The sequence below is a fragment of the Hypanus sabinus genome, chromosome 2 (assembly GCF_030144855.1).
Source record: "Hypanus sabinus isolate sHypSab1 chromosome 2, sHypSab1.hap1, whole genome shotgun sequence".
NCBI lineage: Eukaryota > Metazoa > Chordata > Chondrichthyes > Myliobatiformes > Dasyatidae > Hypanus > Hypanus sabinus.
Genome location: NC_082707.1, coordinates 114,695,353 through 114,820,734, shown reverse-complemented (window position 1 = coordinate 114,820,734; position 125,382 = coordinate 114,695,353). Strand labels below are relative to the sequence as shown.

The 125,382-nt window shown below is 51.7% G+C and overlaps 2 protein-coding genes across 4 annotated transcripts; one reads left to right on the top strand and one right to left on the bottom strand.

The window, feature by feature from the left end:
• The first annotated feature begins 17,982 nt into the window (after positions 1 to 17,982).
• On the top strand, positions 17,983 to 86,801 carry LOC132403832 (spectrin beta chain, non-erythrocytic 1-like). Its single transcript, XM_059987559.1, has 15 exons — positions 17,983 to 17,997; positions 19,424 to 19,641; positions 51,471 to 51,660; positions 52,090 to 52,266; positions 54,491 to 54,586; positions 55,871 to 56,572; positions 57,994 to 58,065; positions 59,463 to 59,549; positions 61,618 to 61,706; positions 63,160 to 63,245; positions 64,325 to 64,373; positions 69,147 to 69,245; positions 70,562 to 70,692; positions 81,649 to 81,753; positions 82,334 to 86,801. The coding sequence occupies exons 1-15, from the start codon at positions 17,983 to 17,985 to the stop codon at positions 82,555 to 82,557; spliced, it is 2,340 nt and encodes a 779-aa protein (XP_059843542.1). The 3' UTR covers positions 82,558 to 86,801.
• Positions 86,802 to 86,949: 148 nt separating this feature from the next.
• LOC132382524 (protein-L-isoaspartate(D-aspartate) O-methyltransferase-like) lies at positions 86,950 to 114,481 on the bottom strand. 3 transcript variants are annotated; one of them, XM_059952825.1, is made up of 9 exons: positions 114,336 to 114,481; positions 109,666 to 109,790; positions 103,819 to 103,923; positions 103,301 to 103,332; positions 94,165 to 94,269; positions 92,686 to 92,806; positions 92,491 to 92,576; positions 87,538 to 87,704; positions 86,950 to 87,190 (listed from the first exon to the last, which is right to left on the bottom strand). In XM_059952825.1, exons 2-9 carry the CDS (start codon positions 109,769 to 109,771, stop codon positions 87,178 to 87,180), a joined length of 735 nt encoding a protein of 244 aa, XP_059808808.1. In that variant the 5' UTR covers positions 109,772 to 109,790; positions 114,336 to 114,481; the 3' UTR covers positions 86,950 to 87,177. The 3 variants fall into 3 exon arrangements, with proteins under 3 accessions (XP_059808808.1, XP_059808799.1, XP_059808790.1); XM_059952816.1 differs by having other exon boundaries at positions 87,534 to 87,704; positions 114,336 to 114,460; XM_059952807.1 differs by lacking the exon at positions 114,336 to 114,481 and adding an exon at positions 114,006 to 114,026.
• Between the last annotated feature and the right edge of the window lie 10,901 nt (positions 114,482 to 125,382).

The window sequence follows — 125,382 nt, the reverse complement described above, 5'->3', positions numbered from 1 at the left end:
GGGGAGGTGGACTAGAAGGTGGAGGGAGGTGGACTAGAAGGTGGGAGGTGAACTCCAGAAGGTGAGGGGAGGTGGACTCTAGAAGGTGGGGGGAGGTGGACTCTAGAAGGTGAGGGGAGGTGGACTAGAAGGTGGAGGGAGGTGGACTAGAAGGTGGGGGAGGTGGACTAGAAGGTGGGAGGTGAACTCTAGAAGGTGGGGGAGGTGGACTAGAAGGTGGGGGAGGTGAACTCTAGAAGGTGGGAGGTGGACTCTAGAAGGTGGGAGGTGAACTCCAGAAGGTGAGGGGAGGTGGACTCTAGAAGGTGGGGGGAGGTGGACTCTAGAAGGTGAGGGGAGGTGGACTAGAAGGTGGAGGGAGGTGACTAGAAGGTGGGGGGAGGTGGACTAGAAGGTGGGAGGTGAACTCTAGAAGGTGGGGGAGGTGGACTAGAAGGTGGGGGAGGTGAACTCTAGAAGGTGGGAGGTGAACTCTAGAAGGTGAGGGAGGTGGACTCTAGAAGGTGGGGGAGGTGAACTCTAGAAGGTGGGAGGTGAACTCTAGAAGGTGGGAGGTGAACTCTAGAAGGTGGGAGGAGGTTTACTCTACTCTAGAAGGTGGGGGGAGGTGACTCTAGAAGGTGGGGGGAGGTGGACTCTAGAAGGTGAGGGGAGGTGGACTAGAAGGTGGAGGGAGGTGGACTAGAAGGTGGGGGAGGTGGACTAGAAGGTGGGAGGTGAACTCTAGAAGGTGGGGGAGGTGGACTAGAAGGTGGGGGAGGTGAACTCTAGAAGGTGGGAGGTGAACTCTAGAAGGTGAGGGGAGGTGGACTCTAGAAGGTGGGGGAGGTGAACTCTAGAAGGTGGGAGGTGAACTCTAGAAGGTGGGAGGTGGACTCTAGAAGGTGGGAGGAGGTTTACTCTACTCTAGAAGGTGGGGGGAGGTGGACTCTAGAAGGTGAGGGGAGGTGGACTCTAGAAGGTGGGGGGAGGTGGACTCTACAAGGTGGGAGGTGGACTCTAGAAGGTGGGAGGAGGTTTACTCTACTCTAGAAGGTGGGGGGAGGTGGACTCTAGAAGGTGAGGGGAGGTGGACTCTAGAAGGTGGGGGGAGGTGGACTCTAGAAGGTGGAGGTGGACTCTAGACGGTGGGAGGTGAACTCCAGGTGAGGGGAGGTGGACTCTAGAAGGTGGGAGGTGGACTCCAGAATGTGAGGGGAGGTGGACTCTAGAAGGTGGGAGGAGGTTTACTCTAGAAGGTGGGGAGGTGAACTCTAGAAGGTGGGGGAGGTGTACACTAGAAGTTGGAGGGAGGTGGACTCTAGAAGGTGGGGGAGGTGTACACTAGAAGGTGGGGGAGGTGTACACTAGAAGGTGGGGGGAGGTGGAATCTAGAAGGTGGGAGGTGGACACTAGAAGGTGAGGGGAGGTGGACTCTAGAAGGTGGGGGGTGGTGGACTCTAGAAGGTGGAGGGAGGGACTCTAGAAGGTGGGGGGAGGTGGACTCTAGAAGATGGAGGGAGGTGGACTCTAGAAGGTGGGGGAGGTGTACACTAGAAGGTGGGGGAGGTGTACACTAGAAGGTGGGGGAGGTGGAATCTAGAAGGTGGGAGGTGGACACTAGAAGGTGAGGGGAGGTGGACTCTAGAAGGTGGGGGGAGGTGGACTCTAGAAGGTGGAGGGAGGGACTCTAGAAGGTGGGGGAGGTGGACTCTAGAAGATGGAGGGAGGTGGACTCTAGAAGGTGGGGGGGAGGTGAACTCTAGAAGGTGGGGGGAGGTGTACTCTCGAAGGTGGAGGGAGGTGGACTCTAGAAGGTGGGAGGTGGACTCTAGAAGGTGGGAGGAGGTTTACTCTACTCTAGAAGGTGGGGGGAGGTGGACTCTAGAAGGTGGGAGGTGGACTCTAGAAGGTGGGAGGTGAACTCCAGAAGGTGAGGGGAGGTGGACTCTAGAAGGTGGGAGGTGGACTCTAGAAGGTGGGAGGAGGTTTACTCTAGAGGTGAGGGGAGGTGTACTCTCGAAGGTGGAGGGAGGTGGACTCTAGAAGGTGGGAGGTGGACTCTAGAAGGTGGGAGGAGGTTTACTCTAGAAGGTGAGGGGAGGTGTACTCTCGAAGGTGGAGGGAGGTGGACTCTAGAAGGTGGGAGGTGGACTCTAGAAGGTGGGAGGAGGTTTACTCTACTCTAGAAGGTGGGGGGAGGTGGACTCTAGAAGGTGGGGGGAGGTGGACTCTAGAAGGTGGGAGGTGGACTCTAGAAGGTGGGAGGTGAACTCAGAAGGTGAGGGGAGGTGGACTCTAGAAGGTGGGAGGAGGTTTACTCTAGAAGGTGGGGGAGGTGGACTCTAGAAGGTGGAGGGAGGTGGACTCTAGAAGGTGGGGGGGAGGTGGACTCTAGAAGGTGGGGGAGGTGGACTCTAGAAGGTGAGGGGAGGTTGCCTCTAGAATGTGGGGGGAGGGTGGACTCTAGAAGGTGAGGGGAGGTGGACTAGAGGTGGGGGGAGGTGGACTCTAGAAGGTGGGGGGAAGTGACACTAGAAGGTGAGGGGAGGTGGACTCTAGAAGGTGGGGGAGGTGGACTCTAGAAGGTGAGGGGAGGTGGACTCTAGAAGGTGGGGGAGGTGGACTCTAGAAGGTGGGGGAGGTGGACTCTAGAAGGTGAGGGGAGGTGAACTCTAGAAGATGAGGGGAGGTGTACTCTAGAAGGTGGGGGAGGTGGACTCTAGAAGGTGGGGGGAGGTGGACTCTAGAAGGTGAGGGGAGGTGGACTCTAGAAGGTGGGGGGAGGTGGACTCTAGAAGGTGGGGGGTGGACTCTAGAAGGTGAGGGGAGGTGGACTCTAGAAGGTGAGGGGAGGTGGACTAGAAGGTGGAGGGAGGTGGACTCTAGAATGTGGGGGGAGGTGGACTCTAGAAGGTGAGGGGAGGTGAACTCTAGAAGGTGAGGGGAGGTGGACTAGAAGGTGAGGGGAGGTGGACTAGAAGGTGGAGGGAGGTGGACTCTAGAAGGTGGGGGGAGGTGGACTCTAGAGGTGGGGGGAGGTGGACTCTAGAAGGTGAGGGGAGGTGGACTAGAAGGTGGAGGGAGGTGGACTAGAAGGTGGGAGGTGAACTCCAGAAGGTGAGGGGAGGTGGACTCTAGAAGGTGGGGGGAGGTGGACTCTAGAAGGTGAGGGGAGGTGGACTAGAAGGTGGAGGGAGGTGGACTAGAAGGTGGGGGGAGGTGGACTAGAAGGTGGGAGGTGAACTCTAGAAGGTGGGGGAGGTGGACTAGAAGGTGGGGAGGTGAACTCTAGAAGGTGGGAGGTGGACTCTAGAAGGTGGGAGGTGAACTCAGAAGGTGAGGGGAGGTGGACTCTAGAAGGTGGGGGGAGGTGGACTCTAGAAGGTGAGGGGAGGTGGACTAGAAGGTGGAGGGAGGTGGACTAGAAGGTGGGGGAGGTGGACTAGAAGGTGGGAGGTGAACTCTAGAAGGTGGGGGAGGTGGACTAGAAGGTGGGGGAGGTGAACTCTAGAAGGTGGGAGGTGAACTCTAGAAGGTGAGGGGAGGTGGACTCTAGAAGGTGGGGGAGGTGAACTCTAGAAGGTGGGAGGTGAACTCTAGAAGGTGGGAGGTGAACTCTAGAAGGTGGGAGGAGGTTTACTCTACTCTAGAAGGTGGGGGAGGTGGACTCTAGAAGGTGGGGGGAGGTGGACTCTAGAAGGTGAGGGGAGGTGGACTAGAAGGTGGAGGGAGGTGGACTAGAAGGTGGGGGGAGGTGGACTAGAAGGTGGGAGGTGAACTCTAGAAGGTGGGGGAGGTGACTAGAAGGTGGGGGAGGTGAACTCTTGAAGGTGGGAGGTGAACTCTAGAAGGTGAGGGGAGGTGGACTCTAGAAGGTGGGGGAGGTGAACTCTAGAAGGTGGAGGTGAACTCTAGAAGGTGGGAGGTGGACTCTAGAAGGTGGGAGGAGGTTTACTCTACTCTAGAAGGTGGGGGAGGTGGACTCTAGAAGGTGAGGGGAGGTGGACTCTAGAAGGTGGGGGGAGGTGGACTCTACAAGGTGGGAGGTGGACTCTAGAAGGTGGGAGGAGGTTTACTCTACTCTAGAAGGTGGGGGGAGGTGGGACTCTAGAAGGTGAGGGGAGGTGGACTCTAGAAGGTGGGGGGAGGTGGACTCTAGAAGGTGGGAGGTGGACTCTAGACGGTGGGAGGTGAACTCCAGGTGAGGGAGGTGGACTCTAGAAGGTGGGAGGTGGACTCCAGAATGTGAGGGGAGGTGGACTCTAGAAGGTGGGAGGAGGTTTACTCTAGAAGGTGGGGGAGGTGAACTCTAGAAGGTGGGGGAGGTGTACACTAGAAGTTGGAGGGAGGTGGACTCTAGAAGGTGGGGGAGGTGTACACTAGAAGGTGGGGGAGGTGTACACTAGAAGGTGGGGGGAGGTGGAATCTAGAAGGTGGGAGGGTGGACACTAGAAGGTGAGGGGAGGTGGACTCTAGAAGGTGGGGGGTGGTGGACTCTAGAAGGTGGAGGGAGGGACTCTAGAAGGTGGGGGGAGGTGGACTCTAGAAGATGGAGGGAGGTGGACTCTAGAGGTGGGGGAGGTGTACACTAGAAGGTGGGGGAGGTGTACACTAGAAGGTGGGGGGAGGTGGAATCTAGAAGGTGGGAGGTGGACACTAGAAGGTGAGGGGAGGTGGACTCTAGAAGGTGGGGGGAGTGGACTCTAGAAGGTGGAGGGAGGACTCTAGAAGGTGGGGGGAGGTGGACTCTAGAAGATGGAGGGAGGTGGACTCTAGAAGGTGGGGGGGAGGTGAACTCTAGAAGGTGGGAGGTGGACACTAGAAGGTGAGGGGAGGTGGACTCTAGAAGGTGGAGGGAGGTGGACTAGAAGGTGGGAGGTGGACTCTAGAAGGTGGGGGGAGGTGGACTCTAGAAGGTGGGGGGGAGGTGGACTCTAGAAGGTGGGGGGGAGGTGGACTCTAGAAGGTGGGGGGAGGTGGACTCTAGAAGGTGGGAGGTGGACTCTAGAAGGTGGGAGGAGGTTTACTCTAGAAGGTGAGGGAGGTGTACTCTCGAAGGTGGAGGGAGGTGGACTCTAGAAGGTGGGAGGTGGACTCTAGAAGGTGGGAGGAGGTTTACTCTACTCTAGAAGGTGGGGGGAGGTGGACTCTAGAAGGTGGGAGGTGGACTCTAGAAGGTGGGAGGTGAACTCCAGAAGGTGAGGGGAGGTGGACTCTAGAAGGTGGGAGGTGGACTCTAGAAGGTGGGAGGAGGTTTACTCTAGAAGGTGAGGGGAGGTGTACTCTCGAAGGTGGAGGGAGGTGGACTCTAGAAGGTGGGAGGTGGACTCTAGAAGGTGGGAGGAGGTTTACTCTAGAAGGTGAGGGGAGGTGTACTCTCGAAGGTGGAGGGAGGTGGACTCTAGAAGGTGGGAGGTGGACTCTAGAAGGTGGGAGGAGGTTTACTCTACTCTAGAAGGTGGGGGGAGGTGGACTCTAGAAGGTGAGGGGAGGTGGACTCTAGAAGGTGGGGGGAGTGGACTCTAGAAGGTGGGAGGTGGACTCTAGAAGGTGGGAGGTTGAACTCCAGAAGGTGAGGGGAGGTGGACTCTAGAAGGTGGGAGGAGGTTTACTCTAGAAGGTGGGGGAGGTGGACTCTAGAAGGTGGAGGGAGGTGGACTCTAGAAGGTGGGGGGGAGGTGGACTCTAGAAGGTGGGGGAGGTGGACTCTAGAAGGTGAGGGGAGGTTGCCTCTAGAATGTGGGGGGTAGGTGGACTCTAGAAGGTGAGGGGAGGTGGACTAGAGGTGGGGGGAGGTGGACTCTAGAAGGTGGAGGGAGGTGGACTCTAGAAGGTGGGGGGAAGTGGACACTAGAAGGTGAGGGGAGGTGGACTCTAGAAGGTGGGGGAGGTGGACTCTAGAAGGTGAGGGGAGGTGGACTCTAGAAGGTGGGGGGAGGTGGACTCTAGAAGGTGGGGGAGGTGGACTCTAGAAGGTGAGGGGAGGTGAACTCTAGAAGAGAGGGGAGGTGTACTCTAGAAGGTGGGGGGAGGTGGACTCTAGAAGGTGGGGGGAGGTGGACTCTAGAAGGTGAGGGGAGGTGGACTCTAGAAGGTGGGGGGAGGTGGACTCTAGAAGGTGGGGGGTGGACTCTAGAAGGTGAGGGGAGGTGGACTCTAGAAGGTGAGGGGAGGTGGACTAGAAGGTGGAGGGAGGTGGACTCTAGAAGGTGGGGGGAGGTGGACTCTAGAAGGTGAGGGAGGTGAACTCTAGAAGGTGAGGGGAGGTGGACTAGAAGGTGAGGGGAGGTGGACTAGAAGGTGGAGGGAGGTGGACTCTAGAAGGTGGGGGGAGGTGGACTCTAGAAGGTGGGGGGAGGTGGACTCTAGAAGGTGAGGGAGGTGGACTAGAAGGGGAGGGAGGTGGACTAGAAGGTGGGGGAGGTGGACTAGAAGGTGAGGGAGGTGGACTCTAGAAGGTGGGGGGAGGTGAACTCTAGAAGGTGGGGGAGGTGGACTCTAGAAGGTGAGGGGAGGGTGGACTCTGGAAGGTGGGAGGAGGTGGACTAGAAAGGTGGGAGGTGAACTCTAGAAGGTGGGGGAGGTGGACTAGAAGGTGGGGGAGGTGAAACTCTAGAAGGTGGGAGGTGAACTCTAGAAGGTGAGGGGAGGTGGACTCTAGAAGGTGGGAGGTGAACTCTAGAAGGTGGGAGGTGAACTCTAGAAGGTGGGAGGTGAACTCTAGAAGGTGGGGGAGGTGGACTAGAAGGTGGGGGGAGGTGGAATCTAGAAGGTGGGAGGTGGACACTAGAAGGTGAGGGGAGGTGGACTCTAGAAGGTGGAGGGAGGTGGACTCTAGAAGGTGGGAGGTGGACTCTAGAAGGTGGGAGGAGGTTCACTCTACTCTAGAAGGTGGGGGGAGGTGGACTCTAGAAGGTGGGGGGAGGTGGACTCTAGAAGGTGAGGGGAGGTGGACTCTAGAAGGTGGGGGGGAGGTGGACTCTAGAAGGTGGGGGGTGGACTCTAGAAGGTGAGGGGAGGTGGACTCTAGAAGGTGAGGGGAGGTGGACTAGAAGTGGAGGGAGGTGGACTCTAGAAGGTGGGGGGAGGTGGACTCTAGAAGGTGAGGGGAGGTGAACTCTAGAAGGTGAGGGGAGGTGGACTAGAAGGTGAGGGGAGGTGGACTAGAAGGTGGAGGGAGGTGGACTCTAGAAGGTGGGGGGAGGTGGACTCTAGAAGGTGGGGGGAGGTGGACTCTAGAAGGTGAGGGGAGGTGGACTAGAAGGTGGAGGGAGGTGGACTAGAAGGTGGGGGAGGTGGACTAGAAGGTGAGGGGAGGTGGACTCTAGAAGGTGGGGGGAGGTGAACTCTAGAAGGTGGGGGAGGTGGACTCTAGAAGGTGAGGGGAGGTGGACTCTGGAAGGTGGGAGGAGGTGGACTAGAAGGTGGGAGGTGAACTCTAGAAGGTGGGGGAGGTGGACTAGAAGGTGGGGGAGGTGAACTCTAGAAGGTGGGAGGTGAACTCTAGAAGGTGAGGGGAGGTGGACTCTAGAAGGTGGGAGGTGAACTCTAGAAGGTGGGAGGTGAACTCTAGAAGGTGGGGAGGTGAACTCTAGAAGGTGGGGAGGTGGACTAGAAGGTGGGGGGAGGTGGAATCTAGAAGGTGGGAGGTGGACACTAGAAGGTGAGGGGAGGTGGACTCTAGAAGGTGGAGGGAGGTGGACTCTAGAAGGTGGGAGGTGGACTCTAGAAGGTGGGAGGAGGTTCACTCTACTCTAGAAGGTGGGGGAGGTGGACTCTAGAAGGTGAGGGGAGGTGGACTCTAGAAGGTGGGGGGAGGTGGACTCTAGAAGGTGGGAGGTGGACTCTAGAAGGTGGGAGGAGGTTTACTCTACTCTAGAAGGTGGGGGAGGTGGACTCTAGAAGGTGAGGGGAGGTGGACTCTAGAAGGTGGGGGGAGGTGGACTCTAGAAGGTGGGAGGTGGACTCTAGAAGGTGGGAGGTGAACTCCAGAAGGTGAGGGGAGGTGGACTCTAGAAGGTGGGAGGTGGACTCCAGAATGTGAGGGGAGGTGGACTCTAGAAGGTGGGAGGAGGTTTACTCTAGAAGGTGGGGGAGTGAACTCTAGAAGGTGGGGGAGGTGTACACTAGAAGGTGAGGGAGGTGGACTAGAAGGTGGGGGGAGGTGGAATCTAGAAGGTGGGAGGTGGACACTAGAAGGTGGAGGGAGGTGGACTCTAGAAGTTGGAGGGAGGTGGACTCTAGAAGGTGGGGGATGTGTACACTAGAAGGTGGGGGAGGTGTACACTAGAAGGTGGGGGGAGGTGGAATCTAGAAGGTGGGAGGTGGACACTAGAAGGTGAGGGGAGGTGGACTAGAAGGTGAGGGGAGGTGGACTCTAGAAGGTGGGGGAGGTGGACTCTAGAAGGTGAGGGAGGTGGACTCTAGAAGGTGAGGGAGGTGGACTCTAGAAGGTGGGGGGAGGTGGACTAGAAGGTGAGGGGAGGTGGACTCTAGAAGGTGAGGGGAGGTGGACTCTAGAAGGTGAGGGGAGGTGGACTCTAGAAGGTGGGGAGGTGGACTCTAGAAGGTGAGGGGAGGTAGACTCTAGAAGGTGGGGGGAGGTGGACTAGAAGGTGAGGGGAGGTGGACTCTAGAAGGTGAGGGGAGGTGGACTCTAGAAGGTGAGGGGAGGTGGACTCTAGAAGGTGGGGGGAGGTGGACTAGAAGGTGAGGGGAGGTGGACTCTAGAAGGTGAGGGGAGGTGGACTCTAGAAGGTGAGGGGAGGTGGACTCTAGAAGGTGGGGGAGGTGGACTCTAGAAGGTGAGGGGAGGTGGACTCTAGAAGGTGGGGGGAGGTGGACTAGAAGGTGAGGGGAGGTGGACTCTAGAAGGTGGGGGGAGGTGGACTAGAAGGTGAGGGGAGGTGGACTAGAAGGTGAGGGGAGGTGGACTCTAGAAGGTGGGGGGAGTGGACTAGAAGGTGAGGGGAGGTGGACTAGAAGGTGGAGGGAGGTGGACTCTAGAAGGTGGGGGGAGGTGGACTCTAGAAGGTGGGGGGAGGTGGACTCTAGAAGGTGAGGGGAGGTGGACTAGAAGGTGGAGGGAGGTGGACTAGAAGGTGGGGGGAGGTGGACTAGAAGGTGAGGGGAGGTGGACTCTAGAAGGTGGGGGGAGGTGAACTCTAGAAGGTGGGGGAGGTGGACTCTAGAAGGTGAGGGGAGGTGGACTCTGGAAGGTGGGAGGAGGTGGACTAGAAGGTGGGAGGTGAACTCTAGAAGGTGGGGGAGGTGGACTAGAAGGTGGGGGAGGTGAACTCTAGAAGGTGGGAGGTGAACTCTAGAAGGTGGGGGAGGTGGACTAGAAGGTGGGGGAGGTGAACTCTAGAAGGTGGGAGGTGAACTCTAGAAGGTGAGGGGAGGTGGACTCTAGAAGGTGGGAGGTGAACTCTAGAAGGTGGGAGGTGAACTCTAGAAGGTAGGAGGTGAACTCTAGAAGGTGGGGGAGGTGGACTAGAAGGTGGGGGGAGGTGGAATCTAGAAGGTGGGAGGTGGACACTAGAAGGTGAGGGGAGGTGGACTCTAGAAGGTGGAGGGAGGTGGACTCTAGAAGGTGGGAGGTGGACTCTAGAAGGTGGGAGGAGGTTTACTCTACTCTAGAAGGTGGGGGGAGGTGGACTCTAGAAGGTGAGGGGAGGTGGACTCTAGAAGGTGGGGGAGGTGGACTCTAGAAGGTGGGAGGTGGACTCTAGAAGGTGGGAGGAGGTTTACTCTACTCTAGAAGGTGGGGGGAGGTGGACTCTAGAAGGTGAGGGGAGGTGGACTCTAGAAGGTGGGGGGAGGTGGACTCTAGAAGGTGGGAGGTGGACTCTAGAAGGTGGGAGGTGAACTCCAGAAGGTGAGGGGAGGTGGACTCTAGAAGGTGGGAGGTGGACTCCAGAATGTGAGGGGAGGTGGACTCTAGAAGGTGGGAGGAGGTTTACTCTAGAAGGTGGGGGAGGTGAACTCTAGAAGGTGGGGGAGGTGTACACTAGAAGGTGAGGGGAGGTGGACTAGAAGGTGGGGGGAGGTGGAATCTAGAAGGTGGGAGGTGGACACTAGAAGGTGGAGGGAGGTGGACTCTAGAAGTTGGAGGGAGGTGGACTCTAGAAGGTGGGGGATGTGTACACTAGAAGGTGGGGGAGGTGTACACTAGAAGGTGGGGGGAGGTGGAATCTAGAAGGTGGGAGGTGGACACTAGAAGGTGAGGGGAGGTGGACTAGAAGGTGAGGGGAGGTGGACTCTAGAAGGTGGGGGAGGTGGACTCTAGAAGGTGAGGGGAGGTGGACTCTAGAAGGTGAGGGGAGGTGGACTCTAGAAGGTGGGGGGAGGTGGACTAGAAGGTGAGGGGAGGTGGACTCTAGAAGGTGAGGGGAGGTGGACTCTAGAAGGTGAGGGGAGGTGGACTCTAGAAGGTGGGGGAGGTGGACTCTAGAAGGTGAGGGGAGGTAGACTCTAGAAGGTGGGTGGAGGTGGACTCTAGAAGGTGAGGGGAGGTGGACTCTAGAAGGTGAGGGGAGGTGGACTCTAGAAGGTGGGGGAGGTGGACTCTAGAAGGTGAGGGGAGGTAGACTCTAGAAGGTGGGGGGAGGTGGACTAGAAGGTGAGGGGAGGTGGACTCTAGAAGGTGGGGGGAGGTGGACTAGAAGGTTAGGGGAGGTGGACTTGAAGGTGAGGGGAGGTGGACTCTAGAAGGTGGCGGGAGGTGGACTAAAAGGTGAGGGGAGGTGGACTCTAGAAGGTGAGGGGAGGTGGACTCTAGAAGGTGAGGGGAGGTGGACTCTAGATGGTGGGGGGGAGGTGTACTCTAGAAGGTGAGGGGAGGTGGACTCTAGAAGGTGAGGGGAGGTGGACTCTAGAAGGTGAGGGGAGGTGGACTCTAGAAGGTGGGGGGAGGTGTACTCTAGAAGGTGAGGGGAGGTGGACTCTAGAAGGTGAGGGGAGGTGGACTCTAGAAGGTGGGAGGGAGGTGAACTCTAGAAGGTGGGAGGTGGACACTAGAAGGTGAGGGGAGGTGGACTCTAGAAGGTGAGGGGAGGTGGACTCTAGAAGGTGGGGGGAGGTGGACTCTAGAAGGTGGGAGGTGGACTCTAGAAGGTGGGAGGTGAACTCCAGAAGGTGAGGGGAGGTGGACTCTAGAAGGTGGGAGGTGGACTCCAGAATGTGAGGGGAGGTGGACTCTAGAAGGTGGGAGGAGGTTTACTCTAGAAGGTGGGGGAGGTGAACTCTAGAAGGTGGGGGAGGTGTACACTAGAAGGTGAGGGGAGGTGGACTAGAAGGTGGGGGGAGGTGGAATCTAGAAGGTGGGAGGTGGACACTAGAAGGTGGAGGGAGGTGGACTCTAGAAGTTGGAGGGAGGTGGACTCTAGAAGGTGGGGGAGGTGTACACTAGAAGGTGGGGGAGGTGTACACTAGAAGGTGGGGGGAGGTGGAATCTAGAAGGTGGGAGGTGGACACTAGAAGGTGAGGGGAGGTGGACTAGAAGGTGAGGGGAGGTGGACTCTAGAAGGTGGGGGAGGTGGACTCTAGAAGGTGAGGGGAGGTGGACTCTAGAAGGTGAGGGGAGGTGGACTCTAGAAGGTGGGGGGAGGTGGACTAGAAGGTGAGGGGAGGTGGACTCTAGAAGGTGAGGGGAGGTGGACTCTAGAAGGTGAGGGGAGGTGGACTCTAGAAGGTGGGGGAGGTGGACTCTAGAAGGTGAGGGGAGGTGGACTCTAGAAGGTGGGGGGAGGTGGACTAGAAGGTGAGGGGAGGTGGACTCTAGAAGGTGGGGGGAGGTGGACTAGAAGGTGAGGGGAGGTGGACTAGAAGGTGAGGGGAGGTGGACTCTAGAAGGTGGGGGGAGGTGGACTAGAAGGTGAGGGGAGGTGGACTAGAAGGTGGAGGGAGGTGGACTCTAGAAGGTGGGGGGAGGTGGACTCTAGAAGGTGGGGGGAGGTGGACTCTAGAAGGTGAGGGGAGGTGGACTAGAAGGTGGAGGGAGGTGGACTAGAAGGTGGGGGGAGGTGGACTAGAAGGTGAGGGGAGGTGGACTCTAGAAGGTGGGGGGAGGTGAACTCTAGAAGGTGGGGGAGGTGGACTCTAGAAGGTGAGGGGAGGTGGACTCTGGAAGGTGGGAGGAGGTGGACTAGAAGGTGGGAGGTGAACTCTAGAAGGTGGGGGAGGTGGACTAGAAGGTGGGGGAGGTGAACTCTAGAAGGTGGGAGGTGAACTCTAGAAGGTGAGGGGAGGTGGACTCTAGAAGGTGGGAGGTGAACTCTAGAAGGTGGGAGGTGAACTCTAGAAGGTGGGAGGTGAACTCTAGAAGGTGGGGGAGGTGGACTAGAAGGTGGGGGGAGGTGGAATCTAGAAGGTGGGAGGTGGACACTAGAAGGTGAGGGGAGGTGGACTCTAGAAGGTGGAGGGAGGTGGACTCTAGAAGGTGGGAGGTGGACTCTAGAAGGTGGGAGGAGGTTTACTCTACTCTAGAAGGTGGGGGGAGGTGGACTCTAGAAGGTGAGGGGAGGTGGACTCTAGAAGGTGGGGGGAGGTGGACTCTAGAAGGTGGGAGGTGGACTCTAGAAGGTGGGAGGAGGTTTACTCTACTCTAGAAGGTGGGGGGAGGTGGACTCTAGAAGGTGAGGGGAGGTGGACTCTAGAAGGTGGGGGGAGGTGGACTCTAGAAGGTGGGAGGTGGACTCTAGAAGGTGGGAGGTGGACTCTAGAAGGTGGGAGGTGAACTCCAGAAGGTGAGGGGAGGTGGACTCTAGAAGGTGGGAGGTGGACTCCAGAATGTGAGGGGAGGTGGACTCTAGAAGGTGGGAGGAGGTTTACTCTAGAAGGTGGGGGAGGTGAACTCTAGAAGGTGGGGGAGGTGTACACTAGAAGGTGAGGGGAGGTGGACTAGAAGGTGGGGGGAGGTGGAATCTAGAAGGTGGGAGGTGGACACTAGAAGGTGGAGGGAGGTGGACTCTAGAAGTTGGAGGGAGGTGGACTCTAGAAGGTGGGGGATGTGTACACTAGAAGGTGGGGGAGGTGTACACTAGAAGGTGGGGGGAGGTGGAATCTAGAAGGTGGGAGGTGGACACTAGAAGGTGAGGGGAGGTGGACTAGAAGGTGAGGGGAGGTGGACTCTAGAAGGTGGGGGAGGTGGACTCTAGAAGGTGAGGGGAGGTGGACTCTAGAAGGTGAGGGGAGGTGGACTCTAGAAGGTGGGGGGAGGTGGACTAGAAGGTGAGGGGAGGTGGACTCTAGAAGGTGAGGGGAGGTGGACTCTAGAAGGTGGGGGAGGTGGACTCTAGAAGGTGAGGGGAGGTGGACTCTAGAAGGTGGGGGGAGGTGGACTAGAAGGTGAGGGGAGGTGGACTCTAGAAGGTGGGGGGAGGTGGACTAGAAGGTGAGGGGAGGTGGACTAGAAGGTGAGGGGAGGTGGACTCTAGAAGGTGGGGGGAGGTGGACTAAAAGGTGAGGGGAGGTGGACTCTAGAAGGTGAGGGGAGGTGGACTCTAGAAGGTGAGGGGAGGTGGACTCTAGATGGTGGGGGGGAGGTGTACTCTAGAAGGTGAGGGGAGGTGGACTCTAGAAGGTGAGGGGAGGTGGACTCTAGAAGGTGAGGGGAGGTGGACTCTAGAAGGTGGGGGGAGGTGTACTCTAGAAGGTGAGGGGAGGTGGACTCTAGAAGGTGAGGGGAGGTGGACTCTAGAAGGTGGTGGGAGGTGGACTCTAGAAGGTGGGAGGTGGACTCTAGAAGGTGGGAGGTGAACTCCAGAAGGTGAGGGGAGGTGGACTCTAGAAGGTGGGAGGTGGACTCCAGAATGTGAGGGGTGGTGGACTCTAGAAGGTGGGAGGAGGTTTACTGTAGAAGGTGGGGGAGGTGAACTCTAGAAGGTGGGGGAGGTGTACACTAGAAGGTGAGGGGAGGTGGACTAGAAGGTGGGGGGAGGTGGAATCTAGAAGGTGGGAGGTGGACACTAGAAGGTGGAGGGAGGTGGACTCTAGAAGTTGGAGGGAGGTGGACTCTAGAAGGTGGGGGAGGTGTACACTAGAAGGTGGGGGAGGTGTACACTAGAAGGTGGGGGGAGGTGGAATCTAGAAGGTGGGAGGTGGACACTAGAAGGTGAGGGGAGGTGGACTAGAAGGTGAGGGGAGGTGGACTCTAGAAGGTGGGGGAGGTGGACTCTAGAAGGTGAGGGGAGGTGGACTCTAGAAGGTGAGGGGAGGTGGACTCTAGAAGGTGGGGGGAGGTGGACTAGAAGGTGAGGGGAGGTGGACTCTAGAAGGTGAGGGGAGGTGGACTCTAGAAGGTGAGGGGAGGTGGACTCTAGAAGGTGGGGGAGGTGGACTCTAGAAGGTGAGGGGAGGTGGACTCTAGAAGGTGGGGGGAGGTGGACTAGAAGGTGAGGGGAGGTGGACTCTAGAAGGTGGGGGGAGGTGGACTAGAAGGTGAGGGGAGGTGGACTAGAAGGTGAGGGGAGGTGGACTCTAGAAGGTGGGGGGAGGTGGACTAGAAGGTGAGGGGAGGTGGACTAGAAGGTGAGGGGAGGTGGACTCTAGAAGGTGGGAGGGAGGTGAACTCTAGAAGGTGGGAGGTGGACACTAGAAGGTGAGGGGAGGTGGACTCTAGAAGGTGAGGGGAGGTGGACTCTAGAAGGTGGTGGGAGGTGGACTCTAGAAGGTGGGAGGTGGACTCTAGAAGGTGGGAGGTGAACTCCAGAAGGTGAGGGGAGGTGGACTCTAGAAGGTGGGAGGTGGACTCCAGAATGTGAGGGGAGGTGGACTCTAGAAGGTGGGAGGAGGTTTACTCTAGAAGGTGGGGGAGGTGAACTCTAGAAGGTGGGGGAGGTGTACACTAGAAGGTGAGGGGAGGTGGACTAGAAGGTGGGGGGAGGTGGAATCTAGAAGGTGGGAGGTGGACACTAGAAGGTGGAGGGAGGTGGACTCTAGAAGTTGGAGGGAGGTGGACTCTAGAAGGTGGGGGAGGTGTACACTAGAAGGTGGGGGAGGTGTACACTAGAAGGTGGGGGGAGGTGGAATCTAGATGGTGGGAGGTGGACACTAGAAGGTGAGGGGAGGTGGACTAGAAGGTGAGGGGAGGTGGACTCTAGAAGGTGGGGGAGGTGGACTCTAGAAGGTGAGGGGAGGTGGACTCTAGAAGGTGAGGGGAGGTGGACTCTAGAAGGTGGGGGGAGGTGGACTAGAAGGTGAGGGGAGGTGGACTCTAGAAGGTGAGGGGAGGTGGACTCTAGAAGGTGAGGGGAGGTGGACTCTAGAAGGTGGGGGAGGTGGACTCTAGAAGGTGAGGGGAGGTGGACTCTAGAAGGTGGGGGGAGGTGGACTAGAAGGTGAGGGGAGGTGGACTCTAGAAGGTGGGGGGAGGTGGACTAGAAGGTGAGGGGAGGTGGACTAGAAGGTGAGGGGAGGTGGACTCTAGAAGGTGGGGGGAGGTGGACTAAAAGGTGAGGGGAGGTGGACTCTAGAAGGTGAGGGGAGGTGGACTCTAGAAGGTGAGGGGAGTGGACTCTAGAAGGTGGGGGGGAGGTGTACTCTAGAAGGTGAGGGGAGGTGGACTCTAGAAGGTGAGGGGAGGTGGACTCTAGAAGGTGAGGGGAGGTGGACTCTAGAAGGTGGGGGGGAGGTGTGCTCTAGAAGGTGAGGGGAGGTGGACTCTAGAAGGTGAGGGGAGGTGGACTCTAGAAGGTGGGAGGGAGGTGAACTCTAGAAGGTGAGGGGAGGTGGACTAGAAGGTGAGGGGAGGTGGACTCTAGAAGGTGGGGGGAGGTGGACTAGAAGGTGAGGGGAGGTGGACTAGAAGGTGGAGGGAGGTGGACTCTAGAAGGTGGGGGGAGGTGGACTCTAGAAGGTGGGGGGAGGTGGACTCTAGAAGGTGAGGGGAGGTGGACTAGAAGGTGAGGGGAGGTGGACTCTAGAAGGTGAGGGGAGGTGGACTAGAAGGTGAGGGGAGGTGGACTCTAGAAGGTGAGGGGAGGTGGACTCTAGAAGGTGGGGGGGAGGTGTGCTCTAGAAGGTGAGGGGAGGTGGACTCTAGAAGGTGAGGGGAGGTGGACTCTAGAAGGTGGGAGGGAGGTGAACTCTAGAAGGTGGGAGGTGGACACTAGAAGGTGAGGGGAGGTGGACTCTAGAAGGTGAGGGGAGGTGGACTCTAGAAGGTGAGGGGAGGTGGACTCTAGAAGGTGAGGGGAGGTGGACTCTAGAAGGTGGGGGGAGGTGGACTAGAAGGTGAGGGGAGGTGGACTCTAGAAGGTGGGGGGAGGTGGACTATAGAAGGTGAGGGGAGGTGGACTAGAAGGTGAGGGAGGTGGACTAGAAGGTGAGAGAGGTGGATTCTAGAAGGTGGGGGTGAACTAGAAGGTGGGGGAGGTGGACTCTAGAGGGTGAGGGGAGGTTGACTAGAAGGTGAGGGAGGTGGACTAGAAGGTGAGAGAGGTGGATTCTAGATGGTAGGGGGAGCTATACTCTAGAAGCTGGGGGAGGTGGACTAGAAGATGGGGGGAGCTGTACTAGAAGGTGGGGGGAGGTGGACTAGAGGGTGAGGGGAGGTGGACTAGAATGTGGGGGGAAGTGAACTCTAGAAAGTGGGAGGAGGTTTACTCTAGAAGGTGAGAGGTGGTGGACTAGAAGGTGGGGGGAGATGGTCTCTAGAAGGTGAGGGGAGGTGGACTAGAATGTGAGGGGAGATGGACTCTAGAAGGTGGGGGGAGGTGTACTCTAGAAGGTGAGGGGAGGTGGACTCTAGAAGGTGAGGGGAGGTGGACTCTAGAAGGTGAGGGGAGGTGGACTAGAAGGTGGGGGGAGGTGGACTTGAAGGTGAGGGGAGGTGCACTCTAGAAGATGAGGGGAGGTGTACTCTAGAAGGTGGGGGAGGTGAACTCTAGAAGGTGGGGGGAGGTGGACTCTAGAAGGTGAGGGGAGGTGGACTCTAGAAGGTCGGGGGGAGGTGGACTCTAGAAGGTGGGGGAGGTGGACTCTAGAAGGTGAGGGGAGGTGGACTCTAGAAGGTGGAGGGAGGTGGACTCTAGAAGGTGAGGGAGGTGGACTCTAGAAGGAGGGAGGAGGACTCTAGAAGGTGGAGGGAGGTGGACTCTAGAAGATGAGGGAGGTGGACTCTAGAAGGAGGGAGGAGGACTCTAGAAGGTGGAGGGAGGTGGACTAGAAGGTGGAGGGAGGTGGACTCTAGAAGGAGGGGGGAGGTGGACTAGAATGTGAGGGGAAGTGAACTCTAGAAAGTGGGAGGAGATTTACTCTAGAAGGTGAGAGGAGGTGGACTAGAAGGAGGGAGGAGGACTCTAGAAGGTGAGGGGAGGTGGACTCTAGAATGTGAGAGGAGGTGGACTCTAGAAGGAGGGAGGAGGACTCTAGAAGGTGGGGGAGGTGGACTAGAATGTGAGGGGAAGTGTACTCTAGAAGGTGGGAGGAGGTAGACTCAAGAAGCTGAGAGGTGAAGCCTGGTTGGTGGGGGAGGTGGGCAATGTAATAATTCAGGAGGTAATATGTGGAAAAGGCAAAGGGTTGGAGAAGAAGGAATCTGATTGGGGAGGAGAGTGAATCACAGGAGAAAGGGAAGGAGGAGGGGCACCAGCAGGAGGTAATAGGCAGATGAGAAGATGTAAGGGACCAGTGTGATGAAGAAATGGAAAGGGTTAGCGGAAAAAAATTACTAGAATTTGGAGAAATTTATTCAGACCATCAGGTTAGAGGCTCCCTAGACAGAATATGAAGTGTTGCTCCTCCAAACTGAGAGCGGCTTCACATGGCAAAGGAGAAGGCCGTGGACTGACATTGCAGAATGGGAATGGGAATGGGAATTACAATTCAGCCACCTGGAGAGATTGTTTGGGGCCCTGAATGGAGGTAGATAAGATGGTTTCAGGCTGTGCCAGGAGGGAGATTAGTGGGCAGGGATGAAAGGACAAGGGAATCATAGAGGCAGTGATTCCTTCAGAGGGTGGAGAGCGAGGTGAGGTAAGGAAGTGTTTGGTGTTGGAAATGGAGGAGATGCGGGTGAGGGCAGCATCAATGGTGGAGGAAGGAAGACCCTGTTCTTTGAAGAAAAAGCACATCACTGATGTTCCGTAAAGGAAAGCCTCATCCCGGGAACATACGCAGCGGAGATGATGGAGCTGAGGAAAGGGAATCCATGCAGCCAAATTTCCATGGTCCCCATGCCTCAGGACTTTCAGGGTGAACCTTCCCTGGGGAACTTTGCCAAACACCTTACTAAAATCCTTATGCAGCACATGCACTGCTCTACCTTCATCAATTTCTTCTGTCACCTCCTCGACCAGGCTCATGAGGCATGATCTGCCCCTCACAAAGCCATGTTGACTATCCCTAATAAGACTATGCTTCTCCAAATGCGCATGAATCTCTCCCTAAGAACTTTCCCCATAGGTTTGTCTACCATTGATATAAATTTCACTGGCCTGTAATCCGCAGGATTAACCCTATTACCTTTCCTTAGCAACATAGCAATCCTCTGGTACTACTCCTGTGGCCAGGGAGGATACAAGGATCATATCAACACCCCAGCAATCTCCTCCTTCACTTTCTGTCATAACCAGGGACAGATCGCCCAACCCTGGTGATTTATCTATCCCAATGTTTTTCACAAGCTCCAACACTGACTCTTTCTTAACCTCGACATTGACCTCACATTCTTCAAAGTACCTCTCCCAGGAGATCTCTGAGGTGAAATATTTATTAAGGACCTCCCCTACCTCCTCCAACATTTTTCTCATTAACCCTGAGTAGTCTTACCGTTACTCTGTTCCATCATCCTTCTGTTCCTTAGAATGCCTTGGGGCTTTTCTAAATCCTACTCACCAAGGTCTTCTCATGTCATCTTCTAGCTCTCCCAACTCCCTTCCCAAGTGCCTTCCTGGCTGCCTTGTAACTCTCAAGAGCCCTGTCTGATTTTTGCATCCTAAACCATGACCAAGCTTTCTTATTCCTCTTGACTAAATGCTCCATCTCACTTGTCCATCATGGTACCTTCAACCTACCATCCTTTCTTTGTCTCAGTCAAAGAGTAATGTGGGTGAGATGGGGAATATTATGGAAGTGGGATGGAAGATTATCTCAGGGTCAAATAGATCATAAACAGTTTTGTTCAGTAAGGAAGTGGGTTTACTTTGTTGGCTAGGAAACTGACCTGAAACAATTACTGATGTGACTTCAGTCTTCTTAATACTTAAAGTACCGGTGTTATTGGTAAGGTACCGGCTTTATTGTCAGGTTATTTATGAAATCAGAATGATATGGGCTTTATCATTACATATTTAGATTTGCAAAATGCATTAATTAAGATGCCACAGGACGGATTGTCCGGTGAGGTTATTCAGAGTGAATCTTTGTCCACGTTGTTTTGTGTGAGGACTTCTGCTGGATGTGAATGCAGTTTTTCCTGATGATCTTGTTCTTTTTGCAGAGGGAGCTGGAAGCTATAAGAGGTGAAGTTGAACGAATTGGCGAGGAAGCCAGGAAGTTGGCTCAGATACACCCACACATCCGGGAGAACCTGCAAGAGCGCGTGGAAGAGGTGGCCATATCCTGGAGCAACCTCCATCAGAAAGCCAGGGAGTGGAAGGAGAAGCTGATCGAAGCTGAGCAAATCCAGGCTTATGTCAGCGACTGCCGGGTTTTCATGTAGGTTGTGGGGTGTGGTAACTCTTCATGTAGCGTTATAAATGTACTGAGTGAGAGGTTGACCAGAATCCAAGGGATTTGCTAGAGATTACATGGAAAGGACACAAGAGGCTGAAGCATTAATAGACAAATTAACTTTACTTACCATTCTGTATAATTAATGGTGATCTAATCAGAATCAGATTTATTATCACTGACTTAAATGGCTTAAAATGTATTGCTTTGCAGCAACAAAAGACATACGATTACCATAAATTAAAACGGAATAGTGGAGAACGAAAGGAATAACCAGATAGGCCATTCAGAAATCTGGTGGCAGAGAAGCTGTTCCGGGATCATTGAGTGTGGGTCTTCAGGCTCCTGTGCCTCTTCCCTGATGGTAGGATTGAGAGTAGGGCATGTCCCAGCTGGTGAGAGTCCTTCATGACTAATGCCACCTTCCTGAGGCACAGCCTCTTAAAGTTGTGTTCAATTGTAGAGAGGTTGGGGCCATGATGTATCTGGTTGAGTTTACAACCTTCTGCACCACAAGACTCACTACGAAAAGCAAAGCAAGCTGCTCACCTGAGCTGGAAGATAACAAATGGGGTTAAAAGGAAGTCAGATAGTAAATGGTACACAGGCTACCCACTCACCTGTCTCACTGGACATCTCCTGTCCCACCTGTCCCACTGACACTTACTGCCCCACTGGGCACCTCCTGTCCCACTGACCTCACCTGTCCCACTAGATATCTCCCATCCCACCCGCTGCACTAACATATCTCCTATCCCACCAGTCCCACTAGACATCTCCTGTCCCACCTGTCCCACTGGGCACCTCCTGTCCCACTAGACATCTCCCGTCCCACCTGTCCCACCTGTCCTACTAGACATCTCCTGTCCCACCTGTCCCACTAGACATCTCCCGTCCCACCTGTCCCACTAGACATCTCCTGTCCCACTAGACATCTCCCGTCCCACCTGTCCCACTAGACATCTCCTGTCCCACCTGTCCCACTAGACATCTCCCGTCCCACCTGTCCCACTAGACATCTCCTGTCCCACTAGACATCTCCCGTCCCACCTGTCCCACAAGACATCTCCTGTCCCACCTGTCCCACTGGGCACCTCCTGTCCCACTAGACATCTCCTGTCCCACCTGGCCCACTAGACATCTCCTGTCCCACCTGTCCCACTAGACATCTCCCGTCCCACCTGTCCTACCAGACATCTCCCATCCCACCTGTCCCACTAGACATCTCCTATCCCACCTGTCCCACCAGACATCTCCCATCCCACCTGTCCCACTAGACATCTCCCATCCCACCTGTCTCACTAGACATCTCCCGTCCCACTTGTCCCACCAGACATCTCCTGTCCCACCTGCTCCACTAACATCTTCCGTCCCACCTGTCCCACTAGACGTCTCCCGTCCCACCTGTCCCACTAGACATCTCCCATCCCACCTGTCCCACTAGACATCTCCCGTCCCACTTGTCCCACCAGACATCTCCCGTCCCACCTGCTCCACTAACATCTCCCATCCGACCGGTCCCACTAGACATCTCCTATCCCACCTGTCCCACTAGACATCTCCTATCCCACCTGTCCCACTAGACATCTCCCATCCCACCTGTCCCACTAGACATCTCCCGTCCCACGTGTCCCACCAGACATCTCCCGTCCCACCTGCTCCACTAACATCTCCCATCAGACCTGTCCCACTAGACAACTCCTGTCCCACCTGTCCCACTAGACATCTCCCATCCCACCTGTCCCACTAGACATCTCCCGTCCCACCTGTCTCACTAGACATCTCCTATCCCACCTGTCCCACCAGACATCTCGCATCCCACCTGTCTCACTAGACATCTCCCGTCCCACTTGTCCCACCAGACATCTCCTGTCCCACCTGTCCCACTAGACATCTCCCGTCCCACTTGTCCCACCAGACATCTCCCATCCCACCTGTCCCACTAGACATCTCCCATCCCACCTGTCCCACTAGACTTCTCCCATACCACCTGTCCCACTAGACATCTCCCATACCACCTGTCCCACCAGACATCTCCCGTCCCACCTGCTCCACTAACATCTTCCGTCCCACCTGTCCCACTAGACATCTCCCATCCGACCTGTCCCACTAGACATCTCCTATCCCACCTGTCCCACTAGACAACTCCTGTCCCACCTGTCCCACTAGACATCTCCCATCCCACCTGCCCCACCAGACATCTCCTGTCCCACTAGACATCTCCTATCCCACCTGTCCCACCAGACATCTCCCATCCCACCTGTCCCACTAGACATCTCCCATCCCACCTGTCCCACTAGACATCTCCTATCCCACCTGTCCCACAAGACATCTCCTATCCCACCTGTCCCACTAGACATCTCCTATCCCACCTGTCCCACCAGACATCTCCCATCCCACCTGTCCCACCAGACATCTCCTATCCCACCTGTCCCACTAGACATCTCCCATCCCACCTGTCTCACTAGACATCTCCTGTCCCACCTGTCCCACTAGACATCTCCCATCCCACCTGTCCCACTAGACATCTCCCATCCCACCTGTCCCACTAGACTTCTCCCATACCACCTGTCCCACTAGACATCTCCCATACCACCTGTCCCACTAGACATCTCCCGTCCCACTTGTCCCACCAGACATCTCCCATCCCACCTGTCCCACTAGACATCTCCCATCCCACCTGTCCCACTAGACTTCTCCCATACCACCTGTCCCACTAGACATCTCCCATACCACCTGTCCCACCAGACATCTCCCGTCCCACCTGCTCCACTAACATCTTCCGTCCCACCTGTCCCACTAGACATCTCCCGTCCCACCTGTCCCACCTGTCCCACTAGACATCTCCTGTCCCACCTGTCCCACTAGACATCTCCTGTCCCACTAGACATCTCCCGTCCCACCTGTCCCACTAGACATCTCCTTTCCCACCTGTCCCACTAGACATCTCCCGTCCCACCTGTCCCACTAGACATCTCCTGTCCCACCTGTCCCACTGGGCACCTCCTGTCCCAGAAGACATCTCCTGTCCCACCTGGCCCACTAGACATCTCCTGTCCCACCTGTCCCACTAGACATCTCCCGTCCCACCTGTCCCACCAGACATCTCCCATCCCACCTGTCCCACTAGACATCTCCTATCCCACCTGTCCCACCAGACATCTCCCATCCCACCTGTCCCACTAGACATCTCCCATCCCACCTGTCTCACTAGACATCTCCCGTCCCACTTGTCCCACCAGACATCTCCTGTCCCACCTGCTCCACTAACATCTTCCGTCCCACCTGTCCCACTAGACATCTCCCGTCCCACCTGTCCCACTAGACATCTCCCATCCCACCTGTCCCACTAGACATCTCCCGTCCCACTTGTCCCACCAGACATCTCCCGTCCCACCTGCTCCACTAACATCTCCCATCCGACCTGTCCCACTAGACATCTCCTATCCCACCTGTCCCACTAGACATCTCCTATCCCACCTGTCCCACTAGACATCTCCCATCCCACCTGTCCCACTAGACATCTCCCGTCCGACTTGTCCCACCAGACATCTCCCGTCCCACCTGCTCCACTAACATCTCCCATCCGACCTGTCCCACTAGACAACTCCTGTCCCACCTGTCCCACTAGACATCTCCCATCCCACCTGTCCCACAAGACATCTCCCGTCCCACCTGTCTCACTAGACATCTCCTATCCCACCTGTCCCACCAGACATCTCCCATCCCACATGTCCCACTAGACATCTCCCATCCCACCTGTCTCTCTAGACATCTCCCGTCCCACTTGTCACACCAGACATCTCCTGTCCCACCTGTCCCACTAGACATCTCCCGTCCCACCTGTCCCACTAGACATCTCCCATCCCACCTGTCCCACTAGACATCTCCCGTCCCACTTGTCCCACCAGACATCTCCCATCCCACCTGTCCCACTAGACATCTCCCATCCCACCTGTCCCACTAGACTTCTCCCATACCACCTGTCCCACTAGACATCTCCCATACCACCTGTCCCACCAGACATCTCCCGTCCCACCTGCTCCACTAACATCTTCCGTCCCACCTGTCCCACTAGACATCTCCCATCCCACCTGTCCCACTAAACATCTCCCATCCGACCTGTCCCACTAGACATCTCCCATCCCACCTGTCCCACTAGACATCTCCCATCCCACCTGTCCCACTAGACATCTCCCGTCCCACCTGTCCCACCAGACATCTCCCATCCCACCTGCCCCACCAGACATCTCCTGTCCCACTAGACATCTCCTATCCCACCTGTCCCACCAGACATCTCCCATCCCACCTGTCCCACTAGACATCTCCCATCCCACCTGTCCCACTAGACATCTCCTATCCCACCTGTCCCACAAGACATCTCCTATCCCACCTGTCCCACTAGACATCTCCTATCCCACCTGTCCCACCAGACATCTCCCATCCCACCTGTCCCACCAGACATCTCCTATCCCACCTGTCCCACTAGACATCTCCCATCCCACCTGTCTCACTAGACATCTCCTGTCCCACCTGTCCCACTGGGCACCTCCTGTCCCACTAGACATCTCCCGTCCCACCTGTCCCACCTGTCCTACTAGACATCTCCTGTCCCACCTGTCCCACTAGACATCTCCCGTCCCACCTGTCCCACTAGACATCTCCTGTCCCACTAGACATCTCCCGTCCCACCTGTCCAACCTGTCCCACTAGACATCTCCTGTCCCACCTGTCCCACTAGACATCTCCTGTCCCACTAGACATCTCCCGTCCCACCTGTCCCACTAGACATCTCCTTTCCCACCTGTCCCACTAGACATCTCCCGTCCCACCTGTCCCACTAGACATCTCCTGTCCCACCTGTCCCACTGGGCACCTCCTGTCCCAGAAGACATCTCCTGTCCCACCTGGCCCACTAGACATCTCCTGTCCCACCTGTCCCACTAGACATCTCCCGTCCCACCTGTCCCACCAGACATCTCCCATCCCACCTGTCCCACTAGACATCTCCTATCCCACCTGTCCCACCAGACATCTCCCATCCCACCTGTCCCACTAGACATCTCCCATCCCACCTGTCTCACTAGACATCTCCCGTCCCACTTGTCCCACCAGACATCTCCTGTCCCACCTGCTCCACTAACATCTTCCGTCCCACCTGTCCCACTAGACATCTCCCGTCCCACCTGTCCCACTAGACATCTCCCATCCCACCTGTCCCACTAGACATCTCCCGTCCCACTTGTCCCACCAGACATCTCCCGTCCCACCTGCTCCACTAACATCTCCCATCCGACCTGTCCCACTAGACATCTCCTATCCCACCTGTCCCACTAGACATCTCCTATCCCACCTGTCCCACTAGACATCTCCCATCCCACCTGTCCCACTAGACATCTCCCGTCCCACTTGTCCCACCAGACATCTCCCGTCCCACCTGCTCCACTAACATCTCCCATCCGACCTGTCCCACTAGACAACTCCTGTCCCACCTGTCCCACTAGACATCTCCCATCCCACCTGTCCCACAAGACATCTCCCGTCCCACCTGTCTCACTAGACATCTCCTATCCCACCTGTCCCACCAGACATCTCCCATCCCACATGTCCCACTAGACATCTCCCATCCCACCTGTCTCTCTAGACATCTCCCGTCCCACTTGTCCCACCAGACATCTCCTGTCCCACCTGTCCCACTAGACATCTCCCGTCCCACCTGTCCCACTAGACATCTCCCATCCCACCTGTCCCACTAGACATCTCCCGTCCCACTTGTCCCACCAGACATCTCCCATCCCACCTGTCCCACTAGACATCTCCCATCCCACCTGTCCCACTAGACTTCTCCCATACCACCTGTCCCACTAGACATCTCCCATACCACCTGTCCCACCAGACATCTCCCGTCCCACCTGCTCCACTAACATCTTCCGTCCCACCTGTCCCACTAGACATCTCCCATCCCACCTGTCCCACTAAACATCTCCCGTCCCACCTGTCTCACTAGACATCTCCTATCCCACCTGTCCCACCAGACATCTCCCATCCCACATGTCCCACTAGACATCTCCCATCCCACCTGTCTCTCTAGACATCTCCCGTCCCACTTGTCACACCAGACATCTCCTGTCCCACCTGTCCCACTAGACATCTCCCGTCCCACCTGTCCCACTAGACATCTCCCATCCCACCTGTCCCACTAGACATCTCCCGTCCCACTTGTCCCACCAGACATCTCCCATCCCACCTGTCCCACTAGACATCTCCCATCCCACCTGTCCCACTAGACTTCTCCCATACCACCTGTCCCACTAGACATCTCCCATACCACCTGTCCCACCAGACATCTCCCGTCCCACCTGCTCCACTAACATCTTCCGTCCCACCTGTCCCACTAGACATCTCCCATCCCACCTGTCCCACTAAACATCTCCCATCCGACCTGTCCCACTAGACATCTCCCATCCCACCTGTCCCACTAGACATCTCCCATCCCACCTGTCCCACTAGACATCTCCCGTCCCACCTGTCCCACCAGACATCTCCCATCCCACCTGCCCCACCAGACATCTCCTGTCCCACTAGACATCTCCTATCCCACCTGTCCCACCAGACATCTCCCATCCCACCTGTCCCACTAGACATCTCCCATCCCACCTGTCCCACTAGACATCTCCTATCCCACCTGTCCCACAAGACATCTCCTATCCCACCTGTCCCACTAGACATCTCCTATCCCACCTGTCCCACCAGACATCTCCCATCCCACCTGTCCCACCAGACATCTCCTATCCCACCTGTCCCACTAGACATCTCCCATCCCACCTGTCTCACTAGACATCTCCTGTCCCACCTGTCCCACTGGGCACCTCCTGTCCCACTAGACATCTCCCGTCCCACCTGTCCCACCTGTCCTACGAGACATCTCCTGTCCCACCTGTCCCACTAGACATCTCCCGTCCCACCTGTCCCACTAGACATCTCCTGTCCCACTAGACATCTCCCGTCCCACCTGTCCAACCTGTCCCACTAGACATCTCCTGTCCCACCTGTCCCACTAGACATCTCCTGTCCCACTAGACATCTCCCGTCCCACCTGTCCCACTAGACATCTCCTTTCCCACCTGTCCCACTAGACATCTCCCGTCCCACCTGTCCCACTAGACATCTCCTGTCCCACCTGTCCCACTGGGCACCTCCTGTCCCAGAAGACATCTCCTGTCCCACCTGGCCCACTAGACATCTCCTGTCCCACCTGTCCCACTAGACATCTCCCGTCCCACCTGTCCCACCAGACATCTCCCATCCCACCTGTCCCACTAGACATCTCCTATCCCACCTGTCCCACCAGACATCTCCCATCCCACCTGTCCCACTAGACATCTCCCATCCCACCTGTCTCACTAGACATCTCCCGTCCCACTTGTCCCACCAGACATCTCCTGTCCCACCTGCTCCACTAACATCTTCCGTCCCACCTGTCCCACTAGACATCTCCCGTCCCACCTGTCCCACTAGACATCTCCCATCCCACCTGTCCCACTAGACATCTCCCGTCCCACTTGTCCCACCAGACATCTCCCGTCCCACCTGCTCCACTAACATCTCCCATCCGACCTGTCCCACTAGACATCTCCTATCCCACCTGTCCCACTAGACATCTCCTGTCCCACCTGTCCCACTAGACATCTCCCATCCCACCTGTCCCACTAGACATCTCCCGTCCCACTTGTCCCACCAGACATCTCCCGTCCCACCTGCTCCACTAACATCTCCCATCCGACCTGTCCCACTAGACATCTCCCGTCCCACTTGTCCCACCAGACATCTCCCGTCCCACCTGCTCCACTAACATCTCCCATCCGACCTGTCCCACTAGACAACTCCTGTCCCACCTGTCCCACTAGACATCTCCCATCCCACCTGTCCCACAAGACATCTCCCGTCCCACCTGTCTCACTAGACATCTCCTATCCCACCTGTCCCACCAGACATCTCCTGTCCCACCTGTCCCACTAGACATCTCCCGTCCCACCTGTCCCACTAGACATCTCCCATCCCACCTGTCCCACTAGACATCTCCCGTCCCACTTGTCCCACCAGACATCTCCCATCCCACCTGTCCCACTAGACATCTCCCATCCCACCTGTCCCACTAGACTTCTCCCATACCACCTGTCCCACTAGACATCTCCCATACCACCTGTCCCACCAGACATCTCCCGTCCCACCTGCTCCACTAACATCTTCCGTCCCACCTGTCCCACTAGACATCTCCCATCCCACCTGTCCCACTAAACATCTCCCATCCGACCTGTCCCACTAGACATCTCCTATCCCACCTGTCCCACTAGACAACTCCTGTCCCACCTGTCCCACTAGACATCTCCCATCCCACCTGTCCCACTAGACATCTCCCGTCCCACCTGTCCCACCAGACATCTCCCATCCCACCTGCCCCACTAGACATCTCCCATCCGACCTGTCCCACTAGACATCTCCTATCCCACCTGTCCCACTAGACATCTCCTATCCCACCTCCCACCAGACATCTCCCATCCCACCTGTCCCACTAGACATCTCCCATCCCACCTGTCCCACTAGACATCTCCTATCCCACCTGTCCCACCAGATATCTCCTATCCCACCTGTCCCACTAGACATCTCCTATCCCACCTGTCCCACCAGACATCTCCCATCCCACCTGTCCCACCAGACATCTCCTATCCCACCTGTCCCACTAGACATCTCCCATCCCACCTGTCTCACTAGACATCTCCCATCCCACCTGTCCCACTAGACATCTCCTATCCCACCTGTCCCACCAGACATCTCCTATCACAACTGTCCCACTAGACATCTCCTGTCCCACCTGTCCCACTAGACATCTCCCATCCCACCTGTCCCACTAGACATCTCCCATCCCACCTGTCCCACCAGGCATCTCCCATCCCACCTCTCCCACCAGACATCTCCTGTCCCACTAGACATCTCCCATCCCACCTGTCCCACTAGACATCTCCTATCCCACCTGTCCCACCAGACATCTCCCATCCCACCTGTCCCACCAGACATCTCCTGTCCCACCTGTCCCACTAGACATCTTCCGTCCCACCTGTCCCACTAGACATCTCCCGTCCCACCTGTCCCACTAGACATCTCCTGTCCCACCTGTCCCACTAGACATCTCCTGTCCCACCTGTCCTACTAGACATCTCCTGTCCCACTAGACATCTCCTGTCCCACCTGTCCCACTAGACATCTCCTGTCCCACCTGTCCCACTGGGCACCTCCATTCCCACTAGACATCTCCCATCCCACCTGTCCCACTAGACATCTCCCATCCCACCTGTCCCACTAGACATCTCCCGTCCCTCCTGTCCCACTAGACATCTCCAGTCCCACCTGTCCCACCTGTCCCACTGACCTCACCTGTCCCACTAGACATCTCCTGTCCCACCTGTCCCACTAGACATTTCCTGTCCCACCTGTCCTACTAGACATCTCCTGTCCCACTAGACATCTCCTGTCCCACCTGTCCCACTAGACATCTCCTGTCCCACCTGTCCCACTGGGCACCTCCTGTCCCACTAGACATCTCCCATCCCACCTGTCCCACTAGACATCTCCCATCCCACCTGTCCCACTAGACATCTCCCGTCCCTCCTGTCCCACTAGACATCTCCCGTCCCAACTGTCCCACCTGTCCCACTGACCTCACCTGTCCTGCTAGACATCTCCTGTCCCACTAGACATCTCCCGTCCCACCTGTCCCACTAGACATCTCCCATCCCACCTGTCCCTCTAGACATCTCCCATCCCACCTGTCCCACCAGACATCTCCCATCCCACCTGTCCCACTAGACATCTCCCATCCCACCTGTCCCACTAGACTTCTCCCATACCACCTGTCCCACTAGACATCTCCCATACCACCTGTCCCACTAGACATCTCCCATCCCACCTGTCCCACCAGACATCTCCCATCCCACCTGTCCCACTAGACATCTCCCATCCCACCTGTCCCACTAGACATCTCCTGTCCCACTAGACATCTCCTGTCCCACCTGTCCTACTAGACATCTCCTGTCCCACCTGTCCTACTAGACATCTCCTGTCCCACTAGACATCTCCTGTCCCACCTGTCCCACTAGACATCTCCTGTCCCACATGTCCCACTGGGCACCTCCTGTCCCACTAGACATCTCCCATCCCACCTGTCCCACTAGACATCTCCCATCCCACCTGTCCCACTAGACATCTCCCGTCCCTCCTGTCCCACTAGACATCTCCCGTCCCACCTGTCCCACCTGTCCCACTGACCTCACCTGTCCCACTAGTCATCTCCTGTCCCACTAGACATCTCCCGTCCCACCTGTCCCACTAGACATCTCCCGTCCCACCTGCTCCACTAACATCTTCCGTCCCACCTGTCCCACTAGACATCTCCCGTCCCACCTGTCCCACTAGACATCTCCCATCCCACCTGTCCCACTAGACATCTCCTATCCCACCAGTCCCACCAGACATCTCCTATCCCACCTGTCCCACCAGACATCTCCTATCCCACCTGTCCCACTAGACATCTCCTATCCCACCTGTCCCACCAGACATCTCCCATCCCACCTGCCCCACTAGACATCTCCCATCCCACCTGTCCCACTAGACATCTCCTATCCCACCTGTCCCACCAGACATCTCCTATCCCACCTGTCCCACTAGACATCTCCTGTCCCAGCTGTCCCACCAGACATCTCCTATCCCACCTGTCCCACTAGACATCTCCTGTCCCACCTGTCCCACTAGACATCTCCCATCCCACCTGTCCCACTAGACATCTCCCGTCCCACCTGTCCCACTAGACATCTCCTATCCCACCTGTCCCACCAGACATCTCCTATCCCACCTGTCCCACTAGACATCTCCTGTCCCACCTGTCCCACTAGACATCTCCCATCCCACCTGTCCCACCAGACATCTCCTATCCCACCTGTCCCACTAGACATCTCCTGTCCCACCTGTCCCACTAGACATCTCCCATCCCACCTGTCCCAATAGACATCTCCCGTCCCACCTGTCCCACTAGACATCTCCTATCCCACCTGTCCCACCAGACATCTCCTATCCCACCTGTCCCACTAGACATCTCCTGTCCCACCTGTCCCACTAGACATCTCCCATCCCACCTGTCCCACTAGACATCTCCTGTCCCACCTGTCCCACTAGACATCTCCCATCCCACCTGTCTCACTAGACATCTCCTGTCCCACCTGTCCCACTGGGCACCTCCTGTCCCACTAGACATCTCCCGTCCCACCTGTCCCACCTGTCCTACTAGACATCTCCTGTCCCACCTGTCCCACTAGACATCTCCCGTCCCACCTGTCCCACTAGACATCTCCTGTCCCACTAGACATCTCCCGTCCCACCTGTCCCACTAGACATCTCCTGTCCCACCTGTCCCACTAGACATCTCCCGTCCCACCTGTCCCACCTGTCCCACTAGACATCTCCTGTCCCACCTGTCCCACTAGACATCTCCTGTCCCACTAGACATCTCCCGTCCCACCTGTCCCACTAGACATCTCCAGTCCCACCTGTCCCACTAGACATCTCCCGTCCCACCTGTCCCACTAGACATTTCCTGTCCCACCTGTCCCACTGGGCACCTCCTGTCCCAGAAGACATCTCCTGTCCCACCTGGCCCACTAGACATCACCTGTCCCACCTGTCCCACTAGACATCTCCCGTCCCACCTGTCCCACCAGACATCTCCCATCCCACCTGTCCCACTAGACATCTCCTATCCCACCTGTCCCACCAGACATCTCCCATCCCAACTGTCCCACTAGACATCTCCCATCCCACCTGTCTCACTAGACATCTGCCGTCCCACTTGTCCCACCAGACATCTCCTGACCCACCTGCTCCACTAACATCTTCCGTCCCACCTGTCCCACTAGACATCTCCCGTCCCACCTGTCCCACTAGACATCTCCCATCCCACCTGTCCCACTAGACATCTCCCGTCCCACTTGTCCCACCAGACATCTCCCGTCCCACCTGCTCCACTAACATCTCCCATCCGACCTGTCCCACTAGACATCTCCTATCCCACCTGTCCCACTAGACATCTCCTATCCCACCTGTCCCACTAGACATCTCCCATCCCACCTGTCCCACTAGACATCTCCCGTCCCACTTGTCCCACCAGACATCTCCCGTCCCACCTGCTCCACTAACATCTCCCATCCGACCTGTCCCACTAGACAACTCCTGTCCCACCTGTCCCACTAGACATCTCCCATCCCACCTGTCCCAAAAGACATCTCCCGTCCCACCTGTCTCACTAGACATCTCCTATCCCACCTGTCCCACCAGACATCTCCCATCCCACCTGTCCCACTAGACATCTCCCATCCCACCTGTCTCTCTAGACATCTCCCATCCCACCTGTCCCACTAGACATCTCCCGTCCCACTTGTCCCACCAGACATCTCCCATCCCACCTGTCCCACTAGACATCTCCCATCCCACCTGTCCCACTAGACTTCTCCCATACCACCTGTCCCACTAGACATCTCCCATACCACCTGTCCCACCAGACATCTCCCGTCCCACCTGCTCCACTAACATCTTCCGTTCCACCTGTCCCACTAGACATCTCCCATCCCACCTGTCCCACTAAACATCTCCCATCCGACCTGTCCCACTAGACATCTCCTATCCCACCTGTCCCACTAGACAACTCCTGTCCCACCTGTCCCACTAGACATCTCCTATCCCACCAGTCCCACCAGACATCTCCTATCCCACCTGTCCCACCAGACATCTCCTATCCCACCTGTCCCACTAGACATCTCCTATCCCACCTGTCCCACCAGACATCTCCCATCCCACCTGCCCCACTAGACATCTCCCATCCCACCTGTCCCACTAGACATCTCCTATCCCACCTGTCCCACCAGACATCTCCTATCCCACCTGTCCCACTAGACATCTCCTGTCCCAGCTGTCCCACCAGACATCTCCTATCCCACCTGTCCCACTAGACATCTCCTGTCCCACCTGTCCCACTAGACATCTCCCATCCCACCTGTCCCACTAGACATCTCCCGTCCCACCTGTCCCACTAGACATCTCCTATCCCACCTGTCCCACCAGACATCTCCTATCCCACCTGTCCCACTAGACATCTCCTGTCCCACCTGTCCCACTAGACATCTCCCATCCCACCTGTCCCACCAGACATCTCCTATCCCACCTGTCCCACTAGACATCTCCTGTCCCACCTGTCCCACTAGACATCTCCCATCCCACCTGTCCCAATAGACATCTCCCGTCCCACCTGTCCCACTAGACATCTCCTATCCCACCTGTCCCACCAGACATCTCCTATCCCACCTGTCCCACTAGACATCTCCTGTCCCACCTGTCCCACTAGACATCTCCCATCCCACCTGTCCCACTAGACATCTCCTGTCCCACCTGTCCCACTAGACATCTCCCATCCCACCTGTCTCACTAGACATCTCCTGTCCCACCTGTCCCACTGGGCACCTCCTGTCCCACTAGACATCTCCCGTCCCACCTGTCCCACCTGTCCTACTAGACATCTCCTGTCCCACCTGTCCCACTAGACATCTCCCGTCCCACCTGTCCCACTAGACATCTCCTGTCCCACTAGACATCTCCCGTCCCACCTGTCCCACTAGACATCTCCTGTCCCACCTGTCCCACTAGACATCTCCCGTCCCACCTGTCCCACCTGTCCCACTAGACATCTCCTGTCCCACCTGTCCCACTAGACATCTCCTGTCCCACTAGACATCTCCCGTCCCACCTGTCCCACTAGACATCTCCAGTCCCACCTGTCCCACTAGACATCTCCCGTCCCACCTGTCCCACTAGACATTTCCTGTCCCACCTGTCCCACTGGGCACCTCCTGTCCCAGAAGACATCTCCTGTCCCACCTGGCCCACTAGACATCACCTGTCCCACCTGTCCCACTAGACATCTCCCGTCCCACCTGTCCCACCAGACATCTCCCATCCCACCTGTCCCACTAGACATCTCCTATCCCACCTGTCCCACCAGACATCTCCCATCCCAACTGTCCCACTAGACATCTCCCATCCCACCTGTCTCACTAGACATCTGCCGTCCCACTTGTCCCACCAGACATCTCCTGACCCACCTGCTCCACTAACATCTTCCGTCCCACCTGTCCCACTAGACATCTCCCGTCCCACCTGTCCCACTAGACATCTCCCATCCCACCTGTCCCACTAGACATCTCCCGTCCCACTTGTCCCACCAGACATCTCCCGTCCCACCTGCTCCACTAACATCTCCCATCCGACCTGTCCCACTAGACATCTCCTATCCCACCTGTCCCACTAGACATCTCCTATCCCACCTGTCCCACTAGACATCTCCCATCCCACCTGTCCCACTAGACATCTCCCGTCCCACTTGTCCCACCAGACATCTCCCGTCCCACCTGCTCCACTAACATCTCCCATCCGACCTGTCCCACTAGACAACTCCTGTCCCACCTGTCCCACTAGACATCTCCCATCCCACCTGTCCCAAAAGACATCTCCCGTCCCACCTGTCTCACTAGACATCTCCTATCCCACCTGTCCCACCAGACATCTCCCATCCCACCTGTCCCACTAGACATCTCCCATCCCACCTGTCTCTCTAGACATCTCCCATCCCACCTGTCCCACTAGACATCTCCCGTCCCACTTGTCCCACCAGACATCTCCCATCCCACCTGTCCCACTAGACATCTCCCATCCCACCTGTCCCACTAGACTTCTCCCATACCACCTGTCCCACTAGACATCTCCCATACCACCTGTCCCACCAGACATCTCCCGTCCCACCTGCTCCACTAACATCTTCCGTTCCACCTGTCCCACTAGACATCTCCCATCCCACCTGTCCCACTAAACATCTCCCATCCGACCTGTCCCACTAGACATCTCCTATCCCACCTGTCCCACTAGACAACTCCTGTCCCACCTGTCCCACTAGACATCTCCCATCCCACCTGTCCCACTAGACATCTCCCGTCTCACCTGTCCCACCAGACATCTCCCATCCCACCTGTCCCACTAGACATCTCCCATCCGACCTGTCCCACTAGACATCTCCTATCCCACCTGTCCCACTAGACATCTCCTATCCCACCTGTCCCACCAGACATCTCCCATCCCACCTGTCCCACTAGACATCTCCCATCCCACCTGTCCCACTAGACATCTCCTATCCCACCTGTCCCACCAGACATCTCCTATCCCACCTGTCCCACTAGACATCTCCTATCCCACCTGTCCCACCAGACATCTCCCATCCCACCTGTCCCACCAGACATCTCCTATCCCACCTGTCCCACTAGACATCTCCCATCCCACCTGTCTCACTAGACATCTCCCATCCCACCTGTCCCACTAGACATCTCCTATCCCACCTGTCCCACCAGACATCTCCTATCCCAACTGTCCCACTAGACATCTCCTGTCCCACCTGTCCCACTAGACATCTCCCATCCCACCTGTCCCACTAGACATCTCCCATCCCACCTGTCCCACCAGACATCTCCCATCCCACCTGTCCCACCACACCTCTCCTGTCCCACTAGACATCTCCCATCCCACCTGTCCCACTAGACATCTCCTATCCCACCTGTCCCACCAGACATCTCCCATCCCACCTGTCCCACCAGACATCTCCTGTCCCACCTGTCCCACTAGACATCTTCCGTCCCACCTGTCCCACTAGACATCTCCCGTCCCACCTGTCCCACTAGACATCTCCTGTCCCACTAGACATCTCCTGTCCCACCTGTCCCACTAGACATCTCCTGTCCCACCTGTCCTACTAGACATCTCCTGTCCCACTAGACATCTCCTGTCCCACCTGTCCCACTAGACATCTCCTGTCCCACCTGTCCCACTGGGCACCTCCATTCCCACTAGACATCTCCCATCCCACCTGTCCCACTAGACATCTCCCATCCCAACTGTCCCACTAGACATCTCCCGTCCCTCCTGTCCCACTAGACATCTCCAGTCCCACCTGTCCCACCTGTCCCACTGACCTCACCTGTCCCACTAGACATCTCCTGTCCCACTAGACATCTCCTATCCCACCTGTCCCACTAGACATCTCCCATCCCACCTGTCCCACTAGACATCTCCCATCCCACCTGTCCCACTAGACATCTCCCATCCCACCTGTCCCACCAGACATCTCCCATCCCACCTGTCCGACTAGAAATCTCCCATCCCACCTGTCCCACTAGACATCTCCTGTCCCACTAGACATCTCCTGTCCCACCTGTCCCACTAGACATTTCCTGTCCCACCTGTCCTACTAGATATCTCCTGTCCCACTAGACATCTCCTGTCCCACCTGTCCCACTAGACATCTCCTGTCCCACCTGTCCCACTGGGCACCTCCTGTCCCACTAGACATCTCCCATCCCACCTGTCCCACTAGACATCTCCCATCCCACCTGTCCCACTAGACATCTCCCGTCCCTCCTGTCCCACTAGACATCTCCCGTCCCACCTGTCCCACCTGTCCCACAGACCTCACCTGTCCTGCTAGACATCTCCTGTCCCACTAGACATCTCACGTCCCACCTGTCCCACTAGACATCTCCCATCCCACCTGTCCCTCTAGACATCTCCCATCCCACCTGTCCCACCAGACATCTCCCATCCCACCTGTCCCACTAGACATCTCCCATCCCACCTGTCCCACTAGACCTCCCATACCACCTGTCCCACTAGACATCTCCCATACCACCTGTCCCACTAGACATCTCCCATCCCACCTGTCCCACTAGACATCTCCCATCCCACCTGTCCCACCAGACATCTCCCATCCCACCTGTCCCACTAGACATCTCCCATCCCACCTGTCCCACTAGACATCTCCTGTCCCACTAGACATCTCCTGTCCCACCTGTCCTACTAGACATCTCCTGTCCCACCTGTCCTACTAGACATCTCCTGTCCCACTAGACATCTCCTGTCCCACCTGTCCCACTAGACATCTCCTGTCCCACATGTCCCACTGGGCACCTCCTGTCCCACTAGACATCTCCCATCCCACCTGTCCCACTAGACATCTCCCATCCCACCTGTCCCACTAGACATCTCCCGTCCCTCCTGTCCCACTAGACATCTCCCGTCCCACCTGTCCCACCTGTCCCACTGACCTCACCTGTCCCACTAGACATCTCCCATCCCACCTGTCCCACTAGACATCTCCCATCCCACCTGTCCCACTAGACATCTCCCGTCCCTCCTGTCCCACTAGACATCTCCCGTCCCACCTGTCCCACCTGTCCCACTGACCTCACCTGTCCCACTAGACATCTCCTGTCCCACTAGACATCTCCCATCCCACCTGTCCCACCAGACATCTCCCATCCCACCTGTCCCACTAGACATCTCCCGTCCCTCCTGTCCCACTAGACATCTCCCATCCCACCTGTCCCACTAGACATCTCCCGTCCCACTTGTCCCACCAGACATCTCCCGTCCCACCTGCTCCACTAACATCTCCCATCCGACCTGTCCCACTAGACAACTCCTGTCCCACCTGTCCCACTAGACATCTCCCATCCCACCTGTCCCAAAAGACATCTCCCGTCCCACCTGTCTCACTAGACATCTCCTATCCCACCTGTCCCACCAGACATCTCCCATCCCACCTGTCGCACTAGACATCTCCCATCCCACCTGTCTCTCTAGACATCTCCCATCCCACCTGTCCCACTAGACATCTCCCGTCCCACTTGTCCCACCAGACATCTCCCATCCCACCTGTCCCACTAGACATCTCCCATCCCACCTGTCCCACTAGACTTCTCCCATACCACCTGTCCCACTAGACATCTCCCATACCACCTGTCCCACCAGACATCTCCCGTCCCACCTGCTCCACTAACATCTTCCGTTCCACCTGTCCCACTAGACATCTCCCATCCCACCTGTCCCACTAAACATCTCCCATCCGACCTGTTCCACTAGACATCTCCTATCCCACCTGTCCCACTAGACAACTCCTGTCCCACCTGTCCCACTAGACATCTCCCATCCCACCTGTCCCACTAGACATCTCCCGTCTCACCTGTCCCACCAGACATCTCCCATCCCACCTGTCCCACTAGACATCTCCCATCCGACCTGTCCCACTAGACATCTCCTATCCCACCTGTCCCACTAGACATCTCCTATCCCACCTGTCCCACCAGACATCTCCCATCCCACCTGTCCCACTAGACATCTCCCATCCCACCTGTCCCACTAGACATCTCCTATCCCACCTGTCCCACCAGACATCTCCTATCCCACCTGTCCCACTAGACATCTCCTATCCCACCTGTCCCACCAGACATCTCCCATCCCACCTGTCCCACCAGACATCTCCTATCCCACCTGTCCCACTAGACATCTCCCATCCCACCTGTCTCACTAGACATCTCCCATCCCACCTGTCCCACTAGACATCTCCTATCCCACCTGTCCCACCAGACATCTCCTATCCCAACTGTCCCACTAGACATCTCCTGTCCCACCTGTCCCACTAGACATCTCCCATCCCACCTGTCCCACTAGACATCTCCCATCCCACCTGTCCCACCAGACATCTCCCATCCCACCTGTCCCACCAGACCTCTCCTGTCCCACTAGACATCTCCCATCCCACCTGTCCCACTAGACATCTCCTATCCCACCTGTCCCACCAGACATCTCCCATCCCACCTGTCCCACCAGACATCTCCTGTCCCACCTGTCCCACTAGACATCTTCCGTCCCACCTGTCCCACTAGACATCTCCCGTCCCACCTGTCCCACTAGACATCTCCTGTCCCACTAGACATCTCCTGTCCCACCTGTCCCACTAGACATCTCCTGTCCCACCTGTCCTACTAGACATCTCCTGTCCCACTAGACATCTCCTGTCCCACCTGTCCCACTAGACATCTCCTGTCCCACCTGTCCCACTGGGCACCTCCATTCCCACTAGACATCTCCCATCCCACCTGTCCCACTAGACATCTCCCATCCCAACTGTCCCACTAGACATCTCCCGTCCCTCCTGTCCCACTAGACATCTCCAGTCCCACCTGTCCCACCTGTCCCACTGACCTCACCTGTCCCACTAGACATCTCCTGTCCCACTAGACATCTCCTGTCCCACTAGACATCTCCTGTCCCACTAGACATCTCCTATCCCACCTGTCCCACTAGACATCTCCCATCCCACCTGTCCCACTAGACATCTCCCATCCCACCTGTCCCACTAGACATCTCCCATCCCACCTGTCCCACCAGACATCTCCCATCCCACCTGTCCCACTAGAAATCTCCCATCCCACCTGTCCCACTAGACATCTCCTGTCCCACTAGACATCTCCTGTCCCACCTGTCCCACTAGACATTTGCTGTCCCACCTGTCCTACTAGATATCTCCTGTCCCACTAGACATCTCCTGTCCCACCTGTCCCACTAGACATCTCCTGTCCCACCTGTCCCACTGGGCACCTCCTGTCCCACTAGACATCTCCCATCCCACCTGTCCCACTAGACATCTCCCATCCCACCTGTCCCACTAGACATCTCCCATCCCTCCTGTCCCACTAGACATCTCCCGTCCCACCTGTCCCACCTGCCCCACAGACCTCACCTGTCCTGCTAGACATCTCCTGTCCCACTAGACATCTCCCGTCCCACCTGTCCCACTAGACATCTCCCATCCCACCTGTCCCTCTAGACATCTCCCATCCCACCTGTCCCACCAGACATCTCCCATCCCACCTGTCCCACTAGACATCTCCCATCCCACCTGTCCCACTAGACTTCTCCCATACCACCTGTCCCACTAGACATCTCCCATACCACCTGTCCCACTAGACATCTCCCATCCCACCTGTCCCACTAGACATCTCCCATCCCACCTGTCCCACCAGACATCTCCCATCCCACCTGTCCCACTAGACATCTCCCATCCCACCTGTCCCACTAGACATCTCCTGTCCCACTAGACATCTCCTGTCCCACCTGTCCTACTAGACATCTCCTGTCCCACCTGTCCTACTAGACATCTCCTGTCCCACTAGACATCTCCTGTCCCACCTGTCCCACTAGACATCTCCTGTCCCACATGTCCCACTGGGCACCTCCTGTCCCACTAGACATCTCCCATCCCACCTGTCCCACTAGACATCTCCCATCCCACCTGTCCCACTAGACATCTCCCGTCCCTCCTGTCCCACTAGACATCTCCCGTCCCACCTGTCCCACCTGTCCCACTGACCTCACCTGTCCCACTAGACATCTCCCATCCCACCTGTCCCACTAGACATCTCCCATCCCACCTGTCCCACTAGACATCTCCCGTCCCTCCTGTCCCACTAGACATCTCCCGTCCCACCTGTCCCAGCTGTCCCACTGACCTCACCTGTCCCACTAGACATCTCCTGTCCCACTAGACATCTCCCGTCCCACCTGTCCCACTAGACATCTCCCGTCCCACCTGCTCCACTAACATCTTCCGTCCCACCTGTCCCACTAGACATCTCCCGTCCCACCTGTCCCACTAGACATCTCCCATCCCACCTGTCCCACTAGACATCTCCTATCCCACCAGTCCCACCAGACATCTCCTATCCCACCTGTCCCACCAGACATCTCCTATCCCACCTGTCCCACTAGACATCTCCTATCCCACCTGTCCCACCAGACATCTCCCATCCCACCTGCCCCACTAGACATCTCCCATCCCACCTGTCCCACTAGACATCTCCTATCCCACCTGTCCCACCAGACATCTCCTATCCCACCTGTCCCACTAGACATCTCCTGTCCCACCTGTCCCACCAGACATCTCCTATCCCACCTGTCCCACTAGACATCTCCTGTCCCACCTGTCCAACTAGACATCTCCCATCCCACCTGTCCCACTAGACATCTCCCGTCCCACCTGTCCCACCTGTCCCACTGACCTCACCTGTCCCACTAGACATCTCCTGTCCCACTAGACATCTCCCGTCCCACCTGTCCCACTAGACATCTCCCGTCCCACCTGCTCCACTAACATCTTCCGTCCCACCTGTCCCACTAGACATCTCCCGTCCCACCTGTCCCACTAGACATCTCCCATCCCACCTGTCCCACTAGACATCTCCTATCCCACCAGTCCCACCAGACATCTCCTATCCCACCTGTCCCACCAGACATCTCCTATCCCACCTGTCCCACTAGACATCTCCTATCCCACCTGTCCCACCAGACATCTCCCATCCCACCTGCCCCACTAGACATCTCCCATCCCACCTGTCCCACTAGACATCTCCTATCCCACCTGTCCCACCAGACATCTCCTATCCCACCTGTCCCACTAGACATCTCCTGTCCCACCTGTCCCACCAGACATCTCCTATCCCACCTGTCCCACTAGACATCTCCTGTCCCACCTGTCCAACTAGACATCTCCCATCCCACCTGTCCCACTAGACATCTCCCGTCCCACCTGTCCCACTAGACATCTCCTATCCCACCTGTCCCACCAGACATCTCCTATCCCACCTGTCCCACTAGACATCTCCTGTCCCACCTGTCCCACTAGACATCTCCCATCCCACCTGTCCCACTAGACATCTCCCATCCCACCTGTCCCACCAGACATCTCCCATCCCACCTGTCCCACCAGACATCTCCTGTCCCACTAGACATCTCCCATCCCACCTGTCCCACTAGACATCTCCTATCCCACCTGTCCCACCAGACATCTCCCATCCCACCAGTCCCACTAGACATCTCCTATCCCACCTGTCCCACCAGACATCTCCCGTCCCACCTGTCCCACTAGACATCTCCCGTCCCACCTGTCCCACTAGACATCTCCCATCCCACCTGTCCCACTAGACATCTCCCGTCCCACCTGTCCCACTAGACATCTCCTGTCCCACTAGACATCTCCTGTCCCACCTGTCCCACTAGACATCTCCTGTCCCACCTGTCCTACTAGACATCTCCTGTCCCACTAGACATCTCCTGTCCCACCTGTCCCACTAGACATCTCCTGTCCCACCTGTCCCACTGGGCACCTCCTATCCCACTAGACATCTCCCATCCCACCTGTCCCACTAGACATCTCCCATCCCACCTGTCCCACTAGACATCTCCCGTCCCTCCTGTCCCACTAGGCATCTCCCGTCCACCTGTCCCACATGTCCCACTGACCTCACCTGTCCCACTAGACATCTCCCGTCCCACCTGTCCCACTAGACATCTCCTGTCCCACTAGACATCTCCTATCCCACCTGTCCCACTAGACATCTCCCATCCCACCTGTCCCACTAGACATCTCCCATCCCACCTGTCCCACTAGACATCTCCCATCCCACCTGTCCCACCAGACATCTCCCATCCCACCTGTCCCACTAGACATCTCCCATCCCACCTGTCCCACTAGACATCTCCTGTCCCACTAGACATCTCCTGTCCCACCTGCTCCACTAACATCTCCCATCCCACCTGTCTCACTAGACATCTCCTATCCCACCTGTCCCACCAGACATCTCCCATCCCACCTGTCTCACTAGACATCTCACGTCCCACTTGTCCCACCAGACATCTCCCGTCCCACCTGCTCCACTAACATCTTCCGTCCCACCGGTCCCACTAGACATCTCCCGTCCCACCTGTCCCACTAGACATCTCCTATCCCACCAGTCCCACCAGACATCTCCTATCCCACCTGTCCCACCAGACATCTCCTATCCCACCTGTCCCACTAGACATCTCCTATCCCACCTGTCCCACCAGACATCTCCCATCCCACCTGCCCCACTAGACATCTCCCATCCCACCTGTCCCACTAGACATCTCCTATCCCACCTGTCCCACCAGACATCTCCTATCCCACCTGTCCCACTAGACATCTCCTGTCCCACCTGTCCCACCAGACATCTCCTATCCCACCTGTCCCACTAGACATCTCCTGTCCCACCTGTCCAACTAGACGTCTCCCATCCCACCTGTCCCACTAGACATCTCCCGTCCCACCTGTCCCACTAGACATCTCCTATCCCACCTGTCCCACCAGACATCTCCTATCCCACCTGTCCCACTAGACATCTCCTGTCCCACCTGTCCCACTAGACATCTCCCATCCCACCTGTCCCACTAGACATCTCCCATCCCACCTGTCCCACCAGACATCTCCCATCCCACCTGTCCCACCAGACATCTCCTGTCCCACTAGACATCTCCCATCCCACCTGTCCCACTAGACATCTCCTATCCCACCTGTCCCACCAGACATCTCCCATCCCACCAGTCCCACTAGACATCTCCTATCCCACCTGTCCCACCAGACATCTCCCGTCCCACCTGTCCCACTAGACATCTCCCGTCCCACCTGTCCCACTAGACATCTCCCATCCCACCTGTCCCACTAGACATCTCCCGTCCCACCTGTCCCACTAGACATCTCCTGTCCCACTAGACATCTCCTGTCCCACCTGTCCCACTAGACATCTCCTGTCCCACCTGTCCTACTAGACATCTCCTGTCCCACTAGACATCTCCTGTCCCACCTGTCCCACTAGACATCTCCTGTCCCACCTGTCCCACTGGGCACCTCCTATCCCACTAGACATCTCCCATCCCACCTGTCCCACTAGACATCTCCCATCCCACCTGTCCCACTAGACATCTCCCGTCCCTCCTGTCCCACTAGGCATCTCCCGTCCACCTGTCCCACATGTCCCACTGACCTCACCTGTCCCACTAGACATCTCCCGTCCCACCTGTCCCACTAGACATCTCCTGTCCCACTAGACATCTCCTATCCCACCTGTCCCACTAGACATCTCCCATCCCACCTGTCCCACTAGACATCTCCCATCCCACCTGTCCCACTAGACATCTCCCATCCCACCTGTCCCACCAGACATCTCCCATCCCACCTGTCCCACTAGACATCTCCCATCCCACCTGTCCCACTAGACATCTCCTGTCCCACTAGACATCTCCTGTCCCACCTGCTCCACTAACATCTCCCATCCCACCTGTCTCACTAGACATCTCCTATCCCACCTGTCCCACCAGACATCTCCCATCCCACCTGTCTCACTAGACATCTCACGTCCCACTTGTCCCACCAGACATCTCCCGTCCCACCTGCTCCACTAACATCTTCCGTCCCACCGGTCCCACTAGACATCTCCCGTCCCACCTGTCCCACTAGACATCTCCCATCCCACCTGTCCCACTAGACATCTCCTATCCCACCAGTCCCACCAGACATCTCCTATCCCACCTGTCCCACCAGACATCTCCTATCCCACCTCTCCCACTAGACATCTCCTATCCCACCTGTCCCACCAGATATCTCCCATCCCACCTGTCCCACTAGACATCTCCCATCCCACCTGTCCCACTAGACATCTCCTATCCCACCTGTCCCACCAGACATCTCCTATCCCACCTGTCCCACTAGACATCTCCTGTCCAACCTGTCCCACTAGACATCTCCCATCCCACCTGTCCCACTAGACATCTCCCGTCCCACCTGTCCCACCAGACATCTCCCATCCCACCTGTCCCACCAGACATCTCCTGTCCCACTAGACATCTCCCGTCCCACCTGTCCCACTAGACATCTCCTGTCCCACTAGACATCTCCTATCCCACCTGTCCCACTAGACATCTCCCATCCCACCTGTCCCACTAGACATCTCCCATCCCACCTGTCCCACTAGACATCTCCCATCCCACCTGTCCCACCAGACATCTCCCATCCCACCTGTCCCACTAGACATCTCCCATCCCACCTGTCCCACTAGACATCTCCTGTCCCACTAGACATCTCCTGTCCCACCTGCTCCACTAACATCTCCCATCCCACCTGTCTCACTAGACATCTCCTATCCCACCTGTCCCACCAGACATCTCCCATCCCACCTGTCTCACTAGACATCTCACGTCCCACTTGTCCCACCAGACATCTCCCGTCCCACCTGCTCCACTAACATCTCCCATCCCACCTGTCTCACTAGACATCTCCCATCCCACCTGTCCCACCAGACATCTCCTGTCCCACTAGACATCTCCTATCCCACCTGTCCCACCAGACATCTCCCATCCCACCTGTCCCACTAGACATCTCCCATCCCACCTGTCCCACATGTCCCACTGACCTCACCTGTCCCACTAGACATCTCCCGTCCCACCTGTCCCACTAGACATCTCCTATCCCACCTGTCCCACCAGATATCTCCCATCCCACCTGTCCCACTAGACATCTCCCATCCCACCTGTCCCACTAGACATCTCCTATCCCACCTGTCCCACCAGACATCTCCTATCCCACCTGTCCCACTAGACATCTCCTGTCCAACCTGTCCCACTAGACATCTCCCATCCCACCTGTCCCACTAGACATCTCCCGTCCCACCTGTCCCACCAGACATCTCCCATCCCACCTGTCCCACCAGACATCTCCTGTCCCACTAGACATCTCCTATCCCACCTGTCCCACCAGACATCTCCCATCCCACCTGTCCCACTAGACATCTCCCATCCCACCTGTCCCACATGTCCCACTGACCTCACCTGTCCCACTAGACATCTCCCGTCCCACCTGTCCCACTAGACATCTCCTGTCCCACTAGACATCTCCTATCCCACCTGTCCCACTAGACCTCTCCCATCCCACCTGTCCCACTAGACATCTCCCATCCCACCTGTCCCACTAGACATCTCCCATTCCACCTGTCCCACCAGACATCTCCCATCCCACCTGTCCCACTAGACATCTCCCATCCCACCTGTCCCACTAGACATCTCCTGTCCCACTAGACATCTCCCGTCCCACCTGCTCCACTAACATCTCCCATCCCACCTGTCTCACTAGACATCTCCTATCCCACCTGTCCCACCAGACATCTCCCATCGCACCTGTCCCACTAGATATCTCCCATCCCACCTGTCTCACTAGACATCTCCCGTCCCACTTGTCCCACCAGACATCTCCTGTCCCACCTGCTCCACTAACATCTTCCGTCCCACCAGTCCCACTAGACATCTCCCATCCCACCTGTCCCACTAGACATCTCCCATCCCACCTGTCCCACTAGACATCTCCTATCCCACCTGTCCCACCAGACATCTCCCATCCCACCTGTCCCACTAGACATCTCCCATCCCACCTGTCTCACTAGACATCTCCCATCCCACCTGTCCCACCAGACATCTCCCATCCCACCTGTCCCACTAGACATCTCCCATCCCACCTGTCTCACTAGACATCTCCCGACCCACTTGTCCCACCACACATCTCCCGTCCCACCTGCTCCACTAACATCTTCCGTCCCACCTGTCCCACTAGACATCTCCCGTCCCACCTGTCCCACTAGACATCTCCCATCCCACCTGTCCCACTAGACATCTCCTATCCCACCAGTCCCACCAGACATCTCCTATCCCACCTGTCCCACCAGACATCTCCTATCCCACCTGTCCCACTAGACATCTCCTATCCCACCTGTCCCACCAGACATCTCCCATCCCACCTGTCCCACTAGACATCTCCCATCCCACCTGTCCCACTAGACATCTCCTATCCCACCTGTCCCACCAGACATCTCCTATCCCACCTGTCCCACTAGACATCTCCTTTCCAACCTGTCCCACTAGACATCTCCCATCCCACCTGTCCCACTAGACATCTCCCGTCCCACCTGTCCCACCAGACATCTCCCATCCCACCTGTCCCACCAGACATCTCCTGTCCCACTAGACATCTCCTATCCCACCTGTCCCACCAGACATCTCCCATCCCACCTGTCCCAGTAGACATCTCCCATCCCACCTGTTCCACTAACATCTTCCGTCCCACCTGTCCCACTAGACATCTCCCGTCCCACCTGTCCCACTAGACATCTCCTATCCCACCAGTCCCACCAGACATCTCCTATCCCACCTGTCCCACCAGACATCTCCTATCCCACCTGTCCCACTAGACATCTCCTATCCCACCTGTCCCACCAGACATCTCCCATCCCACCTGTCCCACTAGACATCTCCCATCCCACCTGTCCCACTAGACATCTCCTATCCCACCTGTCCCACCAGTCATCTCCTATCCCACCTGTCCCACTAGACATCTCCTGTCCCACCAGACATCTCCTATCCCACCTGTCCCACTAGACATCTCCTGTCCCACCTGTCCCACTAGACATCTCCCATCCCACCTGTCCCACTAGACATCTCCCGTCCCACCTGTCCCACTAGACATCTCCTATCCCACCTGTCCCACCAGACATCTCCTATCCCACCTGTCCCACTAGACATCTCCTGTCCCACCTGTCCCACTAGACATCTCCCATCCCACCTGTCCCACTAGACATCTCCCATCCCACCTGTCCCACCAGACATCTCCTATCCCACCTGTCCCACTAGACATCTCCCGTCCCACCTGTCCCACTAGATATCTCCTGTCCCACCTGTCCCACTAGACATCTCCTGTCCCACCTGTCCTACTAGACATCTCCTGTCCCACTAGACATCTCCTGTCCCACCTGTCAGACTAGACATCTCCTGTCCCACCTGTCCCACTGGGCACCTCCTGTCCCACTAGACATCTCCCATCCCACCTGTCCCACTAGACATCTCCCATCCCACCTGTCCCACTAGACATCTCCCGTCCCTCCTGTCCCACTAGACATCTCCCGTCCACCTGTCCCACATGTCCCACTGACCTCACCTGTCCCACTAGACATCTCCCGTCCCACCTGTCCCACTAGACATCTCCTGTCCCACTAGACATCTCCTATCCCACCTGTCCCACTAGACATCTCCCATCCCACCTGTCCCACTAGACATCTCCCATCCCACCTGTCCCACTAGACATCTCCCATCCCACCTGTCCCACCAGACATCTCCCATCCCACCTGTCTCACTAGACATCTCCCGTCCCACTTGTCCCACCAGACATCTCCTGTCCCACCTGCTCCAATAACATCTTCCGTCCCACCAGTCCCACTAGACATCTCCCATCCCAACTGTCCCACTAGACATCTCCCATCCCACCTGTCCCACTAGACATCTCCTATCCTATCTGTCCCACCAGACATCTCCCATCCCACCTGTCCCACTAGACATCTCCCATCCCACCTGTCTCACTAGACATCTCCCATCCCACCTGTCCCACCAGACATCTCCCATCCCACCTGTCCCACTAGACATCTCCCATCCCACCTGTCTCACTAGACATCTCCCGTCCCACCTGTCCCACTAGACATCTCCCATCCCACCTGTCCCACTAGACATCTCCTATCCCACCAGTCCCACCAGACATCTCCTATCCCACCTGTCCCACCAGACATCTCCTATCCCACCTGTCCCACTAGACATCTCCTATCCCACCTGTCCCACCAAATATCTCCCATCCCACCTGTCCCACTAGACATCTCCCATCCCACCTGTCCCACTAGACATCTCCTATCCCACCTGTCCCACCAGACATCTCCTATCCCACCTGTCCCACTAGACATCTCCTGTCCAACCTGTCCCACTAGACATCTCCCATCCCACCTGTCCCACTAGACATCTCCCATCCCACCTGTCCCACTAGACATCTCCCATCCCACCTGTCCCACTAGACATCTCCCATCCCACCTGTCCCACCAGACATCTCCCATCCCACCTGTCCCACTAGACATCTCCCATCCCACCTGTCCCACTAGACATCTCCTGTCCCACTAGACATCTCCCGTCCCACCTGCTCCACTAACATCTCCCATCCCACCTGTCTCACTAGACATCTCCTATCCCACCTGTCCCACCAGACATCTCCCATCCCACCTGTCCCACTCGATATCTCCCATCCCACCTGTCTCACTAGACATCTCCCGTCCCACTTGTCCCACCAGACATCTCCTGTCCCACCTGCTCCACTAACATCTTCCGTCCCACCAGTCCCACTAGACATCTCCCATCCCACCTGTCCCACTAGAAATCTCCCATCCCACCTGTCCCACTAGACATCTCCTATCCCACCTGTCCCACCCGACATCTCCCATCCCACCTGTCCCACTAGACATCTCCCATCCCACCTGTCTCACTAGACATCTCCCATCCCACCTGTCCCACCAGACATCTCCCATCCCACCTGTCCCACTAGACATCTCCCATCCCACCTGTCTCACTAGACATCTCCCGTCCCACTTGTCCCACCAGACATCTCCCGTCCCACCTGCTCCACTAACATCTTCCGTCCCACCTGTCCCACAAGACATCTCCCGTCCCACCTGTCCCACTAGACATCTCCCATCCCACCTGTCCCACTAGACATCTCCTATCCCACCAGTCCCACCAGACATCTCCTATCCCACCTGTCCCACCAGACATCTCCTATCCCACCTGTCCCACTAGACATCTCCTATCCCACCTGTCCCACCAGACATCTCCCATCCCACCTGTCCCACTAGACATCTCCCGTCCCACCTGTCCCACTAGACATCTCCTATCCCACCTGTCCCACCAGACATCTCCTATCCCACCTGTCCCACTAGACATCTCCTTTCCAACCTGTCCCACTAGACATCTCCCATCCCACCTGTCCCACTAGACATCTCCCGTCCCACCTGTCCCACCAGACATCTCCCATCCCACCTGTCCCACCAGACATCTCCTGTCCCACTAGACATCTCCTATCCCACCTGTCCCACCAGACATCTCCCATCCCACCTGTCCCACTAGACATCTCACATCCCACCTGTTCCACTAGACCTCCTATCCCACCTGTCCCACCAGACATCTCCTATCCCACCTGTCCCACTAGACATCTCCTATCCCACCTGTCCCACCAGACATCTCCCATCCCACCTGTCCCACCAGACATCTCCTATCCCACCTGTCCCAACAGACATCTCCCATCCCAGCTGTCTCACTAGACATCTCCAATCCCACCTGTCCCACTAGACATCTCCTATCCCACCTGTCCCACCAGACATCTCCTATCCCACCTGTCCCACTAGACATCTCCCATCCCACCTGTCCCACTAGACATCTCCTATCCCACCTGTCCCACCAGACATCTCCTATCCCACCTGTCCCACTAGACATCTCCTGTCCCACCTGTCCCACCAGACATCTCCTATCCCACCTGTCCCACTAGACATCTCCTGTCCCACCTGTCCCACTAGACATCTCCCATCCCATCTGTCCCACTAGACATCTCCTGTCCCACCTGTCCCACTAGACATCTCCTATCCCACCTGCTCCACTAACATCTTCCATCCCACCTGTCCCACCAGACATCTCCTATCCCACCTGTCCCACTGGGCACCTCCTGTCCCACTGGGCTCCTCCTATCCCACCTTTCCCACCTAGGAATCAGTGGTGTGCACACCCAAGAAACCACAAGTGCACAGTGGAACCAAGCCATCCTCAATCGTGAGGGATTGTCCCTCACTCCATTTACTTCATTTGTGGCAATTTTGATTTTGCTTCTTGAATATACACCTAACTTGGAAAATCCTTCTGGGACCTCTTTAATATTTTTAAACCTTACCATAACGAGCTAATAATTCTGTTCAGGCACCGTTTAAGTTTTCACAGATTGACGTTTAAATTTGTTTTTTTTCAGCTGTACTGGTTTATCCAAACCAATTTTAACAGTCATCCTTCCTATTGACATTGTGAAAACCACTCCTTAATGACACAGCTCTTATCTCTGAGGTAGGGGCTGAGACCTTGACCCTGCCCAGAGAACACAGTGCAGCCAGTCCGAAGCAATGCTGCAGTGTAACAGATACAATCTTCCGAATGAGGTTAAACCAAGTCCACATCTGCCCACAGAGATATCCTGCATGAAGGGCAGCAGAGTGACAAGTTCGACCTGGTGCTCTGGCAAAATCTAAACATTTAAACAGACTGACAGCTCTTTATGGAACCTTGTCATGCACACTAGTTTGTGGATTTCATACTGACTGCACTTCAAATTGACTTCACGGACTATAAAGTGTTTTGAAATGTCCTGAGTATAAACTCATTTTTCATAAATTCTGTACGAGGAGAGCATTTAGCAATCCAGGCACTATGACCTCTTGTTGAAAATCTTTCTTTGATTATACAGCCGGTTCAATCCCCTCATCAAAAACAAAGCATCTGTAAGAGTGTGGGATGGAGATGTAACCTGAGAGAAAGAGTAGCTTGAGCGGTGGAGAGATCAGGTGACGGACTGGGTTCAAGAGAGATGTGACATAAGCACAGATTGGGAGATGGTGGTAATGTTCTGATAATGGAATTGAAACATCAGCGTTGTGACTGGAAGGGAAAACGGAGAGAGTTGTGGACAAGATCCAGAAGGAAGAGAAAGAAAGAGAAGATCATGGAACAGTTGGAAAGACTTTGTGGAAGCAAGTCCTGCTTTATGGGTGAGAGGGCGAAAACCGGAGATGCCAGCCTAACCAAATAGCCACCATGTTTAACAGTGAGAGGCAGCAGCAAGTGAAAAGGATGGCCAGCTTGGTCTACAGATACAGTAGCTGAGCCCAGCTGCCCACTCATCAAATATTCCCATTGTTCCATTGTTTGCTGCCTTTCCTTCACAAGGAGTTCAGCCAGCTGGGTGCAGAAAGGTTTCTGTAGGCTGTGGAATCTAGAACAGGGTCTAGAAAACAGTCAGACTATAAGGACCATATGGCCACTGTGATGTGGGTACTTCCTTTACCATAAAAGCCACAATGAAAGCTTATTCCTTTATTCAGGTCCTGGGTGAATGAGATGGACACTCTGCTGGACACAGAAGAGCAGGCCAGGGGATCTGTGAGTGCTGATCAGCTCTACAAACGTCACAAGGAGTACAAGCGAGAGATCGACAAACAGAAAGCCAAGTATGAGGAGCTGCTAACAACCGGAACTGAGCTGAGGGAGAACAGACACATCCTGTCGAAAGAGGTAAAAGGCTTTGAGGGCCCTGCATGTCCTTTCCCTTCCCTCTCTCCGCCAGCAGGAGACTTGTTCCACCCGAACTGTAACACGTTCCCTGTATACTGCCAGAATTGCATTAAACTATTAGCTCTAAGCGGGGCGTCGCAGTGGTGTAACAGTTAGTGCGACACTATTACAGCTTGGCTGTCAGAGTTTGCGTTCAATTCCAAAGTCATCTGCACTGAGCCTGTACGTCCCCCTCGTGTAATGCATGGGTTTCCTCCAGGTGCTCCGGTTTCCTCCCACAGTCCAAAGACACGCCAGTTACTAGTTAATTGGCCATTGAAAATTGTCCTGTGATTAGGCTAGGCTGGTTAAATCCGGGGTTGCGATGCAGCTTGGCTCGGAGGGCCTGGTCCGATGAGTAATAAATAGGTTGCGTCTTTTCTTCATCAGGTCGATGAGAAGTTGAATGAAATGTCTGAGCAGATGAACCAGGTGATGAAGAAGTGGGAGATACAAGAAGCCCTGTATGAGGAGGAATTGTGGAAACAGGCACAGCTCAGGGAGCTCGAGTTAATGGCTGCGTGGCTGGGCTCCAAAGAAGGGCTTATATCTGGCAACAACTTTGGGGTAAGAATGAACAGAGAGCATGGCCCAATTGGCTGTTGCTGATTTCCCTGAACGACGGTTTCCACTGAGAAATGGTTGCCTGGGATACCAGAATCAGAACCCTCCATTCCTTGCAATACACTATCTTTTCTCCAGTAAAGGAAAAACTGGAAGGAGTCATAAGAGAGAGAGATTTAAAATTATGAAGTAGGCGAGGTGTGTGTGAGGAACCAGGTAGGTTATAAATATATTGTAAATTCCAAGGGCAATCCAGGAGGTGTTCAGAATAAGGAGAAAAGTACAATTGAAAAGTATAGGCTTCATAAAAGAAGGTTCTGTCAAAGACTGCAAGTGCACAGTGGGTCAGCTAACTCGGAGCACCACTGGCCCTGGTTCAATGCTGGCCAGTGTCTCGGAGCACCACTGGCCCTGGTTCAATGCTGGCCAGTGTCTCGGAGCACCACTGGCCCTGGTTCAACGCTGGCCAGTGTCTCGGAGCACCACTGGCCCTGGTTCAACGCTGGCTAGTGTCTCGGAGCACCACTGGCCCTGGTTCAACGCTGGCCATGTATAACACTCCATGTGGGACTTGCTCATTTCCCTTGGGGTTCCTCAGGTTGCTTCAGTTTCCTCCACATCCCAACAATGGGTGTGTATCATTGTAAATTGTCACCAGTGTGCAAGTGCATAGGGTAGTTTGGGGGGGGTATGGGGAGGGTAAAGTTGGTAAAAGTGTGAAGAAAGTCATGGCTATTTCCTCTACATTGTCCCGATCAGCACCTTCAGTTGTTACAACACAGGATATTTACAAAGGAAAACTTCCCCTGTGCAGACAACAAGTGCAACATAGTTTAAAAGTAGAACTTTTTGTATTGTCCATAATTCCCAGAAATGGTACACATAAACTCATAGAGTTATTCAGCAAGGAAACAGGCCCTTTGCTCTAACTCATCCATGCTCACCAAGCTGCCTATCAATGCTAATCCCCTTTGCCTGAATTTGGCCCATATCCCCCTAAACCTTTCCTGTCCATATACCTGTCCAAGTGTCTTTGAAATGTTGTAATTTTAGCAGCCTCTGACAGCTCATTCCATATATCTGGCACTCTGTTTAAAATCTTGCTCCTCAGATCCTCTTTGAATCTTTCCCCTCTCACCTTTAACCTATGTCCTCTAGTTTCAAAGTCCCCTTCCTGGGAAGAAGACAGGGACTATACACCCTATCTATGGCCTCATCATTTTAACAATCTCTTTAAGGTTACCACTGCCTCCTTCAATCCAAGAACAACAGTCCTAGCCTTTCCAGCCTGTCTTGTACCTCAAGCCCTCTAGTCCAGATGGTGTTCCTGTGATATACGGCAGAGACAGACCAAGCACTGAGCCCAAAGGAACCCCACTACATGAGCATTGCCAACACTAACTCTCCACTAGCTTCCTGCCACCAAGTTATCTTGAGATCACTTGTGTTGCTACCTTGGGGCTGAGGTTTTAACATTGCTGCTCAGTTACCATGAGGAATCTTGTCAAATCCCACATGGGCAGCAAATCCATCAACCCTTGTTATCCAATGAAAACTATTCCGTCAAGCTAGTCCATCACAGTTATCCTATAACAAAGGCAGAGAGATGGTTCCTGTTCAAAATATGTCTCTTTAAACAATGTGATTCAGAGTTATTTGCAGTAGACGCTGGTCCTTTTAGTTCTGAGATTGATAGATCTCTTTTGTTAAAGGAGGGTATGAAGGGGGACTGAACTAGGTTGGGTGTATGGTGTTAAGTTAGAGATCGCCTATGATTTCATTAAACAGGGCAACAGCGTCAAGGTCAGAACAGCTGACTCCTGTTCCTATATCTACATAACTGTACCAAGTATTCTGTCAGAATGCGTAGGATAGACACAGACTAAAGCGCTTTTTCCGATATCTCATCAAGCCACCCCATGGCAGGTAAACCAAGACAGACTCAGATCAAAACCAAATACACTTACAAAATATAAATGGAAAATTATGGAAGTATAATTCTCAATAGGTCAGCCAGTATCTCTGGGAGGTAAACAAGTGTAATGCTTCATGTCAATGATTTTCTATTACTTCTGACATAAACAGTTGTCACTAGTCCAAAACATCCTCGAGGATCCTGACTAGGATTCTTTCCTGTTATGATTTGGCTAATGCTGTATCTCCTACTTACCTATAGGGTGACTTTATTGTGAGACGTCTGTAGATAGATGACACTTTCTCTCCTCAGGACTCTGTCAGTGAGGTGGAAGATTTAATTAAGAAGCAAGAAGATTTTGAGAAGATGCTGGCAGCTCAAGATGAGAAGTTTGGCCAACTGGAAAAGGTGAGAAGGGTCAGACAAGTAGCTTTGCTTTATCTCAGGCATGAGATCAACAAAACCAAACTGATGTTGTTTATTAGAATCAGAATCACTTTATTGCCAGCATGTGAAACATACCAGAATGGATTGTGATTCGGTGCCAAGCATGAAACACAAGACAATACCATAACAGACAACACAATAAGCAATCAATAATTTACCAGACACAGTGCAAACAGCCATGAGCAGTCAACAATGAGCAGAATGGTCACATGCGCAAACATCAATAATCAGACTTAAATAAATGTGAACAGACTCAATAATTATGAACAGAACAAGAAGAGTAGGAAAGACCATTTAACAGATGAGGCAACATGTTTATTGTAAGTAGTGGCACAGGAGATGTTATGACAGTTTTGTATAACTTTGGCCAAATGTTATATAGGTTATATTGTGTGTATCCAGAGGGAATAACAGGGGCTTATATTGTCTGGCTGCCATTGAATAGTGGTGTTCTGCTGGGGTCAGTATTGGAACTGCTTCTTTTCACATTATTTGTCAACAACTTCGATGACACAATTGATGGCTTTTTGGGCAAGTTTTCTGATGATACAAAGATAGGTGGAGGGGCAGGTAGTGTTGAGGACCAGGAAGGCTTGGGCAATGGGCAAAGGAATGGCAGATGGAATATAGTGTAGGGAAGTGTACGGTCATGCACTTTGGTAGAAGGAATAAAGATCTGTTTTCTAATCTGGGAGAACAGTTAAAAATCAGGGGTGCAAAGGGACTTGGATGCAGATTCCCTAAAGATTAACTTGCAGCTTGAGTCAGCGGTAAGGAAGACAAATGTAAAGTTAGCATTCATTTCGAGAGGATTAGTATGTAAGAGCAAGGATGTGACGCTGAGGCTTCATAAGGTATCGGTCAGACTGTACGGAATATTGCGAGCAGTTCCTTTTACCCGTATCTAAGAAAAGCTCTGCTGGCATTGACTGGAGCCCAGAGGAGGTTCCCTAGAATGACCAGAGGTTGACAAATCTGTGGAATTCATTGTCACGGACGGTTGTGGAGGCCAATTCATTGAGTATATTTAAAGCAGATGTTGATAGGTTCTTGGTTAGTCCGGGCATCAAAGGTTACAGGGAGAAGGCAGGAGAATGGGGTTGAGAGGAAGAATACGTCAGCCATGATGGGCTGAATGGCGGAGCAGACATGATGGGCTGAATGGCCTAATTCTGCTCCGACATCTTATGGTCTTAAATCAGATAGGGTTGTGTTACATCAATCTGTTGTTTGGTTGACCTTCAGGGCGAAAGGTTCCAAAGGAACACAAGCGTAAAGGAAAAAGAACGAAAAGTGGCTCAAGTTCCTTCCCTGAAGAGAAAGGGGTCAGACAAAAAGACAACACCATTGAGGATCTATGGAAGAACCAACTCAGACACAGGGAAGATACCAAAATCCTGGCCAAAAGAGATAGTCGTGAGTCCTGCTCCAAGGTCCCCCGCAACCTCAGAACGTTTCTTCTCCCCTGGCTTAAGGGCTGTAGCCCCTCTCAAAAATCTCGATGTTGCCAGTGACCGAAGACAGACCAGCATCCAATCACCTTTGTCACCAAAATCTTTCGCTCTTTATGGTTCTGAAGTTGACAGCCCCACAAAGAGGCTATCAAATCCAACAAGGCATGTACAAGACATACATAAATCACTTTCCAATACTCCTTCAAGATCTTCCCTGGAGGAATCACCTCAAGATCTCACTTCACCAACAAGAGAGACTGAGTCACCCACTAAATCTCAGTCCCAAAGCCTCCTGTCCAACTCTCCTACAAGCAACGTCTCTGAAGACAGACCAGAACAACACAAATCTACCAAAAGCAGCTCTGTAGATCCTGTGCCCATCCGAAAGGTGTCAGAATCTGATCCCCCTGAGAGTGCAGAATCACCATCATTCCTGAGGGGTCAGATCGATCCTCAGCAGCCTGACTCCACAGGACAACTAAACAATGACCAGGTACAAACTCATTTAGCCTCAATATTTCTTACATTTTTCAAATATGTCAAATGGTTCTTCTACTCAATTGTCTTTCTTTGCAGGTTTCTAAGTCTCCCCCATTGCTCAGGCACCTGGGATAACACATTACGCCCACTGTAAATCTAGGGAGTGTATTATCTCTTGATTAAACTGATTAATTTTCATTTCAGTGCTATTGATTGTAATAAACTCCAGATCATCACTCTTCCCACTTGGGTGCCATGCCCAAGGAAATGCAGCAACATCTCCGCTAAAAGTTTTTGCATGTGCCCGTTGACCCTGACCAATGTTGTCAGTTGCACCGTGGAGAGCATCCTATCATAGCTTGGTGACAGCTGCTCTGTCCAGGGCTGCCAGAAACAGCAGTGGATATAACTCAGTACATCACAGAAACCAGGCTCCGCTCCATGTACACCGTCTGCACTTCTCTCAGACACAGTAATGTAGCGAGAATAATCACAGAACCCATCGCCTCCAGACATTCTCTCTTCTCCTCCCTCTGTACAAAAGCTTAAATGTACGTACCACCAGCTACAAGGACAGCTTCAATGCCACTGCTATAAAGCTATTGAGTGGTCCCCAGCACGACCAGGTGGACTCTTTACCTTGTTCCTTCCCGTCTGCCTGCACTGCACTTCCTCTGTAACAGTAACCGCTCATCCAGCACTCTGGCTTCGCTTTTCCCTTGCGCCACCTCACCATGTACTGATGTGGTGAAGTGGCCTGTACGGGTCAGCATAAACAAAGTGTCTCACTGCAGCTGGAGGAACTCAGCAGGTCAGGCAACGTCCATGGAAGCCACTGTAAATGTGACATTAATAACCAACTTAACAATTCAAATTAGCTAGTTTTTTCTGAACCTCTGCATTTGCCTCAAGTTTCTGTTTATTTCCCTGCATATGTTGTGCTTCTTAATCTATCTTTGACATGACTTTTCCCAATATCACTCTTCTCATACTCTACATCGCTTTTCCTGCCAATTCTTCATCTATTATTACCTTCCCCTTCCCCCGGCGCTTTCTCTGCCACTGTATGATTTCCCTCTTGCCAACAACAACAACACTACTTTAGCTTTTGAATCACAAGTCGCACTCCAAAGCTTTGATCACATGTGACAGGCTGGCACATCAGTAAGTGGAAGTCCCACCCGTTTACTCAGGCGGAAAATCACGCCTGAAGAGAAAAAGGTGTCCTTTCCGTATGTGTCTCTGAAACCATCTTCCCAAAATGGATTACCCAGGCGTTTACCTCTTTGAGGGACTTTAAAATATAAAGGTTGGTTACTGCATTTGTTACAATGCAGAAGTGACGGCTCTTAAGAGTTTACATTTTTACCTGTAAGTTACATTACAACTCGGTCGTGGTGTGAAGTGTGAGTTCTTTCTTTTACTTTTTATCAGGATGCTGCAGAATTCCAGACCATGGAGGGCACGCTCTGCTGGAAGCATATCCTGCAATCCAATGGGACTAAGGTAGGAACCGATGAGAGGGGTGGAAAGCAACACTTTTCTGATGCTCCACTTCCACTCCAGGTAAATTAATAATGGCCATTTACACAGCGAAGCTTCCTGTAACACCAGCTCTGAGATGGTAGGGCCCTTTTCATGCCAATCTACAGTAATGTGACAAGTGTTAACGTCAAGGTTGTGGCTCCTACCTGGGAAAGTCCACTTTTTATCCTGAACTCTGTCAGAAATCAGCAGTCCATCTCCGTCCTCTTACTTTAGCTGTTCCACGTCAGGTCACCATATCTTCAGCTGCCAAAATTGAGAACTGGAATTCCATGCTCAAGCCCCAGCACATCTCTCTCTCTTTATCTCTGTAAGATGCTCAATAAACCTCAATGATTTGACAAGCTTCTGACTATTTGCCCCAATATCTCCTCAGGGTCAAATGTCATTTGATAATGCCCACGTGAAGCAGCTTCTTTACACTCTATATAAATGAGGCTGTTGAACTATCTTTTTGTGTGACATTTATCCTTAGGATGAAGAGACAGAAGACACCGTCCACAGCTTAATTTCATTCTCTCATGAGCTGTATTAGCACTGCTGGGTTCTCGGTTCAAATCCCAGTCCAGACACTGAGTGGGACTTCACAGGGTACACGGGGTCTGGCATTGTCAGAATACCTCTATCATACAGCACCGTCACAGCCATAATATTTTGAATATTAAACTACCTGTGCTCTCTGGGGGATGTAAAAGGTCCCACAACACTCCTTGAAGAAGTTTTCCCTCCGTGAACCTAGAGATAAACACATTTTTACTATACACTCAGTGGCCATTATATTAGGTACAGCTGCGCTTTAATGCAAATATCTAATCAGCAACTCAATGCATAAAAGCATGCAGACATGGTCAAGAGGTTCAGTTGTTGTTCAGGCCAAACATCAGGTTGAGGAAGAAATGTGATCTAAGTGACCTTGACTGTGGAATGATTATTGGTGCCAGACAAGGTGGTTTGAGTATCTCAGTATCTTCTGGGATTTTCACATCCCAGAATTATTAATGGCTCTGGAGTTTACGGAGAATGGTGGAAAAACATAAAAAGACATCCAGTGAGTGGAAACACCTTGTTAATGAGAAAGACCAGGGGAGAATGGCCAGTCTGGTTCACTCAAATTAGAGCATCTCTGCACGCACAACGCACTCAACCTTGAAGTGGATGGGCCACAGCAGCAGAAGACCTCACGCATACACTCAGCGGCCACTTTATCAGCTACATGTAGAAGCCTAACGCTTGGAAGCTGGTTCTTGGATGTTGCACATGCAAAGCAGTGACTGCAAATCAAAAGTATTTTGGTGGCTCTAAGTCTACTTAAAATTAAGTTTCTTTCTTGCTGATCCTAACTTTAATTTTGCATTTAGACTGACCCCAAAGACTGGGATACCTGTTTCGTGACTCTAGCAAAGCAAGTTCTCTCCTTCTATGCAAACAGGACTGAGAGTTTGAAGGTGAGTCTTCATGGCTGGGTATCAATGTCAGGAAAACTGTCCAACATTGATCCTTTTATCAGAAATAAACTACCTACTCAGCAATCACACTGCACACATAATTCTTATTAATCAGGGAAGTTGACGCTATGCATTGCTCACTCTCTGAACAAGAACAATGCAGGTTAGACACAGAGTAACACTCCCTCCCCTCCATGATGTCTCATCAGGACAGAATTAGTATCTGAAAGTCAAAAGGCTGCAGATGACACAAGTCTGAGGTAAAAGCTGAAAATGTTGAAAACACTCAGCAAGTCAGACTTTGGAAAGAGAGATTGGGACCCTTTACTGAGCTGTTCTGATGAAGGATCTCTCAGCTGAAACATTATCAGCTTCTCTTTCCCCAGATACTGCCTAACCTGCTGAGTGTTTCCAGCATTTGGATGTGGAATAAAATGACTTCTACACTCTCATCAGGTGTTTGTCCAAGATAAGGTGAATGAAGTGAGAAGATGGGGAAGCACACTCTATATTGCCTGTGCAGCACTGTCAAGGTAGCTACTGTAAATGTTGGATGTTAGACTGTGGCCTCAAACACTGAAAGACTCTTACTAAATCATTAGAGAAAGAATAAAACTCCTTTAAGCTTCAAATTTTAAATTTCAAGTTCAAATTTATTATCAAGCAATCATACATACGTATACAGCTAAATGAAACATCATTCACCCAGGACCAAAGTGCAAAACACTGTCCATATAGTCACACACAGCACAGACAGATATGATCCAGCATATACAGTATTATAAAATAATATTAGCACAAGTCCCCGAGCAACATGGCCTGAAGATTGACAGGTTGACATAAAGTGCAAGGTGCATGCTGATGACATGTTACTGGTACTATCATGATAAAACAGCAGTCATGTATATGAAACAACAGCAATAAATGATGAGAAGTGACCAGAGTAGGATGAGAGTGTGCCTGTGAGCTGGGGAAATGGGGGCAGGGAGGGGAGGGTGCCAGGGCATTGGGAGGTATCAGACTGAAGAATTCTACCAGCCTGGGAGAAGAAGCTATTTCCCTGCCTAAGAGTTCTAGTTCTAATACTGCGGTACCTTCTGCCTGCCAGGAGGTCAGAGATGGTGGGAAGGATGGGAGGGGTCTTTGGCAATGCTGGAGGCACTCTGATATGTGTCCTGTGGAGGGGGCCCTCGATGGAGTTTTCACTAACCATTCGATCTGATGCGATGCAATTCCCAAATTCCCATCGCAGACGGTGATACAGCCCCTCCGGTAGAATGTGGTGAGAATGGGGTAAATCTTTGTTCCCCTCAGTCCTCAGGAAACAGAGACGTTGCTGTGCTCTCTTGACCAAAGAGGTGATGATGAAGGACCAAGTTCGATCATCAGTAATATGCACACCAGGGAACATGGAGCTCCTGACTCTGTCTACAGAGTGATGTGAAGTCCACAGGCATCTCCTTAGTCTTGTCCACATTGAGATTCAGGTTGTTGTGCTTACACCAGCCCACAAGCTGCTTCGTCATTGCTGTTGGTGAATGCGATGATGTGATTGGAACTGGGTCTGATGGTAGTGTGATCAGCAGCAGCCCTGGGGTGATAGTGCTCAGCGTAATGGAGACAGGGTCGTTGGCTGCCAGTCCGAACTGTCTGGAGTCTCTTTGTCAGGAAGTCCAAGGTCCAGTCAAAGAGGGAAGTATTGGGACCAAACGTGGACAGTTCTGGGGAATGATTGTATTGAAAGCAGAACTGAAGCCCATGACAAAGGAGGCACTGAGGAGATACCTGGGAGAACTTCTTCAGCTGTCTCAGCTGTGTCAACAATAACAACTGTGTTGAGCTCTTGAAGATGCTCTTTTCCATTTAAACTGCGGGTGACATCAGATCCATCTTATGGGCTTCTGTGCCCACATGACGACTTTTACCAAGGGCTTTGCAAAGCCCCTGCAAACTAAGACATACGTGATGTCCTGCTCTGCTCTAGACTTGTTACCTAAGCTGTAAACGGTGTCCTATTTATTTTAAACATCCCTGGTTGAAGCTGTGGGTTTTGCTTTGTGCCCTGCAGGATTCCCCTTGCTCTCCATCCCTCAGTGTTTCTGATGCCACGTGTGGGGAGGCCGTTGATTCCACAGAGGAGCACACTTTCCAGCTACGGTATGTACCGCGGGGTGTCTAAATGGTTCCCTTTTTCATGTCAATCCAGAAGAACGCCAGAGTGCACAGTAACCCAGGGATGTTCTGGGAGTAATAAGTATTGCAAGGCACAAGTCAGGAGTGCAATGTGTAGTCTCCACTAACCTGGTTCGGAGGAGTTTGAACAACTCTCAAACGATCCAGGACAAGGTATCCCACTTGACTGGCACTCACCAGCAACGAGTCTGTGAGCATCTACAAAATGCTTAGGGTACACTGACGGTGCCAGCGAGTGGCCACCAAAAGGCGGTCAAAGGGAACCGACAGGTGGCACGCTTGAAAGTGCATCACTGGTCCTTCCTTTTCACTGCATCTGAATCTGGCAACAGCCTGTATGAGAGGCAGTGGGTCACTCCACCTTCTTGAGGGTGGGCAAGCAATGCGGGCCTTGTCAGGGATGTCCAGTTCCTGAAAAACAAGTACATAAATGACAAGGATTTATGCACACAGGCCACTCAGCTCAGCAGGTTCAAATATATACAGGTTCAAAGTATACCTGTTTTGACTTGTGCATCTTGCGTGTGCGTGAGTGAGTGAACTGATTCCCTACATTACTGACGTGGTGACATTCCAGAATTATTTTGTTGGCTGCAAAGTTCTTTCTGGCATTTTGAAATCAATGCAAAAGGCATGATTTAAGTGCAAAACAACACACACAAAATGCTGGAGGAACTCAGAAGGTCAGGCAGCATCAACAGAAACGAATAAACAGTCGATGTTTTGGGCTGAGGGCAGGAAAGGAAGGGGCAAGGCGCCAAAACAAGAAGGTGGGGAAAGTAGATAGAAGGTGATAGGTGAAGCCAGGTGGGTAGGAGAGATAAAGGAATCTGATAGGAGAAGAGCGTGGACAACAGGAGATAGAGAAGGAGGTGGGGACCCCAGGGGAGATGATAGGCAGGTGAGAAGAGGTAAGAGGCCAGAGTGGGGAAAAGAAGAAGGGGGGATTCTTTTTACAGGAAGGAGAAATCAATATTCATGCCATCAGGTTGGAAGCTACCACAACAAATTATAAAGTGTTGCGTGTGTGTGTGTGTGTGTGTGTGTGTGTGTGTGTGTGTGTGGTGAACTACATATACCTGTCTGGACACGCCCTCCACCCCCTGCTGACTGCTCCTGTGGCTCCCCCCACTGACCCCGGTATAAAGGCGATTGAGGCCTGAGCCCGGCCTCTCAGTCTCCAGGATGTAGTATGGTGGTCAACCACTGCTTGTTCCTTCTTCCAGTCAATGAAAGCCTATATCTCGCCTCCGGTCTCAGAGTTATTGATGGTGCATCAGTGTGTGTGTGTGTGTGTGTGTGTGTGTGTGTGTGTGTGTGTGTGTGTGTGTGTGTGTGTGTGTGTGTGAGATTTATTTATATATTTATCTCAGTGCGAAGGAATTGTAAATTGTCTGAACTGAATGTGTTGCCTTAGGCTCAGCGATGGGGTGGAATATCTTTTCTCTGCTCCTTCGGACACCCTGATGGATGAGTGGATTGAAAAGATCAGCACCAGTGCAGGTAGGTGGTCACTCTGTGTGATGTCCTAAGGTTTTCATAATCCGATGTTCCTTGAAATCTCCCTCTGCACAAAGCACCAGTCCCCAGACGTAAGTCACTATCTGGTGACACTTGTGTGTAATGTTGCATCACATTAGTAGTTGTTTAGTGTACGGTTATAGACTCGGTGAAAGCGAAGCAAGAGATGCAAAACTCAACAGCAATTTGAGACCTCCCCAAAGTACTTCACATGGATGACAATGCTTGATACCAAAGCAATAGGAGAAGGTGACAGCTGGTGGCTTAAAAAAAGATAGAAATAGAAAATAATTCTGTTGAAGAGCAGGAAATATAGCCGCGACTTTAGGCCTCATTTCTAGCCAGCATGGCAAGACTCAGTTGCAAGGTGAAACGTAAGTTTCATGTATCAGACCTTGAATATGTGTCTTCCTACATACTTCAAAAGGGTCTGCAGAGAGTTTTTCAACCAGAATTCCCAGCTCCAGCTGTCATAATCAGGCTCGTGTATTGGCAGTGCCAGAGTGCAGGCTCTATCGGAGGATGTAGGTGGTCATTGCTGACACTCGGATCTCTGGGCTTGTTCACATTTCAGAGATCCTCTGTCTACTGTGACAGATGCATGGATCGGCCTGTGACTCCCTTTATGGAGCAGAGTATTTTGAGAGCCTTTTCCTTGCCTGGCTTGGTCTGGCTAACAGAGAGAGTAAGAAGCTCTGATGAGTTTGTCCAGGAACTGCCAATCCAGACAGAAAAGTACTGGAATGACTGTCTGGGCCCTGAATGGTGGTGAGAGAGGAGGTCTGACATATAGCAGGGTTGCAGGGATAATTGCTCAGCGGGTTAAGCAAACAAGTGAGTCACACAGGAAGTGGAGAGGGAGGGGAGAGGATGATGTGCTGGATTTGTAGCTCATCTGGTGGCCGATGAGGATCCCTGTTGTGACTAGGAGGAGTGAGGTCGGGTGAGAAAGAGAAGATTACATCGATGTGGGCATGGGGGTGGGGGTGGCCCTGCTTTAATCAAACTTGTCTTATTGTGTCAGTGTTTCTTCATTTGACCCTTCCTATTTTCTTTCTCAGGCTCCTCTGCCAATGGCCCCTCTCCTTCACATTCTCCACGACAATCCTGGTGAGTAACGTTCTTCTCCATCCTCCTCTGTTCTATGCCACCTCATTTTCAGAGACAGTCTCCCTGCCGTCTACTCAGTACTATCAGATGTTGACATTAATGGAATTAAAATGCTATGGGTCACTCTCATTCTTTCCAGAGTAACAGGCAATGGAGTGTTACTCTCAGACACAAAACTCCCTTCCCAGAGTAACGGACAATGGAGTGTTACTCTCAGACACAAAACTCCCTTCCCAGAGTAACGGACAATGGAGTGTTACTCTCAGACACAAAACTCCCTTCCCAGAGTAACGGACAATGGAGTGTTACTCTCAGACACAAAACTCCCTTCCCAGAGTAACGGACAATGGAGTGTTACTCTCAGACACAAAACTCCCTTCCCAGAGTAACGGACAATGGAGTGTTACTCTCAGACACAAAACTCCCTTCCCAGAGTAACGGACAATGGAGTGTTACTCTCAGACACAAAACTCCCTTCCCAGAGTAACGGACAATGGAGTGTTACTCTCAGACACAAAACTCCCTTCCCAGAGTAACGGACAATGGAGTGTTACTCTCAGACACAAAACTCCCTTCCCAGAGTAACGGACAATGGAGTGTTACTCTCAGACACAAAACTCCCTTCCCAGAGTAACGGACAATGGAGTGTTACTCTCAGACACAAAACTCCCTTCCCAGAGTAACGGACAATAGAGTGTTACTCTCAGACACAAAACTCCCTTCCCAGAGTAACGGACAATGGAGTGTTACTCTCAGACACAAAACTCCCTTCCCAGATACATCAGTTTCCCAGGGTGGCCCAGATTTCTGCCCAAGAACAGTTATTGCAGGAATATAAACAGAAGATGCTGCGGATACTCACCTGGTCAGACTGAATCTATGGAGAGAGAGTCAGCATTTCAAGATAATGACCCTTCACCAGAACTGGGAAAAGATAGTAATTGAAAATGTTTTCATCTGCAGGGAAATGGTGGTGGGGGGGTAGGGGTCAGAGAGAGGAAGATGACGGTGGGAAGGTAGGGAATGTTGTGACTGTGTGGAAACCGAGAGGAACTGATGACACACGTCGTGCTGCTGCTAAGAGAGGGCGAAGGGGTGTCCTTTGCAGCTGACCGGTCTGGGGGTGAACAAAAAGCAGTGGATGTCAGTGCTGAAGAGAGACAAAGGGGCTTTGGAACTAAGAGGTACAGAGCACAGCAGTCGCTGGAGATCTGAAATAAAGCACATGTTGACAGAGAGGTAAAGAAGGCAGATGACATGCTTCCTTTTATTAGTCAAGGCATTGACTTCAGGAATCAGCTTTATAAAAGTCTAGTTAGGGAACATCTGGAACGTTACACTCATCTTGGGCCGTCCCATTATAGGAAAGACATGGAGGCAGTGGAGAGGGTGCAGATGAGGTTTACCAGGGTGCTTTCTGGATTAGAGGGTGTGTGCAATAAGGAGAGGTTGGACCAATCTGGATTATTTTCTCTGAAGTAGCAGAGGCTGAAGGGAAATCTGATAAGAAGTTTATAAGATTATGAAAGACATAGGTAGAGTAGGCAGTCAGGTTCCAATGCCCCCTCCCCACCTCCCCAGGGTCAGAATATCTAAAACTACAAGTAATGCATTTAGGTTGAGAAGGGATAAGTTCAAAGGAGATGTGTGGAACAATTTTTTTACAGTGAGTGGTGGTGCCTAGATTGTGATGTTAGGGCAGGTAGTGGGGACAAATACTCCAGAGGCATTTAAGAGCCTCTTAGAGATGTACATGAATGTGTAAGAAATAGAGGGATATGGACATTGTGTGGCAGAAGGGATTAGTTTAGTTAGGCTTTTAATTACCAGTTTAATTAGCTTGGCTCAACCTGTTGCTACGTTGCACCATGCTGTTCAACGTTCTAAGAGAGACTGCTAAAATATCCAATGGATCAGGCAGCATTTGCAGAGAGAAAAACAGAGTTAGTATTACAGGCCAATGGCCTGTCATCACATCTGGTCAATCATGACACAAATAGGAAAGGCTGGCTATCGGAGATTGTTAAGTCCTGAGGGCTGTTACACCCGAGGTGGAAGATGAGGAGATGGTCCTCAAGCTTACCTTGAGATTTCTTGGAACAGAGACCAGACAAGGACATGAGACAGAAAATTAAAGTACAGGCATTTGAAAACCAGACAGAGATCTGGTCTGCAAAGTATCCACTCTGCGTTTGGTTTCTCCAGTGAAGAGGGGATGACATTGTGAGCAGTGAGTATAATGTATTACACTGGATGGAATGCAGAGGAATCACTGCCTCACCCAGAACCAGTGTTTGGACATGGAAATGGTTGGAGAGAAAGGGAATTGTTTCCATCTCTGCATAGGGATAGCCTAGCCCAGGAAATTATAGACCAGTGAGTCTTACTCCAGTGGTTGGCAAATTGATGGAAAAGATCCTGAGAGGCAGGATTTATGAAGATTTGTAGAGGTATAATATGATTAGGAATAGTCAGCATGGCTTTGTCAAAGGCAGGTCGTGCCTTACGAGCCTGATTGAATTATCTAAGGATGTGACTAAACACATTGATAAAGGTACAGCTGTAGATGTGGTGTATATGGATTTCAGCAAGGTATTTGACAAGATACCCTGTGCAAGGCTTATTGAGAAAGCAAGGAGGCATGGAATCCAAGGGGACATTGCTTTGTGGATCCAGAACTGGCTTGCCCACAGAAGGCAAAGAGTGGTTGTAGACGGGTCATATTCTGCATGGAGGTCGGTCACCAGTGGGGTGCCTCAGGGATCTGTTCTGGGACCCCTCCTCTTTGTGATTTTTATAAATGACATGGACGAGGAAGTGAAGGGATGAGTTAGTAAATTTACTGATGACACAAAAATTGGGGATATTGTGGATAGTGTGGAGGGCTGTCAGAGGTTACAACGGGACATTGATAGAATGCAAAACTGGGCTGAGAAGTGGCAGATGGAGTTCAACCCAGATAAGTGTGAAGTGGTTCATTTTGGTAGGTCAAATATGATGGCAGAATATAGCATTAATGGTAAGACTCTTGGCAGTGTGGAGGATCAGAGGGATCTTGGGGTCCAAGTCCATAGGACACTCAAAAGCTGCTACGCAGGTTGACTGTGGTTAAGAAGGCATACAGTGCATTGGCCTTCATCAACAGTAGGTTTGAGTTTAAGAGCCGAGAGGTAATGTTGCAGCTATATAGGACCCTGGTCAGACCCCACTTGGGGTACTGTGCTCAATTCTGGTCATCTCACTACAGGAAGGATGTGGAAACCATAGAAAGGATGCAGAGGAGATTTACAAGGATGCTGCCTGGATTGGGGAGCATGCCTTATAAGAATAGGTTGAGTGAACTCGGCCTTTTCTCCTTGGAGTGACAGAGGATGAGAGGTGACTGATAGAGGTGTTGAAGATAATGAGAGGCATTGATTGTGTGGATAGTCAGAGGCTTTTTCCCAGGGCTGAAATGGCCAGCATGAGAGGGCACAGTTTTAAGGCATAGAGGAGATGTCAGGGGTAAGTTTTTGATGGAGAGAGTGGTGAGTGCGTGGAATGGGCTGCCAGTGGCGATGGTGGAGGCAGAAACGATAGGATCTTTTAAGAGCCTCCTGGATGGCTACATGGAGCTTAGAAAACTAGAGGGCTATGGGTAAAGCCTAGATAGTTCTAAGGTAGGGTCATGTTTGGCACAGCTTTGTGGGCTGAAGGGCCTGTATTGTGCTGTAGGATTTCTATGTTTCTTTTTGTGTGGGAAAGAGGAATGGTGGGAGGGGAAGAATAATGTGTCGGATCATGGCGACACTGACACCGTGGGCCCTGATTTCTAAAACCCCCCACCCCACCAATTCTAGTCTTTTTTACAAGATACTGGTGAGGCCACACTTGTGTTCAGTTTTGGTTGCCCTGTTATAGGAGTCATTCATTATGTGCCGTGTTGAATGACATGGGCGATCATGGTGTTGGCTGTGACTGTTCTTGGCAAATGTTTCTGCAGAAGTAGCTTGCCGTTGCTTTCATCTGGGCAGTGTCTTCACAAGACGGGTCCTCCCAGCCACTGTCAATACTCTTCAGAGATTGTCTGCCTGGCGTCAGTGCGCATAACCTGACGTGCACCAGCTGCTCATTCGACCATCCAGCACCTGCTGCCATGACTTCACACGACTCCAAGCGGGGGGGAGCTAAGCAGATGCCCCAGGGTGACTTGTGGTCCAGCGGAGGAAAGGAGCTCCTTACACCTCCTTTGGCAGAGTTCACCCCAACTGAAGGATACGTTGAAACTGGAAAGAGTGCAAAAGTGATGTACAAGGATGCTGCCAGTATTCAAGGGACTGAGTTATAAGGAGTGGTTAGAGAGGCTGATCTTAGAGTAGAAACTGAGGGATGACCTCATAGAGATTTATAAAATCATGAGGGGCATAATTAGGGTGAGTGGTCATTTTCCCAAGGTTGGTGAACTGAAAACTAAAGGTTAGAGGCGAAGGATTTAATAAACTTTTTTACCCAGCAAGTGGTCGATGTATTGAACCAGCTGCCAGAGGAAGTGGTTGAGTATGTCGATGAGGGTGGTGACAGATGCTGGGAAATGGGATTTACTTGAATATACACCTTGGCCAGCACGGACAGGTTTGGGCTGAAGGGCCTTTTCCATGCCTTACAACTGGCTGACTGTGTGTTCTTTAACACTGAGATCATATCAAGTGCATTCTGTGGAAGGCAGGGACACTGACAATGTGCTGTTCAAATCTCATGCTTACTCCTGTAACGTGCTCTATTCTTTATGAAAAGGGAAACATCCCCGGTGAAGTCACTTCTCTCTGCAGATGCATCTAACAAGACAGGAACCTCCCCGACCAAGATGGGAAACAGCAAAGATTTCCTCCCCAGGTAATGGAGTTTCCCCAAGGAGAATGGAAAGGGAGCCAGGGACTGAGATGGGCTGTGAGGCAGATACAGAGGGCGGTGATGGCTTGGACCAAGAGAGTAGCTTTGACAATGTTTCTCAAGAATTCACGTTGAATGTCTTCTCCAAAATGTGGGTTAGGAATTCTATTATTGAATACAGCTGCTTCACAGAGATGTCTGAAGACCCACCTTTATCTGACGAAGGGTCTCGGCCCGAAACATCGACAGTGCTCCTCCTTATTGATGCTGCCTGGCCTGCTGTGTTCCACCAGCACTTTGTGTGTTGTTGTTTGAATTTCCAGCATCTGCAGATTTCCTCATGTTTGCCCACCTTTATCCACTGGTTGCAAATCGACTGGAGGGCAGACAGAGCCCCACCCCTTTCCCTGGTCATACCCATTTACTGAGCTCTTTGCTGCATCCATCAGGAATGACACAGGTGGTGAGTGTGAACGGAGGTGGTAGCCAGTGGCTACTGGGGGATATCTCCATCACTCTTACACTCCATCAGCAGCGGCCCACAGGTTCACAGGAACCAGAGTAATCTGAAACAAGACTGAGGCCCTTAACCCCACTAACTGATACTCATCCTACTTTAATTCCTTTTTTCTCCCCACTATTTATTTACCCTGCCCCACTCCCCTCGATCCTACCACTCATCCACAGACTGGGGCAATTTACAGTGACCCAGATGCTGGAGGAAATCAATTACCTGGACAAACTCCACACAGACAGTGGCAGAGATCAGGATTGATCTCATGCTGTGTGGAAGCAGCTGTACTCCTGGCGCCATTGTACTGTGGATTACCCAATCTTTTATGCCCTCTACGGCAAGCCATTGAGCAATGGCAGGCCTCTAATAGGGTCAGAGAAGTGAAGAATGAGACAGACCAGTCCAATAGGGTCAATGGGGTCAGCTCATTGTTCACCAGGCACCAGGCATAGTCCAGAGAAGGTGTGGAACTCTCTCCATGCAGCTCTCTCAATCCTAACACACCACAACTGAACTTGAGACTGCAGTGCATAAGGTCCCTACCTGTTGCTGAAGGAATCTTCGGAGGCATTGGTAATGACCGTAAATGTGTAAAACATTATTTTGTTTCATTGTTTGTGTACAACATTTACTGTAAAATAGAATATAGCAATTATACCTGCAATAAATACTGTGGGTGGGGGGGGGGGTATTGACTGGGACAATGCAGAGAGATCTTCACTGTATATGATCCTGTTCTTATCCTGGGAATATGAGTGGAAATTTGGAAACTGACTAATTTTCTTGCTTGTCTGGTGATATTCAGGAGAACTCCATCTTTCAGAGTAAAGCAAAGCGCTTCATCCAAACCATTGGGAAGAAGGGATGCACTGGTCCGACCACAAAGCACCAACATCCTGCCGGGAACAGAAATGTCAAGAGTACATCAAACAAGTGGTACAGTACTGTAGAATGAGTATCATCGGGGATTATGGGATATACATCACTGGAAGCTCTTGTAATGGATTTTGTGACAGTCTGCATATTGTTACAGGGGTATACGGGGTGTCCAGGGAGGGGTTGCAACTCTCATGAAGGGGTTTGTCATGTCCCATCTGAGGCAGCTCACTCATCTTTGATCCCCACTGGACACTCAGCTCTCACCTGTGACTCCAAGTTGTTGTTCGCATGCGAAAGCAGCCATAACCCAGTGTACCACTTCAACTGGAGGGTTAAACCTGCTGAGGTAGCTGGAAGGCCCCATCCCCCAGTAAGATAGGGGCCTCACTCTGGTGCACCTGTCCCTTCCCTTTCTTCCATGGTCTTCTGTACTCTCCTATCAGATTTCACTTTCTTCCACGGTCATCTGTGCTCTCCTATCAGATTTCTCTTTCTTCCATGGTCTTCTGTGCTCTCCTGTCAGATTTCCCTTTCTTCCACGGTCTTCTGTGCTCTCCTATCAGATCCCCCTTTCTTCCATGGTCTTCTGTGCTCACCTATCAGATTTCCCTTTCTTCCATGGTCTTCTGTGCTCTCCTATCAGTTCCCCCTTTCTTCCATGGTCTTCCGTGCTCTCCTATCAGATTTCCCTTTTGTCCATGGTCTTCTCTGCTCTCCTATCAGACTTCCCTTTCTTCCACGGTCTTCTGTGCTCTCGTATCAGATCCCCCTTTCTTCAATGGTCTTCTGTGCTCAAATATCAGATTTCCCTTTCTTCCATGGTCTTCTGCGCTCTCCTATCAGATTTCCCTTTCGTCCATGGTCTTCTCTGCTCTCCTATCAGACTTCCCTTTCTTCCACGGTCTTCTGTGCTCTCCTATCAGATCCCCCTTTCTTCCATGGTCTTCTGTGCTCAAATATCAGATTTCCCTTTCATCCATGGTCTTCTGTGCTCTCCTATCAGATTTCCCTTTCTTCCAAGGACTTCTGTGCTCTCCTATCAGATCCCCCTTTCTTCCATGGTCTTCTGTGCTCTCCTATCAGATCCCCCTTTCTTCCATGGTCTTCTGTGCTCTCCTATCAGATCCTCCTTTCTTCCACGGTCTTCTGTGCTCTCCTATCAGATCCGCCTTTCGTCCATGGTCTTCTGTGCTCTCCTATCAGATATCCCTTTCTTCCATGGTCTTCTGTGCTCTCCTATCAGATTTCTGTTTCGTCCATGGTCTTCTGTGCTCTCCTATCAGATTTCTCTTTCTTCCATGGTCTTCTGTGCTCTCCTATCAGATTTCCCTTTCTTCCATGATCTTCTGTGCTCTCCTATCAGATTTCCCATTCTTCCATGGTCTTCTGTGCTCTCCTATCAGATTTCCCTTTCTTCCATGGTCTTCTGTGCTCTCCTATCAGATTTCCGTTTCTTCCATGGTCTTCTGTGCTCTCCCATCAGATTTCCCTTTCTTCCATGGTCTTCTGTGCTCTCCTATCAGATCCCCCTTTCCTCCATGGCCTTCTGTGCTCTCCTATCAGATCTCCCTTTCTTCCATGGTCTTCTGCGCTCTCCTATCAGATTTCCCTTTCTTCCATGGTCTTCTGTGCTCTCCTATCTGTTCCCCCTTTCTTCCATGGTCTTCTGTGCTCTCCTATCAGATCTCCCTTTCTTCCATGGTCTTCTGCGCTCTCCTATCAGATTTCACTTTCTTCCATGGTCTTCTGTGCTCTCCTATCAGATTTCCCTTTCTTCCATGGTCTTCCGTGCTCTCCTATCAGATTTCCCTTTCTTCCATGGTCTTCTGCGCTCTCCTATCAGATTTCCCTTTCTTCCATGGTCTTCTGTGCTCTCCTATCAGATTTCCCTTTCTTCCATGGTCTTCTGTGCTCTCCTATCAGATTTCCCTTTCTTCCATGGTCTTCTGTGCTCTCCTATCAGATTTCCCTTTCTTCCATGGTCTTCCGTGCTCTCCTATCAGATCTCCCTTTCTTCCATGGTCTTCTGTGCTCTCCTATCAGATTTCCCTTTCTTCCATGGTCTTCCGTGCTCTCCTATCAGATCTCCCTTTCTTCCATGGTCTTCTGCGCTCTCCTATCAGATTTCCCTTTCTTCCATGGTCTTCTGTGCTCTCCTATCTGTTCCCCCTTTCTTCCATGGTCTTCTGTGCTCTCCTATCAGATCCCCCTTTCTTCCATGGTCTTCTGTGCTCTCCTATCAGATTTCCCTTTCTTCCTTGGTCTTCTGTGCTCTCCTATCAGATCCCCCTTTCTTCCATGGTCTTCTGTGCTCTCCTATCAGATCCCCGTTTCTTCCATGGTCTTCTGTGCTCTCCTATCAGATTTCCCTTTCTTCCATGGTCTTCTGTGCTCTCCTATCAGACTTCCCTTTCTTCCACGGTCTTCTGTGCTCTCCTATCAGATCCCCCTTTCTTCCATGGTCTTCTGTGCTCAAATATCAGATTTCCCTTTCATCCATGGTCTTCTGTGCTCTCCTATCAGATTTCCCTTTCTTCCAAGGACTTCTGTGCTCTCCTATCAGATCCCCCTTTCTTCCATGGTCTTCTGTGCTCTCCTATCAGATCCCCCTTTCTTCCATGGTCTTCTGTGCTCTCCTATCAGATCCCCCTTTCTTCCATGGTCTTCTGTGCTCTCCTATCAGATCCGCCTTTATCCATGGTCTTCTGTGCTCTCCTATCAGATATCCCTTTCTTCCATGGTCTTCTGTGCTCTCCTATCAGATTTCTGTTTCGTCCATGGTCTTCTGTGCTCTCCTATCAGATTTCTCTTTCTTCCATGGTCTTCTGTGCTCTCCTATCAGATTTCCCTTTCTTCCATGATCTTCTGTGCTCTCCTATCAGATTTCCCATTCTTCCATGGTCTTCTGTGCTCTCCTATCAGATTTCCCTTTCTTCCATGGTCTTCTGTGCTCTCCTATCAGATTTCCCTTTCTTCCATGGTCTTCTGTGCTCTCCTATCAGATTTCCCTTTCTTCCATGGTCTTCCATGCTCTCCTATCAGATCTCCCTTTCTTCCATGGTCTTCTGCGCTCTCCTATCAGATTTCCCTTTCTTCCATGGTCTTCTGTGCTCTCCTATCTGTTCCCCCTTTCTTCCATGGTCTTCTGTGCTCTCCTATCAGATCCCCCTTTCTTCCATGGTCTTCTGTGCTCTCCTATCAGATTTCCCTTTCTTCAATGGTCTTCTGTGCTCAAATATCAGATTTCCCTTTCTTCCATGGTCTTCTGCGCTCTCCTATCAGATTTCCTTTTCGTCCATGGTCTTCCATGCTCTCCTATCAGATCTCCCTTTCTTCCATGGTCTTCTGCGCTCTCCTATCAGATTTCCCTTTCTTCCATGGTCTTCTGTGCTCTCCTATCTGTTCCCCCTTTCTTCCATGGTCTTCTGTGCTCTCCTATCAGATTTCACTTTCTTCCATGGTCTTCTCTGATATCCTATCAGATTTCACTTTCTTCCATGGTCTTCTCTGATATCCTATCAGATTTCTCTTTCTTCCATGGTCTTCTGTGCTCTCCTATCAGATTTCTCTTTCTTCCTTGGTCTTCTGTGCTCTCCTATCAGATCCCCCTTTCCTCCATGGTCTTCTATGCTCTCCTATCAGATCCCCCTTTATTCCATGGTCTTCTGTGCTCTCCTATCAGATCCCCGTTTCTTCCATGGTCTTCTGTGCTCTCCTATCAGATTTCCCTTTCTTCCAAGGACTTCTGTGCTCTCCTATCAGATCCCCCTTTCTTCCATGGTCTTCTGTGCTCTCCTATCAGATTTCTCTTTCTTCCATGGTCTTCTGTGCTCTCCTATCAGATTTCCCTTTCTTCCATGATCTTCTGTGCTCTCCTATCAGATTTCCGTTTCTTCCATGGTCTTCTGTGCTCTCCTATCAGATTTCCCTTTCTTCCATGGTCTTCTGTGCTCTCCTATCAGATTTCCGTTTCTTCCATGGTCTTCTGTGCTCTCCCATCAGATTTCCCTTTCTTCCATGGTCTTCTGTGCTCTCCTATCAGATCCCCCTTTCCTCCATGGCCTTCTGTGCTCTCCTATCAGATCTCCCTTTCTTCCATGGTCTTCTGCGCTCTCCTATCAGATTTCCCTTTCTTCCATGGTCTTCTGTGCTCTCCTATCTGTTCCCCCTTTCTTCCATGGCCTTCTGTGCTCTCCTATCAGATCTCCCTTTCTTCCATGGTCTTCTGCGCTCTCCTATCAGATTTCACTTTCTTCCATGGTCTTCTGTGCTCTCCTATCAGATTTCCCTTTCTTCCATGGTCTTCCGTGCTCTCCTATCAGATTTCCCTTTCTTCCATGGTCTTCTGCGCTCTCCTATCAGATTTCCCTTTCTTCCATGGTCTTCTGTGCTCTCCTATCAGATTTCCCTTTCTTCCATGGTCTTCTGTGCTCTCCTATCAGATTTCCCTTTCTTCCATGGTCTTCTGTGCTCTCCTATCAGATTTCCCTTTCTTCCATGGTCTTCCGTGCTCTCCTATCAGATCTCCCTTTCTTCCATGGTCTTCTGTGCTCTCCTATCAGATTTCCCTTTCTTCCATGGTCTTCCGTGCTCTCCTATCAGATCTCCCTTTCTTCCATGGTCTTCTGTGCTCTCCTATCAGATTTCCCTTTCTTCCATGGTCTTCTGTGCTCTCCTATCTGTTCCCCCTTTCTTCCATGGTCTTCTGTGCTCTCCTATCAGATCCCCCTTTCTTCCATGGTCTTCTGTGCTCTCCTATCAGATTTCCCTTTCTTCCTTGGTCTTCTGTGCTCTCCTATCAGATCCCCCTTTCTTCCATGGTCTTCTATGCTCTCCTATCAGATCCCCCTTTATTCCATGGTCTTCCGTGCTCTCCTATCAGATCCCCGTTTCTTCCATGGTCTTCTGTGCTCTCCTATCAGACTTCCCTTTCTTCCACGGTCTTCTGTGCTCTCCTATCAGATCCCCCTTTCTTCCATGGTCTTCTGTGCTCAAATATCAGATTTCCCTTTCATCCATGGTCTTCTGTGCTCTCCTATCAGATTTCCCTTTCTTCCAAGGACTTCTGTGCTCTCCTATCAGATCCCCCTTTCTTCCATGGTCTTCTGTGCTCTCCTATCAGATCCCCCTTTCTTCCATGGTCTTCTGTGCTCTCCTATCAGATCCCCCTTTCTTCCATGGTCTTCTGTGCTCTCCTATCAGATCCGCCTTTATCCATGGTCTTCTGTGCTCTCCTATCAGATATCCCTTTCTTCCATGGTCTTCTGTGCTCTCCTATCAGATTTCTGTTTCGTCCATGGTCTTCTGTGCTCTCCTATCAGATTTCTCTTTCTTCCATGGTCTTCTGTGCTCTCCTATCAGATTTCCCTTTCTTCCATGATCTTCTGTGCTCTCCTATCAGATTTCCCATTCTTCCATGGTCTTCTGTGCTCTCCTATCAGATTTCCCTTTCTTCCATGGTCTTCTGTGCTCTCCTATCAGATTTCCCTTTCTTCCATGGTCTTCTGTGCTCTCCTTTCAGATTTCCCTTTCTTCCATGGTCTTCCATGCTCTCCTATCAGATCTCCCTTTCTTCCATGGTCTTCTGCGCTCTCCTATCAGATTTCCCTTTCTTCCATGGTCTTCTGTGCTCTCCTATCTGTTCCCCCTTTCTTCCATGGTCTTCTGTGCTCTCCTATCAGATCCCCCTTTCTTCCATGGTCTTCTGTGCTCTCCTATCAGATTTCCCTTTCTTCCATGGTCTTCTGTGCTCACCTATCAGATTTCCCTTTCTTCCATGGTCTTCCGTGCTCTCCTATCAGATTTTCCTTTCTTCCATGGCCTTCTGTGCTCTTCTATCAGATTTCACTTTCTTCCATGGTCTTCTGTGCTCTCCTATCAGATTTCACTTTCTTCCATGGTCTTCTGTGCTCTCCTATCAGATTTCCCTTTCTTCCATGGTCTTCCGTGCTCTCCTATCAGATTTCACTTTCTTCCATGGTCTTCTGTGCTCTCCTATCAGATTTCACTTTCTTCCATGGTCTTCTCTGATATCCTATCAGATTTCACTTTCTTCCATGGTCTTCTCTGATATCCTATCAGATTTCTCTTTCTTCCATGGTCTTCTGTGCTCTCCTATCAGATTTCTCTTTCTTCCATGGTCTTCTGTGCTCTCCTATCAGATCCCCGTTTCTTCCATGGTCTTCTGTGCTCTCCTATCAGATTTCCCTTTCTTCCATGGTCTTCTGTGCTCTCCTATCAGATTTCTCTTTCTTCCATGGTCTTCTGTGCTCTCCTATCAGATTTCACTTTCTTCCATGGTCTTCTCTGATATCCTATCAGATTTCACTTTCTTCCATGGTCTTCTCTGATATCCTATCAGATTTCTCTTTCTTCCATGGTCTTCTGTGCTCTCCTATCAGATTTCTCTTTCTTCCTTGGTCTTCTGTGCTCTCCTATCAGATCCCCCTTTCCTCCATGGTCTTCTATGCTCTCCTATCAGATCCCCCTTTATTCCATGGTCTTCTGTGCTCTCCTATCAGATCCCCGTTTCTTCCATGGTCTTCTGTGCTCTCCTATCAGATTTCCCTTTCTTCCATGGTCTTCTGTGCTCTACTATCAGATTTCCCTTTCTTCCATGGTCTTCTGTGCTCTCCTATCAGATCCCCCTTTCCTCCATGGTTTTCTATGCTCTCCTATCAGATCCCCCTTTATTCCATGGTCTTCTGTGCTCTCCTATCAGATCCCCGTTTCTTCCATGGTCTTCTGTGCTCTCCTATCAGATTTCCCTTTCTTCCATGGTCTTCTGTGCTCTCCTATCAGATTTCCCTTTCTTCCATGGTCTTCTGTGCTCTCCTATCAGATTTTCCTTTCTTCCATGGTCTTCTGTGCTCTCCTATCAGATTTCTCTTTCTTCCATGGTCTTCTGTGCTCTCCTATCAGATTTCCCTTTCCTCCATGGTCTTCTGTGCTCTCCTATCAGATCTCCCTTTCTTCCATGGTCTTCTGATCTCTCCTATCAGATTTCACTTTCTTCCATGGTCTTCTGTGCTCTCCTATCAGATTTCCCTTTCTTCCATGGTCTTCTGTGCTCTCCTATCAGATTTCCCTTTCTTCCATGGTCTTCTGTGCTCTCCTATCAGATTTCCCTTTCTTCCACGGTCTTCTGTGCTCTCCTATCTGTTCCCCCTTTCTTCCATGGTCTTCTGTGCTCTCCTATCAGATCCCCCTTTCTTCCATGGTCTTCTGTGCTCTCCTATCAGATTTCCCTTTCTTCCATGGTCTTCTGTGCTCACCTATCAGATTTCCCTTTCTTCCATGGTCTTCCGTGCTCTCCTATCAGATTTTCCTTTCTTCCATGGCCTTCTGTGCTCTTCTATCAGATTTCACTTTCTTCCATGGTCTTCTGTGCTCTCCTATCAGATTTCACTTTCTTCCATGGTCTTCTGTGCTCTCCTATCAGATTTCCCTTTCTTCCATGGTCTTCCGTGCTCTCCTATCAGATTTCACTTTCTTCCATGGTCTTCTGTGCTCTCCTATCAGATTTCACTTTCTTCCATGGTCTTCTCTGATATCCTATCAGATTTCACTTTCTTCCATGGTCTTCTCTGATATCCTATCAGATTTCTCTTTCTTCCATGGTCTTCTGTGCTCTCCTATCAGATTTCTCTTTCTTCCATGGTCTTCTGTGCTCTCCTATCAGATCCCCGTTTCTTCCATGGTCTTCTGTGCTCTCCTATCAGATTTCCCTTTCTTCCATGGTCTTCTGTGCTCTCCTATCAGATTTCTCTTTCTTCCATGGTCTTCTGTGCTCTCCTATCAGATTTCACTTTCTTCCATGGTCTTCTCTGATATCCTATCAGATTTCACTTTCTTCCATGGTCTTCTCTGATATCCTATCAGATTTCTCTTTCTTCCATGGTCTTCTGTGCTCTCCTATCAGATTTCTCTTTCTTCCTTGGTCTTCTGTGCTCTCCTATCAGATCCCCCTTTCCTCCATGGTCTTCTATGCTCTCCTATCAGATCCCCCTTTATTCCATGGTCTTCTGTGCTCTCCTATCAGATCCCCGTTTCTTCCATGGTCTTCTGTGCTCTCCTATCAGATTTCCCTTTCTTCCATGGTCTTCTGTGCTCTACTATCAGATTTCCCTTTCTTCCATGGTCTTCTGTGCTCTCCTATCAGATCCCCCTTTCCTCCATGGTTTTCTATGCTCTCCTATCAGATCCCCCTTTATTCCATGGTCTTCTGTGCTCTCCTATCAGATCCCCGTTTCTTCCATGGTCTTCTGTGCTCTCCTATCAGATTTCCCTTTCTTCCATGGTCTTCTGTGCTCTCCTATCAGATTTCCCTTTCTTCCATGGTCTTCTGTGCTCTCCTATCAGATTTTCCTTTCTTCCATGGTCTTCTGTGCTCTCCTATCAGATTTCTCTTTCTTCCATGGTCTTCTGTGCTCTCCTATCAGATTTCCCTTTCCTCCATGGTCTTCTGTGCTCTCCTATCAGATCTCCCTTTCTTCCATGGTCTTCTGATCTCTCCTATCAGATTTCACTTTCTTCCATGGTCTTCTGTGCTCTCCTATCAGATTTCCCTTTCTTCCATGGTCTTCTGTGCTCTCCTATCAGATTTCCCTTTCTTCCATGGTCTTCTGTGCTCTCCTATCAGATTTCCCTTTCTTCCACGGTCTTCTGTGCTCTCCTATCAGATTTTCCTTTCTTCCATGGTCTTCTGTGCTCTCCTATCAGATTTCCCTTTCTTCAGCCCTTTATCTCTTTCACCACTCACGTTCCCAGCTCTTTACTTCACCCCTCCCCTGCCACTTGTACTTCTTTCTCCCTTCACCCCACCTTCGTACTCTGACTCCTGATGAAGGGTCTCGGCTTGAAACGTTGAGTTTATTCCCATCCCTGGGTGCTGCCTGACCTACACATTCCAGGCATTGCCCTAGTTTTCCAGTATCTGTAGAACCCCCCATTGAAGTTAAGTTTGTTAAGTACCCAGTAACTGGGTGTCTTACCAGCAAAAATAGAAGTATCCATTGGAGTCTGGTACTATTTTTAAAACAGTGTTTATTAGTAAAATAATCAAATCAATATCAACAATGCAAATATACAGATAATACATGTTAGCAATACTAAACCTAAAAGTGTGGGCATAATTATAATCAATAATAAACAAGCTCTATCGACGTCTAGGGGATAATGAATTGTCATATGTGAGTATAAAGTTCAGTTTCGTTCATACAGGCTGAGGTAGTTGTTGGTGGAAATGTTGTAATTGTTCGAGAGAGAGAGAGAGAGAGAGAGAGAGAGAGCAAGCGAGCAAACAGTGACAGCTATTGTCTTGCAAACCTTCCTTTACGATCTTGATCCGTCGATGTGTTGTTGTGGCCATTCACGTATGACCCCTCTGTCCTTTAGCTAGACCGTTCTTCTATGGTGGACTCATCACCCAGGCAAGGGTAAACACACACACAAGCCTCCATCGGTCTCGCTATAAACACTGTGAGTTAAAATTGACTGATCCTTCGTTCAGTCTCCGATGCCCCCCACTTTTCTCGTGGGTTCCAACACTTAAACAGTGTTCAATAGAGTGTCTATTGTTGTGTCTGAGGGGTGTCTCCCCAGACCTCACTTTTATCCCTACTCACGGGGTCTCAGGTGTCAATCAGTTTTGAATGGCTTAGCCCATCAAACCAGCCCACTCCGGCTGTCCACTGAGGAATTTTAATGAACAGAATAGTACCAAGTAAACAGCCCTCTCCGGAGCCGTAAGTCTTACAGGAGTCATAATATGGTCTCTCTCCCCCGGTGTTACCTTGCCCTTGTCTGAAGCAAATGTTCCAGTCCCAGTATGTTTTGTTCCATCTCTTTCTCTCTCATTAGCAGCCTGGCAACAGTAACGGTTTTTTACTCCCAGGGGAGGGGGAACATGGGCAACTCTGTACCCTTCTGCCCATCAGAGCTGTTCATCCTTCGTAACAAATGAAAATAGCACTGTTTCAAAGTAGTGCTCCACAGGTAGGACTTGTCACCTGAAAAAGGAAGGTAGGTGGTAAACCAGGGAATCCGGCGTTAATATTGAGAACTCCCAGGACCACTCCTTGCTGGCTCAATACCCCTGTGTTACCTCAGTGTGTCCCTATACTGTCTGTGGGATTGTTGACCCACTTCAAACACATACCTAGATGTTAGTGATGTGGACTCTGTGGGGCAGGCCTTCGTCTCACAATCAGATGCCTATGTAAGTATGAGGTAGTTGACCTGATGTTATTATTTTATAATTTTATATTTATGAATGGCTTGCTTGATCAGTTTAACAAGTAGTGAAGAATCAAACATAATACTGTTTTGGTTTTCAGTTGCATACAGGCCAGATTAGGACAAGGTGGAGGAAAGTCTCTTCTTTAATGAAACAACGTCTTTTATTTCAAAACAGTCGCTTAAGGTGAAACAATTTTTGCTTGATGACAAACAAGAGAAAATCTGCAGCTGCTGGAAATCTGAGTAACACGCACAAAATGCTGGCCAGGCAGTATCTATGGAAAAGCGTAAACAGTCAACGTTTCGAGCTTAACCCCTTTGGCAACTTTTGTTGCTCGGATTTCCAGCATCTGCAGCTTTTTGCTTGTTTGTGATTGGATCACTACTCTGCAAACTCTCTTCCAGGGATGCCTACCCTGAAGAAGTTTAAATCTTCCTGTCATGCCAAGGGCTTTTGACCCAAAGCATCGATTGTACTCTTTTCCAGAGATGCTGCCTGGCCTGCTGAGTTCCTTCAGCACTTCGTGTCTGTGTTTCTTTGATTACAGTTTAAATAACTGATGTTAAGTTCTGCAGCGTTGTTGAATACGTTGTTGAATCTGACCTTGCCCCTCAGTACAGGCCTCTGAATTACCAACCCAGTGATTTAGCTCTATTCTCCAACATTTCTACCCACATCTCCCACCTATCACACCACCATCCCATCAACCTCCATCACAGCTGACTTCAACTTTCTTCCCTTCAAGGTTTTCCTTAATGTTGATGTTTTTTCAGGTTCAGCAAAAGATGAGAATTTGTCGTCAAATCCCCCACCGAAACCCCCGCACACCTACTACAACACTCACCCATACCCAGAGGCTGGGGAACAGCTGAAAGCAGGTGAGTGATCAGACCTACCTGCAGTTACATCAAAACCATTACTCGACCCAACTTCTGGTCATTTGTGCCCCATTTAACCAGGATGTAACAGTACTATTCTATATCTGTGCAAAGATATCTATCTGTTTCCGGAATTATTTTAGGATTTTATCAACCACAATTTTGATTGTCATTTGTCTTTGAAAAGAATTTGCGAGAAGCTGTGTTGTCCAATACAGTCTGACCTGACTGTGTTAATTAGGAAGATCCTTTAAACCATTGCAATAAAATCCACTGTGATTCCATAAGACCATAACACATAGGAGCAGAAGTAGGCCATTTGGCCCATTGAGCCTGTTCCACCATTCAATCACGGCTGAGCCTTTTTTCCTCTCCTCAGCCTCACTCCCTGGAGCTCTCTCCATAACCTTTGATAACTTGTCCAACCAAGAACCTATCAAGCTCTGCCTTAAATACTCCCAATGACCTGAACTAAACACAACTGCACTGCATGCTCTCAATCAGTCATCACTGCTGAAAACACCATCCCGAGAGAGAGGGTATAGCTTCCTGAACTCTTCCAATCTCTTACACCCATTAGGTAGCAGCAAGACCCTGGGAAGTACCCCTGACCTGCGGGTGGAGTACAGGGAGTCTAGTGGCTCCAAAAATCGAGAGCTGGATGACAACCGGAGGAAGACCTGGGGCTCAGAGCAGGTGGAGGCAGCCAGTAGCACACCAGCATTGGACCAGACACAGAACATGGACGCTGAGGGCAAGAAGAAGAGAAAAAACGTCTTCAAGGGCTTCTTTGGAAAGAAGTAACTCGAAGATACCCGACTCATTCTTTGACTGTAATATATTTAATTGGGATTTGCGCGGGGCCTGATATCACCTGGGCGTGGCAGGTGATCAATATGGAGCCTGTATTGTGAATGTGTCCACCTGGCTCTGTGTGTTAGCTCCCTCCAAAGCTAGTGATTGGTGAATTTGATGAAAATAAAGCAAAGAGATGAATGGAAGATCCGTTCCAAGTCACAAAATCAAATCTAGATAAGTGTGTGGTGAAATGGATATATTTTTTCTATCTTTTGTAATTATCAGCTAAGAAGCTAGTAAATATTGATATCTGGTTCAGCAGGCGATTGAGAAGGCAAATATAACATTCCCTTTCACTGCAAGGCATTTGGAATGCTTGCTACAATTGCACAGGTACTTGGTCAGCTCACATCAGACATACTGTGTGATTCTGGCCTCTACCAAAGGAAGAAAATGCTTACTATGTAAATAGTGCTGCATCAGCTCCACGAGGAGAGAACAAATGAGACTGACCTATATTCCCTGTCTTTTAAATCAATGAAAGCTCACCTCAGTAAACAACGCAAGCTCCTGACAGGTCTACGATTAGGGGTTGAGGTTTCTGCCGTGAGGAAAAAAAGAGACTGTAAATCTTTGTCGTTCTTTGGCTGCTGATCACTGAAGGCATGCAAGACTATATATAATCATTAAATTCTTGGATACAAAGGAAGTCTAGAAAATGGGTGGGAATGGGTTATGATCTTACTGAATGGGAGGGTGAAGCTGAAGAGCTGCTGACATACCCCTCCTTCTGGCTTTCTATTTGATCCCCATCAGTATGTTGATCTGGGCAATCTAATTACTATGCTTTCCAAAACTAATTGTGAAATTATTGCTGCTTCTGAAGATAGGGATATAATGACACAGGGGTCCAATTGAAATGTAGATAGGTTCTGCCTCTGGGTCAGCTCACTTTGGTGCATGCTGCCTGGTTCAACTTGAAGGATGAAAGAAATGAATTAATCAGCTGTGTCCTGTAATTTGGAATATGGCTGCTTAATCCCCATGCAAGGTTAACTCTACCCACAGGCTAGCAGAAAGAGATTTTTTCTGAGGTGACTGATCCCATTCCTGCTGGACTTCACACAGCCTGTGGTTAGACAGCCACTTATCAGTTCTTTGTAGAGTGGAAATGGTTCAGGTGGGTGCTTCAGAGGAAGATCAGCTTCCCGTACCTCTGGGGAACGGTGACCACCAGCTGTCCAGCTAGATGCTTACCCGAGTCAGTAAACTTAGATTGGCTGCTTATACCAGGACAAACCCCTGATATCATTCTCTCATTGTCAAAATTTTAAAAATTAAAAGTGAGTTTTGCATGGAATTATTTGGGCTGTTCTAGCTTCCTCCTTCCAGTGAGGGGATGTTGTTCTTTGAAGAAGCAACAAGTATTATGGATAGTAAACACAAAGTATACTATAGATGCTGTGGTCAAATCAACACGTAGGGATAATGGGAACTTGTGATTACTGGAAGGCATTCGACAAAGGTGCTGAATCAAAGCTTATTGAGGAAAGTGAAGGTACAAAGTAGAAGATAACACACTGGTACATACAGAAGATTTACAGTTAACAGGAAACAGAGCAACTATCTCTAGTTGGGAAGATGCAATGTGTGGTGTGGTATAGAGACTGATGCTGGGGCTCTGCCTTTGAAAAATTTATATAATTGCCTTGTTTTTAAGCACCAAAGCTATGGTTGCTATAGTGAAAATCAAGAAAACTATAGGTGCCATATATTTAAAATAAAAACAGAAAATGCTAGAAACAGTCAGCAGGCTATATGAGTGGGAAGAGAAATTGAGTTAAATGTTTTGGACCCTCTTCAGAACTGATCTTCATCCTGAAACTTTAAGTCTGTTTCTTTCCACAGATGTGGCCTGACCTGCTGAGTACTTTCAGCACTTTTTTCTTTTCATCTTAGGAACAGTTTCTAAATTTGCTGTTGATGAAAAGGGAACATGTTGTGAGGAGAACGTAAGGAGACAACAAAGAATTTAGACAGATTAAGTATGAAAGAAAAATATGGCGAACTATAAATTGTCTGTCATGGTGGAATTGATGAGAAATTGCAGAAGGACCTGGGTGTCTTCATGAAAGATTCACAGAAGTCTAATATGTGGACAGTACACGTAATTAGAAATTCTCACATTGTGTTTATTGAATTAAAAGGTAAGAGGGTACATGGGGTACTGGTGACACATGTGGATTACTGTGTACAGTATTAGTCTTCTTATCTAAGAAATGTCAATACATTGCAAGCAGTTCAGAAGTTTACTTGACTGATAGCTGATACTGTCCCTAATCAGGGAGGTAAGGAAGGATCATGGGCCTCAGTCACATGCAAGGTCCCAGAAGACTGGAGAATAGCCATTGCTATTCCTTTATTTTAATAAGAGCAATAGGAATATTCCAAGAAATTAAAGGCTAGTGAGCCTTGCATCAGCGTTAGGGAAATTATTGGAAAAGATTTGTATGGACAGGACATTCTTATGTTTGGAAAAGCATGGACTTATCACGGAAGGTCAGCATAGCTTTGTGCAGGGGAGATTCTGTCTCACAAGTTTGACTTGAGTTTTTTGAAGAGATGATGAAGATGATTGATGAGGATAGGGCAATGATGTTCTCTTCATGGACTCTGGTAAAGCATTTAACAAGTTCCTTCATAGTAGCTGATCCAGAAGATTAGGTTATGTGGGATCTGTGGTGAGCTGGTAAAGTGCATACAAAATTTGCACAGATGTTTTCCCCAGAGGGTGTTGGGGTCTGGAACTCTGAAAAGGCATTGAGGCAGAAACCCTCAGCATGCTTAGATGTGGAGTTGAAAAGCTTGGACTTGCAAGGATACATATGCAGTGTTAGAAGAGAGGTTAAGATAGGTCTCTTTTAATAAAATAGCATAGATATGATTGGCCAGATTGCTTCCTGCATTCTAATATTCCACAGTTCCAAGTGCTGTTTGTCATCTATATCAATGATCTGGATGAAAATGTGGTAAATTAGATCAGCAAAGGCCTTCTGAAAATCCCAGTTAACAATGTCCACTGACTCTCCTTTGCCTGTCTTTCCTGTTATTTCCTCAAAGAATTCCAACAGATTTGTCACGCAAGATTTCCCCTAAAGAAAAACATGCTGACTTTGGCCTATTTTGTCCTGTGCCACTAGGTACCCTAAAACTTCATCAGTAATAATGGACTCCACCATCTTGTCACCACTGAAGTCAGGCTAACTGACTTAAATTTCCTGTCTTTTGCCTCCTTCTCTTCTTAAAGAGTGGAGTGATATTTGCAGTTTTTCAGTCCTCCAGAACCATTTCAGAGTTGGGTGATACATAGTAAGATTACTACTGCCTCCACAATCTCTTCAGCTACTTTTTTCAGAATCCTGAGGTGTAGTCTATCTGGTCAAGGCGATGCATCTACCCCCAGACCTTTCAGCGTCCCAATCATCTCTTTATTGATAGCAACTACACTCACTTCTGCCCTTGACATTCACATTTCTGGCATGCTACTGGTGTCTTCTACAGAGACTGCCACAAAATACTTGTTCAGTTCATCCTCTATTTTTTTGTTTCCCCATTACTACTTCTCCAGCTTCATTGTCCAGTGGTCCAATATTCTCCCTTTGCTCTCTTTTACTCTTTATATATCTGAAACTTTTGGTATAATCTTTTATATTATTGGCTAGCTTATCTTTATATTTCATCTTTTCTCTCCTTATTGCTTTTTCAGTTGCCTTCTGTTATTTTATTTAAAATCTCCCCAATCCTCTAGCTTCCCACTACTTTTGTTTTTATGGTTTGACTTCCCTTGTCAGCCACAGTTGCATCATCCTTCCTTTAAGACTTCACCTTTGGGATGTACCTGTCCTCCACTTCCCAAATTGCCTGCAGAAACTCCAGCCATTGCTGCCCGACCATCATCCCTGCTGGGGTCCCCTTCCAGTCAAATTTGGCCAGCTCCTCTCTCATGGCTCTGTAGTTACATTTACTCAACTGTGATACCAATATATCCAATTTTTGCTACTTCCTCTTAAATTGCAAGGTGAATTCTATCATATTTAGGTCAATGTATCCCAAGGGTTCCTTTACCTTAATATCCTTTTTTATGTTTGATTTGCTATACGTGGAAAGCTGTCTCATCATTTGAAACATCGGGACTCTACAGCAAGTTCTCACACCCTATTCTGTCAATGGGCCAGCCTTGTAACGACCTCCTTGGAAACTTCTGGATAAAATAAATGGGCTCACATTAGCTGAGGTTCCTCCATGCACTGAAACCACATAATAGGTTAACCCTTTCAACATGGGGGCTGATTAGGGGAGGGAGCATTTACTGCTCTGACCAAAGGACAACACATTCGGTTTGAGAGTTGTCTAGGGCGCTTTATTCCCGATTCCACACTGCACACCAATACATTCAGATTATCCCATTAAATCTGCTTCGCTTCATGGAAAATGTGTATCCTTCACCAGCCCGGATGTTGCCCATGTTCCATCGTTTCCATGGGGAGTCAGAAGTCCGTCCTGAGGCATTGGGTGAGTTTAACACACGAGCCGTCCTTGCCTTGCTAAAGATCGGGTGTAGGGACATCACAGTTCACGTCTGTTGAAAGGCAGAGAACAATTAGTGATGGGCAGGGAAGGGGACACACCTTTACAAAGGTTACACATGCACCTCCTGCCAACAAAGCATTCTCTCTGCCTTTCCAACATGATGTGCATTGCACACACATACCAACAGGTACGCCACCATGGGCGATCAGTATTCAACACCCTGTTCCAACCATACCTCTCCACATGGCCACAACGTACCCACGTAAGCAATCACCAACGTGCATTTCAGGTCCTGTGACACCCCCACTCATATTCAGAGCCGTCCCTCAGCAGACAGACACACTCACACCACTAACCTTACCCGACACGTTGTATCTCTCCCGACAGCTCACCTACCCACTCCACTGGCTCTCACGGTCAGTCAGCGGCACGTAAATCACTTCCATCAGAGGCATGTGGGTGATGTTGCCATCCATCGTCTTGTCGTACTGCTCCAGTAACTGGCCGTTTCTCCCACCGACAGGAATGACTAGCCGACCACCACGCTTCAGCTGTTGCAACAACTGTGGGGGAGAGAAGAGGAGGAGCTGTGACCCCACCCCTACTGCCTTCACACTTGGCACCATGAAAAATTAGGGTGCAGGAGGCCATCTGGCCATTTCATTAAAAGAGACCCAGCTTAACCTCACTTCTAACACTGTATCTGCATCCTTGCAGGTCCCAGCTCTTCAACTCCACATCTAAACAGGCTGAGGGTCTCTGCCTCAACATCCTTTCTGAGTTCCAGATCCCTGCACCCTCTGGGAAAACACCTTCCTCCTCATCTCCCCTTTGATCTTTCTACCAGGTCGTTCAACCCTCTGCCTCCTGCTTTCTGACCCTCTATCTATTTTATACACCCAGGTCAAGTCTCCCCTCAGCGTCTCCTGGTCCAGAGAAAACAATCCCTGCCTAAAACCAGAGGCCAGGGGTTTAAAGTACAGAGCCGAGGGTTAGACGGCTATCTGAGGAAGAAGATTTCTCACCCAGGATGTGATTAGAACTTGGAACATACTGCATGAGCTGAAAACAAAGACCCTCACAATATTGAAGTATGCAAACAAAATTAAATTGACAAGACAGAGAAAGCTACAGATCAAGTGCTGGCAGGAAGGATTTGTGCAGCTGGGTAACTGATAGTGCACCAAAGAGAACTGCTAAGTGTCAGAATCAGAATCAGACTTTAATCGCCAAGTACCTGTGCACATACAAGGAATTTACTTCCGGCAGATGTTGTCTCTCTGCTCATAACAATAATAATGATAAATATAAATGAAAATATAGATTATACATACAGGTAGTGCAATCCAAGTAATAGCTAGCCGACAGTTAACCAGCAGTTAACTGTTCAGCAAAGTGACTGCAGTGGGGAAAAAACTTCTCCAGTGCCTATTAGTCTTAGTCTGGAGGGATCTGAAGCGCCTACCAGACGGAAGCAGTTCAAACAGTCCGTGCGCAGGATGGAAGGAGTCCTTTATGATGTTCCCCGCCCTCTTCTTCAACCTGGAAGAGTACAGGTCCACAATAGAGGGCAGGGAGGCTCCAATGATGCACTCGGCTGTCCTCACTGTGCGCTGTAGTCTGGTTCTATCCTGCTTGGTGGCGGCTCCAAACCACACAGTGATGGAGGTGCACAGGACAGACTCAATGACTGCAGTATAGAACTGCAGCAGCAATTCCTGAGGCAGACCATATTTCCTCAAGAGCCGCAGGAAGTACATCCGCTGCTGGGCCTTCTTCAGGATGGAGCTGATGTTCTGCTCCCACTTCAGATCCTGAGAGATGGTGGTTCCCAGGAACCTGAAGTTCTCCACGGTGGACACAGGGCTGCCGAGGACTGTGAGGGGGGACATAACGGGGGGATGTCTCCTGAAATCCACTATCATCTCCTTTATCTTGAGCGTGTTCAGCTCCAGATTGTTCCGACTGCACCAGAGCACCAGTTGGTCCAGCTGCTGTCGATATGCAGACTCATCACTGTTCTGGATGAGTCCGATGATGGTGGTGTCGTCTGCAAACTTCAAAAGCTTCACATAGGGGTTGGAGGAGGTGCAGTCATTGGTGTAGAGGGAGAACAGCAGTGGAGAGAGGACACACCCCTGGTGATTCGAGTATCTGAGGTCGTAAACCTGCACCCTCGCCAGTGTAGCAACACTTCCCCTGTAATCTCATTACCAGAACTTTATGGATTTCTCATGCGGTGGCCCACCTGGCACTGTATGCAGTCTGAGAATAACTTCCTGCTCTTACATTGGCTGATTTAAAAAATCTGAGAGGATGTTCCCCGTTGACCACTACGTGGACCTGCTCTGTTACCTTTCAGGACCTGTGGACGTACACAGAACCCTTGCTCTATAGTCCCTCTTTGAATGGGTCACCTCGCATTTCTCTGGGTGAAATTCCATTGGCCAGCTTTCTGCCAGATGACCAACAAAATTTCTACCATATAAAACTCTATTAATGTACCAATTTTTATTATGCCCCTACATTTAGATCTACATATTATACATTATAAAGAGTTCTGATAGAAAACTCAAAGTAAATTTATTATCAAAATACATATATGTTACCATATACCACCATAAGATTCATTTTCTTGAGGGCATACTCCATATATCCTTAATAGAATCAATGAAAGACCTCACCAGCCCGGGCATTCAATCAGTGTGCAAAAGACAACAAACCACAAATAAATAAAGAAAGCAATATTAACAAGAATAAATAAATAAACAATAAACATAGAGAACATGAGATGAAGAGTCCTTGAAAGTGAGTCTATTGGTTGTGAGAACAGTTCAGTGATGGGGCAAGTGAAGTTGTCCTTACTGGTTCAAGAGCCTGATGGTTGAGGGGTAATAACCATTCCTGAACCTGGTGGTGTGGGTCCTGAGGCTCCTGTATCTTCTTCCTGATGCCAGCAACAAGAGAAGAGCATGACCTGGATGGTGGGGTCCCTGATGATGAATGCTGCTTTCCTACGACAGCACTCTGTGCATATGTGCTCAATGGTGGGGAAGCTATTGATCTAATATTTTTACTCTGTTAATTGTTCAACAATATTATCTGAACCACAGTATTTTCAGCAGTTACTCTTTTTACTTCTGTCCACATTGACTGCATTAAAGGCACCACTCCCAGCGAGCATCCTACTTGCTTCCTCAAAGAATGCGATCAACTTGACATGACCTTCACTAACAGGTCCATGTTGTCCAATGCTGATCAATTTGTGCTTTAATGACTGAAAGTTTACAGAATCAGAATCAGGTTTATTATCACCGGCATGTGTCGTGAAATTTGTTAACTTAGCAGCAGCAGTTCAATGCAATACATAATATAGAAGATAAATAAATAAATTACAAAATACGTATTTTGAATAGATTAGAAATCATGCAAAAAGTGAGGTAGTGAGGTAGGTTCAGTGGGAGAAGGGAAGAAGCTGTTCCTGAATCGCTGAGTAGGTGCCTTCAAATTTCTATACCTCCTACCCAATGGTAACAGTGAGGAAAGGGCATGCCCTGGGTGATGGGGCTCCTTAATAATGGACACTGACTTTCTGAGACACCACTCCCCAAAGATGTTCTGGCTACATTGTCGGCTAGTACCCAAGATGGAGCCGACTAAATTTACAACCTTCTGCAGCTTCTTTTGGTCCTGTGCAGTAGCCCCTCCGTACCAGATAGTGACACAGTCTGTCCGAATGCTCTCCACGGTACATCTACAGAAACCTCTGAGTGTATTTGTCGACATACCAAATCTGTTCCCCTTAGAAGAGCAGAGTGAAAATACACAGCTGCTTGAGCCACTGCCTCAAAGCGCCGAAGACCCAGGGTTAATCCTGACCTCGGTCATCGTCCGTGTGGACAGTTTGCACACTCAGGTTTCCTCCCACGTCCCAAAGACGTGGGTTGTTAGGCTTGCCCCCAGTGTGTAGAAAAGTGGTAGAATCTGGAGAGAGTTGACAGGAACATGGAGAATAAAAAATGGGGATTAAGTGACTTCAGTAGGTCTTGGGCCCCATTTCTGTGAAGTATGCCTCTTCAAGAATGGACTCCACTAGTTAAACTAACTGGCCGGTAAGTATTTGGTTCATCCATTCCTCCTCCATTGAACAATGGGACAACACCAACAACCACTCTGATCTCTGGTACCACTCCCGCAGCCAGAGAGGACCGAAACATCATCAGGGTCTCTGCAACTTCCTCCCTGATCTTTTTTAACTCTCTGGGATATAATTTATCTGGGAGTGATGAGAAAGCATTCCTACAGTTCTAAGAACATTAAAGACTTCTGTTGTGAGGTAGATTCAAAGCACTGAAGAAGCAGTTTGTGAATTGCTAATCCATTTATCAGCACTTCTACCACCCAGGACCAGGACAGTTCCACCTGAATATTCTCACACCAAGTCGCACATTATCCTGAAATACACTGCAGGTCTTCGGTCATTGAGCATGGAAGAGCTTGCTAACAAGGAAGGGTCTTCAGCACCAGCATGGCAGCTGCCTCAGTGGGAACTGGAGCAAGCAGTGAACTCACCTGACGCAGGTATCTGTCCGCACAGCCCAGGTGCTGAACACAAGCCTGGCACCTGATCTCACTGCTAACACACTCCCTACCATATCCATTTCACTGGAACCCACAGCAACGCTGATGACCTGATTCCAACCAAGAACCCCAGTCTCTGAGGTTCTGTCCCTTACCCAAAGTCTGTCCCTGCTCTGTGACTCTTTGTCCTGGCCCAGGACACCCTCACTATTCCCACCTTCCCGAATACCATTCCATCTCCCCTACCGACACCTGGTCTGAGGAGGCAAGCAGTGCATTTCACCATGTCAGGAAGTCAAAGATTCACCAATCGCCAGCCAGGAACGTTCCTTTCTCACAGAAGGGGGTGAATATCTCGAATTATCTACCTCAGTATTGTGGAAGTTGATCACGGGGGTGGGGGGGGGGAAGTTTAAGAGGAGATGGATAAACTTTTGAAGATCAGGGATTTGGCATACAGAGGAATTAAGCCATAATCAGTAAAACAGGCTTGAAAGGGACAAGTCCCAGTCCTATTGTTATTTGGAAGATTCAGCAATGGCCACTTAACCAGATCCAACCCATTGAAAGGAGTGACCTCGTTTCCTGCAAAGTCCAATGCAAGAATAATGATGGCCAGAGAAGATGAACCAAGATTGTCTGCTGACAGCTCCCAACTTCCCACACTGCAGCCCGGCACAAAGCCCCAGCTCCCTCTGTGTTCTCATGGCCTGTACAGGTTGGGCCTGCAGCCCAGTGCAGAGTGTTAGGACGGACAAGCTGTCTTACCTCCTCAGGAACAATGGCCGCAGCCGCGCCCACATGAATGGCGTCGTAGGGCGCGTCCTCCTCGTATCCGAGGCGACCATCTCCCACTGGAAGGGAAAGTGGAGGCCTCAGTAAGGGAGGAGGACGAGGCACTAGTTCTCCGCTCCCTGCGGCCTTGCCAAGCACCCGCCCTCCCTCCAGCCCCTCCCTCAGTACCGATCAGCTTCAGCCTGTCTGCGGCCAGCAGGGACGGGTCATCCACCCGAATGTTGCTGATGGATTGTTCCACCAGTTGGGGGATGTGATCGATTCCCACGACCAGCCCAGAGGGGCCCACCTGTCAACAGAGAGAGAAAAGTCTTCATCAGTAGAGTACCATGTTATCGTGTCCCAACCAACCAAAACCCCAAGGGTCCCCTGTCCCCTGTCCCACCACACTCTGAACCGTGCATCCCCACACCACCCCCGTACACAGAGCACCTGTCCTGTCAAAAGGACCACTCCCTTGACCCTTCTGCCTTACACCGCACAGCCACCCTGAGGGGCCCTCTCACTCACCGTTGTCAGTCCCATTGATACAGAGACAAGACACTCACTCTGTCACAACCCCACTCCAGTACACAGCCACATCCCACCCCCTTGTCACACCCTCACACACCCATTCTGAGATGCTGTCTCCATGGTACACACCCACCCCATCAGTCCTTAAATCACTCCCCCACAGCTCCATTCCACACATCACCCCCATAACCAGAAGACACTGACAGACCACCTGCCCGAACTAGAGTTAACCTTGATCCACTCCTCCCCTGAAAGACCCCACTGATCAGAGTGAGGCCAGTTCCTTTCGCTCTCCTTGGAGCTGCAACTGGACTATACACCCAGTGAACTGGGCACTGAGGCGTGTGTGAAGATATGACCATCCGGTGCTTCCGTTATGCCAGTCCGTCCAAGGATCATCCCAGTAACAAATGAAAGTTTCCCAAAGTTAATGACAAAGAGGTAAAAATCAAAAACAGTCAATATGCTGAAAATCTAAAATAATAAAAATAGAGCTGGGAAGGAGAGAAAAGAACCTTGTTCAGCTGCAAAACGTGTGATGGTTCTGATGAGGTAAAACTGGGATCAGCTGTGAACGGGGTTATCTGTTAGTGAGTGATTGGACTGTGAGAACATGGACAAAGACTGTGAACATGTGAATCACAGAGCAGGAAGACAGGCACAACAGGCCAGGCTGGGCACATCCTCAACTCCCAGAGGGGGGAGAGTTTCAGCCTACTTGATTTCTATTCAGCTTTATGAGTTGTCCATCTGTCATATTGGCTCAGCTTGCTCTTTTGGGGAGTACAGGCCATGCCCAATCTGAAGTGCTGGGCCTATCTTCCTACTCTGCTTTTCACAATTCTCCATCTATGATCTTTTGTTCATGTTTTCATTCTCCACTGCTCCCAGTCTCTCACTGACCGGATTTACACCGTATCCCCAGGGTCACCCTAGTTGTAGTTTATAAGAGCCTCCAGTGCTCCCCGTAGATGAACAAGCCCCTTTCCTTTCCTCCCCAGGTCTACTGAAGAGCCTTTGACTTGAAATACTACTTTTACTTTTCCTGCATCTGTTGCTGGTGTTAACAGAAGCAGGGCCAGAGGACCCAGACCAGCGATGACTGTGGTTTTGTGGTCAAAGGCCTTTACTCACCATCCGAGCCATGCATGCTGCCAAGTAACCGCTCCCTGACCCCACGTCCAGAGCTCGGGCCCCCTCATACAAATGGTCCTTCAGGCGTTCCAGGGCATGGGCATGCTGGGAACAGGGAGAGAACACGGAAGGGTCATGAAGAGAGACAGCCATTGCTGGGGCTCTCCTTGTTTTAGAACTAGGGTCAGAGAGCACACACTGACCTCTGGCATTGGCGGCCATGGCAGCTGTCCACGGTGGTGGGGCTCTAGAGCAGGTGGAACTAGCAGAAACCCACAGTGCCTGAGGAGCTGTGACCTGCAGGGCCATGGGCCCAGTGCCAGAAGGTGGGATAGCTTCTCACTGACCAGCACGGGTACTATGTGCCAAACAGCCTCATCCACTGTAGATTTTCTATGATACCGCAATCTAGCAACACATAAATCCCAAGAGGCCGTGTAAGATTAGTGGGATCTGTTAGCATCCTGGAGAGTGGATAAGAGAGGAAGTAATTCTTTAGAGTGAAGGATCAATCACCTTGCTGCCCTCAGTAAATCTGTGTTGCACGCTTCAGATACTCCCCTCCCCCAGCACCGCTGCAGCCTGGATCAGTCCTAGGGGGCAGCAGAGCAGAAGGGTCAGAGTGACACTGACACCCACCCTCCTCCCCACCCCAGGCGTGCGTGCCATCCCTCAGCACCTCACAGGCGGAGGAAAGCTCAGCAAATGGACGGACTTCAGGAGAAAGCTCATTTTAAATCTAAGGAAAAATCAAAGAAAAAAATGCCTGAAACAGTAAGAATTCAGCATAAGTTGACCAGAAAATTGATATAAAGAGGGAAAAAAAATTGAGAGCAACTTAAGGGAAAACTTAAAAGCAGACAATAACAGCTTCTGCTGGTGCGTGGAAAGGAATAGGCAAATGAGGGAAATTATGGGATCCCTTTCAGACATAGGCCGGTGGATTTGAGATGGGAAGGAGGCGTGGCAGAGCAATGAAGCAATATTTTTTCTGGAAGATACATAAAAAAACATCTTTTAAACAACAAGGGACCATGGAGTTGGTGCACAATTTGAAGAAAACAAATTAATGTTGAGATATAATTAGAGACTGAAAGCAGTAAATCCCAAGGACCTGATGGTATACTTCTCATAGTCTTCCAAGATAGCGATAACTGTAATCTCTTAAATTCGGCTGTGGCAACAAATTTCACAGATTCACCACCCTCTGGCTAAAGAAATTGCTCCTTATCTCCATTATAAATGACCGTCTGTCTACTCTGAGGTTCTGCCTTCTGGTCGTAGACTCCCCTGCTATAGGAAACATCCTCTCTGCATCCACTCTAACTAGGTCTTTCAAAATTCAATAGGTTTCAATGAGATCCCCTCCCGTGTCATTCTTCTAATTTCCAGTGAGTACAGGCCCAGAGCCACAAAACACTCCTCATACGATAAGCCTTTCAATCCCAGAATCATTCACGTTAATTTTCTTTGAACACTCTGCAATGTCAACACATAATTTCTTAGATAAGGGACCAAAAACTGCTCACAATACTCCAAGTGAGGCCTCACCAGTGCATAAACATATGCTTCCCAACACCACATTCCACCTGCCACTTTGCCCATTTTCCTAATCTGTGTAAGTCCATCTACAGCCTCCCTGCTTCCTCAACACTACCTGCCCTTCCACCAATGTTTGTATCGTCCGCAAACTTGGCCACAGAGTCATTAACTCCCTCATTCAAGTCAATGTAAAAAGAGTCGGTCCCAATACCAACCCCTGCAGAACACCACTAGTCACCTGGGGGCAACCAGAAAAGACTCTCTTTATTCCCACTCTTTGCCATCTGCCAATCAGCTAATGCTCTATCCACACTAGAACCTTCCCTGTAATACCATGGGCTCTTATCTTGCTAAGCAGTCTCCTGCGTGGCACCTTGTCAAAGACCTTTTGAAAATCCAAGTACACAACATCCACTGATTTTCCTTTGTCTAACCTGCTGTTATTTCCTCAAAGAATTCCAGCAGATTTGTCAGACAAGGTTTTCTTTTAAGGAAACCATGCTGACTTTGGCCCATTTTTACCATGTGCCTCCAAGTACCTTGAAACCTTGTCCTTAACGATCGACTCCAACCCTTTCCCAACCACTGAGGTGAGGCTAACTGGCCTATAATTTCTTATCTTTTGCAACCCTCCCGTCTTGAAGAGTGGAGTGACATTTACAATTTTCCAGTCCTCCAGAACCATGCTAGAATCTAGTGATTCTTGAATAATCATTACTAATGCTTCCACAATCTTTCAGAGCCCTCAGATGTAGTCCATCTGGTTCAGGTAACTTATCCACCTTCAGACCTTCCAGCTTGCCAAGCACCTTTCTCCTAGTGATAGCAACTGCACTCACTTCTGTCCCCTGACACTCTTGAATTAATGGCATACTGCTTGTGTCTTACTCAGTGAAGATACTTATTCATTTCATCTGCCATTTCCTTGTTTCCCAATCTACCTCTCCTGTATCATTTTCCAGCAGTCCAATATCTACTTTCATCTTTCTTTTATTCTTTATATATCTGAAATCCACTTTCATATTACTGGCTAGCTTACTTTCATATTTCATCTTGTGTTCCTTATGGCTTTTTTAGCTGCCTTCTATTGGCTTTTGAAAGTTTCCCAATCTGCTAACTTTCCACTGAACTTTGCTCTATTATAAGCCCTCTGTTTTGCTTTTATATTGGCAGAATTGTTGACACAACCTTTGTCAGCCACAGTTGTGTCACAGTGTCCTTGGAATACCTCTTCTTTGGGATGTACAGTATCTATCCTGCACCTTCCAAACTGCTCCTCGAAATTCCAGCCATTGCTGCTCTGCCTTCATCCTTACTAGTGTCCACTTCCAAACAACTTTGGCCAGCTCCTCTCATGCCTCTGTAGTTCCCTTTACTCCACTATAAAACTGATAAATCTGACTTTAGCCTCTCCCTTTCAAATTGCAAGGTGAATTCTATCATATTATGATCACTGCTTCCGAAGGGTTCCTTTACCTTAACCTCAAATCCATTTCACTATAAACACACAACGTAGAATAGCTGATGCCCTGGTGGGCTCAACCACAAGCTGCTCTAAAATGCCACCTCATCAGCATTTTACAAATTCTCTCTCTTTGGATCCAAAATCAGCACCAATCCGATTTTCTCAATCTCAAAATCCCCCATGAATGTCATAACATTGTCTCTTGACATGCATTTTCTATCTTGTGTTGTCATTTGTATCTCACATCCTTGCTACAATTCAGAGGCCTGTCTATAATTCCCATCAGGGTCTTTTTACCCTTGCAGGTCCTTAACTGACAATGATTCTACATCTTCTACATCAATTTGATTTCATTTTAGCAACAGAACAGATCTCAGTGTGGAAGGTACAAGCTTATGTGCAAGCTTACTGTGGTGGCAACTAGTTTGAAAGAGGAATGTTGATGTCTAAAGAAACCTGGGTATCTTTGTACCTGAGCACAGTACATTCCATGGATTACATGAGGGTTCCGTTCCTGACAACTGTTAGACCATAAGATATAGGGACACAATTAGGCCATTTGGCCCATCGAGTCTGCTCCACCATTTCATCATGGCTGATCCAATTTTTCTCTCTGCCCCAATCTCCTGCCTTCTCCCCGTATCCATTCCTGCCCTGACCAGTCAAGAATTTATCAACCACTGCCTTAAATATACATAAAGATTTGGTTTCCACAGCTGCCTATGACAAGGAGTTCCACCAATTCACCATTCTCTGGCTAAAGAAATTCTCCTCATCTCTGTTCTAAAAGGATGCTCCTCTATTCTGAGGCTGTATCCTCTGGTCTTAGACTCTCCCACCATAGGAAACATCCACTCCACATCCACTCTATCAAGGCCTTTCACCATCTGAGAGGTTTCAATGAGGTCACCCCTCCTTCTTCTGAATTCTAGTGAATACAGACCCAGAGCCATCAAACACTCTTATGACAATCCACTCAATGCGTGAATAATTTTCATGAATCTACTTTGAACCTTCTCCAGTTTCAACACATCTTTTCTGAGGGGCCCAAATCTGCACATAATACTCCATGTGAGGCTTCATCAGTGCTTTATAAAGTCTCAACATCACATCCTTGCTTTTATATTCTAGTCCTCTTGAAATGTATGTTAACACCACATTTGCCTTCCTCACCACTGACTCAACCTGCAAATTAACCTTTAAGGAATCCTGCACAAGGCCTCCCAAGTCCCTTTGTATTTTCTCTCCATTTACAGAACAGTCAACCCTTTCATTTCTTACACCAAAATGCATGACCATATACTTCCTGACATTGTGTTCCATCTACCATTTGTCCATTCTTCTAATCTACCCTTCTGTAGCCTCTCTACTTCCTCAAAACTATCCACCGCTCCACCTGTCTTGTTTATTATTTATTGTAATGCCTGCACAGTTTTGTGCACTTTATGCAGTCCTGGGTAGGTCTATAGTCTAGTGTAGTTTTTTTCTGTGTTGTTTTTATGTAGTTCAGTCTAGTTTATGTACTGTTTCATGTAGCACCATGGTCCTGAAAAATGTCTCGTTTTTACTGTGTACTGTACCAGCAGTTATGGTCAAAATGACAATAAAAAGTGACTTATAACCATATAACAATTACAGCACGGAAACAGGCCATCTCGGCCCTTCTAGTCCGTGCTGAACGCTTACTCTCACTTAGTCCCACCGACCTGCACTCAGCCCATATACCCCCGTTCCTTTCCTGACTTGTCTGGACTTACCTTGCAGACTTTGCAACAAAGCCATCAATTCCATCACTCAAATCATTGACATTTAATTAAAAAGAATCGGTCCCAACACAGGCCCCTGTGGAACAGCACTAATCATGGCTGCAAGTCAGAAAAGGTTCTCTTTATTCCCACTTTGCCTCCTGTCAATCAGCCACTGCTTTATCCATGCCAGAATCTTTCTTGTAATACCATGGACTTGTAGCTTGTTAAACAGGCTCATGTGTAGCACCTTGTAAAAGACCTGCTGAAAATCCAAGAACACAACAACCAATTCTCCTTTGTCTATCCTGCGTGTTATTTCTTCAAACAACTCCAACAGATTTGGCAGGCAAGGTTTTCCTTTGTAGAAACCATGCTGACAACGGCCTACCTTATCATGTGCCTCCAAGTGTCCTGGGACCTCATCTTTAACCATCGACTCCAACATCTTCCCAAACACTGAGGTCAGATTAACTCGCCTATAGTTTCCTTTCTTCTGCCTCGATCCCTTCTTGGAGTGGCATTTGCAATTTTCCATTCCCCCAGAACCATTCCAGAATCTAATGATTCACAAGATCACAAGACAAAGGAGCAGAAGTAGGCCATTCAGCCCATCGAGTCTGCTCCACCACTCCACCATGAGCTAAACTATTCTCCTGTCTAGTTCCAATTTCCGGCTTTTTTCCCATATCCCTTGATACCCTGACTAATTAGATACCTGTCAATCACCTCCTTAAAAACCTTCAATGATTGGGCCTTCACTGCTGTATGTGGCAACGAATTCCATAAATCCATGATTCTTAAAAGATCATTACTAATGCCTCCATGATCTCTTCCGCCTCCTCTTTCGGAACTCTGGGGTGTACTCCATCTTGTGACTTTTCTACCTTCAGACCTTTCAGTTTCCCCAAGAACCTTCTCACTTCACACATTTGATGTCCCTGACAGCAGGAACTTCCAGCATACTGCTAGTGTATTCCATAGTGAAGACTGATATAAAATACTTATTCAGTTCATCAGCCATTTCCTTGTCCCTCATTACTATCTCCCCAGCATTGTTTTCCAGTGTTCCGATATTTTCTCTCACCTCTGTTTTATACTTTATGTTAGCAATTTGAAACCAAAAATGCTGTTGGTTGAAATCACAGAAGTTACACTTGTAGGTTAACTTGCAACAGATTAGTACAGATCCCTAGTTATCAGAACAGTTCTGTACTATAGATTCAAAACATATTAAACCATGGTAGTTGCAGACCCAAGAGTTCTAACCTATATTTTTAGCCCTTGAATGACTATCTTGTGTTGGTTTTTACGTTGGAGGGCATGCCTAACATGCCAAAGCGAGATATTATAGATGCAAAGGAAGATGAGGACCTAGAAACAATCGTTGTCACTAAGGAGGTAGTGATGACCAGACTAGTAGGCCTAAAGGTAGACAAATTCCCTGGTTCTGATGGGATGCATCCCAGGATATTGAAATAAACGGCAGAAGTAATAATAAAGCTCAAAGTTCAAAGTAAATTTTATTATCAAAGTACATACAACATACAACCCTGATATTCATCTTCCTACGGGCATACTCAGCAAATCTACAGAACAGCAACTATAGGAGCTTAGGAGGGATAATAGCAACCTCATTGCTTGCATCTTCGGAAACAGCTCCATTTCTATCTTTAATACCTCTGTTTTTCCCTTTCAAGGTTTTCTGAAGACCCTGAGCTGGAGTTACACGCTGACTTCGGTTCTTTGCAGGAATAGGATCCGCTGTCAGGGTCTTATGACTGCCTATTATCCGATATGCCAAGGACAACGCCTAGAAGACTAGCGTGTCTTCAGGGTTCCGGGATTTCGTGGCTCCGGAGGCGGGCGGGCTCGAGGTGGGTGCATCGTGATCGAAAGCAGTGAGCTGTCCGCTGGCTGTGTGCCCAGAGACGCAACAGACTTTTAACATCGCAAATCAGCCAGTTGTTTCTTATGTCTACCCTCTCGCTGTGAAAGGGCGACACCTCTTTTCCCCTTATTAGTGAGAGAGAGAGCCTGTGGTGTGTCGAATACCGGGTGAATGAGTAGTCTTTGGGGTACTGCAAGTCTGTGTCTTTATTGATGCTTTGCTCATCGCTTGAGTGCTCGGTGGGGGGTGCCAATGTTTTTTTTTGCTGGTGGAGGGGATCGTTGCTTTGCTGCTGCTTATGCATGGGAGGGGGAGCTGGGGGGGCTTTGGGGTTCTAATATTTAACTGTCATTCATTCTTAAGGCACTCCTCTGTTTTCGCGGATGTTTGCAAAGAAATTTCAGTATGTATATTGTATACATTTCTCTGCCATTAAATGTACCTACTGAAACCTACAATAGGATTAATGAGAAATCAACCAGAGTCCAGAAGACAATAAACTGCGCAAATGCAAATATCAATAAATAATCAGAACTGAGACAAGACAAAGAGTCCTTAAAGTGGGGTCATTAGTTGTGGGAACATCTCAGTGGATGGGCAAGTGAGTGTAGTTATCCCCTTTTGTTCAAGAATGTGATGATAAACACATTTGTGATAATTTGCCAAAATTCTCTGGACTCTGGACTGGTCCTAGCAGATAAGAAGACAGTAAATGTCATACCACTGTTTAAAAAATGGATACAAGCAAAAGGCAAATAATGATAGGCCAGTTAGCAGAACATATGTAGTAGGAAAAATTCTTGAAACTCTCGTTAAGGAAGAAATATGCAAGATTTCTCAATAGAAGTGGTTCCATCAGGCAGACGCAGCATGGATTCATGAAGGGCAGGTCCTGTTTAATAAACTTACTGGAGTTCTTTGAAGATCTATTGAGCACAGTGGATAGAGAGGAACAGGTAGATATTATATTCTTTGGATTTTTAGAAGGCATTCAATAAGGTGCCGCATAAATGACACATCCTTAAGTAAGGATGCATGGGGTTGGGAATAATATATTAGCATGGGTAGATGATTAGAAGGCAGATAGTTGGGATAAATGGGTATTTCTGTGGTTGGTGAGAGGAATGTAACAAGGGTCGTTGTTGGACCCGTAACAGTTCCTAACATACCTTAATGATTTAGAAGAGGGAATTGAGTGGGGAGAAAAACAAATTATGCAGAGGATGTGGAGAGTCTGCAGACAGATGGTTTAATGAGTAAGTGAGGGTCTGGCAGATGGAGTACAATGGTGGGAAATATGAGGTCAGCCACTTTGGAAGTAAAAATAAAAGATCAGATTCTGATTTAAATGGTGAACAATTGCAGCATGCTGTTGTGCAGAAGAACTTGGGAGTGCTTGTGCATGAATCACAAAAGGTTGGTTTATACATGAAACAGGTTATCAGGAAGACAATGGAATGCTGGCCTTTGATGCTAGAGGGCATGATTTCCTTACTGAAGTAAAATATACCAGCTTTGGAGGTGTGCAGACATTGATTCCAGAGATGGTGAGGTTAGCCTGAGGAGAGATTGTATCACCTGGGACTATATTTGCTGGAGTTCAGAAGAATGAGAACGGATCATATAGAAACATACATGACAGAGACAGGAATGTTGTTTCCACTAGTAAGAAAGACTGGAATTAGAGGACATAGCATCAAGATTGGGTCAGAGATAAGGAGAAACTGCTCTTCCCACAGAGTAGTAAACCTGGGTAATTTTCTGCCTAGGGAAGCAGCAGAGATTACTTCATTAAATATACAGTATTTAAGACACAGTTAGATAGATTTTTGCATAGCAGGGTAATTAAAGGTAATGGGAAAAAGGCAGGTAGAGCTAAGTCCACAGCCAAATCAGCCATTTTCTTACTGAATAGTAGAAAAAGGACGATGGGGCTAGATGCCCAACTCCTGCTCCTATGTCTTATGATCTTATGTTAACTTTAAATTGCTCGGTTATCATTTCAGAGAGCCTGTCCTGGGCCCAGCACGCATGTGCCATTACAAAGCAAGTATGGCAGCTCCTTTACTTCCTTAGGGCTTTGCAAAGATTTGGCATGATATCTAAAACATTGACAAATTTCTATTGATTTGTGGTGGAGAGTATAATGACTGGTTGTATCACGGCCTGGTATGGAAACACACAATGCCCTTAAAAGGTAAATGCTACAAACAGTAGTGGATATGGCTCTATGCATCTCGGTAAAGCCCAAAGACACTTGTAGACCCAGCATTTTAACAATGCGTGCACCACGAGCGGAATGTGCATGCCCAGCCTGGTGTGTCTCTTGCCTGGAGAGTTGAGAGGGCTGAGTGAAGAATCAGCCCAACCCCCTGTCATGCCCACTTGCTGAGCGAGACACTCCCTTCCCTCAGCAACTGTTTCAGACCCGTGGGCAGTATATGGGTCCAACAAGGATATGTACGTCCGTACTGATTTTTGTCCATCACTTACCATGTGAGGTGCAGAGATGGTTGCCTGGTAACCTAGAGAAATAAAAAGGGAGATATGACAAGAAGATCTACTTCCCTGACAACAGCCTGTAGATACTGTACAGTCAGACACACACAACATGATGTAGTAATCTCACACACACGGGCTACTGTGACAAAGCATGGCGAGTGTTCGGAGACATGAACAGAAACCCATTGGGGGCTAGGGGAGTGGGGCAGCTGACCAACCCCTCCATTCCATCCACACATCTCCTACCTACAGCCCAAGGTGGAATCCCAGGGAGAGGGAAGGGTGTGAGGGAGAGAGGGAGGGAGCAAGGGAGTGGAATAGAAGTGGAGATAGGGAGGGTGGAGCGAGGGATGGGAAATGGAGTGTGGAGTGAGGGGAGGGGAGTGGAATGGTGCGAGCGAGGGGAGTGGAGTGGAGCGAGTGAGGAATGTTTGGGTGCAGGTCTGATATCCCAAGGTACAACCCCAGTTCTCATAACTTCCCACCGTCTGGTTTTGTTAGGGACTCACCTATACTCTGTGGAGAATCCATGAAGGGAGAGGTTTTGGAGTAATGGGCTCGGTTTGTGGCCATCATTGTCCTGAACACTCGCTCAGAATGAATGACACCATTTCCTGCAGGCAACAAAAACTGCAGTTTAGCAGAGACTTGGCAGAATAGGATGTGCTTTTGGCTCAGGCAGTCCATAGTAAAGATGTTTGTTTCTTGCACCCCTCCCCCAAGCCTCTCACAGTCCGAGACACAAGATGCAACAGTCTGAGTGAGCATTGTCCATCAGCCTGACACTCTTACCCAGAGCTGGAAGCAATTAGCCCCCCTCTCTGGCACCACAGAATACCTCTGGCAATCTCATCTAACTTGGCCTGTAGAAAATACTCATCAGGAGCAGTTCAACCGTATGATTGGCATTTTTGATGCACTCTCAATTTCCACCTTCAATAACACCCCTGCTGGGTACGAATTCCAAAGATTCAGGACATTCTGGGTGAAGATATTTGCTCATCACCTCTACCCTATTCGGAGCCTATGCCCCTGGTTCTATTCACTTCACCCTTGCTACATCCAACTTGTCAATCATTGTAAGAATTTTCTAATTTCAATGAGATATCCTCTTGTTCTTCTGAAGTCTGGAGCTTAGAGTCCCAGTCCACTCGCATGCTTCTCCTGGGTCTGACCTAGTGAATCTCTATTGCAGTCTCTTGAGGCAGGCCTGTTCCTTTTATAGTTTAGAAGAGCAAAAGTATGTCCTATAGACCAGATGCCCTGTAGAATTGTACTGAGTCTTATAGTGACACACAAATATACTCCTGTAGCCAACATACCGCTTGTCTTCCTGTCACATACTGTGCCTTCGTGTTGGCCTTCGGTGACAAGAACCTCCAGGTCCCAGCCAACATCAATACTCTCTCAGTTTCCTCAACACCATTGCATCTGTTTTCAAGATAAGGCTTTCCTCTCTACATTTTCATGCCCGGTACAGAATATAAACTGGAAAAGTAAACAATTCTTTGTCTGCACAGAAGCTGAGTTCCTCTAGTAGTTTGAGTTTTAATCAATATTACAAATAATTTTAGAAATACTCTGAATTTTAGTTTTCTGTGCCCTTTTTTCATGTGCCATGTTCTCAGTCACTTACACAGCTTGTCCCACACCACCATCCCCCTCCCCACTCACAATCACACTTGGCCCACCATCATCAGGACAAGGGCTCCCAATCTGAGGTCTATGGACCCCTCGATCCATGGCATAAGAAAAGGTTGGAAACACCCGCATTCAGACCCCATGAGTCAACTTGAGAAAGATCTATTTATTTACACTCTTTGCTTTCTGTCTGATAACCACAATTACCCTCAACACTGATGCCCACAAGGCTGAGTCTTCAACCCCCTACTCTACTCCTTTACCAGTCACAACTGTGTGGCCAGAATCTGCGCCAATTCCACCTCAAACTTTGCAGATGTCGCGAGTTGAATCACAAATAATAGTGAGCAGGACTGATGTCGATGTCAGAAAAACAAAAAAGCAACAGGAGGTGGGTGTTTAAATCAAAGGTGCTGAGGTCAAGAGGGTTGAAAGTTCCGAGGTATGAGCTTCACCAGTCGTCTGTTCTGGTCCAGCCACATAGACACCACAGAAGCTTGCCAGCACCAGTACTTCCTCAGGAAGCTGAAGAAATTTGATACATTCCATTTGAACCTCACCAACTTTTAATCAATGCAAGATGGCACCGGTGAACCATGGCGACCTTCTGTGGGCTACGTAGTTTGTTCTCTTCTGTTCATTGGTTGAACCCCCAAGCTGGCGTGGTCTTTCATTGATTCTGCTATGGTTATTATTCCCTTATGGGTTTATTGAGTACAAGTAGGTCTGCAAGAAAATGAATTTCAGGGTTGTATATTAATACATCTACATACTTTGACTTCTTGGTTCCTTAAGATCGTTACAGCTGGTGGGGGTGGAAGGGGGGTGTTAATGGGGACAAGCTCCCACTACCTATTGAATGCTCCCACTGGCGTGTGCCTCAAACCAAGTCCAGCTCCCGGCCTTCATGTCTGGCTCAGCCATTAAGCCCAGCAGAAAAACTTCTACCCACAGGAGAAGGGGCAAAGGCAGGTTACTGGCGGCTTAAAACCAGTTGCTTCGGGGGGATGGGGCTTATCAGCTGTGGTCGGCAGCTCATCTAGGAGAAGGAAAACTCTGATCTCAAACCTCTGCTGCCTTGCAGCTACATCCATCATGGGGAAGGCTTTGGGAGTAAACCCCAAGGAAAAAATTGGCAGCTGGAGTCCCAAAGGCATTGAGTTGAACGCTGACTGGCAACTCCTGTGACACCACTGGTACCAAACTGCATCGGTCTCTGCTGTTCCTTTGGGTTCATCTGATGCATGGAGGGGGGAGCCTGCTACACGGGCAACAGCTCGCTCTCAATATCGTACTGCACTGGCTTGCGTATCTAGACAGCTAGGAGACAATATCCATAGTCAACTCTGACCGACAGAGGCCTCAGAAATATGTATCTTGGTAATAAATTTATTTTGAACTTTGGTTAAAAAAAATCCTATCTGAATGCATGAGGACTTAGCGCAGCCCAAGACCACAAGGAATTGCAGTGTTGTACATCTTCTCCACCAGGGATTCTGTCTACACTTTTCACTGCCTCAGTACCCCACCCACCCTAGACATCATCTCTTCTTCACCCTTGGATCGGGCAGAGCATACCAAAGCAGATAATTCTAGGCTCAAGGACAGCTTCTATCCACTGAATGAAAAATGGACTCTCGATCCCAGAGTCTACCTCATTATGGCTTTGCACCTCACTGTTTACATGCACCGGACTTCCTCCGTAATCGTAAACTTTTATTCTGCATTCTGTTATTGTTTTACTCTGTACAATGTTCAGTGTACTGATGTGACAACATTATCTTTATGGATGGCATTCTTAAGTGGGAGGGTGAACAGTCGTAAGTCATGGTCCATGTAGGTACCAATGACACGGGGAGAACGAGTGACGAGGTTCTGCACAGGGAGTTTAGGTGCCAAGTTAAAGGCCTGGACCACCACAGCTGCAATCTCAGGATTGCTACCAGTGCCGCATTCTAGTGCGGCCAGAACAAGGAAGATTATACAGTTTAATACTTGGCTAAGGAGTTGGTGTAGGAGGGAGGGTATAAGATACTTGGATCATTGGGCCCTCTTCCCAGGAAGATGGGACCTGTACAGAAAGTAGAGTTTGCACCTGAACTACAGGGAGACTAATACCCTAGCGGGAAAGTTTGTTAATACTGCATGGTGAAGTTTAAACTAGAGCTGCAGGGGATGGGAACCAGAGTGCCAGAACAGTTAGTGGAGAGGTTGTGGAGACAGAAGCTGGTAAGACCTCAAAGTCAGGAACTAAAAGGTTGAGCACGGTGTGACCAGTGTCCTGAGCTGCTTATACTTTCATACAAGTGTAAAGAGGGTTTCTTCTTTTTTGTTAACTAGCAGGAATGCTAATTTACTGATAACGAGAATGGTATTCCTTTGTAAACCAAATGGGGATTAATGTTCTTTCTTCTGAGTCTGTAAGCTTTTGTTGACGGGCTTTTGGGCAGATCGGCGCGAGGGGGTCGAGAGAGAGGACGCAATGCTCTAAGCTGGGCGAGGATCGGACCCCAAAGGGGGGTCCGAGGCCGGGAGATTCTCCGAGGAGGGGGGGGGGGATGAAGCTAGATGTGCTTGGTTGACCACTCGGAGGGTCCTGAGCTGTTTGGAGAGTCGAGGAGTTCGGAGGGTCCTGAGCTGCGAGTCGAGGAGTTCGGAGGGGATCAAATGGTGGCCAGAAGACTTCAGAAATTGAGCTCCAACGGCTGTGCACGTAGTGGTTTGGACTTTGATAAGTTTGGCGCCTTTTCTTTAATTTTCTCTTCATATATACTGTATCGTTATTAATCACTTAGTTATAGTAACCTTTATAAATTGTACTCATTTAATCGCATATGGTGTACTGTCTGTTTTTGGGCGAGGCGGGGACATCACACAGCATCCACACCAGCTGATTACCCAGTTTGGCGGGGCCGAAGGCTGCTCCCCCTAGACGAGAACGAGCTGAGCGAGCCTGAGGCGACCCAGGGGGTTACACAAGTATCGTAGGAAAGGCTGATACTAGAGCCGAAGGTGGGGTAACTGGTTTACAAACAGGCAATGTGTAGCGAGGATGAGTTGCAACATAAAAGGAGATAAAGTCAAAAAGGGTGAATTCAGGACCGAAGATGTTATATCTGAAAGTGTGCAGTATATGGAAAAGGGTGGATGAACTTGCAGCACTGTTGCAGATTGGCAGATATGATGTTGCAGGCATCACTGAATCATATCTGAAAGATTACAACAGGGAGCTTAATGTCCAAGAATACACATGGTATGGAAAGGACAGGCAGGAAGGCAGAGGGGGTGGTGCTGCTTTCTGGTAAAAAATGAAATCACATCATTAGAAAGAGGTGACCTAGGGTCAGAGAGTGTTGAATCATTGTGGAAAGAGCTAAGGAACTGCAAGGGTAAAAAGACCCTGATGGGAGTTGTACACAGACCCCCAACAGTAGTAAGGATGTGGTCTACGGGACGCAGAAAATGTATACTAAAAAGGGGAATGTTACAATTGTCATTAGGGATTAGGCAGATCGGGAAAATCAGGTTGGTGCTGGATTTCAGGAGGGGAAGTATCTAGAATGCCTACGAAATGACTTTTTCAAGCAGCTCGTGGTTGAGCCCTCTAGAGGACCAGCTATTCTGGATTGGGTGTTGTGCAATGAACCGGAATTGATTAGAGAGCTTAAGGTAAAGGAACTCTTAGTGCGAGTGATCATAGTAAGATCAAATTCACCCTGAAATTTGAGAAGGAGAAGCTAACGTCAGATATACAGTACCTTTTAAAAGTATTCACCCCACCCCCTTGTAAGTTTTCATGTTTTATTGTTTTACAACATTGAATCACAGTGGATTTAATTTGGCTTTTTTGACAGCGATCAACAGAAAAAGACTTTTGTTTCAAAGTGAAAATAGATCTCTATAAATTGATCTAAATTAATATACAAATATAAACACAAAATAATTGACTGCATAAGTATTCAACCCCTTTAAACTGACACACCAAATCATCACTGGGGCAGCCAAATGGTTTTAGAAGTCACATAATTAGTTAAATGGAAATCACCGTGTCCAGTCAAGGTGTTTCAATTAATTGTAGTAAAATACACCTGTATCTGGAAGGTCCAACTGCTGGTGAGTCAGTATCCTGGCAAAAACTACACCACAAAGACAAAAGAACACTGAAAGCAACTCTGTGGAAAGGTTATTGAAAAGCACAAGTCAGGAGATGGATGCAAGAAAATCTCTAAGTCACATGGGCCATATGAGCCCCACAGCCTGAGAGTTTCTTTGCCTTTCCCCTTCACCCAGGTGTATCAAACACTCGCTACGGAAGCACTATGGCTTTTAGAATCAGAACCAGGTTCATTATCAGCAGCATGTCTTGAAATTTGCTAACTTAGCAGCAGCAGTTCAATGCATGATAATATAAGTGTGTCTGTATAGATTCAAAATAATGCAAAACAGAAATAATATTAAAAATGTGACGTAGTGCTCATGGGTTCAATGTCCATTTAGGAATTGGATGGGAGAGGGGAAGAAGCTGTTCCTGAATCACTGAGTGTGTGCCTTCAGGCTTCTGTACCTCCTTCCTGATGGTAACAGTGAGAAGAGGCCATGCCCTGGGTCTGGGGGTCCTTACCCAACGCACTCTCTCCACATGTCACCTGACCTGATGGGTTTACCCACACAATACTAACGAGCAGATCCAGCTCGCCAGAGCAGGAGTTACTCACTTCTCAGGTTCTCGACGAGCTGTGCGTGCGAGCTTCCAGAGGACGTCCAGGCCATGGTCCTGAAAAGCAGCACACCCATCGGAAACACAACAGACAGCCTCAGCATTTTCAGCACGTCCCTTGAACTGAACCAAAGAACAACAATTAGTGCCAGTACCTGCAACACCATCATCAGGCAACCTAGAAACTCACTCAAAACATCCCTCTTCTGCAGGTGCACATGGCTAGTGGTAGCTGTCTTGCACCCTCTTCCACTCGTTCATCAGCTTGCTGTCAATTACCATTGGACTGGTAATAATTATCATCTTCATTCCTTCAGTTTCCTCATCCTTCCAGCTCTCCAAGGTTTCAGTGCATTTATCCATAGTCATACAACAGGGGTTAGACGCTTCAGCCCAGTCTGTTCATGCCAACCCAAATCCTGGAAACATAGAAAACCTACAGCACAATACAGGCCCTTCAGCCCACAAAGCTGTGCCGAACATGGCCTTACCTTAGAAATTACCCAGGCTTACCCATAGCCCTCTATTTTTCTAAGCTCCATTATCCATCCAGGAGTCTCTTAAAAGACCCTATCGCTTCCACCTCCACTACTGCCGCCAGCAGCCCATTTCATGTACTCACCACTGCGTAAAAAAAAATTACCCCTGACGTCTCCTCTGTACCTACTTCCAAGCACCTTAAAACTATGCCATCTTGTGCCGGCCATTTCAGGCCTGGGGAAAAAGCCTCTGACTATCCACACAATCAATGCCTCTTCACCAAGTCCTACTTACCTACATTTGGCCCACATTCTCTAAACCTTTCCTATCCATGAACTTGTCTACATGTTGTAATTTTATCCTCTTTACAGCTTTCACTGGCAGCACGTTCCACATATCCACCATCCTCTGTGTAATAGTTTCCCCTCAGATCCCTTTAAAATCTTTCCCCATTCAGCTCACGTCTTTAAATGCCCCCCAGCTTTAGTCCACCCCACCCTTGGAGAAAGACTGTGAGCGTCCTTCATGATTTAAAAAATCTCTGTAAGGTCACCCCTGATCCTCCTACGCTCCAAGGAAAAAAGGTACAGCTTTTCCAGCCTCTCTTTATAACTCACCCCATCCAGTCCGAGTAACATCCTTGTGAGTACTTCCTGCAGTCTCCTCAACTAAATGACATCTTCCCTAATAGCTAGGTGACCAGAACCGTGTGCACACGTCGCTGACCCAGCATTTTGCATGCCCTATAATTTTACCATTTGACAACCCAGGGACTCTTTCATTAGCTTGGCTCCTAATCTTTAGCATTCTCTCCCACGTTTCTACAGATGTACCATGCAGAACATTGTAACTGGCTGCATCATCATCTGGTATTGGAGGTGGGGGCAGTGGAGGGGCACTGCTCAAGATCAAAATAAGCTGCAGAACGTTGTAAACTCAGTCAGCTCCATCATGGGAACTATCCTCCCCAGCACCCAGGATAGCTTCACGGAGTGATGACCCAAAAAGGATGACTCACTAAGGACCCCCATTGCGCAGGACATGCCTCTTCCCATTGCTACCATGAGAGAGGAGGTACAGGAGCCTGAAGGTACACACACTCAATGATGCAACAACAGCTTCTTGTCTTCTGCCATTAGATTTTTGAATGAACATTGAACCCATGAACACTAGCTCACTCAGTGATTCAGGAACAGCTTCTTCCCCTGTGCCATCAGATTTCTGAATAGCCATTGATCAGATTTCTGAATTGGCAATGGACTGCCATCCAATTTCTGAATGGCCACTGAACCCATGGACACCACCTCACTACTCTCTCTCTCTCTTTTTGCACTAATTATTTAACTTTTTTTAAGTATATAAAGTTGCAAGAAAATGTTTGTGAACCCTTTGCAATGACCCGCTTTCTGCATTAATTACTCATAAAATGAAGCAAAGTATTCATTAAGACCTCCCCTACTGGGGGATGGGGCCTACCTTCTCTTAGAGATTATTATTTTGCAGCACAGTTGAGAGCTGTGATATGTTGGTGCAACCCATCATATGACGCTCAATGGAAAAACATTGAGGAGCGGGTACTTCCCATCCCCATACAAGCAATTTTGGCTGATAATAAACTGCAAAGGTACATAAATACTATTGATAACCCGTGGGTGAAATTGACTCTTAAGATATGGAAAACTACTATAAAAAGAATATAATCTAGAGGGAGACATTGCAATTCTTAAATGGTGTGCATATGACTCCAACTTTACACCAAATAAATTGGATGCTAGATTTAAGGACTGGACAGCTAAAGGGATAACAGTTCTTTGCAACATAATGAAAGAAGGAACACTGTTCAGTTTTGAAATGCTTAAAGAGAAACACATTAAAAAAACAAGATTTTTATTGGTATTTACAGATGCGACAATATGTTAATAAGACACTTAAAATGTAACCAAGGAAAGTACATGCTTGATAGAGCTCTTTAGAAAAGCATATAATTCAGATAATGATAGTAAAATCATTTCAAGCATGTATAAGGGGTTGTCAAATCTTAAAACACATTCGACTTCATACATTAAAACGAAATGGGAGAAGGAAGGAGGGATAATTATATCTGAGGAAGAATGGACAACAATATGGAGATATCAATGGAAGTGTACCAGTTCAAAGAAATGGAGGGAGTTTGGATGGAAAAACTTGATATTTTATTACACCCTCTCAGAAATCCTATTATGATAGTAACCTCCCTGTTTGCTAGAGAAACTGTGGAAATCAAAATGCAAATCATTATATTTTTTGGGACTGCCCTGTTATCAAAAACTATTGGAGGGGATACACAATGCCCTACAAGACATCTTTAAATGTGAAATACCCTTAGAGAGTAAGACCATATATTTTGGATATATACCTCAAGAATGGTTAAAAAGAGATAAATATTTAATGAATATACTGTTGGTGGCTGGTAAAAAGACTCTAACTAGGAAATGGTTATCACAGGAGAGCCCAACTTTAAATACATGGATGGAAATTACAATGGACATTTACAAAATGGAGAAGATAACAGCATCTGTTAATCATAAGCTGGAACAATTTGATTCATACTGGGAAAAATGGTTTAACTACATAATGCCTCAAAGGCCTGATTTTATTCTCACAAATCAATGAATCTGTTGTAAAAAAAAATCACTCCCTACTTGTACATAGTTCTTTCCTTTTGCTTGATTTTTTCTTTCCACTCTTTTCTATAAGTGTATACCTCAGATAAATACTTTGTGGAGATTTGTGATATATATGATTATATGATATATATGTACAATGTCTGAAATGCATCTTATGGAAATGTTTGATGATGAACTTCAATAAAAAAATAAATTACAAAAAAGACCCCCCTACCTCCGGTACTCCAGGCATGTTTCCTCTTTTATCTCTGATCAATCCTACCCTCACTTTAGTCACCCTTCTGCGCTTGACGTATGTATAGAACACTCACCAAGGCCTTCTCATATCTCCTTCTAGCTCTTCTTCCTGGCTATTAATAACTCTACAGAGTTCTGCCTGATCTTTACTTCCTAAACCTTAAGTACACTTATTTCTTTCTCTTGACAAGGTATCCCCCATCTCTTGCCAAACATGGTTCCTTCACCCTACCATCCTTTCCCTGCCTCAATAGGACAAACCTACCCCGACCCCATACAAGTACTCCCTAAACAACCTCCACACTTTCATTGTGCATTTTTCTCTGAGTAAGTCCATTCTGAGTCTCTGTTCCTAAGTGCCTGCCCAATAGCATCATAATTCACCCCTCCCCCTCCCCAAAATTTCCATGCCGCCTGCTTCTATCCATGTTCAAAACAATGGTAAAGATCAGGGAATTGTGATCACTGTCTTTAAAATGCCAACCCACTGAGAGATGTCATCTAACCAGGCTAACTGTCCAGAACTAGGTGCAGCATGGCTTCCCCACATATTCTGTCAAGGATCCTTCCTAGACACACCTAACAAATTCTGTTCCATCTAAACCTCTTGCATTAAGGAAATGCCAATCAATACTAGATAAGTTAAAAGTCATCCATGACAACAACCCTGTTACTTCGGCACCTTTCCAAGATCACCAACTGATCTGTTGTTCATTGTCACTGGTGTTATTGGGGGGAGGGGGGTTATAGAATATTCCCAATGCAGTGACTGCTCCCTTTCTGTTTCTGACTTCCACCCAAACTAATTCAGTAAAATGATCACTCCAAAACATCTTCCCTTTCTGAAGTCGTGATACCATCCCTGATTAGCAATGCCGCGTGCCCACATCTTTCATTTCCCTTTCTGTCCTTTTTTAATCATGTAAACCACGGAACATCCAGCAGCCATTCGTACCCAGTCTCTGTAAATGAAACTTCTTTTTCGAGAACACTTGATGTTGCCTCCTCGTGGGAGAATTAGCACTCAGAAGCAAAGTTAAAACTAAATGGGCCGCTGAGAATGCAGGATAAGGAATTTCTTCTTTGAAGGGAGTAACACCCTAGGGTGCAGTCACGCCGGTGGGGGTCAAATGTTTGGAAACTGGAGAGTCGAAGGTTAAGGATTACGAATGGAAAAGCCGTGTTTAAAGTTAGAAATCGATATTGCTCATTCCCTCGCTCCAAGCTCCCTTTTCATCACTCACTCCCTCCCTCCTCTCCCTCTGCCTCTTCCACAATCACCCACCTCCGTCCCTCCGTCCTCCACTCACATCTGCGGTCGCCGTTTGATGACGTTTGCGCCGCGCCGCCGCCCCTCCCCCGGTCGTTCGGCGATTGGGAAGTCAGAGGGTGAGTGAGGCTGGCGGGGCGCCCTCCGTCCCCTCTCCCTCCCCTCTCTCCCCCCGTCCCCTCTCTCTCCTCCCCTCCCCTCCCCTCCCTCCCCTCTCTCCTCCCGTCCCTCTCCCCTCCCCTCTCTCCCCCCGTCCCCTCTCTCCTCCCCTCCCCTCCCCTCCCTCCCCTCCCCTTTCCTCCCCTCTCCTCTCCTCTCCTCTCCTCCTCCCCTCTCCTCCCCTCCTCCTCTCTCCTCCTCTCTCCCCTCCCCTCTCTCCTCACCTCCCCTCCCCTCCCCTCCTCTCCCCTCCCCTCCCCTCCCCTCCTCCTCTCTCCTCCTCTCTCCCCTCCCCTCTCTCCTCACCTCCCCTCCCCTCCCCTCCCCTCCCCTCCCCCTCCCCTCTCCCCTCCCCTCTCCTCCCCTCCCTCTCCCCTCCCCCTCTCCCCCCGTCCCCTCTCTCCTCCCCCTCCCCTCCCCTCCCTCCCCTCTCTCCTCCCGTCCCCTCTCCCCTCCCCTCTCTCCCCCCGGCCCCACTCTCCTCCCCTCCCCTCCCCTCCCTCCCCTCCCCTCCCCCCCCCCCTCCCTCCCCTCCCCTCCCTCCCCTCCCCTTCCTCCCTCTCCTCTCCTCTCCTCTCCTCCTCCCCTCTCCTCCCTCCTCCTCTCCTCCTCTCTCCCCTCCCCTCTCTCCTCACCTCCCTCCCCTCCCCTCCTCTCCCCTCCCTCCCCTCCCCTCCTCCTCTCTCCTCCTCTCTCCCCTCCCCTCTCTCCTCACCTCCCCTCCCCTCCCCTCCCCTCCTCTCCCCTCCCCTCCCCTCCCCTCTCTCCTCCCCTCCCCTCCCCTCTCTCCTCCCGTCCCCTCTCCCCTCCCTCTCTCCTCCCGTCCCCTCTCCCCTCACCCTCTCTCCTCCCGTCCCCTCTCCCTCCCTCTCTCCTCCCGTCCCCTCTCCCTCCCCTCTCCTCCCGTCCCCTCTCCCCTCCCCTCTCTCCTCCCCTCCCCTCTCTCCTCCCGTCCCCTCTCCCTCCCCTCTCTCCTCCCGTCCCCTCTCCCTCCCCTCTCTCCTCCCGTCCCCTCTCCCCTCCCCTCTCTCCTCCCGTCCCCTCTCCCCTCCCCTCTCTCCTCCGTCCCTCTCCCCTCCCTCTCTCCTCCCGTCCCCTCTCCCCTCCCCTCTCTCCTCCCGTCCGCTCTCCCCTCCCCTCCCCCTCCCCTCCCCCCTCCCCTCCCCCCTCCCCTCCCCCCCTCCCCTCCCCCCTCCCCTCCCCCCTCCCCTCCCCCCTCCCCTCCCCTCCCCCCTCCCCCTCCCCCCTCCCCTCCCCCCTCCCCTCCCCTCCCCTCCCCTCCCCTCCCCTCCCCTCCCCTCCCCTCCCCTCCCCTCCCCTCCAACCTCTCTCCTCCCCTCCCCTCCCCTCCCCTCCTCCTCCTCGCTCCTCCTCCCCTCCCCTCCTCCCTCTCTCCTCCCCTCCCCTCCTCCTCTCTCCTCCCCTCCCTCCTCCTCTCTCCTCCCCTCCCCTCCTCCTCTCTCCTCCCCCCTCCTCCTCTCTCCTCCCCTCCCCTCTCCTCCTCTCTCCCTCCCCTCCCCTCCTCCTCTCTCCTCCCCTCCCCTCTCCTCCTCTCTCCTCCCTTCCCCTCCCCTCTCCTCCGCTCTCCTCCCCTCCTCTCTCCTCCCCTCTCCACCCCTCCTCTCCCTCCCCTCTCCTCCCCTCTCCCCTCCCCTCCCCTCTCCTCCCCTCTCCTCCCCTCTCCCTCCCCTCTCCTCCCCTCTCCCCTCCCCTCTCCCCTCCCCTCTCCTCCTCTCTCCTCCCCTCCTCCTCTCTCCTCTCCTCCCCTCTCCTCCCCTCTCCTCTCCTCTCCTCCCTCCCCTCCCTCCCCTCCCCTCCCTCCCTCCCCTCCCTCCCCTCCCCTCCCCTCCCTCCCCTCCCTCCCCTCCCTCCCCCCTCCCCTCCCTCCCTCCCTCCCCCCCTCCCCTCCCTCCCCTCCCTCCCCCCCTCCCCCCCTCCCCTCCCCTCCCCCTCCCCTCCCTCCCCTCCCTCCCCCCCTCCCCCCCTCCCCTCCCTCCCCCCTCCCCCCCTCCCCTCCCTCCCCTCCCTCCCCCCCTCCTCCCCTCCCTCCCTCCCCCCCTCCCTCCCCTCCCTCCCTCCCCCTCCCTCCCTCCCCTCCCTCCCCTCCCTCCCTCCCTCCCCTCCCACCCTCCCTCCCTCCCCTCCCCTCCCTCCTCCCTCCCCTCCCCTCCCCTCCCCTCCCTCCCCTCCCCTCCCTCCCCTCCCCTCCCCTCCCTCCCCTCCCCTCCCTCCCCTCCCTCCCCTCCCCTCCCTCCCCTCCCTCCCTCCCCTCCCTCCCCTCCCCTCCCTCCCTCCCCTCCCCTCCCTCCCCTCCCCTCCCTCCCCTCCCCTCCCTCCCCTCCCCTCCCCTCCCTCCCCTCCCCTCCCCCCCCCCTCCCCTCCCTCCCTCCCTCCCCTCCCCTCCCTCCCCTCCCCTCCCCTCCCCTCCCCTCCCCTCCCCTCCCCTCCCCTCCCCCCTCCCCTCCCCTCCCCTCCCCCCTCCCCTCCCCTCCCCTCCCCCCTCCCCCTCCCCTCCCCTCCCCCCTCCCCCCCTCCCCTCCCCTCCCCTCCCCCCCTCCCCTCCCCTCCCCTCCCCCCCTCCCCCCCCTCCCCTCCCCCCCTCCCCCTCCCCCCCTCCCCTCCCCTCCCCCCCCTCCCCCCCTCCCCTCCCCCCCCCCTCCCCTCCCCTCCCCTCCCTCCCCCCTCCCCCTCCCCTCCCCTCCCTCCCCCCCTCCCCCCTCCCCTCCCCTCCCCTCCCTCCCCCTCCCCTCCCTCCCCCCTCCCCCCTCCCCTCCCCTCCCCCCCCCCCTCCCCCCCTCCCCTCCCCTCCCCTCCCTCCCCCCCCTCCCCCCTCCCCTCCCCTCCCTCCCCTCCCTCCCCTCCCCCTCCCCTCCCCCCTCCCCTCCCCCCCTCTCCCCTCCCCCCCTCCCCTCCCCCCCTCCCCTCCCCTCCCTCCCCTCCCCTTTCCTCCCCTCCCCTTTCCTCCCCTTTCCTCCCCTCTCCTCTCCTCCTCTCCTCCTCTCTCCTCCTCTCTCCCCTCCCCTCTCTCCTCACCTCCCCTCCCCTCCCCTCCCCTCCCCTCCCCTCCCCTCCCCTCCCCTCCCCTCCCCTCCCCTCCCCTCCCCTCCCCTCTCCTCCTCTCCCCTCCTCTCCCCTCCTCTCCCTCCTCTCCCCTCCTCTCCCCTCCTCTCCCCTCCTCTCCCCTCCTCTCCCCTCCTCTCCCCTCCTCTCCCCTCCTCTCCCCTCCTCCTCTCTCCTCCTCTCTCCTCTTCTCCCCTCTTCTCCCCTCTTCTCCTCTCTCCTCTCCTCCCCGTCCCCTCTCCCCTCCCCTCCCCTCCTCCTCTCCCCTCCCCTCCTCTCTCCTCCTCTCTCCTCCCCTCTCTCTCCTCCTCTCCTCCCCGTCCCCTCTCCCCTCCCCTCCCCTCTCCCCTCCCCTCTCCCCTCCCTCCCCTCCCCTCCCCTCCCCTCCCCTCCCCTCCCCTCCCCCTCCCCTCCCCTCCCCTCCCCTCCCCTCCTCTCTCCTCCCCTCCCCTCCCCTCCTCTCTCCTCCCCTCCCCTCCCCTCCTCTCTCCTCCCCTCCCCTCCCCTCCTCTCTCCTCCCCTCCTCTCTCCTCCTCTCTCCTCCTCTCTCCTCCCCTCCTCTCTCCTCCCCTCCTCTCTCCTCCCCTCCTCTCTCCTCCCCTCCTCTCCTCTCCTCCCCTCCTCTCTCCCCTCCTCTCCGTCCCCTCTCCCCTCCCCTCCTCTCTCCTCTCCTCCCCGTCCCCTCTCCCCTCCCCTCCTCTCTCCTCTCCTCCCCGTCCCCTCTCCCCTCCCCTCCTCTCTCCTCCCCTCTCCTCCCTCCCCTCCTCTCTCCTCCCCTCCTCTCTCCTCCCCTCCTCTCTCCTCCCCTCCTCTCTCCTCCCCTCCCCTCCTCCCCTCCTCTCTCCTCCCCTCCTCTCTCTCCTCCCCTTCCCATCCCCTCTCTCCCTCCCCTCCCCATCCCCTCTCCCTCCCTCCCCATCCCCTCTCCCCTCCCCTCCCCTTCCCTCTCCCTCCTCTCCTCCTCCTCTCCTCCCCTCTCCTCTCCTCCCCTCCCCTCCCCATCCCCTCTCCCCTCCCCATCCCCTCTCCCCTCCCCGTCCCCTCTCCCCTCCCCGTCCCCTCTCCCCTCCCCTCCTCTCTCCTCTCCTCCCCGTCCCCTCTCCCCTCCCCTCCCTCCCCTCCCCTCTCCCCTCCCCTCCCCTCCCCTCCCCTCCCCTCCCCTCCTCCTCTCTCCTCCCCTCCTCTCTCCCTCCCCTCTCCTCCCCTCCCCTCTCCTCCCCTCCCCTCCCCTCTCCTCCCTCCCCTCCTCTCTCCTCCCCTCCCCTCCTCTCTCCTCCCTCCTCTCTCCTCCCTCCCCTCCTCTCTCCCTCCCCTCCTCTCTCCTCCCTCCCCTCCTCCCCTCCTCTCTCCTCCCCTCCTCTCTCTCTCCTCCCCTCCCCATCCCCTCTCCCCTCCCCTCCCCATCCCCTCTCCCTCCCCTCCCCATCCCCTCTCCCCTCCCCTCCCCATCCCCTCTCCCCTCCTCTCCTCCTCCTCTCCTCCCCTCTCCTCTCCTCCCCTCCCCTCCCATCCCTCTCCCCTCCCCATCCCCTCTCCCCTCCCCATCCCCTCTCCCCTCCCCATCCCCTCTCCCCTCCCCATCCCCTCCCCATCCCCTCTCCCCTCCCCATCCCCTCCCCATCCCTCCCTCCTCCCCTCCCCATCCCCTCCATCCCTCTCCCCTCCCCTCCTCCTCTCCCCTCCCCTCCTCCTCTCCCCTCCCCATCCCCTCTCCCCTCCCATCCCCTCTCCCCTCCCCTCCTCCTCTCCCCTCACCTCCTCCTCTCCCTCACCTCTCTCCTCTCCTCCCAGTCCCCTCTCCTCTCTCCTCTCCTCCCCGTCCCCTCCTCTCCCCTCCCCGTCCCCTCCTCTCCCTCCCCTCTCTCCTCTCCCCTCTCCCCTCACCTCTCTCCTCTCCTCCCCGTCCCCTCCTCTCCCCTCCCCTCTCTCCTCTCCCCTCCCCTCTCTCCTCTCCCCTCCCTCTCTCCTCTCCCCTCCCCTCTCTCCTCTCCCCTCTCCCCTCACCTCTCTCCTCTCCTCCCCGTCCCCTCTCCTCTCCTCTCCTCCCCGTCCCCTCTCCTCTCCTCCCCGTCCCTTCTCCTCTCTCCTCCCCTCCCCTCTCTCCTCTCCTCCCCGTCCCCTCTCCCTCCCCTCTCTCCTCTCCCCTCTCCCCTTACCTCTCTCCTCTCCTCCCCGTCCCCTCTCCTCCTCCCCGTCCCCTCTCCTCTCCTCCCCGTCCCCTCTCCTCCCCTCCCCTCCCCTCCCCTCCCCTCCCCTCCCCTCCCCTCCCCTCCCCTCCCCTCCCCTCCCCTCCCCTCCTCCTCTCTCCTCCCCTCCTCTCTCCTCCCCTCTCCTCCCCTCCCCTCCTCTCTCCTCCCCTCCTCTCTCCTCCCCTCCTCTCTCCTCCCCTCCTCTCTCCTCCCCTCCTCTCTCCTCCCCTCCCCTCCTCCCCTCCTCTCTCCTCCCCTCCTCTCTCTCTCCTCCCCTCCCCATCCCCTCTCCCCTCCCTCCCCATCCCCTCTCCCCTCCCCATCCCCTCTCCCCTCCCCTCCCCATCCCTCTCCCTCTCCCCTCCCTCCCATCCCCTCTCCCTCCTCTCCTCCCCTCTCCTCTCCTCCCCTCCCCTCCCCCATCCCCTCTCTCCCTCCCCATCCCCTCTCCCCTCCCCATCCCCTCTCCCCTCCCCATCCCCTCTCCCTCCCCATCCCCTCTCCCCTCCCCATCCCCTCCCCATCCCCTCTCCCCTCCCCATCCCCTCCCCATCCCCTCTCCCCTCCCTCCTCCTCTCCCCTCCCCTCCTCCTCTCCCCTCACCTCCTCCCCCCCTCCCCCCCCCCCCCCCCCCCCCCCCCCCCCCCCCCCCCCCCCCCTCCCCCCCCCCCCCCCCCCCCCTCCCCCCCCCCCCCCCCCCCCCCCCCCCCCCCCCCCCCCCCTCCCCCCCCCCCCCCCCCCCCCCCCCCCCCCCCCCCCCCCCCCCCCCCCCCCCCCCCCCCCCCCCCCCCCCCCCCCCCCCCCCCCCCCCCCCCCCCCCCCCCCCCCCCCCCCCCCCCCCCCCCCCCCCCCCCCCCCCCCCCCCCCTCCCCCCCCCCCTCCCCCCCCCCTCCCCCCCCCCCCCCCCCCCCCCCCCCCCCCCCCCCCTCCCCCCCCCCCCCCCCCCCCCCTCCCTCCCTCTCCCCCTCCCCTCTCTCCCTCCCCTCCCCCTCTCCCTCTCCCCTCTCCCCTCACCCCCCCCTCCCCCCCCCCTCCCCCCCCCCCCCCCCCTCTCCCTCTCCTCCCAGTCCCTCTCCTCTCTCCTCTCCTCCCGTCCCTCCTCTCCCCTCCCCGTCCCCTCCTCTCCCCTCCCCGTCCCCTCCTCTCCTCCCCTCTCCCTCTCCCCTCTCCTCTCCCCTCTCCCCTCCACCTCTCTCCTCTCCTCCCCGTCCCTCCTCTCCCCTCCCCTCTCTCCTCTCCCCTCCCCTCTCTCCTCTCCCTCCCTCTCTCTCTCCCCTCCCCTCTCCTCTCCCCTCTCCCCTCACCTCTCTCCTCTCCTCCCCGTCCCCTCTCCTCTCCTCTCCTCCCCGTCCCCTCTCCTCTCCTCCCGTCCCTTCTCCTCTCTCCTCCCCTCCCCTCTCTCCTCTCCTCCCCGTCCCCTCTCCCCTCCCCTCTCTCCTCTCCCCTCTCCCCCTTACCTCTCTCCCTCTCCTCCCCGTCCCCTCTCCTCCTCCCCGTCCCCTCTCCTCCTCCCCGTCCCCTCTCCTCCTCCCCGTCCCCTCTCCTCTCCTCCCCGTCCCCTCTCCTCTCCTCCCCTCCCCTCTCTCCTCTCCTCCCCGTCCCTCTCCCCTCCCTCTCTCCTCTCCCCTCTTCCCTCACCTCTCTCTCCTCTTCTCCCCCTCCCCCCTCTCTCTCCCCCTCCCCCTCTCCTCCCCCCCTCCTCCCCCTCTCCCCCCCCTCTCCTCCCCCCTCCCTCCCCCTCTCCTCTCCCCTCTCCTCTCCCCCTCCTCTCCCTCTCCTCTCCCCTCTCCTCTCCCCTCCCCTCTCCCTCCCCTCTCCCCTCCCCTCTCCCTCCCCTCCCCCTCCCCCTCCCCTCCCCCCTCCCCCTCCCCCTCCCCTCCCCTCCCCCTCCCCCTCCCCCCTCCCCTCCCCTCCCTCCCTCCCCCCTCCCCTCCCCCTCCCCCTCCCCTCCCTCCCTCCCCTCCCCCTCCCCCTCCCCTCCCCTCTCTCCTCTCCCCTCCTCCCCTCACCTCTCCTCTCCTCCCCGCCCCCTCCTCCCTCCCCGTCCCTCCTCTCCCCTCCCCGTCCCCTCCTCTCCCTCCCCGTCCCTCCTCTCCCCTCCCCGTCCCCTCCTCTCCCTCCCCGTCCCCTCCTCTCCCCTCCCCGTCCCCTCCTCTCCCCTCCCCGTCCCCTCCTCTCCCCTCCCCTCTCTCCTCTCCCCTCTCCCCTCACCTCTCTCCTCTCCTCCCCGTCCCCTCCTCTCCCCTCCCCTCTCTCCTCTCCCCTCCCCTCTCTCCTCTCCCCTCCCCTCTCTCCTCTCCCCTCCCCTCTCTCCTCTCCCCTCCCCCTCTCTCCTCTCCCCTCTCCCCTCACCTCTCTCCTCTCCTCCCCATCCCCTCTCCTCTCCTCCCCGTCCCCTCTCCTCTCCTCCCCGTCCCCTCTCCTCTCCTCCCTCCCCTCTCTCCTCCTCTCCCCGTCCCCTCTCTCCTCTCCCCTCTCCCCTTACCTCTCTCCTCTCCTCCCCGTCCCCTCTCCTCTCTCCCGTCCCCTCTCCTCTCCTCCCCTCCCTCCCTCTCTCCTCCCCGTCCCCTCCCCGTCCCCTCCCCCCCTCTCTCCTCTCCCCTCTTCCCCTCACCTCTCTCTCCTCTTCTCCCCCTCCCCCTCCTCTCTCCCCTCCCCCCTCTCCTCCCCCCCTCCTCCCCCCTCTCCTCCCCCCTCTCCTCCCCCCTCTCCTCCCCCTCTCCTCCCCCCTCTCCCCTCCCCTCTCCCCTCCCCTCTCCCCTCCCCCTCTCCCCTCCCCCTCCCCTCCCTCTCCCCCTCCCCTCTCCCCCCTCCCTCCCCCCTCCCCCCTCCCCTCCCCCTCTCTTCTCTTCTCCCGTCCCCCTCCCCTCTTCTCCCCGTCCCCTCTCCCTCCCTCTCTCCTCTCCCCTCCCCTCTCACCCCGTCCCCTCTCTCCCCGTCCCCCTCCCCTCTTCTCCCCGTCCCCCTCCCCTCTTCTCCCCGTCCCCTCTCCCCCTCCCCTCTCTCCCCTCCCCTCTCTCCCCTCCCCTCTCTCCTCTCCCTCTCTCCTCTCCCCTCCCCCCTCTCCCCTCCCCTCCCCCCTCTCCCCTCCCCTCTCACCCCTCTCCCCTCCCCTCTCACCCCGTCCCCTCTCTCCCCGTCCCCTCTCCGTCCCCTCTCCTCTCTCCTCTTCTCTCTCCTCTTCTCCCCGTCCCATCTCCCCTCCCCTCCATCTCCTCTCCCCTCTGTCCCCTCTCCCCTCTGTCCCTCTCTCCTCTCCTCCCGTCCCCTCTCCCTCCTCCCTCCTCTCCTCTCCTCTCCCGTCTGTAGGCTCACCAGACCCAGGGAGCGGGGGCAGTTGCTCTGTGAGAGGGGATTGATTTATACCCCCTAGACTCGGGGACGGGTGATTACATTAAATTGTATGGCATTCTTCTAGGCTTGGCAGGTAGGGGTAAAGGTGATTATTTAGTTGTCTGGATCCAGGAGGTCACGGTCTCAGAACAACAAGGAGTGATGAGGAAAGGCGGCAGAGGCCCGGGTTCAGTCTTGGTCCCCGGTGCTGTTTGGAAGTTCTCCTTGTGTGCGCGTGGATTTCCTCTGCGTATTCCTGTATTGCCCCACATCCCAAAAGATTATGGGTAAGTTGGTTAATTGGCTGTTGTAAATTGCCCCTAGTGTGGTAAATGGCAGGGTATTAGTGGGGAATAAAACAGGCGACAGATGTATTATGGGATTGTTCTGAGAGCCTAATGAACCGTAATAGACTTGATGGGTCAAAAGCTTGTTTCTGCTTTTACGGAGATGGGAACTAAACTTCTTCGCCCAGAGCATAGATACTGGATTCCTTAACCAAGACAGCTGTTGAAGCTTAGTGAGAGAGTATATTCAAGGATGTTGAGTAAGTAGGGCACTGAGAGAACTTATCTCACTGAGTAACAGAACTGGTTTGATGGGCCAAGTGCATTTAGCTTGTTTCTGTTTCTTGTGCTGCTACCGTCGCTTCCTGCAGCCCAGGACTGACTTGTTCTTCACTGTGGGGACCGTGGGTTGCTCCCCATCAAGGGAATCACTCTGTCAATGCACACGGCCTGACTCTTGTCCGTGGTGCTGGTGAAATGGCTGGTGTGAGACTGATTCTTCTTTTTGCCTCAGCAGTTTCCCTCAGTTAAGTGTGTACAGATCCTAAGAAAATATTGACCAACGTCATTTGTCTTTGGGAATGGCTGCCAGAGACACAGAGTCTGCTGATGATATATGGGAGAGGATATGTTCTGGACTCCCAGCTCAGATGATGGAAGTGAATGAAACCAATTGCCCAGTCAAAGAGTGCTTCCCAGAATCCTTCTCTGAAATATTCAGCCCGATCTCTGTCACAGTGCCAGACGTAGATTTGATGAGCAACGAGCATCATGCAGAGGAAGGGAATGCTTGGGCTCCCATGGCTGATTCACAGCAATATCTGGCAATGCTGGGTGAGTGCGATACACAGCTTTTTTTACAGCAGACTTCCTCCTTTCCTCAGTGGAGATATAGAATCTAACCTGCTCTAGCAGGATTGGGAGTAGGTGGATTGGTTTATTACTGTAAAGTGTACCAAGATACAGCGAAAAACTTTGTTGCATGCCGTCCAGACAGGTCACAAGTGCACTGAGGCAGTAAGAAGAAATTAATGAAGAGTACAATGTTGAGCAACCTGACCTTTGTTTCTTGCCATAGGTAACATAGGGCAGTAAACTGTACAGCAGAGAAATAGACCCAAGGTGTCAGTGCTGAGCATGAAGCCAAATTAAACTAATCACTTCCACGTGCATGAGCCCGCGCCATGACCCTCCGTCCCCGTGTCCGATCCATAACCCTCCACCCCCCGCGTACGATCCAAAACCCTCCGCCCCCCCGCGTACGATCCGTAACCCTCCGCCCCCCCCCCCCCCCCGCATACGATCCATAATCCTCCGTTCCCCTGCACATGCTTGTCTAAGAGCCTCTTGAACACCACTATCAGATCTTCTTCCACTACTCCTGGCAGCATACTCCACTCCTCCATCACTCCTCGTACCACTCTCTCCACTACTCTTCAATCCGCCCTCTCCTCTGTTCCTCCTGGCGGCACATTCCTCTCCCATATCACTCCATGGTTAAAAAAAAACTTCCCATAAATGTCCATGTCTCCTTAAACCTTCCTGCTCTCACCTGAGAGCTATACCCTCTATTATTAAAAATTCCTATCCTGAGAAAAAGATTCTGGTTGTATTTGCCTCTCATAATTTTGACACACTTTTATCAGGTCAGTCCTTAGCCTCTGACGTTCAAGAGGAAGAAATCCAACTTCACCAGCCTCCTTATAACTAACACCCTGGTAAACCTCTCTGGTAACATATCCTGGTTGCCCAGGCAACTGTGGCATATCCTGGCAGGTAAGCGATAATCCCGGTTCGAGACTCTTGGGAAGCTGCTGTGTTCTGCTAGTCCATTTCTACTTGAGTATGAGGTACTGTTGATGCATTCCATGAGCAGTTATTACCCCTCAGTTATCAATCTCCTGAACCGGAGACGGTAACTTCTCTCGCCCCATCCCCCACAACCAATGGACTCACTTTCGAGGACTCTTCATCTCATGTTCTCAATATTTATTGCATATTTATTTATTGTTATTCTTTCTTTTTGTATTTGCA

Excerpts from the sequence above, each read along its gene's own strand:
- LOC132382524 (XM_059952825.1), bottom strand. The coding sequence starts at position 109,771 with ATGCTGAGGCTGTCTGTTGTGTTTCCGATGGGTGTGCTGCTTTTCAGG. Across the intron at positions 92,577-92,685 it reads AGACAGGCTGAAGCTGATCG|TGGGAGATGGTCGCCTCGGA; the intron begins GTACTGAGGGAG and ends TTTCCCTTCCAG. Across the intron at positions 87,705-92,490 it reads CGGCCATTGTTCCTGAGGAG|TTGTTGCAACAGCTGAAGCG; the intron begins GTAAGACAGCTT and ends TCTCCCCCACAG.
- LOC132403832 (XM_059987559.1), top strand. Across the intron at positions 64,374-69,146 it reads CATTCTCCACGACAATCCTG|GGAAACATCCCCGGTGAAGT; the intron begins GTGAGTAACGTT and ends CTTTATGAAAAG. Across the intron at positions 81,754-82,333 it reads TGGGGAACAGCTGAAAGCAG|GTAGCAGCAAGACCCTGGGA; the intron begins GTGAGTGATCAG and ends TACACCCATTAG.